The following is a 144,179-nucleotide window of genomic DNA, read 5'->3' as shown; positions in this document are numbered from 1 at the left end:
GATTTTACAAAGTTGTGATCAACATGTTTGGTGGGGTTCTTGAAAGAGATTGAGCAGGTGCTCCTGAAATGGTCAGAACTGTCAATATTTAATACAATGTTAATCATTCAGCATTTTTTGAACCAAGAATACATATATCATAATAATCAAATCAGATTTACCAGCTGGATCTTTTTTTGAAATTTTCAAAGGCATTTCCATGGATAAATGGAAAAACACAAACCTGATTTCTCCCATACCCTCCCACACACAGACACATTCCTCATGCTGCACTGAGTCTGCGGTGATGCCAGGGTGAAGGTCAGTTATCAGTTAAACACCTTGCTCAGCTGTGTTGTTAACCCCTTCCATACTGCTGAACAGTCTGTCAACACAGTGAAGGTGGTTAAGGACACAGCCAAGCGAGGTGTTAAACTGATAAATGACTTTGCCACTGGCAACACCACAGACCCAGTGCAGCATGAGGCCTTGTTGCAAGGAGCTGAACAGCATCACAGATTTTATCCTGGCTATCTCAAGAAGATATTGAAGTAGGTTAAATTTATGTTATTTTACACAATAAAGTGCAGATATTGAAGGTTCATTTAATAAACTATTGCTTGATTTTTTTGCATAAAAGTCTTATCAATGTATCATTGCTGAGTGTGAAAACATAAAAGTTATAGTTATAATACTCAGAAATTTGCTCCATTAAGCAAAAATAAAAGTAAATTATGGCCCTCTTTTTCTAAGCTGCGGTAGAGGTTTCTACCATGGAATTCTATAAGCATCGGAGCATTTAGCGCTCCAGGTTGTAGTAGAAACCTCTACTACAGCTTAGTAAAAGGGGAGTGAGGGGGGGGGGAAAGAAAAACAGAGCTTTATGTAATCAATGCCTTTGAGTGACCCCAGGATGGGTGTAACTTTTTTTTTTTTTTACATTATTTTCTGATCAAGCACAATCAAATCCATGGGAAAAACTTCAATTTGAACAGTTTTTCCAACTTTAGGTTTTTATGGATAACCCTAAGCAAATACTTATTCCTTGAATTGTATACCTGGATTTACTAAGAAAGAATGTTATAGTTTACCTTACCTGTTTAAAAAACATGAGAGACCCTAATATGAATAGAATTTTTAGCAGAAACACAACACTGGGGTCACTCTTGTGAAACATTACCCAAAAAGGATGAACATCTTTGTAAACCTGAAGGTCTTGAAATCCCTTTTTACATGGGGCCCAGGATAATATATTCTACCACTAAAACATTAGTGGGATATCATACATCTTCAAGCAATTTGCATTTTTATTAACTTTAGAATTATTTACTTGTACTGGTAGTCTTAAAATTAGTTGGTGGCAAAATACATACTCCATCAGTCCTCTTGGACTATTATTTTAAATAGGTTTAATGCGTTTATGGTTATTATAAAAATGGAGATAATAGTTAATTGCTTTTCCATTCTCGAAGCTTAAACAATCTTCTTGAAAATAAATTAGCTCTCTTTTCATATGACTGTATTACCAACATGGTCTGCACCTTACTGATTACAAATACAGCATAAATAACAGAAAGAACAAAAGGACAGGTTATTATAAAAAGGCTCTAACATAAGAGAACTTTTGAAGTATCTCACAAGTGATTAAAATATTTTTTAGATGCATCAAATTATTCAACCTTCTAACAGGTAAATTGCCTAATATATAATGCATCACTGAAAGACATAAGAGAAGCCGCTGTAAAGTTCTCAGCCCAACCAAGAAGAGAATGATGTGGAGCCATGAAACCTAAGAGTTCTTCCATACTTCTGAGCAGAGACTGTCTATAAATGTCAAAATGTACAGCGCTGCGTATGCCTGTAATATATAAGTGATAGGTACTACCCTCTGGATCCATCCTCGACCCGCCGATCCTCCTGATAGCCACAAAAGATACCTTTGTCAAATCGATCCTACTACCAATTAATTCCTCCCTGCACGGTACCGCAAAACTGGAAATCTGTAATCATCAGATAAATCTTTTTTAAAAAAATTACGCTGGATCTGAATGAACCCAGCAACTACAGACCAGACTCCAACCTTCCCTTCATCTCCAAGATCCTTGAAAAGACTGTACTATTGCAACTTCTGGCCTTTGTCAACAGAGAGAATACTCTCTCCCCTTAACAATCTGTATTAAGAAAATTCCATAGCACTGAAATGGTATTAGCAGACATTATTGACGACTGCTGGAACATACTAGACAAAGGGAGTGATAAGCTACTGGTCCTTCTGGACCTCAGTGCTGCCTTTGATATCATTGACCATTACTGCCTCCTTATCAGACTCTCAACTATTGGAATAAATGATTGAACACTCTAATGGTTCTCATCATTCCTGAGCCATAAGTCCCAAAGCATCCTACTAAAATCTACTCTCTCATGACCTAAACCGATAAAATATGGAGTACCACAGGGCACTCTCCTGAACCCTGTACTTTTCAACATCTATTTCAAAATGGTGATAGACATTGCCTTAAAATACCAAATAAAGATCCACTCATTTGCTGATGACATACAGCTGTACTTACTGCTAGGCTTGAACCAGGATGCTCAAATCTCCAAACTATATGACTGCCTCTCAGAAATAAAAAAAACTGGATGACCCAAAACAAGCTACAACTAAATGCATCAAAACTAACTCCTCTGGATAAGAGATAACCCCAAACTCACAAGCACTTAAATCTCCTGGGAATCCACCACCCTGTTGGCGCAAAACAAAGTACGCAGCTTGGGGGTGATCCTTGATGGCGACCTTTTGCTCTCTGACCATATCTCCCAAGTAGTATCGGCCTCTTTCTACTACCTCCAACAGCTATGGAAACTCAGATGATATTTCTTGGAGCCAGACTTTGCTCAACTACTAAATGCTTTTGTCCTCTCCCGTATGGACTATTGCAACACCCATCAACTACAACAAATGCAAAATGCCGAATCCTGAAGAACCTTCACATACGAGACCTGATCTCCCCAGTGCTGTGTGATGCCCACTGGCTGCTGATTTGAAAAACAATGTATATTCAAAGACCTAGTAATAGCCTGCAAACTCTTCTATGACATGGTACCAGACTATATGGCTAGCAAACTGCTACCCTGCACCCTGAATCAATCACTACACTCGTAAGACGGAAACAGATTATGTGTGCCCTAAGGACATGCGCTCCACCTTGAGACTGCATGAAAAAGATCATACTCCCACTACCTACCACACCTCTGGAACAAACTACCTACCCATATAAGATCATTAGAAGCTCTACTGAGCTTCAGGAAGGCAATAAAAACCCACCTCTTCCTTCAACCCTCTGAAAGTGCACGTACCCAAATTCCCAAACCTTATGATACTGTTGCCTTTTTCTGTATCTTTCTTACTATATATGCCATACCATGTCTACCATGCTACAAATTCACATGCTATGTCCACTACACAATATTTCAAAGAACACTTTCACTGGAATGAAAAAATGTCACAAAAAAGAAGAACGCAGCACTGCTATAGTTCTAAAGGGGAGGTACAGCTAACTGGAGGAAAAAGCCTCAGATAGGAGCCCTTCCACCACCACAATGGTGGTCCAAGGTGGTTGGACGTAACACCTCACTGGCAAAAAACCTCCAGACCGACCCCCCGTAGTAAAGAACTTAAAGCAGGGCGGCGGTGCAAACGATAGAGGATAACAATCCACTTATCCAACTTAGATAAGTGGATTGTTATCCTCTATCGTTTGCACCGCCGCCCTGCTTTAAGTTCTTTACTACGGGGGGTCGGTCTGGAGGTTTTTTGCCAGTGAGGTGTCCAACCACCTTGGACCACCATTGTGGTGGTGGAAGGGCTCCTATCTGAGGCTTTTTCCTCCAGTTAGCTGTACCTCCCCTTTAGAACTATAGCAGTGCTGCGTTCTTCTTTTTTGTGACATTTTTTCATTCCAGTGAAAGTGTTCTTTGTAATATTATTGAGTTTCACAATTCCGAGTTTTTTCTTGCACTACACAATATTTGCCATCCCAAGTCTACTGCACTAGGTTCTACCATGTTAAGTGCCATACTGTCATGTCATACTAAGTTAGCCACGTTGTATACTATGTTTACCATGCTATGTTTGTATATATTATTTATTTATTTTTAAAATTTCTATACCATTTATTACAAAACAGTTTACAATAAAATTACATACATAAAATATTATGTTGAATTAAGTGCAAGTGGGTAATAAATAATACATGAACCAACTCCACTATTTTTAACTGAGAGCACTGTCACCGCAGAAGAAAAAGCCTCAGGTTCTATTGTAGGCAGAGCAAAAAAATGCTCAAACCTCCTCCTCCCACATCATTGGCAAAAAACTTCCGTCGGTGATGTGTAGTGCCACAACCTATATCGGTGCAGGTTGTGGCACTACACATCACCGACGGAAGTTTTTTGCCAATGATGTGGGAGGAGGAGGTTTGAGCATTTTTTTGATCTGCCTACAACAGAACCTGAGGCTTTTCCTTCCGTGGTGACAGTGCTCTCAGTTAAAAATAGTGGAGTTGGTTCATGTATTATACATAAAATATTGAAACAGGTCAGAACAGACAGATAAAAGCAAAAGCAAAAAGATTCAATCCTTACAATAGGTCAATTGTGTTTTCATCAGTTTCCTGAATGAACTCCTATCACCACATTTCTAAATTTGGCCAACAAGGCCATTCAATAGTTTTACTCCTGCACACAAAAAGGTCAAAGCATTTGTTTCCACATACTTGGGATTGGCCTTTGTTTTCAACAGTGCTGAATTTTCAGAATGCAATGATCTTAATGATTGGTAATCAGACATCAAACTCTTAAAAAAATTGGGAATCATGCCATATAGAAATTGATGACATAGCATTATTGCTTTATATTGGATTCTAAATACAACTGGTAGCCAATACAGTTGTCAGAGATATGGGATAATATGCTCATATATTGGCGTTCTGGTTATCAATCTGGCTGTGGCATTCTGGATTACCTGCAATGCCCTGCATCTGGTTTTAGTTATTCCCAGGCACAGGACATTGTAGTAGTCCAGCCGCGACAAAATCATTGCTTGTACAACAGCATAAAAGTCAATTGGTGACAACATTGGTTTTAAACGATACAATAAATGTATTTGTGCAAAGTATACTTGCACTGTCTTTATCACTTGACAACTCATTGTAAGTCCTGGGTCCAATTTTACTCCCAGGACTGTCATTGTCTCCCTCACCAGCAATACCTCATCTATCACTATGTTTACCATGCTTTGTTTGCCATGCTATGTTTATATAGACAGGAGGGATGCCAATTCCCTCCTGCCAGCAGGTACCACCCAAATCCATGACCCCCCAAACTATGATTCCCCAGACTTGAGCCCCCTACCCCAGTACCCCAATCCTCCTGATCCCTATACCTTTTGTAATATGACAGCCAAGAGAGATACCTACTCCCTCTGGATGCAAGGCCTGCCTCTTCACAATGGCGGGTCTTCCCTTCCCAGTACATCCTACAAAATAGGCATCACTAAGTACTCATGCACTAATTTTTTGTTAATGGCCAGTGCTGATGACAACATTAGTGCATGGTCATTAATTCAGAAAATGGAAAATTGGTCTTTTATCAGCTCTACTAAAAATGGTTTTAACGCATGGGAAAGACCTGTGTAAGAGCAAGCTAAGGCCACTTTTCAGCTTAGTAGCCCCAAATGACAAATACAATTTCTGCCAATTTCTTCCAGACTCACTATTCATGGTTCACATTATCACATCTAATAAAGCTATTTGTATGTGAATCAACATGGGAAGCTTAGCTTTCAATTAACATTTTAAATAATACCATAGCTAGTGAAACACTCATCTTATGAAAATGATTTTTAGGTTTATAGGAGAAAACATTAAAAAATTTCATGGTTTAATGTCCCCAAGGGATTGCTTGATCAACCTTATACTCACTGGTAGCATTTCCTTCCAATAAGCAATCTAAAGTTTTCTAAATAACTAATTTCCACATCATTAAATACTATAATTTCTTTAGTGTCACTCTAGGTTGAATCCATATAATTTATTACACAATAAATTTTTCCTACTAGATGAGGCACTCATTAACCATTTCTCATTGAATCCTCTAAATTCAACTGTTTCATGCCTCTCCCTGTGCAGCAGCAGCATTTCCAACCCTTCCCTGTGCAGCAGCAGCAGCATTTCCCCCCCCACACACACACTACCCTGTGAAGCAGCAGCATTTCCCGGCCTTCCCTGTGCAAAAGCAGCATTTCCCCCCTGACATACACTTCCCTGTGCAGCAGCAGCAGCAGCATTTCCCACACTTCCCTGTGCAGCAGCAGCATTCCCCACACTTCCCTGTGTAGCAGCAGCAGCATTTCCCAGCCTTCCCTGTGCCGAAGCGGCATTTCCCCTCCCACACACACACTTCCCTGTGCAGCAGCAGCATTTCCCGGCCTTCCCTGGGCAGAAACAGCATTTCCCCCACACATACACACTTCCATGTGCAGCAGCAGCATTTCCTGGCCTTCCCTGGGCAGAAGCAGCATTTCCCCTACACATACATACTTCCCTGTGCAGCAGCAGCATTTCCCGGCCTTCCCTAGGCAGAAGCAGCATTTCCCGCCACCTCTTCCCAGCCGCCGCGTTTAAATTCACCGCTGGCTTCGGCAACTTCTATCTACTGCGGCCAACCCTAGCGGAAACAGGAAGTAGTCAGAGAGGGCGGGCCGCAGTGGAAAGAAGATGGCGAGGCCAGCGTTAGCGCGGTGCAGCACTTTTCTCAATTTAAACGCGGGTGAGCCAGCGAGAAGGAGAAGGCTTTGGCGGTGTTGGTTTTGACGCTGAGTGAGGGCGGGAGGGGGGAGTTGCCGGCTGTGCTGTTTCTCCTCTTTCCCGATTGTCTGGCCGCCGCATCCACACTCCTGCTGGCCACGGACCTACTGATCACAGATCAGGGATCACGGAAGCACGCAGGTAAGTGCGCATGCGCGGCTAGCGTTTTATTATATAGGATATATAATTTGGATGTCCTGGTCAAAAATGGTCATTTCTCTGCCTCCGACTTTGGATGTTTTGCAGGAAACAATCAGAGTCAGACATAGGCATCCTATTGAAAATGATCCTCTTTGTGTTTTATCTCACACATTTTTAAATTCCATCACTGTTTTGTCTCTACGCTTGGGCATAAATTTACATATCCACATACCTTTGAAGAGACCTTATCGGGACCCTTGAGGAAGACATTAAGGTCTAAACATGGACCACGTTGGGTCATCTTCATTTTTACAAATAGTGGATATTCAACATTGTTCCAAAGTTGTACATCAGTAACATTAGTTTTCACAGCACCCTTTGTTTTGACTTTCAGAGACATCCTACAGCCCAATTGACTAATTCTTCACCAAATTCTCAATCAACTCCATGTGGTTTTTGGCCTTGTAATTGTCCAGGATGTCCTGAACCACTGCAACAAAGCTGTTCCATGCTGCTTTCTCCTTCCTAGTTAGCTTTTTGGGAAATTCCTTGCATTCTAGGATCTTCTTTACCTGTAGTCTGACAAGACACCAGATTTGACCTTTGCCTCTGACAGATTAGGGAAGATGTTTTGCCTTGTTATGCTGTCTGGCATCTGGAGTGTATTTCAAAGGAAAAATTGTTTTCCTAGTTACACATTTGTAAGTGTTGACAAGTCACACCTTCATAAAATTAGAAATAAAATTTAGGATAAATGGTGTATATTTAACGTGGGAAAATGTGTGTATTATGACAAAGTGTAATGACACATTTTTTTGTAGCAGGGAGGTGGCTCTTCATTTTTGCCGAACAGCACTCAGATATCAACTATTTATAAGGGTGGTTTGAAAAGTTACATAAAAAAGCAAGTTAAACAATGTTGTATCCATCGTGGGCTATACACTTAGGGCTCTTTTTACTAAGCTGTGATAGTGGTTTTAGTTTTCGCTTAGCATTGAGCTGGCATTAGTTCTAGCTGCGCAGCGTGAGTTTAGCACCCGTGACAATTCTGCGTGCGCTAAAAATGCTATCGTAGCTTAGTAAAAGGAGCCCTTAGTCCGGCGAGTTTCCATTTTTTTTGTATGCTACTGCATTTTTTCTATGATATGAAAAAAACTGGAAACTTGCTGGACTAATTGTATAGCTCTCAATGTAGATACATTCTTTAACTTTTTTTTTTTTTTACCAAACTTTTCAAACCACCCTCATAGTATAACATCACATTTGATATTGAGACAGTTTATTAAAACAGTGTATTAAAAGGAAGAGGTATTGAAGAACATAAAATAGCCTTACTGGGTTAGACCAATGGTCCATCAAGCCCAGTAGCCCGTTCTCACGGTAGCCAATCCAGTTCACTAGAATCTGGTCAAAACCCAAGGAGTAGCAATATTCCATGCTACTAATACAGGGCAAGCAGTGGCTTCCCCCATGTCTTTCTCAATAACAGACTATGGACTTTTCCTCCAGGAACTTGTCCAAACCTTTCTTAAAACCAGTTACGCTATCCGCTCTTACCACATCCTCTGGCAATGCGTTCCAGAGATTAGCTATTCTCTGAGTGAAAAAATATTTCCTTCTATTGGTTTTAAAAGTATTTCCCTGTAACTTCATTGAGTGTCCCCTAGTCTTTGTAATTTCTGACATAGTGAAAAATCAATCCACTTGTACCCATTCTACTCCATTCAGGTTTTTTTAGACTTCAATCATATCTCCCCTCAGCCGTCTCTTTTTCAAGCTGAAGAGCCCTAACCGTTTTAGTCTTTCCTGATACGAGAGAAGTTCCATCCCTTTTACCATCTTGGTTGCTCTTCTTTGAACCTTTTCAAGCGCCACTATATGTTTCTTGAGATAAGGAGACCAGAATTGAATGCAATACTCTAGATGAGGTCTCACCATGGAGTGATTCTGGGGCATCATAACATTCTTAGTTTTGTTAACCATCCCTTTTAAAATAATTCCTAGCATCCTGTTTGCTTTTTTGGCCGCCGCTGTACATTGGGTGGAAGGTTTCATCATATTGTCTACGATGATATCCAGATCCTTTTCTTGAGCGCTAATCCCCAAGGTGGACCCTAGTATCATTTACTGTGATTCAGGTTATTCTACCCAATGTGCATCACTTTGCATTTGTCCACATTAAATTTCATCTGCCATTTGGACGCCCAGTCTTCCAATTTCCTAAGGTCCGCCTGCAATTTTTCACAATCCGCTTGCGTTTTAACAACTTTGAACAGTTTAGTGTTATCTGCAAATATAATCATCTCACTCATCGTTCCAATTTCTAGATCATTTATAAATAAGTTAAATAGCACCCTTTCTAGTACAGACCCCTGCGGCACTCTATTGTTTACTCTCCTCCATTGAGACAAAATTACCATTTAAACCTAACCTTTGTTTTCTATTCGATAACCAATTCCTAATCCAGAACTGAACTTTGCCACCTATCCCATGACACTTTAATTTTCTCAGGAGCCTCACGTGAGGAACTTTATCAAAAGCTTTCTGAAAATCTAGGTACACTATATCACCTTTATCCACAAGTTTGTTCACACCTTCAAAGAAGTCAAGCAAATTGGTGAGGCTAAATCTCCCTCGTCTGAATCCATGCTGACTCTGTCTCATTAAATCATGTTTGTCTACATGTTTCACAATTTTATTTTTTATAATGCTCTAATTTATATTTTATTAGAAATTAAAGATATTAGATTTTTTTTCTTTTTAAATTTATTTATATATTCAAGTTTCTATACTGTTCTCCCAGGAGAGCTCAGAATGGTTTACTTGACCCACCCAAAGGTATAAATTATCCTTCCCCTCTCTACACGGTATTCGCTATGCAGGCAAACTGGGAAAATCCCTTCTCTTCAGAATCACAGGTCTTTGGTCTGCAGAACCTGGGCTCCCTCCAATTATTCCGCAAGCAACTGAAAACCTGGCTTTTCACTAAAATGTAATTCTATCCCCCCTTACTCTTCTCTTCATGTTCATGTAAATCTTTTTTTTTTCTTCTATTCCTATATTTTAAGTTCTTGTAAACCGTGCCGAGCTCCACAACATCCGTGGAGATGATGCGGTATATAAACTTAAGGTTTAGTTTAGTTTAATACTAAACATTTTTCCCTGTCTGTCCCAGTGGGCTCACAATCTATCTAATGTACATAGATTAGATACATTGGGTGACTTGCCCAGGGTCACAGGGAACAGTGGGGGTTTGAACCCACAACCCCAGGACACTGAGGCTTTAACCACTGTACCACACTCTATATATATAGGATTATATATAAGACTGAGCAGGCAATGTAAATAAACCTTTATATTTTTTACTTAAATTTTAAACGTAATGGAGTGGAAAGAATACATTGTTTAAAGAAGAGCATAACAGAGATGACCTCAGTTAAAGAAATGGAACTTGCAAATGTTGTGTTTTCACATAGAAGATCAAAGAGCTCTCAAATCTGATAATTGTTCCTACAATTGAAAAGAATGTCTGCTATCAATGTAGAGGGCACAACACAATTAACAGAAGAGAGGAAAACAAAGGAGAAACAGAAAAATCAAATCAAAGAGGTCAAATGTAGCAAAAAAAGCATTGGAAAAAATCAATGGAAAAAGTAGACCTAGAGGAGAAATCAATGGTTTATCTCTAAATGGGCAAGTTACTAATTCCTAAAACTTGGCTTTCAGTGTTCAGAGAAATAAAAAGATTTATGTAGGTACTTAGTCCAGAAAATCATCAGTGGGCAAAGATGCATTTTCAGAACAAAGCAGAGAAGTCATACAGATTTATTTTCTCTGAGGTAGCTTAAAATTTGTGTGAGGTCCAAGAGATAAAATGCTGGAGAGATTTCTGAGAGCCCATTAATATATTACTATATGAAAAGAAAGTGCTTCATCTGGTACTTTGTAAAGGTTAGCAATACATATATTGGACAATAGATAATTTGTGTTTTATTACAATTTATGACTATTTCAAATAAATCCTTCCTGATGAAAAAGTGGAAGCACATCCCTTTATCAAGTGGACAGTGTAAAGGCTTGCAATTCTGAAGTTATAACTATGACCCGATTAACCTACTTAGTAAATAAGATCAAGAAATGTCCCTTTCTTATTTCAGTCCTTTCTGTTTTTCAGATATTTCTGCAACTTCTGCCATGTTTTCTTATTTATTCATAGTGTAGATTTTAAGGCCTAAACTTAATTACATCTTCAATAAACAATGGGGTTAATTGTCAGATGGCACAGTAATCAGCTTAGGTGAATGCTGATACTGGCATTTAATTCAATGCTTACAGTCAGGCCCACTATCCATGTAGGTAGTGGTGCTTCTTAGGCATAATGGCAAATGTATCAACATCACCTGTTTAATATAGCATTGATATTCAGCAGGTCTACACTAAATGTGAGTCATACTCCAAATGAGAGGGATCAAAAGTGCTAAAGTGCATAATTTATCAACAGATAATGAAGCTACTGGGAAACAAGGAACTTATCTCATTCAGCAAACCGCTGTCATTCTCTATGGGGTGCCAGCTGATCGCCCTACAGAGCCCCGTTTCGTGATCTTCATCAGGGACAACCTCAGGGGCATCTCCCATTGCAGTTTAAGTCACAATACTGATTCTCTGCGATATTATATTCTCAATTTTGAATTCTTGAAATAAATTGTTTAGGCACTAGGGCATTTGGGCCAACTAGTAAGCTTTTTTAAAAAAACAAGTAAAAGAAAATTTTTTCTACTATTATAAATTAAAAAACACACAGGGTGTTCACGGTGATGTTTGTGGGTAATGTCTGCACTAAAAACTTTATTTACTTAAATTAGAATAGATAGCCCTCAGCCCTAAAGGTGCCTTGAGAATAAGAGAGCAGATCTCAATTTATGCACCACACTAAATGGTTAACATATTTGGACAGCAGCTAAACAGAATTCTTTTGCTCTTTTAGAGCATTGCAGTACTCAAGATAAAAGAATTGAGATGGAATTAGAACCAGTTAAGATAACTCGGAAAGAAAAGAACTCTTAAGGGGGAAAAAAGAAAGAAAGCTAAATCATGAAAATTGTTGCTGTTAGGAGATTCCATCATAAGAGTCATTAACCTCGGAACACAAGTCAAGGAGCCTATAATGGTGAAGTGTCTCCCAGGATCCTCGGCTACCAGGAATACTAAACAAATACTATCTATAATTAGGGAAGAATCGAAGAATTCTAAAGCTGATGGTGTTATCCACTTGGGTACAAATGATCTAGCCAGCAATACTCCACTTGCGGCGCAGAAAACTTTTCAGGAACTGGAGGAGGGGTTAAAACTTTATGTAAAGCCTGAAGCTTTTTCAGAATAACTGCCTACATATGGAAAAAGAGGAGAGGAAAGAGTACTAAATACTGAGATCTTCAATAGGTGGCTCAGAGCCTGGTGTCATCAAAAAGGCTTTAGGTACATAGGAGAATAGATAAATATATGGAAAAGCAAGAGACTATATTGTAATTATGGACTGCATCTTACTATGAAAGATAAAATAATCCTTGCTGAGAAATTCAGGCAATATGTTTCTAGCCATTTAAACTAGAAGGTGGGGGTGGCATATGTATGCAGTGGCCACCCGCAGCAAAGGTCAAGATATGACAGTAGTAAAGATAGCAATGTATACAACAATATTAGCAATACACTTCTTAGCAAGGCAACAGGAAGTGAGACTAAACAAAAAACTAGACCAAAAATGAAATTGCTAAAGAAAAGTACCTGGAAAACAATAACATAGTAACATAGTAGATGACGGCAGATAAAGACCCAAATGGTCCATCCAGTCTGCCCAACCTGATTCAATTTAAATTTTTTTAATTTTTTCTTCTTAGCTATTTCTGGGCAAGAATCCAAAGCTCTACTCGGTACTGTGCTTGAGTTCCAACTGCTGAAATCTCCATCTAAACCTACCCCAGTCCATCTAAACCCTCCCAGCCATTGTAGCTTTCTCCAGCCCATCCTTCCCCAAACAGCCATATATAGACCGTGCAAGTCTGACCAGTACTGGCCTTAGTTCAATATTTAAATTATTTTCTGATTCTAGATCATCTGTGTTCATCCCATGCTTCTTTGAACTCAGTCACTGTTTTCCTCTCCACCACCTCTCTCGGAAGCGCATTCCAGGCATCCACCACCCTCTCCGTAAAGTTGAATTTCCTAATATTGCTCTTGAATCTACTACCCCTCAACCTCAAATTATGTCCTCTGGTTTTACCATTTTCCTTTCTCTGGAAAATATTTTGTTCTACGTTTATACCCTTCAAGTATTTGAACGTCTGAATCATATCCCCCCTGTCCCTCCTTTCCTGTAGGGTATACACATTCAGGGCTACCAGTCTCTCCTCATACATCTTCTGGCGCAAGCCTCCTATCATTTTCGTTGCCCTCCTCTGGACCGCTTCAAGTCTTCTTACGTCCTTTTCCAGATACGGTCTTCAAAACTAAACACAATACTCCAAGTGGGGCCTCACCAATGACCTGTACAGGGGCATCAAAACCTTCTTCCTTCTACTGGCTACGCCTCTCTTTATACAGCCCAGCATCCACCTGGCAGCAGCCACCACCTTGTCACACTGTTTTTTCACCTTTAGATCTTCGGACACTATCACCCCAAGGTTCCTCTCCCCGTCCATGCATATCAGCTTCTCACCTCCCAGCATATACGGTTCCTTCCGATTACACTGCACAACAAAGTTTTTGCTTCCTGAACACTGCTGGGTGTTTCTTATAGAATTTTGGGTGCTGATCATGAATATTACATCAAAAATTACCCATCACGTACCATTTCAGAGAAATCTTCAATTTTGTCGTGATTTTTTCTTATATTTGGATGCAAACAATTTTTTCTCCCATAAGTGTCTTATCAACAACGGTTTGTGCCGCCTGGGTATGTCCATGCATAAAATCTAGCCAGGTTGGAAGCTGTTTTATGGAAGATGACATCCTGGGCATGTCTGGGCAGGTCTGAACGAGCTTGCGCTGTCTCACCATGCTATAATGGTGGCTTCCATACACCGATCCTGCTCATTTGGTTAATATAGATAGTCCGTGTGTGTATATAGTATCAGTATAGTAAAGTATAGTAGTATAGTAGCTGTAGCAATATAACAGTAAGTAAGCTTGATGCTATAGACGTTTTGGTGTCGGGCAATATGTCTCGTCGGTGTCGTAACAGCCGCGACACATTCTGCTATATCTGTGGGGAATATACACTTACGCCTCAGAGACGTTCGATGACTGCCCTTGTAAAGAAAGCCTATCATCTGTATTTTGGCTGCAAAATAGGTGATCAAGACAAGCAATGGGCGCCTCACATTTGCTGTGCGACATGTGCTGTTAGTCTGAGAGCCTGGCTCAGAGGTACTCGAAAGACGATGCCATTTGCTGTTCCGATGATATGGCGAGAACAGAAAGACCATGTGACGGACTGTTATTTCTGTTTGACTAATGTGTCTGGTTTCTCTGCCAAAAACAAGAAGTCAATTGAATATCCTAATCTGCCTTCAGCAATGAGACCCATGCCACATGATGACAGTCTTCCAGTTCCGAAACCACCAGAGGATTGGACCTTAGACGAACCAGATGAAGAAACTGCAGTGCAGGGTTCTAACAGTGACATTGACCCGGATTTTGAACCATCCTCATCAGGCGATCCACATCTGATAACACAGTCCGAATTGAACGATTTGGTCAGAGATTTGGGTCTGTCAAAAGCAAAAGCTGAGCTGCTAGGTTCGAGACTGCAGGAATGGTGTTTGCTATCACCAGGTACGAAAATTTCTGTGTTTCGAGACCGGCATCATGATATAACCAAATTTTTTGCACAAGTCGACAGTCTCTGTTTCTGTTGTGACATTGAAGGATTGTTCTCGGTCTTTGGTTGTGATCACAACCCGGAAGAGTGGCGTCTTTTCATTGATTCGTCAATGTTAAGCCTGAAAGCTGTTCTGTTGCACAATGGCAACGTTTATCCTTCAGTACCTGTTGGCTATGCAGCACATATGAAAGAAACATATGAGAATATGGAAATGTTACTAAAGTATGTCCAGTATACCAGGTATAACTGGAATATCTGTGGAGACCTCAAAGTCGTTGCTCTGTTACTAGGACTGCAGCTTGGCTATACAAAGTACTGCTGTTTCATCTGCGAATGGGACAGCCGAGACAGAGAGTCGCACTATTCTAGAAAGAACTGGCCACTCCGTAAAAAGTTAGTTCCAGGACAGAAAAAATGTAGCACATGAATCGCTTGTTGACCCGACAAAGATATTTTTGCCTCCTCTTCACATTAAACTGGGACTCATGAAGAATTTTGTGAAAGCAATGAACAAGGAAGGGGAAGGTTTTCGTTATTTAAGACAGATGTTCCCAAGAATAACTGATGCCAAGATCAAAGAGGGTATTTTTGTTGGCCCCCAGATCAGACATGTTATGAGTGACAAGCGATTTGAAGATCTGTTAGTTGGGCCGGAAAAAATTGGCTGGAAAGCCTTGAAAGACGTTGTTGACAATTTTCTGGGCAATTACAGAGCCCCAAACTACATTCAGCTGGTAGACAAACTTCTCAAAGCATACAAGAGAATGAAGTGCAATATGTCACTCAAGATTCATTTCCTCCATTCACACTTGGACTTCTTCCCCGCAAATCTCGGTACTGTGAGTGACGAGCACGGTGAAAGGTTTCATCAAGACATAGCTACGATGGAGAAACGATACCAGGGCAATTGGAATCCGTCAATGCTTGCCGACTATTGTTGGATGTTACAACGTGATGCACCAGACACTGAATATAAAAGAAACTCGGGAGCAAAACACTTTTAATTCTGTTTCATTTAGTCGCTTGTGCGAAACGTAAACTTGACTATATATTTTATTGTCAGTAAACATAAAAATGTCTATTTCTCATAGTTCTTACGTGATGCAGTAAAACCAAAACCATATTTGAGCATACCAAGTTGGTACCTGTCATAATCACCAAAAACTTTTCAGGAATCAAGACTTAACCAAAAAATTGTTGTGCAGTGTTATTAATCCCCAAATGCATTACTCTGCATTTCTTTACATTGAATTTTAGTTGCCAGGCATTAGACCATTCCTCTAACTTTTGCAGATCCTTTTTCATATTTTCCACTCCCTCTTCGATGTCTACTCTGTTACAAATCTTGGTATCATTTGCAAAAAGGCACACTTTTCCTTCTAATCCTTCAGCAAAGTCACTCACAAACATAATGAACAGGATTGGCCCCAGCATTGAACCCCGAGGGACTCCACTACTCACCTTTCCTTCCTCCGAGCGACTTCCATTAACCACCACCCTCTGGCGTCTGTCCAACAACCAGTTTCTAACCCAGTTCACTACTTTGGGTCCTAACTTCAGCCCTTCAAGTTTGTTCAACAGCCTCCTATGAGGAACCGTATCAAAGGCTTTGCTGAAATCTAAGTAAATTATATCTAGCATATGTCCTTGATCCACAAATGCTTGCAGTCTAGGCAACAAAGTTCATGATCTGCAAGCCCTAATGTTAGAGGCAGACTTGGATATTGTAGCGATCACAGAGACATGATTCAGCGATTCCCATGGATGGAATGCAAACATACTGAGCTATAATTTTTTTAGGAAGGACAGAGATGGTTGAAAGGATGGAGGAGCAGCTCTCTATGTGAAGACCGATATCCATGTGACTGAAATGCAGGGGGCCTGTGGAAAATAAGAAGCAATATAGATAGCTTTGAAAAGAGAACATAAGAATTGCCGCTGCTGGGTCAGACCAGTAGTCCATTGTGCCCAGCAGTCCGCTCACGCAGCAGCCCCCAGATCAAAGACCAGTGCTCTAAATGAATCCCTGGAGGGTGTTTTCCCCTATAAAAGACTCCAGAAGAGGGTTCCAGTTTTCTACCACTCTCTGGGTGAAGAAGAACTTCCTTACGTTTGTACGGAATCTATCCCCTTTCAACTTAGGAGAGTGCCCTCTCGTTCTCCCTACCTTGGAGAGGGTGAACAAGCTGTCTTTATCTGCTAAATCTTCTTTATTTAAATTAAATTTTCTATACCGTTCTTTCAGGGGAACTCAGAATGGTTTACATGAATTTATTCAGGTACTCAAGCATTTTTCCCTGTCTGTCCTGGCAGGTTCACAATCCCAATCTAATATACCTGGGGCAATGAGAATATATATTATTTAAAAGAGTTAATTTCTTCTTTTTGTTCTTTCATTTCTCTGTCCAAGTTTTTTATTTGAGGATTCAAAGCATTACCCAAACTCGCCACCAAGTCCCATAGAGCTTCTAAGGTGACTCCTGGAGGTTTAAACACAGAGAAAGGATATGCATGTGTGATTAAAGATTGCTCTTGTGGCTGGTTTACCTCAATGAAGCCTTGTCCCTCCTTAGCCTGAGGTGTCCCTGTCGCTGGTTCATGTAAAAAGAGTGAATCACTCTGGGATGTTCCAGTCAGCGAGCCCTCTGACATACTGGCCTCTTGGGATGAAAGTGCTTCCTCTTCAGGTGCACTCTGGTCCCGCAGTGAGCTGGCTGCCTGCGGCAGCGACTGAAGAGGCAGTGTCCTTATGTCAGGGCCAATGTTCCCTCTAAGGATTGATGAGATGTGTGCAAAAAAAAATATGCATGAGCGACAAGTTATATACTCCACAAATTTATGAGCAGGCGCGGAGGACGCATTTTTAAACAAATGTAGTTTATCCTTGTACTCCTTATGTATTTTTAATCATCTATGGATATGTTTGTAGGTTTATTGTTCAAATGGTTTTATTTATTCCCCCAAATTTATTTTTGTTATACGCATTAAAAATATTTGATATTGCGTTTAAATCAAAATCTCAATAAACTTGAAACTTGAAACGAGTGCCCGTGAGATTGTGGGAGGGTTAAATACTCAAAACTTAGAAGAATAACAATTTACTTAAAGTTTTTGCTTCGCCAGCTTTCTGATATCTTTACATACCGTGGCGTACCTAGCATATGTAACACCCGGGGCCCATCATTTTTTGGCACCCCCCCCATCTGTACGAAAAACATGATTTTTAGTAACAAGCCACACATCACACATGAGTACCTAGGAAAAGGCAGCATCTTACATATTGCAGTGAGCAGTACATCAATACACCCATTGTAAAACTAAACAAGCCAGACCAGCACAGATCAATCCTACACCGTCAATCCTAACAGAAAACCATGTCTTTTGAACACACAGAACACAGAAAACACCTTCGCCTAGTATGGAATATGTCATCACAAATTAACCCCTCCCCTTTTACAAAACTGTAGTGTGGATTTTAGCCACGGTGGTAACAGTTCTGACGCTCATAGAAGTCTGAGCATCAGAGCTGCTACCACCACAGCTAGCGCTAAAAAACGCTCCAGTTTTGTAAAAGGGGGGATAAAATAGAAATACACAGCTTCAACGCTCTAGCTCAGGGGTGCCCAAACTTTTTGGGCTTGTGAGCTACTTTAAAAGGACCAAGTCAAAATGATCTACCAACAATAAAATTAAAAAACACAAAGCACACTATACGCTGAGAAAATGTTAATTATCATTCCTATTCTGGTTTTTTTTCAAAGAGGTCAAGGCAGATGATTCTATGCATTGTCACCTCAGTAACAACCATACAAAAATAGACAAATATACCCCCTTCCTTTTTATTAAACCACAATAGAAGTTTTTAGCGCAGGGAACTGCGCTAAATGCCCAGCGCTGCTCTTGATGCTCATAGGCTCCCTGTGCTAAAAAACACTATTGCGGTTTAGTAAAAGGGGGCCATAGGGCAAAATATAGACAGCATATATAAATTCAGACACATTTTGATAACTAAATTTAAAATAAAATCATTTTTCCTACCTTGTCTGGTGATTTCATGAGTCTCTGGTTGCACTTTCATATTCTGACTGTGCATCCAATCTTTCTTCCCTTCTTTCAGCCTGTATGCTTCCTCTCCTCCAGACCTCATTCCCTCCCCTAACTTTTTCTTCCTCTCTCCCTGCCCTTTCTTTCTTTTTTCTCTCTTGATGCTCCCTTTCTTTTTTTCTGTTTCCCTTCTGTCTCCCTGCCTGCTCCCTTTCTTTCTTTTTCCCTACCCTCCACAAAGCCACTGCTGCCACCATCGGGGGAAACAAGCCCCAAAGCCACCGCCGCGGCTGCCCCAAGCTCTCTCTGCTTCTCCTGATGTTAATTCTAACGTCGGAGAGGAAGTTCCGCCCAGCCAGGCAGCGATTGGCTGGCCCGAACTTCCTCTCCGACTGCAGTCTTAGGAGGGGTGCACAGCCGGGACCGCCTCCCCCCCCTTGGTACACCACTGAAGACGTGGCAGCGGCTCCTCTCACGAATCCCCACCTGCATCAGAAGTCCGATGCAGTCGGGGATCTTGAGAGGAGCCGCCGCTGCATCTTTCAACTTTAAAATACACTAAGGCCGCCGCCGCTTCCTCTTACCTCCGCCCGCCCTCGAGTGAGCGACAGGAGACAACGTATGAGCGACGCCACTGAAAATAGTGAGCGATCGTTCATGCGCTCAGCTTAGAGGGAACACTGGCAGGGCTAAAGGTGACATCAAGCCCTAAGGTATTCGCCGCAACGCTACTCTCTGGCGGCGTTCTCAGTGGGTGATTCCCCGATGATTCCTGTTCTCGTTGCAGGCGCCGTATAAGATCATCAATTGTGACCGAAGGAGGTACCGAGCGCCGAGAGGCATTGCCAGCACTTTTCCCCAGTCTTTTCGGCATATTTCCCAAAGGTAAAGATGAATATTCAAGGCGTCTGAACAGCAGTTAGCTAGCGGCAGCCATCTTGGATCCAGAGGTCCATATTTTTAAGAACTTTTTCTCTAGAGCTGTGGGTCTGACATGGTCCTCTCAAATTCAAATCTTGTCTCCTTCCCCCCCCCCCAGGAATCAAGAAAAAGGGAAGAGTAGGGATTTTCTAAAGTTCAAGAAAAGTTTTCTGTTTTGCTATGGCTATGTGGGTTCAAAAAAATTTAGAGACGTCTATATTTGGCACTTTGACCATTTTGTAAAAAAAAAAAAAATAGTCATACCACATGGACTTTGTTAACTATAAAACAATAGTAATGTAGAGGGCTATGGATGGAACAAAGTTGGAAACAGAATTTATTAAAGAGCTTGATACGACCCATTTTTTTCAGCCAATGCCTGTGTCAGGGGTGGTAATTAGAAATCCAAAGCTTTCTAATACATTGCCAAAAAGTATCATATGGACATTGTATAGCAAAGTGACATGGTGTGGGGGAGTGAAGAGAAGTAGATGGATGCCATACCAATGGGGGGTGGAGGGAAAGATGGAAGTTAGAGGCAAACAGTTTCTTAAAGAGGCATAGAAAGAGAGCAGATGCCATATGAAAGAGACAGAGGGAGGGCAGATGGTGGATGGAAGGAAGAGAATGATGAGAAGATGAGGAAAGCAGAAATCAGACAACAAAGGTAGAAAAAATGTCTATTTGTTTTATTTATTTATTTTTGCTTTAGGATAAAGTATTATTGTAGCTGTGTTGATAATCGTTTATTAATAGAACATTAGTAAATAGACTAATTTTAATACTTTTTCTACTAATTCAGAGACCATAATTTGTTTCCTCAGGTCAGGACAGGAATACTATAACAACAGTATATTTTACTGACCTGAAGAAAGCTAATTGAGAAATGTATTAGCCCAATAAAATGACAGGCACTAAATTTTCTTCCCGCCATGTTCCATGCCTCCTATCCAAATGCAAAATATAAATTGTGGGCTTCCCAAAGCCCTGACAGCTGAAGATCTCTTCCTCTAGGAAGGAAAGGGGGATTTGTTCAAAGATTTTTGTAGGTTGCATAGAATAAAAACTGTACACTGGCACTATTATGGTAATCTTTGTTGTTTGTTTTGAATTTTAAGATAAAAGAAATAATGTGGAAATAAAGAAGTAAATAAGAAAATGGGTAAATAAATGGCGCGGGGCAGGGGGTGGGATATGGTGGGGAGGGGCAGGAAGAGGGGGAGGGTGGTGAGGGGTGAGGCAGGGGGTCCAGTAGACTTGTGTGCCTAGGGGCCCTCAATGAATTAATCCTGCCCTGAAGGGACCAGACGGAATATTGAGGGAGCTCAGAATGGTTCTGATGGCTTCGCTTAAGATTTATTCAATAAATCCCTGGAGATGGGAGTGGTTCCATAAGATTGGGGAAGAGCAGATGTGGTACCTCTTCACAAAAATGGTCCACAGAAATGAAGCAAGAAACTACAGGCCAGTAAGCCTCACTTCAGTTAATGGAGAAATAATGGAAGCATTGCTGAAGGAGAGGATAGTGAAATTCCTAGAATCAAATGAGTTCCAAGATCTGAGACAATGGCTTTGCTAGAGGTAAATCGTGCCAGATTAATCTGACTGAATTCTTTGACTGGGTGACAAGAGAAACAGATCAAGGAAGTGCACTAGATATAGTTTACTTAGATTTCAGCAAAGCTTTTTACAGCTCCTCATAGGTTACTAGCTATATGCTATGCTTTGCTGCTATTTAGTTTATTTATTTTTAGGTTTCCCTCAAAGACTTAAAACACTGTATTACTAAGAGATAATTAATGACTGATAAAGATACCTTAATTAAACTTGATATATTCTTAACTGGCAAGAGGTGGGTAGGAGATGGAATGAATGAATGGGATTTAAGCTTTAAACAGAAGCTTTCTTTATTGCTAACTGTGCTCTAAAATGATGTTATGGTAGATCCTAAAAGTGAGCAGTTCAATATTCAGCCAGTGGTGGTCAGCTGAAACATTGTCTGCTAAATTAATCTTTGAAATTCAGTGCTAGGTGAGTAGCGATTCACGTGCGTGTGCTGCGCTCTGCACCAACAGGTGCTTAGGAGTAATGTCAATCACACATATATTACCAGTTCAATATTAATTAATTTATTAATGTTAATCTTACATGTCTCAGAAATCATATGTGTGATGGATCTTCCTAACCGGCCTAAGCACATCTGTTATCATAGGCCATGTGCAGGCAGTGAATATCTGGAGCTAATAGCAATATTCAGCTAGGTCCCATATAAGACATCTAAGTGAGCCTTGGCTGAATATCAGCTGGGACCTACATAACTTTGAAATCTTTCCTAGGCACTAGTGTTCAGTTGGGGTATTGGGGGCAGGAGAAAACCTCACTTGCTTTTGCCCCTAGTGGATACCTCATTTTAAAAGATTGCTGCCATGAATTATCTTGGATAGTACCCCAAAGTTTCTCCTTGAGGTTGTGGCAGCCATTTTGATGAGGCAGCCACGAAGGGCAAGAATGAGTAGAGTTCATTCCCCACCCCCACAGGGACCATAAGGAATGCTAGGTAAGCCTGGGAGGCAAGACAGGATTAATTCATCGAGGGCCTCTAGTCACACAAGTACACTGGGCCCCCTACCCTGCCCCACCCCACCATGCACCCAGGCAGAAACAGGAATCTGCGTCAGAGGGAAGCTTTGGGCAAGCAGCACCGCTTGCATAATTACAGTTCCTGTTGCCTTTCTTACCCGCGTTGCTTGTTTGTCTTACTTTCTGTTGATGGGGAGTGGGACGCATTGGCAATCGGGGGGGGGGGGGGAGGCGCGTTGCCGATCGATGCTGGAGGGGCCCATCGCAGTTTGGAATAAACAAAGTTGATGTCCTCCTTCATCGGGCCCTCCTGACCATTTTGGGCCCTAGGCACGTGCCTACTTGGCCTATTGGTTAATCCTGCCCTGCTGGGAGGAGGCTATATTGATGGTGAGGGGAGGTTGTTTGGGGAGTATTGCTGTTGTGAGGGAAGAGAATCAAAAAGGATTCATTCTTGGGGGAGGGAGATTGGAAGGGGATCATTGTGGATTGAGGGAGATCAGAAGAGGGCTATTTCAGGGGAGAAGATTGGGAAGGGGATGGTAGGGGTTGGGAAAGTCTTTTACAGGTGCCAGCCTTATACAGGTGCCAGCCGATATTGAGCATAGGCACCTGCATAGCTAAGCACCAGAATTTAGGACAGCATTGGCACTTAAATTATTATGCACATTCATCTAAGTAGCAGTGTTAAAATGTATTTGTTAAATGATAGCCTTGTAAACACAATCTTTTTTAAATTTGTCTACTATTTAAGAAGGCCAAACTGGTACTGGGGAGAATGTCTTCCCAATAAAGGAGTTGATTAAACATTTTAAAGTCTTGTATGGGCCAGAACTTACCAAAGTCATGGAATAAAACAAACAAAAATAGTGGTAGGGTCCAGAAAAGGTGCTGTGAGAGGACTTTCAGAGACAGAGAGGTCTTCAGTGGTAAGACTGTTGGGAAATTGCTTGCAACTTGGGAACAGGGAGACCTAAAGCAAAATAGGTAAGCTCAGGGACTTTATTTTATTTAAAGTATTCTGTTCACTTAGCAAGGGAGTTTAAGGGATAGGGTTTCTTTCTTTCTTAGTATAGAGTAGAATACAGTAGGCTAGCATATCAAGTATCGGTATTAAGCACAGCCTATAGGCACAGGCAGTCTCTGTTTAGTGTTTAATTCCCCCCTACCCTCCCCAAGGTTGATCTTCTGATTGATATTAGGCTCTTCAGCTAATTAGGAAGAGGACAACAGCAATTTATTATTTCTATTGCGCTACTAGGCCCACGCAGCGCTGTACGTTAATTAGCTCTTAGTAATACGGTGCTTTAAGTGTTTGAGGGAACCCTACACATAAATAAACTAAATAAGTCACTAAATAGCAGCAAATCATAGCATATAGCTAATAATCATAAAGGACTTTAGGTCACCTACTTCTACTCCATTAGCAACTTAAATAACAACTCATGGGTACTAAGATGTGGGTAGCAGTCCAGCAGTGAGATGAGGAATGTCCAGTCTTTTGCAGAGGTTCACATGCTGATTATGCTCCAAATGATGAGAGTACTCACGTTCTTCTCTTGATAATAAATTTATACACTGAGGCCCGGATTCTGTACAGAACGCCCAGTCTCAGAAACTGCCTGAGCAGCTTTTGAGCATCACACATGGGCATCCTATACAGAATTGCACCTAAGCCCGCCTAAGAAAGAACCCGATTCTTTAACCGACGTCCATGTTACAGATGCCGGTTAGAGAATCGGGTTGCTGCTGAGCTTATCATGGCAAGGGATCTCCCTGCCGTGATAAGTTTAGCGACAACCCATCCCTACCCCCTATGAAGACTACCGGCAGGAGGTATGCCCAATCCCTCCTACCGGATCTTCCCCCCGGAAGTGACATCAGAAAGAGCTGACACCAGCGTGAGAGGCATGTTGCAGTTGCTGCTCATGTCAGTGAGATCCCCTCTCTATCTCCATCTACCAGATCCCTTCTTTTATCCATTATCTCATTCCATTTACAGCACATACAATAAAATAAATAAATCTGGCATATGTAAAAAAAAAAATCACATTTTTATCTTTTTATAATTTAATATATGAATACAAGAAAATGTGTTCTATAATTGTTTTTAAAATTCTGCCTCAGATTTTGCAACTCTTGCTGCACAATTTCTAAAAATCAACCATAGGACATGGGGTACTGTGATTATAGGACTTTCTTCCCCTTTTGTTATTATTGAACTTTGCTGCAGGGGATAAATAAGATAAGTGGAAGGAAACAGGGACTATGCAGCCTCCCTGCCAAGCTTTAACTGTGATTCAGTGACCCCTGTTCATCAATTAGTTAGAACAAAGGCTTCACTGCTGAAAAGCAAAGAAATGAAATACTTTGTGACATGAATAGAGAACCAGGAGAAAAAGGTGATCCACTGGAACTGTATATATATACTGTATATTTATTTATTTGCATTAAAGAAACATCACAGTTATATTTTTCAAATAGCAGAACAAAGTCAAATTCAGGATAGCCTTCTTGTGCTTAAAACAGCATTTCATGCTCAAAAATAGACACTTTATATACTAATACTATCAGATCACTAGTTTTCACTATTGTATCACTACGTAGCTGTATAACATAATTAATTATTTGCTACCATTCAGTTAAATGTCTTTTTTGAACCTTAACAGTTAACTGCTTTTCTGGCTTTGTCTCGACTGGATAAAGAGAAACCAACAGTTCTATAGTTTATATAAACTGCCCATATCTCAGTTCTATCTGTAACTTATATTAATTTTCCTTTGTTCGCTAAACTGTAATCTTGGATCTATATTTTGAGGACTTGAGTTGGGTTATTTGAAAATAATTTTCTTTATTAACTTTTACCTAAATAGCTTTGACTGTTATTTATAAGTGATATCTTTACTAACTTATATTCTGTACAAGTGATTACTTGGTATGTAATTTGAAAATCTATAAATAAAAATAAAATAACACAATTAATTTTTCATGAATCAATCTAGTCTTTTTTCCTCTGCTATTCTTTTCTCAGCTGTCATACTCACATAACTTTAATTTTTCCTTCAATTCATAAGTCTTCAATTAAATTCATATCTATCTAGCTTCTCCTACTATTTTTACTATGTTTCTCTCTATACATATTTTCTTTTTCTTATTCCTTAGGACCCCAGAAGAAGGTCTTTTATGACCGAAACATGGCTCATGTCGGGTCTATACCACTTACATTTTGCTTTGTCTTATGTTTTTATATTGTTTTTTAATTTTAATTTTTTATTTTATCTGCACCTTTTTCAAACAAAGATTTCATCAGGACCATCAATTCCACAGTTTCTTTTGTGTCTGTGTTGTGAGCACTTTGACATATCAATGGCTGCTGTAAATGCTCACGCCTAACTGCTGTCAATTAAGTGTGTAAATGACAGTATTACAGTATTCTGTATAATCTTAGTGCATATGCTAGGCACACTCCTGACCCGCCCATGCCCCTCTGACATACACACCTCCCTATCATCTGCACACTAAAGGAATTTTGTGCAAAGGTTATATAATATTGATTGAGTGTAATTATAACTGCAAATTTAAGCCAATTAATTCAAATTTTTGCCATTTTAGGTAGCACATAATTTAACAATTAAATTATACATAGAACTGCCCTTATTTTATAATATGCATGCACACTTTTTAATGTTAAGCACAAAAATATGCACATAGGATTATAGAAATAGGGAATAAAGGCAATTCTAAAACTAGAAACTGCATTTACGTATACCTTGTATACATAAATGAACTGAATGCTAGCAAGAGTATACTTATCTGCAAAAGTACGAGCAGAATACCTAAGTGGCTCATTTTCAAAACACATAGAGGCCACAAAGTGGCCTAAAAAATGGCCATCTGCTGAAAATGTCTAAATTGTGATTTTGGAATGGCAGAATTTGGACATCAACAACATTCTAACAACAACATTCAAAGGGGAAGAAATGCCCAAGTCTTAAAAAAAGGAAATTTTTATTTAAATATATTTCAGTCACATTCAGGGTGCCAAATGGTGTTCTGATTGATCAGCTGGCCACTAAGGTGTGACTCCTCATGAATCCTTCAGTGCTTGCTGTCCCACTCCCTTTCCCATGAAAATGAAACAGAAAGGAAAACTAGACTCTAGGATTGCATTATGTACGAGTATTATGGACATTCTGAAGGAAAAAAAAGAAAACGAAAGACAAGAGAAACTGTGGAAATAATGATCTTGATGTAATAGTTTACTGGAATCTTCCCAAATAAAATTAAAGCAGACAAATAATAAATCCGTATAACACACAGGGTAAATGTGGTATGGACCTGACACGGTCCGGGTTTCTGTCATAAATAACCTTCATCTGGGTTCCAGTTCCATATTGCCACAAAATTTATGGTATGCAGAAAAAGCATCTGGAGAACTGTGTTTTAGTAGAAGAAGTACCCCACCGCACTGTTTTTTTTAAAGTTTCTCCTAAGAACATAAGAATAGCCATACTAGGTCAGACCAATGGTCCATGAAGCCCAGTAACCCATTCTCACGGTGGCCAATCCAGGTCACTAATACCTGGCCAAAACCCAAGGTGTAGCAATATTCCATGCTACCAATACAGGGCAAGCAGTGGCTTCCCCCATGTCTTTCTCAATAACAGACTACTGTATGAACTTTTCCAAACCTTTCTTAAAACCAGCTACGCTGTCCACTCTTACCATATCCTCTGGCAATGTGTTCCAGAGCTTAACTATTCTCTGAGTGAAAATAAATTTCTCCAATTGGTTTTAAAAGTATTTTTCTGTAACTTCATCGAGTGTCCCCCTAGTCTTTGTAATTTTTGACGGAGCAAAAAATTGATCCACTTGCACCCATTCTACTCCATTCAGGATTTTGTAGACTTCAATCATATCTCCTCTCAGCCTTTAACTGTGGACTCACTTGGTGGATTCTCTTTGCTTTTGAAAACAAACAAAAAAACCAAAAACAAACAGAAAGCAATTATGAGGAGTTGCCTAGTCGTCAGTAAACCAGGGGACCCAGGCTCAATTCCCACTTCAGTTCTTTTTTTTTGTTGTTGTTTTAGACATATATCTACTTTAACTAAATATTTATGACACCTGCAAGCTTGAAGGCTATTGAATAGGTAATCTGTCAGGAATGGGAGATATTCCCTGTTCCTGGGGGGTTCAGCAGGTTTTCCCACTCCAACTTTGGACGTCTTATGGGAAATATCCAAAGCTGGACTTAGATGTCCTATTGACAGTTGTGCCGGTTCTATTACTAGTAATAACTACGGGCACATAAATGAAAGGTGCATCAATATTGGGTTACGCTAGTATTCTATGCCATTATAGAATAGTCTCCCACTGTGTGTCATCAGGTTGGTTAAGCAAAGATGTCCCATGCCATGCCATGGGAGGAACAATAAACAAGCCCAGATACAAGGGAGAAAGGCATAAACTACAAGGAGAAAATCTCCCCAACCCCAAGAAAAAAAACAGGGTGAGGGGGAGAGACAACCCAAACAACACACTACCCTCACCCTATTTTTTCTTGGGGTTGGGGAGATTTCTCCTTGTAGTTTATGCCCTGGGAGGGGCATGGACATGTCAAGGGCATTCCAAAAAGTTACATATGTAGTTATGGAATACTGGGTCAGTGTACACAACTTGGACCCAGCATTTACACCAGGTTTTAGCAGGTGTAAGTCAGATACCCAAAGTAGTTAGGGCTTGGGGATTATCACTAAGTTCTATTCTTTAAAGGAGCGTGTGCTCTTTATAGAATAGCACTTAGGCTCTGATTCTCGTAGAGATACTGAAAATTAGGCAGCAGTAGGTGTCCTACTGCCACCTAACTTAACTGGTGATAAACTATGCGGTAATTGACTGTGTCATTTACAAACAAAATTCTATACAGGTTGCTAATGTCCCATCCTCAAGGGTACCTACATGCGCCTACAGTCAAAGTGAGAGTAGCTTTTACCGAATGTGATTGAAGGCGCTGGCAGGAGCCTCTGTGGATGTGATTCGCATGTAAAGTAGGCACCAAAAATGTAGCCAATAAAACCTTGGCCTACATTTCCAGCATCCACTTTACATGTGGCCACGATTCTGCAACCGACACCAGTACATGATTGGAAAACCTTTCATATGCTGAGAGATTGGAGAAACTGGGTCTCTTTTCCCTGGAGAAGAGGAGACTCAGAGGGGATATGATAGAGACCTACAAGATCATGAAGGGCATAGAGAGAGTAAAGAGGGACAGATTCTTCAAACTTTCAAAAAATATAAGAACAAGAGGGCATTTGGAAAAGTTGAAAGGGGACAGATTCAAAACAAATGCCAGGAAGTTCTTCTTTACCCAACGTGTGGTGGACACCTGGAATGCGCTTCCAGAGGACGTAATAGGGCAGAGTACAGTACAGGGGTTTAAGAAAGGATTGGACAATTTCCTGCTGGAGAAGGGGATAGAAGGGTATAGATAGAGGATTACTGCACAGGTCCTGGACCTGTTGGGCCGCCGCGTGAGCGGGCTGCTGGGCACGATGGACCACAGGTCTGATCCAGTGGAGGCATTGCTTATGTTCTTATGTTCTTATGGAGGCTCCGGCTGCTACTGGTTCCTTTTGCAGAATCCGTCCCTTAGTGCCATTTTTTATTTTTTTTTTTCATCTATTTTTGAACACCGTTTACTAAGTGGTGTGAACTATGCTTGTTGTTTAGGGTATTCTATAAATTGTGCATGTAAATGGGAGATATGCTCATGCCCCTCCCATGAGCTGCTGAAATGTATGCCCCTTTAAATTAAGGCATAACTGAGCTTTTCTCTTTTGCAACCAACAAACATAAGAGAATTTCACACCTGAATTTTGTTTTTCCACCGGTTAGAAGATGTAAACTTAAAAAACATCATCAATATCTTTTTTCATATCAGGCAGCATTATGGGGCAAAGATCTAGAACAATTGTTTCTGCTTACTGATGCTTAAGGAGAATTTAGGAGACATCTAAAAACATACCTGTTTTTGAAGTACTTACATTACATTACATTACTGAGTTCTGGGCGGATTACAAAATAGACATCTGGACATTTCCAGGATGATTACAAAGAGACTTCTGGATTTTTCCAGAAGAGTTACAAGAAGAAGAACATTTCCAGAGGAGTTACAAGAAGAATGGTGTAGTATAGTTTAGGGAATGGGATACGGCAAGAAGGATTGTGCTATTCCAGTGGCTATACAATTCGGGATGCTATACAGTTAGGATATAGTACAGTTTCAGTATATATGCAGTTAGGGAAGCAGTTGACAAGCTTGGGCTTTGAGGGGAAGGGTAACTGGTGAAGAAGGGAGGATGGGAGAGTCACACTGAGGGGAATCCAGGTTGGAGTTAGGACATCTGAATTAATTTTTTGAATAGATGGGTTTTGATTTCTTTGCAAAAAGATTTGTTAGCTGATTTGTAGAATTTTATCATGCAATAATCAGATCTTTTTTTAGAGTTTTTTAGTTATTGGCTTTTACCTTTTTAGTTTTATTCAATGTGTTGTATTTTTAACTATTGTAAACCGCATAGAACTTTACAGCCTTGTGGTATATAAACTGTTATTATTATTATTATTATTACATTACAGAATAGCACACAGTGCAATTACCCCCCTCTTTTTACGAACGCATAGCGTGGATTTTAGCGCTGGCATTCTATGAGCGTCGGAGCAGTTACCACTGCTGCTGGGGTTAAAACCCGTGCTATGCGTTCGTAAAAGGAGGGGTTAAGCACATAAGTGCCCGTTGTCTTAACACTTACGTGCACACAATGTGCATGTAACTGCACACTCCAAATTGTAGTATTGCCCCAATAGTTTAGTTCATACAACAGCAACTCCCCTGCTGTAGGTCATGACCCAAAATGTGATCACAGACTTTTCATTTACAGTCATAAGAGAAAATATTGTTCTTTTCACTCAATGCCTAAATAAGCTCTGAAATGTGGTAAAAGCAATTGGTAAAGCTGGGTTTAAGAAAGAGTTGAAGAAGTTCCCAGAAGACAAGTCCATAAACTGTTATCAAAATGTATCTGGGGAAATCCACTGCCTATACTGAGTTTGAATAGCATTGAACCCATCAGTAAGAGGGAGGGGTCGAGGGGGGGTGTTCCGCCCCGGTCACCATCTTGCTTGGGGCACCAGCACCCCTCCTCCTCTCTGCCTTCCTTTCCCTTCCCCTGTACCTTTTTAACTTTGGCGCAAGCAGCCACTGACTTGCTGCCCACGTTGACCTCGGCGATCTCTCTGACATCGCTTCCGGGACCCGCGCCTAGGAAATGACATCAAAGAGAGTGCCAAAGCCAACAGGGGCAGCAAGTTGGTGGCTGCTCATGCCAAAGCTAAAAAGGCACAGGGAAGGGGGCACGTGCATGCGGCAGGGGGGTGGGGAAGAGGGCAGGGGAAGAGTGCCACTCATCCTGCCGTGCCACTGGAACTCATTTACTTTTTTGAGATTCTGCCATGTACTTAGGATCTGGACTGACTATTGTTGCAAACAGTATACTGGGCTTGGTCTTATGATCTTGTATTAAAACTCCCTTTCAAGTCACAATATATTAAAAAAATCCTTTTAGCTTTTGTTGGATCTTTGAAAATGCCTCAGAAGATCTTAAAGTTCATACAAGAGCATGCGACTATATAAAATTCATCAGAAACAAAAGTACCACAACAACAAAACAAGAGCTAACCAATGTAAAATATTGCCAATATTTGGGGCATGGGGAAGGAGTTATCAAGCTACATTAGGTCTATAACCCACATTATTTTCCCTTTAGCATAACTTGAAGGGCACTAACAGGTTGTCTTGCCTATTGCAATATAAGTTATGTCATCATAAAATAAATATAGGTAGAGCATACAAATGCACATAAAGCAGCTTATTACTGCACAAATGCTATACTGCTGCTTGCAATCTGCACTGGGTGCAAAATGCATGCCACAGCATAGCCTGTGTTTCGCACCATCATGCAGCTTTATTCATTTACCACAATACTCAGAAACCTGGCAGTGGAGGTTGATGGCTTCAATGGTAATTGAAAGTACAGTAACAGCTCTTCTTATACTGCACCTTGAAAACACACCTCTTTAGAGTCACCCTGTAAATACCTTGGGGTCAATTTTCAGCTGCCAACACTCCTGACCACTGCAGACTAACCCTGTCTGGAACTTTGGCATTGAATATCTGATCTGATGGAGCCAGCCAACACCTAGCTGGTTAACTTTGATATTCATTCATTCATTATTTTCATGCAGTGATGTCTTTCTGCTCTACAAGTCGGGCGTATGGGTTTGCTTCTCCACTGCCTTTTACGCAATGTTATTCGCTGTTTTTATTTCAGCGTCCTTGCTTTTCTGAAAGAATTTTTGAATCACAGCAGGTTCCTGAAGAAGGATGTTATCCGAAACTGAGTTCAGTTGAACCTTTCTTAACCAGCAAGAAACTACTATGCGTTTGGATTTTTGTCCTGAAATCTGTTGGGAGCGGTGTGGACCTTTGAACCCCCCTATTGAGATATGTTTTTGTCTCTTCACAGTATTTCTGGAATTTTCAGTCTTTTGATGTTTTATACACTGTGCTAGCGCAACCATATTATATTATGTTCTAGTGTTTTTTCACTTTATTAAGTTTGGCACTAATTTTTATCTCACATGGAAAACTCTATGAGGGTGAGGTGTGTGGTGACAGACGGATTGCAGTAATGAACGTTTCTTCATTTGTTTGACTACATAATCCTGCACTGAGGTCTTCTTTTCACTTAAAATTTATAAATATAAAAGCTTAAAATTTATATTAATTATACTGATTGGGGTAGCGCTGCACAGTCTATTCAACATTTATGTTATAGAACCTGCTCTTATAGTAAGTCTGATATTCAGCATTTAAATGGCTATGGGGCACTGCATAAAGTAAGGAATGACTTTTACATGGTCCCATTTATGTGGTTAACCTGGCTGGTTAAGTGCTGAATATTGGCATTTAATGTTATTGTTAATGTTAATCAGGTTTTATATTTCACCTTTACATATTCTGCTCAAGATCGGATTATATTACAAGAGGTTATGATGGACAGTTTGACACAGACATTCAATAGAATTTGCTAGTACAGGTAGATCAGTACAATTATTAATACAGTTAGGTTATTGTTACAAATGCATAGTTACAAGTTCAAGTAGGTCATCGCTGGCTCATCGTTATGTCCCAAGATTTGCATTAGACATGGGATTTTATAATTATCATTTCAGTTACTTCAGGGTTTTTCTCTCTGTCTTTAACCAGCCAAATGCTGATTCCATCCCTTGGAATGCCCCCAGTGTAGTTGGTTTGCAGTTCAGCGCTAACCAGTTAAGTGCCATTAAAAATGACCAGTTAGCCCCTGACAGGTAATTTAACCAGCCAGGAGCCATTTCCTGCCGGTGAAATCAAGCTGAATATCAACACCCTTGTCTCTTTTAAATGTTTTCATCAAGTCATAGTGGGTGGGAGAAGCCTAAATCAAGGCACACAGCCTCAAAACCCAAAGCCCCTCCTCTTCCCCCTCCTTGGAGCCAACTGGAAACTGATCCCGTGAGTTGCAGGCTGCGTTGGCACATCAAAGAATATGCTGGTTCTGGCATTCACATCAATTCAGTTTCCTCTTTACCATCCCTCACCCATGGCACAGCAGTGTAGTGTGTGCAACAGCCCCACTGCAAGAAATGCTTGTAACTACCCTGATGCTTGGGTAAGAGTGGGATGGGGGTGGGGGGTTAAAACCTGCTGCATGGCCAGTTACCCATAGTATTCAAGCAGGTCTCATGGCACCACATGCTATGTAATTTGGTTAAAAAACTAATATATACTAAAACCACCTAGAATTTTTAAAAAAGATTGTGAAAATCTCTGTATAATTCTGAATTATCCTTAGTTGATTTTGACAATGGTTCAGTAATTAGGACAAAAAATAAAGCTCATAAGAGGCAGCACTGATGAGCTCCTTTTTCTAAATGAACTTCAGGGGTTTTGATCCCATTAGCTATTAATCTGATCTGGGATTCCTATAGGTAACCTTGATTAAACAATGAAAGTTTGGACTAATTTTAAACCTCTCCAAAATGGCAAATAGGCATTTCCACTTGACCCTGTTGAATTTTCTTTAAGCATGTAATGAAAGAATTAGTTAAGCTAAAGACTTAGAATTAGTCAAGTGTATCAAGGTAATAAGCCTTCAGACATTATGATAACTGCATAGTTTTACATCCAACAGGCATAATGTCAAAATTAAAACAGATACATACAATAATAAATATACATATTTAGAAAAAAAAAAAAAGTAAATACAGACTGGCTCACTATTCTGTGAGCATTTTTTTTTTTAAATTATGCCAATGAGGGAACATTTCACTAAGGGCCTCTTCTATGAAACTGCGCTAGCAGTTTTTAGTGCAGAGAGCCGCGCAGAATGGCCCGTGCTGCTTCCGCCGCTCATAGGAACTCTATGAGTATCGGGAGCATCACGAGCCATTCAGCGCGGCTCACCATGCTACAAACTGCTAGCGCAGTTTCATAGAAGAGGCCCTAAAAGTCATTTGTTTACTTGTTGACCACCTTCTTGAAAAAAATCTCACAAGACAGTATACAGCTCATATGGCACTGAAAAAAAGCCTAAGCCATGCCTAACTAGGAAATGCGGTGCAAAATCTTGTACCTAAAGTTAGGCGCACATAACCCTTATTCTATAATTATGTATGCACTTAATGTTGATGAACTCCCCTGAACCGCCTATGACCTTCCCATGTCCATGCCCCCTTTTTGGTTCTGTGTTAGAGAGTTGCACGGGGACAGAAATCAAACCCGTCCCCACCTGTCCCTGCTGGGAATCAAAACCGTCCCTGCCCATCCCCACTGGAATCAAATCTGTCCCTGCCTGTACCTGCAAGTAATCTCTTTTGTCCCTGCCTATCCCCATAAACTTCAGAAGTAGTTATTTCAATGTCAGTGCAATAGAATGGCTGGCTGATTGAAGAGCTCCTTATATTCAGCAGTTATTTTTGAATATATTATTAGTTTATTTAAAAAAAAAAAATTAAAGAAAGCGCTGAAATGGCTTCATTAAAACAAACAAAACTAGAAAATTCTTTTTCTACCGGAGTTAAAGCAAAGAGATTGAAGCCTGAGTCGGTAATAGCTGCTCAAGTTCCCTTACCGAAAGAGAGTGCAGATCCTGTATCGGTGGATATTCTGGAGGAACTTCGGGTGATTAAATCAATGTTAAAAGATAACGCAGAAAATATGGCAGCTATGAGAGAGGAGATTTCTACTGTTACTAAGCAGCTGGAGATATCTAATCGAAGGGTGGATCAGTTAGAGTCCCGCATTGAGAAAATGGAAGTGGACCAGAGGCAGTGCAAAAAAGATCACGCTGAGCTTAAGGACCTGCAAAAACGTATGGAAGCTTATGAGAATTACTCTCGTAGATGTAATGTTAGGATCCTTGGGATGGCTGAAGGATCGGAAGGAAAAGACTGTGTCACCTTTTTAGAAAATGTGCTGCCAAATTTATTTTCAATTTCAACGAAGTTTCCGTTTGAAATAGAACGTGCACACAGAATTCCTGTGAGGCAGTTAAATGGGCAGCCTAGACCAAGACCTATAATATTAAAACTTCTCAGATTTCAGCATGCAATTGAAATTTTGCGGCTTGCCAAAGAAAAAAAGAAAATAGAATATAAAAATTCAGCTCTTATGTTTCTTCCTGATTTTGCCCCAAAAACAGCTGAAAAAAGAAAACAGTTTTTATTATTGAGACCACAATTACAGCAATTAGGGGCAAGATATGGTCTCTTTTATCCTGCTTACATGAGGGTAACTCATGATAATCATACTATAAAATATGATGATCCTGTTAAACTTCAACAATATATTGAAGGCTGTGAAAATCGTATGGAATAGGATACTATCCAAGATTTAAACAAAAACTGCTATGATTTGTTACTAACTTCTTCAATTTGTTTGAATCCAAACTAGTTTGTAGCAGAAATGTTTTAACTGCTATTACAACTTCATCATATAATACGAGACTTTTAATTTGCCTGAATTGTAATTTCATTGAAGCATTTTAACATTCAAAGGAAGAGTCCTGAAGAAAGACTTTTTACAAAGTTCTATTAATTTTTTGAGCATTTTTTCTGTTGTCTTTCCTGTGGTTTTAACAAGACTGACTTTCCTGGGGATATAACAAGGCATTTTAACATTCAAAGGAAGAGTCCTGAAGAAAGACTTTTTTTACAAAGTTCTATTAATTTTTTGAGCATTTTTTCTGTTGTCTTTCCTGTGGTTTTAACAAGACTGACTTTCCTGGGGATATAACAAGTCTTTGAGGTCGACTGGTTCTGTGGTTTTGCAACTTCTTATGAAACCTAATATTGATTTGACAAGCTTGTCCTGGAAATTTTGTTCTGGTCATCAATTTTTTTGAAATCTAATTCTATTTTTTCTGATGTTATGGATTAACAGATGATAGATGTTTATTTGATTTATTAATTATAATTTATATATCTTTTTTAATATTATGGCAGATACTTCCATAATAACATAAATAATATAGAGATATGAGTTTTATTTTTATTTTATTTTTTTTATCCTCTAGCTGTAACATTAGTGTTTAGTAAAGATGATTTGAATCTTTTATAAGTTGAGAAATGGATTACTTTTATCTTTAGATATGATTTTCTTCTAGTGTGACAAGTATTTGGTATTTATATATATTTATTCTTATATGTTCTTTGTTTGCTGATTTTAGGTTTTTATTTTATTATAAAATTTATAATGAGGGAATGAATGGATATGAATTTTAAAGGTTGGGAAGATTTGGAATTTTTATTATTTTAATGTTCATTTATATTCTGGATATCTAGTAATAATCATTTTATTTAATCATTTAGTCTTCATTTTTAATATTTATTAATTTTTCTAAATTTGTTACATGTTTTGGTTGAATAGGATGATAATTTTATATAATAATTTCTACTGTCTCTAATTTTAGATAATATAAATTATATAATTTAATATATTAATTTTAACATTTCATATTTCAATATTTATTATTTTAATATTTTATTGGGTATCTATTAATCATAAACATTAATTTATTTATTCATTTAGTTTTTATATTTGGTATTTATTAATTTTTGTGATTTTTGTTTTGTTTGGATAAGTTGGAAATTTTATATAATAAGTTTTAATGTCTATAATGAAAAATGATATTAGTTATATAATATAATTTATTATTTTCAAGATTTCATTTTATGGTAATTTTAAGTAATGATTTTAATTTAATTCATTATTTTAAGATTTTATTATAGTATGAATTGATAGTTTGCTGGTTGGGGATTTCTTTCGATTTCCTGGTCTTTATGTGTGCTGTCATTCACTTATATTTGTTATGGGGGATGGGTGTGGGAGGGTATATAGGGGTTTTAAGGAAGGGTAATTGGATGTGTAATTGGGATAATTTATATATAAGAATTAAAATCTTTTCAGGTCATTTTCTTTGGTTCCTTAAAATAAATATAAATGTATTTTAAAATGTATTTGTTGAATGTTAATGGACTCAAACACCCTATAAAGAAAAAGAAAGCCTTATCTTTTCTTAAAAGACAGGGGGCAGATATTTATTTCCTGCAAGAAACTCATTTATCTGCATTAGAATCAAGTAAGCTGGAAGGGGGTTGGGTTAAACAGTGTTTTTTTGCCCCTGCTATAGGCAAAAAAGCTGGTGTGGCTATCTTGATACATAAAAAATTTATGGCTACTTTTACTATGTTATCTATGGATCCTTTCGGAAGATGGGTCCAAGTAAAAATGAGTTCAGGGAAAGATACCTTGATACTGTTCAATATCTATGCACCTAATTTGAATCAATCTGAGTTTTTTAAAAACCTTCAACAAATAATTTTACCATCATCTTCCTCCAATTTAATTTTGGCAGAGGACTTTAATGCAGTAATGGACCCTATTTTAGATAAAAAGCCTAGTAAAATTTTAAAATCTTTAGGATTAGATAATTTGATAAATTCTTGTGGTTTAAAAGATATTTGGAGGATTTTTCATTTCAATGATCAGGAATTTTCATTTTATTCCCATGTTCACAAATCATTTTCTAGAATTGATTATTTTTTCGTTTCAGATAATTTAGTACAGAAGGTTAAGAAGGCGAATATAGATTCAATTATACTTTCAGATCATGGGGGTATTTGGATTGATTTTGAGATAGATGAACAAGAAAATAATAGACCTGTTTGGAGGTTTAATAATACATTGCTAGCAGATTCCAATTTTATAGAAAAATTTAAGTTAAAAATAAGTGAATTTTTTCAGTTTAATGAATCAGAAGAAATGTCTCAGGAAATTTTATGGGATGCCTTTAAAGCTACCTTGAGAGGACACATAATTTCGTACTCAGCATATGTTAAAAAACAACTAAATAAAGATTTTTTAATTTTAGAACAAAATATTGGAGAATTGGAAATTAAATTAAAGGAAAAATGGGAACAAAGTATTTATCAGAATTTGCTAAAAGTAAAATTTAGATACAATGAGATATCATCACAATTGGCTAGAAAGGAGTTTGTGTCCTATAAGGCATTGTATTATGGAACCTCAAATAAGGCGGGAAGATTACTAGCTAACTATTTAAAAGCAAAAAAAAGGAAAGCTAATATAATGGCTATTTCAGATGATAATGGAATAATTCATTCTCAAATTAAAAATATTTTACAACAATTTTTGAAATTTTATGAAAGCTTGTATTCTTCTGAGCATTATTTTAATAAAGAGAAAGATGGTTTTGAATTTTTAAAGTTGATTAATGGGCCTAAAGTTCCTGATCATATGAAAGAAAATATCGAAGCACCTATAACACAAAAAGAAATTCAGAGGGCTTTAAAGTCCCTTAGAGTTGGATCCACTCCAGGAAGTGATGGATATACGGTAGAATTTTTTTTTTTTTTTTTAAGTTCAGTAAAATTTTATTATATTTATGAGTGAAAAAGAGAACAAATAACATTTCAACAATGTCAAATACAGAGAGGTAAACCAATGTCTGTAAAGTTTAACTCTTTTCAAACTATTTTGTTACCCATCTTTTCAAATTATATCAGTTTCAACTAAATAAAGGTTGTATTTCAGAACAAGGTTGTATGGCAGAAGCTTTAACAATAGTTTTGCCTAAGCCAAACAGAGATCCCATGTTGGTTTCAAACTATAGGCCTATTTCTTTGATTAATGTTGATGGGAAATTGTTAGCTAAAATATTGGCTTTGCGTTTGAATAAGGCTCTCCCTTATATTATTGGTATGCATCAAACAGGTTTTGTTGCTCAAAGACATTCTTCAAATAACACCAGATTAGCTTTTCATATTTTACATTTAACAAAGGATATGAAAGATCCGGCTTTCTCTGTTTCTTTAGATGCAGAGAAAGCATTTGATCGGGTAGAATGGACTTTTATGTATCAAGCAATGGATTGGTTTGGTATTGGTTCTCGATTTATACAAATGATTCAATCCCTGTATAGCTCCCCATCTGCTAGATTATATATAAATAATACTTTTTCAGAAAGGTTCTTTTTAGAAAGGGGAGTTAGACAGGGTTGTCCATTATCTCCTTTGTTATTTGATATTGTTTTGGGACCTCTACTTTTAGCTATTCAACAATCAAAGGAGATAGAAGGTATTCCTTATGCAGGTCGGGAATATAAAATTTCTGCTTATGCAGATTATATTTTGATTCATTTGAGAAATCCGGAGTCAACCATTCCACATTTATTGGATTTGATTGATAAATTTGGAAAATTTTCAGGTTATAAAATAAATTGGAATAAATCAGAAATTCTTCCACTAAATGTACATTGTATAAAAGGCTTATTTGATTCGTTTCAGTTTAGTTGGAAGAAAGATGGAATAAAATATTTAGGAATTTGGATAAAAAGTACATTGGAAGAAACAATGAAGGTAAATGAAAAATCCTTATTACTAAAAGTTACAGAATTGTGTGAGCAATGGAATCCTTTGCATATTTCTTGGTGGGGGAGAGTGCAAACAGTAAAGATGATGATTTTGCCTATAGTTTGTTACCAAATGAGTATGTTACCAGTTTATTTTCAAGAGTCCTTTTACAAAAAATTAAATAATATTTTGACAAAATTTATTTGGCTTGGGAAAAAACCAAGAATTGCTTTAGTATCGTTGCAAAAATCAATTGTGGAGGGTGGGGTAAATTTTCCAAACTTTTATAGGTACCATCAAGCCTATATATTGCGTCAAGGTATGTATTGGATCCTCCCTGAGCTTATTGATCATCAACCAGATTGGTTATATTTGGAACGGAATTTGGTGTCCCCTATGAGACTTCCACATGTATTAAGTATCAGATTTCATAAATATGCTAAGGACAATATAATTTTATTGGATACTTGGAAAACTATTAAATTTATTGATAAATTAACAGAGGTACCAATAATGAAATCTACTTTACAGTCCTTATGGTTAAACTCCAAGATTCAAATAGGCGGTGCTGGAATCGCTTGGAAGAATTGGATGCAGGCAAATATTAGGACATTAGATGATCTCATTTCTAATGGTAATCTGCTTGAGTTTTCACAACTGCAGCATTCATTTGGTATTTCAAACACTCAACAATATAGGTGCTTGCAGTTGAAGCAGGCTATTCAGATGGGGTTCCCTGAATGGAAAAATTTGAAAACTTATTTTAGCTTGCAAATCCTTTGCTACCAAACAGATTTAATAGGACATCAGGCTGCCCAGTGGTATAAATTGATTTCTGGATTTTTAAATAAAAAACCAAAAAATAGTCTTAGAGATATTTGGAGTATCGAGTTAAAACAGCATATTTCTGTTTCTCGTTGGCCACGAATCTGGACTTGGAGATTAAGATGTACAATGTCAGCATCTATGAGACAAACATGGTTGTTTTTATTACATAGAATTTTTTGGACTCCAGTTCGGTTGAATAAAGTAGATAGTTCTAAATCTAATAGATGTTGGCATTGTCATATTGATATTGGGACTTTGGATCATCTTTTATTTTTTTGTCCATTGATACTTGGCTTTTGGAAGTCGATTTGGGGGCAAATTAATAATATTCTTCAATCCTCTATTCCTTTGACATATGAAGCAATAATTTTTGGAACGATTCTGCATGATAAACCCACTTTGGATAGAAATAATAGTCGCCTTTTCATGATCTTATCAGGAATAGGGGTTCAAATGATCACATCTAATTGGAAAAATCATGATAGGATTAATTTTAGTTTTTGGGGGGCAACTGTATGTGCAACATATAAATATGAAAAGATTATGGCAGAGCGTTTAGGGTTTGTTAAATCCTTTAAGGGGATTTGGGGTCCATTAACTAATTTTGTCACATTATAATTAAAGTGATTCCTTTTTCTTTATGTTAGATTCCTTTGCACATCCAGGGTGGGTGGGGGGGTGGGGGGTGTATTATTTATTTAGAGGTATAAATTTCATAATATTCTATAATATTGATGAGTATAATATAATATCATTACTGTTATAGGTTAAGAAGGGATTTAAAATTTTTATTGTAATATTTCTGATGTTAATAGTTATTTTCATATAGTTTTTTTTCTCGATTTTTCAAATGTATACATTGTCAAGTTCAAAATATCAATAAAGAAATAAAAAAAATAAAAAAGTAGTTATTTCATTTAAGTCCCCTTTTATCAAGCTGCATTAGGGTTTTTTTTATTGTGAGTCATTGTGGTTAAAGATTTGATGCTTATAGGAATTCTATGAACATCTGAACTTTTACCGCCACCGCCTACAATAAAAAAAACCCTAACGCAGCTTAATAAAAGGGGGCCTTAATTATGCTATTGAGTTAAAGACTCTGGTAGATAACCCTTTACAAATAAGCAAAGACATGCTATTAATTTGGAAATATTAATTGGTAAGAATACATGGAGGGGCATAATAATAAAAAAAACAAACATCTATGTCATTTTTGGGCTTAGGGTGCTAATCGCCCAAAATTGGCAGCGTCTAAAATCCATTCTCAAAAAATACATCCAAAATATTTTTTTTTCTGAAAATTGTCTACTTATACATCCAGTCGTTTGATTGTCCAGACGGCCAAGTCGTCTATCTTTATACCACATTCTTGTCCAAAAAATCGTCCAAGTCCCAGACGTCCAGAACAAGATGTTTTGGACGTGGAAGGGGCCAGCAAAGTGATGGACTGGCTACTCAGACATGGCAACAGAGTAGTGGGACACCTTACAGGGCATTGCTGTGAACTTCACAAAAAGGTTGCCAGATAAACATCTCACCACAACTCCTTTGGAGGTCATGGTGAACCCCCCCCCAAAACACCACCCAAACCCACTATACCCACCTGTCTAAAACCCCAATAGCCCTTATGGATGCAGGTGGCATATAAATGGCAGTACAGTAGGGTTTTTTTTGTTTGTTTTTTTGGTAGGGCTCATATTTGGGGGTGGGCTCATATTTTCCACCATTGGCCCTGCAGTGGTTATCTGGTCACTTTGGATAATTTTTTGAAATTATCTACACTTAATAAACAATATTTATGATGAAAGAAATGCTCAGAAACATGTGGAGGGGCATAATCGAAAGGAACGTCTAAGCCCGTTTTCGTCTAAGTCGCAAGTTATCCAAAGTAAAAAACAGCCTAGGACACATTTTCAAAAAATACTTCCAAAATTTTTTTTTCTTTTGAAAATTGTCTAATTATAGTCCTGCCAATCTGATCATCCAAGTCGCTAAATCGTCCATCTTTATACCACATTTTCATCCAAGTCAAAAATGCCTAAAACAAGCCCTGTTGGACTTGGAAGGGGTCTGCAAAGTGATGGACTGAACTTCCAGACAACGCACCTAAATAGTGGGGTACCTTACAGGGCACTGCTGTGAACTTCACTAAAAGGGTGCCATGTTTTCTCCTCACTACAGCTCCCTTATAGGTCATGTTGAGCCCCCCAAACCACCTCCAGAATCCCCTAGACTCACTTATCTACCACCCTAATAGCCCTTATGGCTGCAGGAGCCACTTATATGCCAGTAAAAAAGGGTTTGGGGGGTGTATAGGGGAGTGCACATGTTTAAGTATCAATGCAGGGATTACAGGGGCTTATGAGCATGGGTTCTCCTCTCCATGAGTACCTAACCCAACCAAAAGACGACTTAAGTCGCCTCTGTGCTGGACGACTAGGCTTTCCTATGCCAGGCTGCCAGGTGATGATGGTCTGGAGGCTGAATTTTAAAGGTGGGATTACGATTTTTATGGGGTTGGGGGGGTCGGTGATCACTGGGGTAGGGTGTGGGGGTCTGTTTTATGTGTTTGCTTATCTGGTGACTTTAGGTGGGTTTTTGTGACTTAGACCATGTTTTAAATGGTCTAAGTCACAACGTCTAAGTTCCGTCGATCCTGGGCTGTATAACTTTCGGTTATACATGCTGTACGACTAAGTCTAAGCCGGCCCACATCCTGCCCAAATCCCACCCTCAACACTCCTCCTGAAACGCCCCATTTAGCTTTGGTCGTTCAGCGGCACTATGAAGGCCTAGGTCATTTAGAAATACGTCCAAAACCCATTTTTATTATCGGCATTTGGACGTATTTGGACAATGTTCGTCCAAGTGCCGACTTAGGCCGGTTTTGGATGTTTTTCTCTTTCGATTATGAGCCCCAAAATCTTTTTACATAAAGGAAGCAAGAGAACAAATAGGAACCATCATAGCACTTTGTGACCAGCCAGGTATCCTCCCTGCCCCGGTCTCAGATAAAAAAAAAAGAAAATGGAGGAGAAAAGAAATCCCGGAGAGGAATTGGGAAGGGACAGGTAGTTTCTGAGCTAAATAATGACATTGACCACCGGGGGAGCCCAAGAGGCCTTTGGAACACTGCCAGGGCTGACAAAGCAGGGTGTCGCCCTAAGGTATTTAAACCTGTCCCAGAGAACAGGCAGGGAAGCAAGCTAGGGAGGAGGTTTAATCCTTTTCTCCCTAGGGAGTCCTCTCAGCCAAGCAGGAGCAGCAAACCAGTTCCGATGGAGATGTTGGAGGCGGGTCAGGCTGAGGAGCCCATGTTTCCAGGAGAACAGCCCATGGAATTTGAAGAAGGTTTGGCAGAGTTTGCTCCTGAGGTTACTGAAGCCATGCAGGTGGACTTTGCTTCCACCCTCAAACAGTGAGTGGAGTTTGTTGGTGCTGGACTGTGTGGGGAACATTTTGGTTTGCAAGCTAGGGAGTGATCTTGGGGTGAGGTTTTGCTGATATCTTGGGAGGGAATTGTGAAAGTCAAATTAAGGACTTTAGTGTGCAAAACCTGTCACTCCCCTTTACCTGGCAGTGAGTGAAACTGGCCAGAGGCTTGGAGGAACTTTGAAACACTTGTGCTGTGAGATAAGTGCCTTGAACTGTTTGGTTTTTTTTTTTGGTTTTGAAACTGCCTGCTGTGGAGCAGTCAGTGCTAGTCCTGAGTTGGGCTGAAACCCTCAGACACAGCTGAGGTTGCAACATTGCTGGATGCAAGGCAAGGACTTTATTGTATGCTGGTTTTTGCTTGCTTGGTTTGCTATTTTTTTTCTTTGTGCTGCTGTGTAGAACATTCTGACAAGCTTAGCAGCTATTTTGAAAAGACTACTTACCTGGATACAAAAAGGAATAAAACGATATTATTTCTTTGAATGGTAATTGTGGTGACTTTGTTTTGTTTTGATTCCGGTTTAGAATCTGGTCCTGCAGGGTGGTTCCATTTCGGGCCACACGTCAGAGTGCTATATTGGGGTTTCCACTGTATGAGCTATAAAGTCCTGTTCTGTGCTACAGTGGGCCACAACTTCTTGTGTTCCTAACTACCACCAAATACACTACTGTGCTCCCAAAATAAGTAGCACTTATCTTTTATTAGTAGATGAACTGGTGGTTGCTACTCAATCTTTTTACATTCCAATAATTTTTAATGATATCATATAGAATCACACTGTACTCCATAAAATATCACATATCATAGAAACAGTATCATAGTCCCCTTCAACTCAGATCTAGCTTTCACCAATGATTTCTTCAAGAGGAGAAGCATCTTACACATTTGATTTATCGGCAGAACTCTCAAGGATCAAGTAACTCCAGTAGTCTCATTGCTATGCATACAATTATTTTCAACACTTGTTAGATAAGATAATAGAAGAATGAGGGAATCTATAGGAAGCAAAGTACTTCATAGGTGTATTTTGCAGATCCTGGCTGAATATTTGCTGGGAGCCACATAAGTCCTTCCACCCAACATTCAGTATTATTTAAGCCTATATGTCCCACTGAATAACATGGTCAGCAGATTGACAGGTGACCAGTTATGTGATAAAACATAGCCAATCACCACCAATAATCATTGTGTAGCTGGCTAAGTCTAGAGGCCAGATAGACCCACCTAAAAAGCACTTCTATCTTTGGCTGCTAAACTTTAGCCAATGAATATCGACCTGGCCAGGTAGGTCAGACATAGATGTACTGTACCCATAAATTTTATGTCGGTGGCTGGATACGGCCCCGGTATCAAATATCTAGATCTGCTGCTAACCATGAGAGGTAGCAGTGCTGCTTCCAGTGGTCTGAATATTGATCCCCAGGTGGTTAGTACCTAAAAAAGTAGCCCTGAATATTCAATGCAGGTTCCTGGATATGGCTCATTATTGACTAGCTGGGGCTAATTCTACTTGCAATGGTCAGCATTTAAAAATATGCTGACCACAATGGGCTGAATATTGACCAGAATGTTGTTGTTTTTTCAATATTTGTTACAACAATAAATGCATTTTATTTATAAAATTATCCTTTCCAGGGGGAGTGTGGGGAGATATGATAGAGGAGAGATACTGAGGAGCTGTGGAGCAAATACACTTGTAGGCCAGTAAGAGGAGATTGAACTGTATGCAAAAATGTATAGGGAGCCAATGAATTAACTTGGGTAATATGGGCATAGTGACATTGATGGAATATGAGGTGTACAGCAGAGTTCTGAACAGATTGAAGGGGGAGAGAGATGGTTAATGGAAGGCCAGTGAGAAGCAGGTTGCAGTAGTCTAGGCGAGAGGTGATGAGGATATGGATGAGGGTCTTGGCAGTGCACTCAGAAAGGAAGGGTCTGATTTTAGCAATATTGCCGAGAAAGAAACAGGTTTTGGCAGTCTGTTGGCTATGTAAAGATAAGGAGAGAAATGAGTCAAAAATTACTCCAAGGTTGCAAGCAGATAAGACAGAGAGGATGATGGTGCTATTCGCAGAAATAGAGAATGGGGGAAGAAGAAAGATAGGTTTAGGTGGAAAGATAAGAAGCTCAGTATTGGACATGTTTAATTTTAGATGGCCTTCTAGGTAGTGATGTCAGACAAGCCAGATGATACCCGGGATTGAATGTCTGTTGAGATTTTAGGTGTAGCTAGATAGATTTGTGAGTCGTCGACCTAGAGGTGATACTGAAAGCCATGGGAGAAAATTAGAGAAACAAGGGAAAAAGTGTAGATGTAAAAAATAAATCATACCAGGACAGATTCCTGAGCTCCACCAACTGACAGTGGGATGGCAGTAGAGGAGGATCCACCACATAATGCGCTAAAAATGCAATGGCAAAGATAGGAAGAAAACCATGCGAAAACAGAGCCCTGAAATCTAAGGAAGGTCAGGTAGTGATTTACTGTGTCAAAAGCTGTAGATCAAGAAGGATGAGGATGGAGTAGATGCCTCTGAATTGGAGACTTTCTAAGGGCAGTTTCTGTAGAATGAAAAGGGAGAATGCCTGATTGAAGTGGGTCAAGGATACCTTTAGATGAAATAAAGGGATGTTTTTAAAGGAGTGGTTAAGGCGGAATGTGGGCCAACATAGACTTAGTTGTACTGCAGGGATAATCAAAGGTTTTACAAGGCTGTCTGGCCAGAACTTATATGTCGTGACTTAGGCAATCTAACAGACTACCACATACTCCCCCAGTGATCACTGACACCTCCCCCCCCACCGCCATAAAAATCAGAATAAAAACGCAGTTACTGCTTCCAGAACATCAGCAGCTGGTATAGGAAAGCATAGTAGAGCTGCAAAGAGGTAGCTAAAGTAGTCTGGGTGGTGGGTTAGTTAACCATAGATCTGGGTGGTGGGCTAGTTAACCATATAGAGAAGGACCCAGGTCCATAAGCTACTCTAACCATTCATGCTGAAAAATGTGATCCCACAAAAAAAAAAAAATCCAAACCCTACTCTACTGCCATATAGGTGGCACCTGCAGCCATAAAGGCTATTGGGGTTATAAACAGGTGGGTATAGTAGGTTTTGGAGGGCTCACCATAACCTCCAAAGGAGTTGTGGTGAGATGTTTATGTGGCACCCTTTTTGTAAAGTTCACAGCAGTGCCCTGTAAGGTGTCCCACTACTCTGTTGCCATGTTTGGGTGGCTAGTCTATCACTTTGCTGACCCCTCCTTCGTCCAAAAGGTCTTAATCTAGGCATTTGGGACTTGAATAATTTTGGGGACGAGAATGTAGTATAAAGATAGATGTACTAGTGGTCTTGGATGATCAAACAGCTGTACATAGTAGACGATTTTTGAAAAAAAAAATTGGGGACATATTTTTTGAGAATGGACTTTGGACACTGCTGACTTAGGGGCGACTAGCTCCCTAGGCCCAAAACGGACTTAGACGTTTGTTTTGATTATGCCCCTTCATGTATTTGTAACTATGACCTAACTGTATTAGTAACTGTACTGCATGTCCGTGTCAAACTATCCATTGTAACTTCCTCTGCAACTGACCCAGCCTCTTGTAATATAATCTGACCTTGAACTGAATAGGTAAAGCTGGAATAGAATACCTGATTAATATAACATAACTCGCTACAGATTTATTTGAGACTGCAGATAAAATCCAACAAATTACCTTCTGCAGATCCCAGTAAAATTCAATATACATTCATCAATATACAGTGGTGCCTCACACAACGAACTTAATTGGTTCCAGGAGCAAGTTTGTTATGTGAAACGTTCGTTATGTGAAACGCGTTTTCCCATAGGAATACATGTAAAAAAAAATAATTCGTTCTGCAGCATAAAATATGCTAAGATGACATAAAAAAGATAAATTTTTTGTTATTATTTTTATTTAGATACATCTAAAAACATACATCTCCCTGTCCTTTTACTTCCACTATCTTCCTATCCCATCTCTATTCCCTTTTGTCCCTCTCCCCATGATCAATCATCTCACCACCTCTCTCTGCCCTCACCCTCAGGGTTCAAGATTGCTTCCACTCTTTTTCCTGTTGTTCTCTCTGCCTGTCACCCTATGATTTAGCATCCCTTCTGCCCTTGTCCAATATTTCCCCTTCTCTCCCTCCCTCTCATCCCCTGCTCCAACATGTGCTTTCTCCACTCCACCTTTCCTCCCTCCCTGCCTCCACCTTTGTGGCGCTTTTGCACCCGACCGACAACAGAACAGGCCCGGTCGGACAAATCTCCCTGTCCTGTAGCCGCGAATCTAAATTACCTTCTTACAGCAGCTGGATTATTGAAGCTGCTGTAAGAGGTAATTTAGATTCGCGGCTACAGGGCAGGGAGGTTTGTCGGCCGGGCCTGTTGTCGGTCGATCGGGGGACCTGACCATCTGTGCACATTCTTCGGGGCGGACCGCCCCCTCCCCCCTCTTTCGTTCGCCATTGCCTTCTTCCTACCTGCCCTGCCGCAGCCGCACACAGCCGACCGGAAGTCTTCCTGATGTCAGCGCTGACGTCGGAGGAAGGGAGGGCTTTGCTTAAGCCCTCCCTCCGACGTCAGCGCTGACATCGGGAAGATTTCCGTTCGGCTGTGTGCGGCTGCGACAGGGCAGGTAAGGAGAAGGAGACTACCCTCGCGGCTCGACCAACCCCGCTGCGATCCAACCCCGCAGGAACCCCGGAAGTATGCAGCTCGGGCGACTTCGTTGTGTGAAACGAAGTACGTTATACGGATCACGACATAAAGTTCGTTGTGCGCAGCGTTCGCTGTGCGAGGCGTTCGCTGTGCGAGGCACCACTGTACTGTATAAGCAAATCCAATAATTTAAAAGGCAATGACAGGTTTACCATGGGCTTTCAGATTTTTTACAGTGTTAAAACAAATATCCATAGATCCCACCAAATATTTTACCTTTGTCTGATGTAATGAACTGATATCCCCCCCCCCCGATGCCAGCCTGCCTGCCTGCTTCCCATTCCCCTGAGCAGCATGTTTCCATTGAACTCCCCCCTGATGCCAGCCTGTCTGCCTGCCTCCCATCCCCCTGAGCAGCATGTTTCATTGAAACCCCACCACCCCCTCGATGCCAGCCTGCCTGCCTGCCTCCCATCCCCCTGAGCAGCATGTTTTTAAACCATCGCCCCCTGTGCCGACCCTACCCGGCACACCAGAAACCCCCTTTGACCCTCCCAGTCGACCCTCCCACCGCTAGACGGCCAACAAACCTCATCATCAGAGATGCAGCAGAGGAAATTAGGCCAGTAGAAGACCGTGAAGCAGCATGTTTACTATGCCTAGGACGCTGCTGGAGCTGCGAGGTTTGTCGGCCGTCTAGCGGTGGGAGGGTCGGCTGGGAGGGTCAACGGGGGTTTCTGGTGTGCCGGGTAGGGTCGGCGTGGGGGGGCAGTCGCAGTGTGTTAGTGGTGTGCCGGGTACGGTCGTCGGCGGGGGGAGGGGGAAGTCGCGGCATGTTACCTGCCGCCGGTCCTTAGACGCGCGCATGCGTACTCTTACCTGCCACAGCCCAACAGATCAGGGATCAGGGAACATGGGGTAAGAGTGTGCATGCGCGCTTAGCATTTTATTATATAGGATGTACATAACATTGATCTTTATTTATATACCGCGAGTGCTTTTCGGTTGAAGGCGGTTTACATAAAAATGGCTAAGAGTCAGCGAGCTACATTAAAGGAGAAGAGAACTGAAAGATTGGAGGATCACAGAGAGGGAATTAAGAGGACCTAACCGAGAAGGAAGGTTAATAAATAACTAAGGGAGTTCATAGTCTGAGAGTAGCAACATGGAGTCGGCAGAGTTTTTCTGGGGATCAAAGGTGGTCATTGGTCTTGGAGAAAAGGTATGAGGAGCTTCCTGAAGTGCATGTACTTGTGGTTGCTGAAGTATTCCTCACTATATTTTTGTTTAAGACAATTGCTTTACTTTGGGGCCCTTTTGCCAAGCAGCATTAGAAAGTGGCCTGCAGTAGCCTCAACACTGATCTTTTGTGCTTGCTGAGGCCACTTTTAGGGCTGTGGGTAAAAAAGCAGGGAGATTCCCTTGTGGCGATCAGCCCAGCAGCAATGCAATTCTCTAACCGTCACCTGTACCATGGGCACTAGTTAGAGAATTGGGGTGGTTAAGTGGGGTTATAGGATGCCCGTATGCGATTCTCAAAAAGCCGCTTAGGTGGCTGCTGAGATCAGGGTTATTACATATACATAGATCTCTTCATCTGATTCTTTGATAATTATAGCAGTTCAGTAATAACACATGAGTGGAGATGGCTCATTCAAAAGTAAGGCCCTCTTTTATCAAGTTGCCTTAGAGTTTTTTTTTATTACCAGCTGCAGCGGTAAAAGCTCTGATGCTCATAGAATGCCTATGAGTGTCAGAGCTTTTACCGCAGCTGCCGGTGAAAAAAAAAACCAAACAAACAAAAACAAAAAAAACCCTAATACAGTTTGATAAAAAGGGGCCTAAGAGTTATAGCCTCTAGAAAACTAACTTTGTCAAGGAATTACGTATTAGCAGGATGAGGACATTTGGAGGGATTATACTGTAAAAGCAGTAGGCAAAATTACTACTACAGGTTATTTATTAAAGGAAATGTCAGAAAAGAAGAACAAAAAAAAAAAGAAAAACAGAGAAAAACAACTGAGCTGAAATGAACATTCTTGAAGTTCACATTCCTAAACCACCAGCATCTGCATCTCATTTTGGTTCATTCTTTTTTCACCTGAATTTCAGCCTAGTTCAACCACCAGAATTCTTTATTGCAGAGAAAATTATATGCATGATAGTCCCAGGTCACCATTTTTCAAAATTCCATTTTGCAGGTAAACCACTGCTTAGTCTACACAAATGGCTTTTATAATTGCCTTCTTATAAAGTCTTGATTAGAGACAAATTAAACATTTTCCTTAAAAATCACTTGCAATACAGCTGCCATAGGAATGATGTGTTTTCTCCTTGACATTTAGAATGTCAAGCTTTTAGCTATGTGCCTATTATTGTAATGTTGCATCATGCAAGAACAGTAGATGGATGACTTTACATTTGGCTGCATCATTCCAATCCATTTCTTTGAAAAAAAAAAAAAGAAGAAATACAAATAAAATGTTCCTTTTAGTTAAGGTTATGTTCAGCAAAAAATAGTCATTTTTCTTTTTAACTAAAATATCCTTGATTCGAGGGTATTTCTTTCTATTCATTTCACACATTAATTTTAATGGCAAGTTTCTTAATGTGTATGCTTGTATTTTAACTAATCACCTTAATGCTTCTCATATCAGTTTAGTAGACCATGCAATAAACTGCTGATATTACAGCTGAGGATACTGCCACCTCGAGAGGAAGCATTAAGTGCAGTTGTACTACCAGCAGTCCAATAGCACAGAGTGTTGTTGACCATAGTGCATTGGCATAGACAACTGCACTTACGATCCCCTTCCCAACACCCAAATATGGTCATGCCACACCCTAGTTTCCTTCCTTGACACTTTAACATGATAATATCAGTCTCCAGTCCTCTTCCTGACACCCAAACATGACAATATAGAGACAACTGTCAAAAGGCCTTCCAAACTCCCCTTCCTAATATGCCTTCCCTTTTGAGAAGCAGACCCAACTTTCCAATTCCTGTGGTCTCCCTGATAGCCTGTGTAGTAGCAGAGCTTCTCTGCTGCTTTCCATGGCTGCACCAGAATCCAAAATGGCTGCTGAGGCTCTTAACAATCATCTTGCAGTACTGCAGTCTTGACAACCATTTTGGATCTTGGCATAGTCTCGGGTGACATAAGAGCTCTGCTGCTGTCCAGCTGCTACTGGAACACCACAGAAACCCACTTTAGAACCTGTGGAGGGGTTGGGAGTAGAGTTCAAGTTGTCAATTGCAGGGCTGCTTCTCAGGAAGGGAAGCAGATTAAAAAGGGGTTACTTGGAGCACATTGCATATATACTTCAATTTCCATGATGCCTGGGCCAGACTGGAATAGGTCATGACCCTGAGTCAGCAAACTGTGGCACCATTTAACATAAGAGAATGATTGTGCCTCATTTGTCTAAAGAGAGGTCACATCTCCGTGGGATCTGACAGACCCATGTCTCAATCCGTCCTCCTTTTTCTAGAGCCATATGGTAACCCTATACAGTAAAACCTTGGATTGCAAGTAACTTGGTTTGCAAGTGTTTTGCAAGACAAGCAAAACATTTGATTAAATTTTAACTTGATATACAAGCAATGTCTTGCAATACAAGTACATACAGTATACACACATCACAACTGAGCCGATGGTTCTTCTCTTTCTGACGCTGTAAGAGTGCAGTGACTGTTCTAAACAAGCAAAGTCTTGCAATACGAGTATATACAGTATACAGTACACGCGTCACATCATCACAACTGAGACAATCGTTCTTCTCTCTTTGACATTGTTGGAGTGTAGTGACTATTCTAAATGAGAGAGGTCTTGCAATACAAGAACATATAGTATTTTGTATTAAAGTTTTTGGATTGTGGAACGAATCGTCCGAGTTTCCGTTATTTCCTATGGGGAAATTTGCTTTGATATACGAGCGCTTTGGATTACAAGCATGTTTCCGGAATGAATTATGCTCGCAAATCAAGGTTTTACTGTATTAGTATGCACTCTGGAATTATTCATTTACTTTTTACATCCTTTAGGTCATGCGAGCCTGAGTTTTACAGCTTCTGAATAATAATAACAAGCAATGAAACAGGCCAATTATTATAAAAATAAAGTTGTTTAATGAGAATCTAGGAAGTCAAGATGGCACATGCATGCTGAAATGGTCAAATGGAAAGGCAGGACTAGAGTTTTTCCCTATGAACCCTCAGCACTGTCACCGCAGACAATGATGGATCAGTTTTTGTAGCACCTAGGACTGCAGTTGGAGGGCTGCAGCAAATGCTGAAGACAGGTAGACTGGTGGGAATGAATCATCTCATCACAAAGTTGAGCATTCCCTCCCTTCAGCCGCATAGTGAAAGGATCTCAATAGCTCACATCGCAACAGTGATGTCAGTAGATGTTGCTATTGAAGCAGTGATGGGGATGTATTACCTCCATATATATCAAAAACATATGCTGGACACTTATCTCGGTCTATCTGGTCTATAGGACCATGAGGTGAAATAAATCCATACTGGATCTGTGCTAGAACAATGTTTGTTCAACCAGAAGAGCATCATTCAAAATAAAATCAATATTTGGAGAAAAAAAGACCTCAGTTAAAGGGCTTCATAGGTCTAAAAAATCCCTCCAAAGTAGGTGTTACTACTGAGGTCACCACATTGTACTTCTTTACTTTAAATTCTTCAATTTGTTGCAAATTTTACTCTAAAGGCACAGTCCCAGAAGGTACACAATCAAGGTACAATCCCAGAAGATCGTTCAGAATCAACATGTGCTGCTAACCACAACTACACAGCACTGAATGTAAAAAAAAAAAAAAAAACAGAAAGGGAGACTTAGCTTCTGCAAGGGTCTAGTAGTATTCATTGATATTCAACTTCTCTGCTGGATCCACTCTGTACACAGGCTACAAACGTCCCTTCCTGAAATCCAACAGGGAATCCCCGTTTCACTTGTCAAAGCTGTGTCAGGAGTCTTGCCAACAGGACAGCGCTGCTGCGAATTTAATATCACACAAGTCACATCCAATGTGAAAAAACGGCGCTGCCCAGGAATTTCCTATGAATGTCCCCACCCCAAGCTGACCTTAAATTACTGTAATGTCCAAACTTGTCATTATGCTACTGTATTGTATAGTATTATATTGTATTGCCAAATGTACTGTCCAAAGTAACATACTATGAATGTTAGCTTGTAACCCATTCTGAGCTCTCGGGAGGCCGGGATAGAAATCAAATTAAATAAATAAACGTGGCCAAAATGGGTTTGAGTTACCCAGACCCCCCTGTGGAGTGAGGCCAGCACAGGCAATATTAAGAAGGGTAGTCCAGGTATGATGGAGGTGGTGGTTGCCTCAGTGCCCTCAATAGAAACCAATCTGACTGTTGAAGACACGGAGACTGCACTTAATGCTGAACAATCAGATTTGCTCCTTCCTTTTACTTTTGATTTGAAGAGACCTTATTTATTTATTAAAAAAAAAAAATAAAAAACAACCTTATGGTCCGCCTAAACTCTAAGTGGATTATAAAATACAAAGAAAAATCAGTAACACAAAATAACAAACAGTAATATCAAAATATAAAAATTATTCACCCTGCATCTATTGCTTCCTATTAAACAATACACATCTATTTAAAAAAGCTTCTACAAACAGAAATGTCTTCAAAAGCTTTATTAAGTGCTGTATGTTGTCCATCATCCTTAGCTGTCCAACTAAGTTGTTCCACAATTTCACTCCAGCCATCGAAATGACTTTAGTTCAGCTACCAGCATATTTCACTTGCTGCAGTCCATCCATTGATAAACACATCATCACCTCAGAGCTTAATGAATGATGCAGACAAAACCATGTCGTAACTTATTACCCTCAAAACTGAGATTCCGTTGCTCACTTGGGGAAGGTGATGGATAGTTTCACAAAATAATTTACTTAAGCAACATACGCTAGTGATAGCCGCCAAGGTTAATAAAAACATTCAACATATTCAGTGACTGAGTACTCAGTTTGAAGAATTTCAGGCTATTATGGAAGGAGTTAAGAATATGCAGGTTGCTCTCATGGAAGAGAATTCTGTTCTTCACACTAAGTAGAATCTTTGGAAAATTCCACAAGGAATTGTAATTTAAGTTTGATTACCCTCTGTTATCTCTCAGAAATTTTGAACATATTCTCTAATTTGATTCTACTGGTGAACAAGTGGTGTTATATACCTGCACAAAGGAGGACTGGCAATCGTAGTCAACTTGAATCAACTATTCCCATGGAAGAAACTGATGTATCTCAATTTAATTGTAACCTTGACTTTCATTTCAGATAAAGAATGGCTTTTGCATATGCTTTTGCATATATCAAGAAAAACTGTTTCTTAATTTGAAGATTCAAATTTATCCTGATCTCTCTAAAGAGACACAAAAGACAAGGAAGTACATTTTATTGTTGAGGCCTAGAGTATTACAATTAGTGGCAATATTCCTTCTAAAATGTCTCTATAAATGTATTGTACAATATAGATCGGGTAAATGTTTTCATTTTTTTATTCTGCCCAGTTATCAGCATTTAGGGGGTTATAGAGAGTGGATATACGTAGAACTTCATCTCCTTGTATGCATGACTATGGTCTGAATCTCATGTGCAGTTGCTTATTTTTTTTCCCATTTTTCTGGATTCTTCAAATTATGTTGAGGACTTTTGATTTTGAATGGATGTTTCTTCTATTGGTTTATTTCCTATAATTGAGTTATTATCCTTTTCTGTACAAGTTATTATACTTTGTTTGAAATTTGTAAAATTAATAAAACTAAAGATAAAAACTGTTTTATTCTCAAGAGAGCTAAATAAGATAAAATGCAGGTAGCTAGGAGGTGAGACTAATGTCCCTTTTACCAAGCCGCAGTAGTGATTCCCATGTGGCAAATGTGACATGGCCCATTCAATTGCAATCACATTTGCTGTGCCTGGTCTCGCTACCGTAACCGTACTTTTATAAAAGGGGCCCTAAGCTACAAATAAAGATCAGTCAGAGTAAATGCAAGTACACCCTAAGCTCTGAAATCAGACCACCTGCTTATTACCCAACAGCAACAACTGAGCTTATGTTTGTTAGTTAGGTGACATCGACTCGTGCTCGAGTCCTAGTGACTCGATGAATTACAGGCCTAAAAAGAGATTGGTTTTGTGCTAGTCCAGTAATTTCCTCCATCATTCCCATGGTTGTTTTCAACATGTCTAACCACCTGATTGCAGGACACCCTCTTTGCCTGGTTCCTTCGGCCTTCCCAAACATACCCCCTCTTTTACTAACCCCCCTCTTTTACTAAGTGTTTTTAGCACGCGCTACATTGCCGCGCACGCTAACCCCGCACTACGCGCCAAAAAACTAACGCCAGCTCAATGGTGGCATTAGCGTCTAGCTCGTGCTAAAACCACTAGCACAGCTTAGTAAAAGGAACCCTGAGGTGCGCTAACTGGTTAGCACGTGCTAATCGAAATAGCGTATGTTAAACGCTAATGCATCCATAGACTAACACGCACACATTATCGTTTAACATGCGCTAAATCAATTAGCGTGCGCTAATCGGTTGGTGCACCTTAGTAAAAGAAGGCCATTGATCTTTCTCTTCTGACAACTGACAAATCTCTTTTCCTACGATGTTGTTGCAGAACAGCAGATGTACAGCTGGTAGGAAGAGCCTGGGGTTGCTATTAGCAGTGTAGAGATGCAAAGAGGAGTCCAGTGGAACTCAATAAGCTGATATTTAGTTGATGGTGGCAGCTCAGATCTGGTGAGGCAATCAGATATGCTTCTTTATATAGTTCTGGTAGAGGCCTTATCTTTGGAAAAAAAAAAAAAAGGTATGCATCTCTCTGTGTTCTGGACATTCTGTCCTCAGAGACCACAAGGATGCCTATTTTATGTCACTAAGGATGTAGTTCTTGGAATTCAGGAAAATCTTCAGCAGAGAGATTCTTGAAACAATGGTTCAGGCTTGATGACATCATAGAGGCCTAACCTTTAGGTGTGAATACGGAAATATCCCTACAAGACCCAGGCACCAAAGTGACTGGGGTAAGCTCATCAGAAGTCCTTATTCACTAAAAGAAGTTAAATAGGAGGAATTTCTTTTTTTTTTTTTTTCACTCAGGTAATAGTTAAGCTCTGGAATGCGTTGCCAGAAGATGTGGTAAGAGCAGTTGACATAACTGGTTTTCAAAAAGGTTTGAACAATTCCTGTAGGAAAAGTCCATAATCTGTTAGTGAGCCAGACATGGGGAAAGCCACTGCTTGCCCAAGATCATTAGTATGGACTGATTCTACTATTTGGGTTTTTGCCAGGTACTTGTGACTTGGATTGGCCACCATGAAGACAGGACACTGGGCTAGATGGTCAGACCCAGTAAGGCTATTCCTATAATGTTAAGATGCAATAGTTGCAAGGGTTACATCAGCTAAGTAGCACACGGACGATTTCATGTGAGTAAAGACCAAAGTTTAGGCTGCACTAAAGCACCGTCTGATGCATAGATTACAGAAGGTTGTCAGCCAAGCTCTGTCAGTAGCTATATATAGGCAGAGGTCTAGACCCCTACACCACTATCTAGATTTATTCCATCACAAAGGTCAGAGTTTTTATAAAATGCTGACTGTCTTGGATGAATACTGGCCATAGCTACTTTAATTTCAATATATGACTACAGTAATTTCAGTGTATGAAGAACCTTTTGTCAATCTTAATGTAATTTAAAGAACACTAGCATGGGTTATTTTCCACTAATGCAACATCAATTAAATAAACACAGGAGTGTGTGGCGCAGTGGTTGAAGCTACAGCCTCAGCACCCTGGGGTTGTGGGTTCAAACCCCAAGCTGCTCCTTGTGACTCTGGGCAAGTCACTTAATCCTCCATAGCCCCAGGTACGTTAGATAGATGGTGAGCCCACCGGGACAGATAGGGAAAATTCTTGAGTACCTGATTGTAAAACCGCTTAGATAACCTTGATAGGCGGTATATAAAATCCTAAATCCTAATAATAATATGAGATACAAAAGAGGCAAAAGCAGTGTACTACTGTGTAAACAGTATACCAGTGTACTGGCCTACAAATGCATGGCCCAATGCAACTGGCTGGCATCTTTAAGGGCCTGTCTGTGCTGTTCCAGTCCCTAACTTTGCCCCCTTTGCCCCCTATCCATTACCTCCCATCCAACACCCCCAATCCAGCACTAATGAAGGCACTCCCCAATTAAGACACCACTCAATGAAGGCAAGGTCCCTCCCCTATCAGGTCTCTCCTGAGCAGTCCCTACTTGTCCCACTCTCCCCGTTCTTCCTACGCTTACCTCTGTATTTCGTGGTGGCCCAGTGAATCCCTAGTTATTCGTGTCCTTTGTGGTGTCAGTTCTCAAAATGGCATTGGTGGCCTTTAGCAATAGTCATGTAATATTACTGCTAGGGGCCATGTTGCTGCACAATGAGGATGAGGCTCTTGATGGGGGACTGGGGCAGTACAGGAGGACTTTTTAATATGCTCTTTAATCTGGTCTACTGTGCTCCAGGACAGCAGAACAACACTGCTTGCAAGGTTGCTCACAAACAGCATTATTTGATTACCACAATGAGTCAGTGACTTGTGATACTGGGACACACAAGTTAGTGGCATCCATAATAACAAAATCAAGGTGCAGAGAAAGCACACGTTATCGCTCCTTGATAACATCCCCCCTAAATTGCTATTATCAGTGCATATAATATGAATCCCTGCCTTCCTTATTACACACTAAAAAACTGATAAGAAAGTAGGGGTTCTCAGAATGTTTTCTCTCTTATAAATTCTCTCATTGAAAGAAAGTTGTTACTGTTATAGTTATCACCTCTAAGATATAGCCTTATCCCAGTACTTATTTTTACTACATTAGCTCTGTTCACTTGACTAATTTTATGCTCTTCTATGCTGCTTCAGTAGAAAATAACCCCTTGTATAATGTGTGCTATAAGCAGGCAATTTGGGATAGAAGCACATAACACTGATGTTATGGCTAAAAAGACCATGATTCAGCAAATGCAGTATTCTTTGTAGAATGATGTCACTGTTACCTTAACCTTTGTTCTATCTCTGGTTACTTTAATTTATTTAAAGTTATCACTCTGATAACTTATCCTGTACCTGGGGCTGTAGAGGGGTGTATCGAAGACCTGCACTTGTAAGTGAGAAGGCATTAAACCCAGTAGCATACTGTGGCATACTAAAGCCAATGGTTTCTATTTTAAGTAAATGTTGTGTCCAATATCTCAAGAAATACCTTCTCTAAAGAGAGGAAAAAGAATTTCAGAAACCCACTCAGAACTAATTGTGCAATTAACATCCAACATACACCAAATCTTGGTGCAATCTTTCATACAATAATGGCGTTAGCATTCAGCAAGTTGCTACAAGTTTCAGGATCGGATCAGGAGCTTTGATTAAATCATCATTGCCCCTTTAATTCAGATGTTATACACAATCGTTGATCCAGAATTTTTAGAAAAAACAGCCCAAAAGAAGCCATTATTGGTGAAACGGGTCCCATAAGGATGTGGCTGCAATAAGATAAGTGGCTGTAATAAGATATGAGTTTATTCAATCACTTTCTGTTGCAAAGACTTTAAGTGGAAAATGATCATTTTGTAAATGATCTACTGGATAAAGAAATTTTTTCAATTTATGAATTATGACATAGTGATTGATATTTGAAATATTAGTTTGAATCAGATTTAATGCTACTGTTGTACTGTATTGATTATTAATCTATGATTCCTTCTTTGTGTAGCTTGTCTGTATCTTGCCTTGTTAACATTATTTGCATTTTCGCTGTATATTAAAATCAATAAAAATCTTTGAACTAAAAAAAGAATTTATACTGTTGAAAGAGATTGCACTTTTATATTAGCCAAGATTTGGTGTATGTTGGATGTTAATTGTACTGCACTAATGATATTCACGACAGTGGGATTTAGTATTGAGATAGTTTAATTTTCAATTGAATATCACATTATTGCTTGTTACACATATACATACACACACGCACACACACACACAAGAGGTTTTTTTAGAATCTATGATTGAAATCTGGAACCTATAAATCTCAGATTCATTTCCTTATACAATTAGTTCTGAGCAGGTTTTTGAGATTCTTTTTCCTCTCTTTAGAGAAGGTATTTCTTGAGATATTGGACACAACATTTACTGAGAATAGAAACCATTTATATTTAAGCTGCATGCTATAATTTGGGTTTCTTACCATCTGTTTTGTTATATAGTGTGAAACCAACTCACCCTCCTCACAGGGCCTCAAAAAGACTCCAACCATGGAACCCCATCACAAATGGACCCAAAAAACATTGTTTTAAATTTGAAAACATTAAACCAAAGGCTTTCTTTTCTGACTCCCGAAAGGACCTCAATGCCAACTTCAACTTTCTTTAGGGTAAGATCCAAAATCTATTCTCTGGCTTTAATGCAGGCCTAATTGGAGCTCCAGACACACATTGATCATTTGCAAACTATTGCACATGCTTGGTTCATGCAACCGGCCAAGCCCGAAGCTGGCCAATTTTCTGTGGCTCCCATGTCCAGCCTGCCTCTTTTGGGGCCTGAATTGTGTCACGGCAGGTCAGACCTGCCACAACTCTGGGCCCAAAGATCCCTATAGACCCCTGACCTGAGAAAAGAATCCCACTGACCACTAATTGAATTTAAATAAGCCCCCACTATGCTATCACCTCCAGAGCACCAAGGCAACCCTGTTCCACTGAGGTAACATTTAAATCATTTTAAACCCACTAGGTTACAGTCACACAGGCTTTAAAATGAATGTTGTCCTCAACATTTCATCTTCACATCACTTTCCAATTACACATATTCACACTACAACCTTTTTGACAAATCATTTTCCTCCCCTTCTATTTAATGAATTACCAATCATACATGATTCAATTCACTTTACTACTCAGGAGTAGAAACTAATGGAAAGAGACCCAATGCCCTCCTATGGGATACCTATAATAGTTAGTCCTTTATACAACACATCCTGAAAACATAGGAGATGGTACCCCATCATGAGTCTCATGTCTTTAAGTGTGCTGGATGACAAACTTTCCAGCTGACTCCAATCTGACCACAAATTTTAACATAGCCTAGTGTACTCTTCATATCACCGAACTGGCCTACATTGGTGTCTAACCCGTGGAGAGTGACCAAAATGATATATTATAAAAGTACTCAGAGATTTGAAACTCTGAAGGGAAGGCTATGAAACCTCCCTTGGAACAAGAGTTTACCTTCCAGTCATTGTTATTTTATAAAAAAGACTTTGATCACAACCTCTAAAGGTCTGTGTAAAATATGGTTTCAAAATTTTCAAAGTATATCCCCCTTAATCCTGCTTACAAGCTAAGTGAACCTTCATAACAACTGCTAAATGTGCAGTGACATTAGGAAAACTTTAAACATAGCAAATTGTTTGGATATACTTTGAAAATTTTGAAACCATTTTTTACACAGACCTTTGGAGGTTGTGACCAAAGTCTTTTTTATAAAATAACAATGACTGGAAGGTAAACTCTTGTTCTAAGGGAGGTTTCATAGCCTTCCCTTCAGAGTTTCAAATCTCTGAGTAATTTTATAATATATCGTTTTGGTCACTCTCCACGGGTTAGACACCAATGTAGGCCAGTTCGGTGGTATTATCAAAGTTCTTTTCTGGCCTTGAGTATATTTACTCTATATCCCTGAGCGTACTCCAGTAAATTCGTATTGTACTCTTCAGACAGGACCATTCAGAGCCTTATTTAGACATGCTGAATTTAAGAAAATGGGCATCCCTAACTTTTTTCCCTGAACCCAAATGGAACACATTTTCTTAATTGCCAAGCCCAAATGTTTCACAAGCAAAATCTATTAACAATAAGTGTACATCAGACAATCAAGTTTATTTCTTTAGCCAGCATTTCTTTTATTGGAAATGCATGTGTGTGAAGTACCAGTATTAAGCAACATTTACTCAGTGACTATAAATCACAATCCTCACACACCGGCTTAGTTCCAACCTTTTCTGCAGTATGAAATAGTCAACTTCTGGAAACTGAACAGAGGATTCACAGAACATTTACTTTCTCTCATATTTTAACTCCAGAATGAAATTGTCTCATTGAAAGACAGAACATGCACCCTTATTAGCTCTGATGAATCTCCTTACACTTACGACTTTCATCATTTTACTTGCTTAAAACATCTACACGGGAAATACTTTTGATAACAGTATCAATTTGAATAGTGTGGCAAATACTTTTAAAAATGACAGGATTTTGTAACTCAAAAATTTTATCTTTGACAAGCTTTCTTTTACTTGACACATTTTAACAGAATCCAGGGCCTTCCAAGTCCAAATCGTAATGTTTCAAAAGATTTACTTCCCCTGCCTTATTTTGGATTTTTACACCATTTAAATTACTTCTATATAACTGTAATTTTTAAGCATCAATATACTTTAAACCTTTCTCCTCCACCTGATGAGGAAAGGGGGGGGGAAATCTCCAAATGAATTGCTGTCCATCTAAAATCTCAAAATAATCTTCTCACTTTTCCCCCTTTTTTTGAACCCTGCAAGCCCCAGATGGACCCAGACACATAAATGGATCCCAACAAGGTGCCACCTATCATGACTGACCCCTGGACTTTTCCAGCATCCCAATCCAGCCCCAGCCCAGCCCAGGATACCCAGAAACCACCCCAGTGCCCCAGACGAGGCATAAAACCTCTCCCCCCACATTTTTTAAAAACTTGTTTACATTAGCATAAACAAGGAAGTCCACCACCAATGGTTTTTGAAAAGGCAGCCACCTCTATTTGCCCTGATGAAGCAGGAAAGTATTCAATATTTTCCAACTAGCTTCAAAAGCCCTATATGTATTCTTTGCCAGGCACTCCACTGATCTCGTTACTGATCTCACTCTTGTACCCCTGAACATTCCTCCTACATCTGTACTCTTCCAGCTGATTCCACTGACTTCCTTTCAACAGGCCAATGCTATGAAGGCTCTGTAACATCACCAATAGTCTGTAGGTCAATCTTTTACTTGTGGCTATTGTTCATGGACTGACTAATCCCTAATAATGACCAACTCTTCCAAATGATTAAAGTCATGTCCTAATTTGTGTTGTAATTATAACTGAAATGGATCCTTAGCAGGCTGCCTTGAATTGTATGTAATTTGTACACTCAATAGTTCATCCAAGATCTTCATAGGACCATATTTTCATGAATCTAAACTTTCAATTCATCATGGACCTTTTCTAGTATTTTCATAACAATTTTATAATGATTCAGTACAACATCACTTATCTGTTAGTTTAAACCAGGGGTAGGGAACTGGTCCTCAAGAGCCGTATTCCAGTCGGGTTTTCAGGATTTCCTCAATGAATATGCATTGAAAGCAGTGCATGCAAATAGATCTCATGCATATTCATTGGGGAAATCCTGAAAACCCGACTGGAATACGGCTCTCGAGGACCGCAGTTCCCTACCCCTGGTTTAACCATTATAAGGATTACCCCTCCTGACATGACCATATTTCAAAATATCTTCTTTAGGGTCAAGGCTCCTCACTTAATTTAAATCTGTAAAAAAAGGAATTCAGAGAGAACTTTGCACTCTGAGAATCAGAGGAAATTTGAAATTCTGTCATTGAATGTGGTGAGATCAACAAGAATTTGTCAATCTCTGCTGTCACTACAAGGAGCAGTACTGTGGAATTTGATACTAATTGAAATTAAGAACATAAGAATTGTCGCTGCTGGGTCAGGCCAGTGGTCCATCATGCCCAGCAGTCCGCTCCCTTGGCAGCCCTTAGGTCAACGACCAGTGCCCTAATTGAGTCTAGCCTTACCTGCGAACGTTCTGGTTCAGCAGGAACTTGTCTAAGTTTGTCTTGAATCCTGGAGGGTGTTTTCCCCTATAACAGCCTCCGGAAGAGCGTTCCAGATTAAGCAGTCTTCAGATGTGATGCAATCTAGACAACACGTAGAGGGGCATAATAAAAAAAAAACGTCTAAGTCCCCTTTTGGCCTAAGTCCTTAAACGTTCAAAGCAGAAGCAGGGAAAGTGTCCATAACCAAAACAAACGTCCTACTTTTGATTATGGCCTGCCTTTACTAAACGCCCAGATCACCACTACGTCTAAAAGTACACCCCCAGGACGTCTACACTTTTTGGCCATAATGAACCAAAAAAACGCCTAAGCCCCAAACATCCAACAGAAGGGCTTTTAGGCAAAGGAGGAGCCAGTCCTTTGCCTAAAAGCTGGATTCTGTAACCGGTGTCTGTCAAAACCAACACCGATTACAGAATCCCCCCCCCCACAATGATCCAGGCAGGAGGGTTCCCAAGCTCTCCTGCCATGTCGAACCACGACCCAACCTCCCCCCCTTGACAACATCGGGAAAAGAGGGAGCTCAAGCCCTCTTGCCCCGTCCAACCGCGACCCCCCCTCCCCCCGACAACATCGGGGCAAGAGGGAGCCCAAGCCCTCTTGGCCCCAGCGACCACCCCCCATCCCATGACTGGATTGGCCCAGGAGGGAGCCCAAGCCCTCCTGGCCCCGGCGACCCCCTACCCCTCACCCCCCCACTACATTACGGGCAGGAGGGATCCCAGGCCCTCCTGCCCTTGATGCAACCCCCCCTCCCCCCGATCGCCCCCCAGAATCCCCGATCGCCCCCCCCCCCGCCGACCCGCGACCCTCTCAGCCGACCCCACGAACCCCCACCCCCTTCCCCATACCTTTTAAATTTGGATGGACAGACGCCAAACCCGCCCGTCCGGCAGGCAGCTGACACCAGAATGGGCTCTGATTGGCCCAGCCATCCCAAAGCCCCGCCCATAGGTGGGGCCTAAGGTGCCTGGGCCAATCAGAATAGGCGCCTAAAAAAATCAGTATCAGTTTGACAATCTGGGCCTAAGTGTATAGCCCTTGACAAATACTACATTATTTAACTTGCTTTTTTTTTTTAACCAAACTTTTCAAACCATCCTTGTATACCAGGTTTTTATTGATGTAGATGGTCACATCTAAATTTAGTTATATGTCCCGGCACTAAGTGCTATTCTATAAACCATGCGTAACTTTAAGGGCTCCTTTTACGAAGGTGCGCTAAGCATTTTAGCGCACATACCGGATTAGCACATGCTATAGTGCGCACTAGCTGAAAATCTACTGCCTGCTCAAAAGGAGGCAGTAGTGGCTAGCGCACGTGGCAATTAACATGTGCTATTCCACGTGTTAAGGCCCTAGCACAGCTTTGTAAAAGGAGCCCTAAATGTTTGGGGTTTTTTAAGCTGAATTTTTGGATACCATATATAGAATTTTCCCCTACGTAAATAGTACATCTGTGTATTAGAGATTTTGCAAACACTTCCAAAATTCATGTTACATTACTCTGAAAGTTTAGTGGCGTATGAAGGAAAATTTAAATAAAATATATACTATAAAGTCAGGATACAGTGCAATACAATATAATGCAACATGTTCTTATATTCCACAATAACCAACTAATTCTAGGCAGATCAAAGAATTAAGAGAGCTTGGCAGACCCTGGAGATTTACAATAATGAAACTTCACATTTAACAAATCAACATAACAACAATTTTCTATAAATAAACATCTTCTGAAGTTTCCAAAAAGAACAATAACTAGTGATGGATCTAAACTAAGCTCATATAGCATTCCATATCTGTGCTGTGAAAAACCTAAAACTCAAGGAGAAGACTAATAGTTTTAAACTAATACCTTTTGGACTTGGGTTTTGCAATATCAAAGAACTTCTTGATATCGTTATTCTATTCATATTTGGAAAATCTCCCCCACTTTTACAAAGTCGTGCTAGCAGCATCCGTGTGGCAAAAGCCCCCAAACTCTTTAAATCCCTATGAGCTTTGGGGTAGTTACTGCAGCGGCAGCCACTAGCGTTCACGGTCCTGCGGTATATAAGCTGTTATTATTATTATTATTATTAGATCCAACATTTATGAAGGAGCATTTCCATACAGAATATTAAAAATCATTGTGCATAATTTAAAATCTAAATAAAAGCCAGATAGTCAGGAATTCATTGGGCTATTCAGGTTCAGAGACTGCAAAATAGTTCATAACAATTTATAATTCAATTGTAAGTATTACCAACAGGACTCAAATTAATTTCTTACTTGTCCAATTTAATATTGTTTCTGCAATCCAAAAAATGTGAAAGTGAAGAACATATGGCTGTAATTCAATACTCTGCCAAGCTTTCTTGAATGATGAAGCTCTTCACCAGCACCACACTCTTCTACCTGCTGTGAAATGGAGTCAAATAATCCATTTCAGAATGAATAAATTAAAAAAGGAATAAAAAAAAAGGGAAGGGGATAAAAATTTAAGTGATTTTGGGCCAGTGACGCATGTTGAAAGTGATCTTTGGACTAGTATTCTGTGCATTTTATTTGATGTAGCACCTTCCCCTGGGTAATCCAAAGGAAAGGGGCCATGACCAATTGTATATGAAATAGATTCTGAGCCGGAGAAGTTATCCCGCTGATGCTGAAACAATTCAAAATCTCATATCATTCTAATAACCAACCACCAGCCAAGGGAATGGTTTTACCATTTACAAAGTTTCAGTACAATGACTGCTGTCAACTATTGTAGTCACCAGGCCAGCTATAAAGGCACAAAATAATTATGTACTCAGATCTCATATTTGTGCTTTTCTAGGTTATTATTTTCATCTTAACATTTCATGTATTAAAAGTGTCATTCTACATATCATCATGGCATCAAATGCATTACCATTAAAAAACAATTCTGCAAATTTTAAAGCTAAATATACAAAATCATATATAAAATGAAAAATGAAACCCTAATGTCCTTTCCACTCTAGCAAGTTTATTTTCTCTTATGCAATTAACGTTTGTCACCACTCGTATGTCTGAGCAAAATGTCATTCTTTTACCCTCGTCCCAAATTTTAAGCAGCTTGGTACCATTCTCAACATCGGGCTCTTTTTATCAAGCCGCGCTAGCGGTTTAACGCGTGTAATAGCGTGCGCTAAACTGTGGGACACGCTAGCCGCTACCGCCTCCTCTTGAGCAGGCAGTAGTTTTTGGCCAGCGTGGGGGTTAACGCATGATGAAAAGTTGCGCGCGTTAACCCCGCTAGAGCGGCTTGATAAAAGGAGCCCAAAGAGCAGGGGTGTCAAAGTCCCTCCTCGAGGGCCACAATCCAGTCGGGTTTTCAGGATTTCCCCAATGAATATGCATGAGATCTATTTGCATGCACTGCTTTCATTGAATGCTAATAGATCTCATGCATATTCATGGGGGAAATCCTGAAAACCCGACTGGACTGCGGCCCTCCAGGAGGGACTTTGTCACCCCTGACATAGGGGAAGTCACAAATTCACAAGAGAATCTACTCCACCACCCCCTCCTACATAAAATCCAAGCTTCCCATCTACAACCCCACTCGCACCCTCCGCTCAAAGTCAGAGATACGCCTATGCACCCCCCCCGGAAGATCCCTGCTCACAGAAACTTCCCACAAACGATCCTACAGCCACTTCATTCCACACCTCTGGAACCAACTCCCCCCCCAACTCAGACAACAGAACTCATTATTAACATTCCGTAAATCGGTAAAGACCCTCCTCTTCAACTAAAGATCTCCTCTGTCTTCTCCCCCCCTTACGCCCCACCCCTCATCTCTCCTATCACCTCCCCAAACTCCAGTATAATCCTCTCTTACTCCCTCCACTGACAAATTGTACCTAAACACATAACTTTCCTTAAACTAAACTACTGTATTTCCCCCTTCTCTCATTCTGCTGTATTCTCCCTGTATTTAATTCTCTCCACAATCTATAAGTCCAATCACTTAAACCTGTTGTATTACTTATATGTCTAGTTACTCTCCACTGTGTATGTTCATTTGTAGACCGTTCTGAGCTACTGGGAGGACGGGATAAAAATCCAAATAAATAAATAAATAAAAAATAAATAAAAATCTAGCAGATAACAAGAGTACAATATATCTTTCCTCATTTGTCCTGTTTAGCTTTTCACAACCGCTTCCTAGAAGAACACCATTTTACCAGGTGGAAATAGCACAGGCACAACTTTTATCTGTAAGTAATATACACATTTTCCAGAAACAGCTTTATCTCAAATTAAACCCCTTAAATCGAATACCTTAGCAGCATAAGAGGATACTGAATTTATTTTCTAGCAGATCACTCCTTAATAATCAACCCTTAGAGGACATAGTAATGTCTGTCTTACTTTTTTTTTTATTAGCACATTTTATTACTACCACTATTTATCCTTTTTATATCACTGAAAGATGTACACAGGGCTGCATATTTGATATGTAATAGACGGTCCTTGCTTTGAAGAGCTTACAATCTAATTTGGACAGATGTGACATATAGGGCTCCTTTTACTAAGCTGCGTTAGGGCATTAATGCACAGAATAGCGCACTCTACAATGCCGCACGCGTTAGATGCTAACGTTAGTTCTAGCCGCGTAGCGTGGGATTAGTGTGTGCTAATCTGCTGCCTTTGCTAAAAACACTAGCGCACCTTAGTAAAAGGAGCCCATAGAGGTTGAGGATGGGTTTTTTATGTTTTTTATTTATTGATAACCCACTTTTTATAGAGCGGCTCACAATTTAAACATACACAATATAAATGATACACATTTAAAACATAAACAGACAAGTGAGGAATGGTTTTACCAATTACAAATTTTCAGTACAAGTTTTAGTACAATGCGCGTTTGTTAGAAGTTGATAGCAGCCAAGCCAAGCCCTACAACTTATTACGAAGAACTGGAAAAATTGGGACCGGTTAAATTATAATTTCTGGTGGAACTCTTTATACCACATTTTTTAAATGGAGCATGTGATTGCCATACAGCAGGGGCATTATAAGAAATTTAAGGATGTTTGGGAGCCATTAATAAAATTCTGTAAGGAATGATTATTATTTTTTCCCTTTGAACATATACATCCAAGGTGGGTGGGGGTGGGGGGCGGGAAAAACTTTAACTTACTTATGTTTGAGTGCAACTGTTGGGTACATAGATGGGGGGGGGTTTGATACATATATTTGATATGAAATATAATTTGATAAAATTTAAATGCTGTTAAAGTGTAAAATGTTGATATATTATGTTGCACTTATTGTTACTTTTAAATTGAATAAAGATTTACAAAAAAAAAAAGTAAATTGAAAGCAGCCTCAAAAAAGTGTCCTTTTAGTCTGGATTTGAATACTGTCAAATATAGAGCCTGACATAATGACTAAGGCAGTCTGTTTCATGCATACAGTCCACCCCTTCCTGCTTTCAGCATCTGCCTGGTCTTTCTCTAATGATGCAACTTCCTGTTTCTGCCCAGGGCAGATAGAAAGCAGGAAGGGGAGCTGTGGGCAACATCGAGGCCAGCAGTTTTTTCAGCTTGATGGAAGGTAAAGGCGACATTGGACCAGCCAGGAGAGAAGGATGAGAACATGCTGGGCCTGGACTAACTTTTTTTTTTTTTAAATGTACAAAGTGTGTGTGTGTGTGTATGTGGGGGGGTACTAATTAAGAAGTGCCAGATTGGGCATGGCAGGGGAAGAGCTTATGGAAACAAGCAAGCCAACATATTGTGCATCTTTTACCTTCTCCCTATCCCTTTTTCCCCCTTCCCATGGTCTTCTGTACTTAGCTTCCTTTACCAGCAGCAGCAACAAATAGGATAAGCTGCTTCCTGCTTTATCACAGCTTTCTCTCTGTAAGATCCAACCTATGTGGAAAAAGAAAGTTGCATCAGAGTAGATGGGACCCTGTAGAAAGAAAGCATTGATGAGAGCTGGAAGAAACTTGATCTAATTGCTGCCATTGCTGACAATGAAAGAGAGCTACTATGGGAAGGGGGAAAGAAGGAAGAGAGAGAGAGGGAGTTAGGGCTAGATTCCCTAATCTGATCCGTGGGCGATTGGAGGCAGGCCGACCGAATCACCAACCATCTTCATGTAAATATAGCGCTCAGAGGCACACCCCTATCCCATGCCACGGATCACTAGATAGCCTGTAGATGGTCTGCGCATGTGTTTGCTGTATGTTTTTTAAAAAAAACAACTTTTTTTTTTACTGGACTCAACTCTCCTGCTCTCTGCTGCCCTTCCCTGCAGTGCAAGCACGTAGTTTTAACCCGTGGGTTTAAAGTGGGTTAAAACCACGGGCTCGCACTGCAGGGAAGGGCGGCAGAGAGCAGGAGAGGCAGCGGAGGCAGAAAGCAGCTTGCTGCATTGAGCAGGAGAACCGGGGCGCTAAGGAAGCTGTGTTGCTGGAAAGGGGATAGAATAGGGAAAAAGAAAACAAACAAAAAAGAATTGCAAATGAAAGTACAAGGTGCAGACTAAGTTTATTAAAACAATTATATATTGTGGTTAATATCACCACCTTTTTACAAGCCAGAGGACTTGACACGGGAAAGGGTGCCACTGGACCAAGAACTGGGGGTCCCATCCTCAAAAAAATTACCCAGGGTCCAATAGGTGGTTAAAGCTGCCCTGTTACTACCAATAAAAAAAGGTCTTCAAATTCCAAGTAAAATCCTTACACCCCCTCCCCCTTTTATGAAACTGTGTTAGACCTTTATTTATCACTGGCCGTGGCAGTATTACCTGTGACACACTGATTCCTATGAGCGTCAGAGCTAATCCTGCTGAGGTCGGTGATAAAAAAAGCGCCTAACACTACTGGAATAATGGTTATATATATGAGGTTCAATAAAAGAAAATGAGCCTTCGGGACAGTAAGGGAATTTTTTAAGTACCTTCTTACTTCTCATTTATAATCTTAATGTATATTTTCTTCAAACCGCTTAGAACCTAACGGATGTAGCGGTATATAAGAAATAAATTACATTACATTACATTACATTCACTGCCTGTTTCTTTTCTGAACATTCATTTCATTTCATGGTTACATTACATTAGAAATTTCTATTCCGCCATTACCTTGCGGTTCAAAGTGGGTTACAAAAGAGATAAAAACAGAAGGTTACAATAGAAGAACATTTGTCCTTTCTAGAGAGGTAAAGAGTAGGTTATGTAGTTTCTGTGTGGCGGGAAGAGGGAGGGGGGAAATACAGTAAGTTTGAAGTTAGGGCTGTTTCAGGAATTTCTTGAAGATTGTAGTTTTTATTTCTTTTCTGAACGTCTTGTAGTCTGGTGTCATTATCAGTAGACTGGAGATTTGGTTATCTAGTTTAGCTGCTTAAGTGGCCAGGAGGCCATCGTATATTTTTTTCCCTTTTACTTCTTTGATCGAGGGGTGTGTGCATGGGGGGGTGTTTTTCTAAAAATACTTTTTTACATTGGGGGTGAGGGGTGGGAGAGAGATGGTTGAGTGGAAGACCCAACAGAAGCAAGTTGCAGTAATCTAAGCGAGAGGTGATGAGAATGTGGATAAGGGTTTTGGTAGTATGCTCAGAAAGGACAGGTTGGATTTTGGCAATATTAAGGAAGACTTGACAGGCTTTAGCAGCTTGTTGAATCTGACTAGAGAAGGAGAGACAGGAGTCAAAGATGACCCTGAGATTGCAAGCTGATGAGACAGAGAAGATGAGAGTGCCGTCCACAGAAATATAGAACGGGGGAATGAATGAGGTGAGCCCAGGTGGAGGATAAGATCAATGACAGTCATATTCAGTTTTAGATGGCAGTGAGATACCCAGAAGACAATGGGTTAGTTTAACTAAGGTCATGGATCAGATCCGATCCGTGAGGGATCCAATCTGATCCATGTCCGGGGGGCTGATTCACGAATTGCCCTCATGCAAATGAGGGTGATTGGAATCACGCCCCTAACTGCCTGCCCAGATCACTCTGAAGCAATCCCAGAGCATGCGCAGACCATCTGTAGACGGCTCCTTTCATTATAGCCAGGGGATGCAGTTCGGGTCAGGCAGGAGATCGGGGCAGCAGGAGATTGGGGCTGACAGGGCAGAAAGCAGGGTGGCAGAAGGCAGAGCAGTCGGAAAGGGCTTGAGTAAGTGGTCCTCAGCTGTCGCTTGTTTGTGATCAGCCAGCCCAGGCGGTGTTGCAGGGTTTTGGTTTGTGAATTGCGTCCCTGCCTACTTTGTATGCCGTTCCCCTCATTTGCATGCGTGGATCAGAGGATGGTCAGCAGAGAGGTAAGTGAATCAGGCTGGAGAGAAATCGGGTCGCAAAGGGTTCACAAACCGATCGGTACACGATCGGTTTGCTTAGTGAATCTAGCCCAATGTCAGATAGGCAGGCTGAGACTCAGGTTTAGATTCCAGTAGAGATATCTAGTATGAAGAGGTAGGTAGATCTGGGAGTCATCAGCATAGAGGTGATACTGAATACCATTGGAGGAGATCAGTGCACTGAAGGAGTGGGTATATATGGATAAAAGAAGAGGTCTCAAGACAGAGCCTTGAGATAAACCAATTGACAATGAGATAGCAGTGGAGGAGGATCCTCCATTGCATACACTGAAAGCATGATGGGAGAGATAGGAAGAAAACCAGGAGAATACAGAACCCTGGAATCCCAGCAAAGACAGCGTATTGAGGAGCATGCGATGATCAACAGTATTGAAAACAGCAGATAGATCAAGAAGGATAAGGACAGAGCAGAGGCCTTTGGATCTGAACTAATTTAAAGTCCACATTAATGGGGGAGCATACCCTATACCAACAAACAACTAAATAGTAAGAAGAAGAAAAAATCCTTTCTCACATTTTTTACTACATTTGTTTAACCCAGCCCACTCTATGTGAGGGTTACACCAAAAGGCACTAAAATCACCTGATTCCTTTCTAAAAAGAAAGCATATGAAACCATGAAAGAGTTCCGTCAATCATTTCTGACCACTCAATCCCTTCAAATGTATTCTATGTTTAATGGTTTCAAAATAAGAAGCAGAGTCCCTATTAATAACACAACCCTATCTATTATTGCTATAGGGATGTCTATCATGTAATATTTGATATTTTCTTTACAAAGAAATATTTGTTTATAGCCTGTCGCCACAGTCGGAGCAGTTACCGCTGCTGCCAGCGCTAAAACCCATGCTACGCATTAGTAAAGGAGGGGGGTGTATGTTCTATGTTGTTAAAAATGAAATAAATGAGTCTGGGTGATGATATTATACTGTAAGACTGTTGAACCTCCTGCAGCTTTCTTTGGCATTGGCTTCATCATTGCCTTCGTCAAGGTAGCAGGAAATGGTACTTTTAACAGGAAAGCATTAACAATATGCTGTTTGACATCCCCGAGCTCCCTTTTTGTCTGCTTAACAAATCAGGTTGGACAATAGCCCAGCATGCATGAAGAGGAATTAATCATCCTTAAAGCATTACATGGCTTCCATAGCCAGTGTTCTAAATGAGCTTAAGTTGGTGGAGTCTTAGACTGAATTCTCTGCTGAAACAGCATCCTGCCTAAAAAATATTGAGTCTCACTTAATATGGATTCAGACGGTAACAATCTTCTGGTCAAAACATAAAGCAAACTATTTAGCAATTTTAAGATCAGAGAAAGTTTGAGTTGAAGAGGAAGAATAAACTAAAGAGTATTTTAAGGCTTGATCAAGTATCCCATATCTATAATGATAAAGGTATGTTTATTATGGCGACACCAGAAAGTATTTCTTTACAGAGAGAGTGGTTGATCATTGGAACAAGCTTCCAGTGCAGGTGATCGAGGCAGACAGCGTGCCAATTAAGAATAAATGGGATACCCATGTTGGATCCCTACGAGCTATAATCTAGTGATCTCTCTAAAATATGACCAAAATAAAAGAGTCATAATTTCATCATGTGGGCTTCGAGTGACATATCCGCTACGCCAGTATAATGTGGATGTACTATTATTTGTATTCCTCAAAAGCATTATGAATGTATCTCTGTAACCCGTTCTGGACTCCTGGCTAAAAAACTAATTTAAATAAATATCCAGTCTGATCTCTTCCAAAATTGGTATGTTAATCCTTCTCCAGCACTAAAGTTCAAATGAGTCAATCCTCTTTCTGTATTTTTTCCGTAATGTCCAGCTTTGACATCCGTAATTGATTTCTGAGAAAATGAGGACATGGACCAGTCTGATCTTTATTTTAACTGTTATTTCCTTGCTTTTAAATACCTTATCAAGAGCCTTCATTTTAGAGCAACTGATTGCTATTCTGCGGCGTATTTCTTCACTGCTAGTTGCTTCCTTGTATACCAAAGATCCCAAAAGATTAAAACCCTTTACTACATTTATTCTTTCACCTTCAAGCTCAAAATCTTCATCATTTTCCATATCCCTAATCTTTGTTTTGTTTACATTCAGTTCTAGTCCCATGTTATGACTTTCAGCTTTAACTTTTCTCAGCAGATACAACATGTCTTCTTTACTACTGGCGATGAGCCTAGAAACTAAAAACCTGATTTTTTTCCAAATTTTGGAAATATTTGATGTCAAACGATTTTCACTTCATCTTTCTATTACCAAGCTGTTTAATTTGGAACACACTGTCATTATGGTTGAGGTCTGAACAAAATTATTAGAATTTTTTAAAAATTGCTGAAGATCTTTTTGTTTAAGAAATATTTACCTCCTCTTTTACAAAGCCACACTAATGGCTGCTGCACGGCAAAAGCCCCGAAGCCTTTAAAATACCTATGGGCTTTGGGGCAGTTACCATAGTGGCAGCCGCTAGCATGGCTTTGTAAAAGGGGGAGGGGCGGTTAGTTAAGTAAAATATTTGCTTTTCATAAGATGGAATTTAAGTGCCCCTGATTTTTGCTTTTGTAATCCACAATGAACTGCTGGTATTTGTAGACTAAGGGGCTCATAATCGAAAGAAAAAAATGTCCAAAAACCAGCCTAAGTCGGTACTTGGCTGATCATAAATGAAAGACGTCCAAGTACTGATAATCGAAATGGGTTTTGGACATGTTTACAAATGACCTAGGCCTCCCCAGTGCCGCTGAATAACCAGAGCTGAATGGGGCGTGTCGAGGGCAGGATTTGAACGGGCCATGGGCCGTGCTAGACTTAGGTGTACTGAATGTATAACCAAAAGTTTTACAACATAGCCTAGACAGAACTTGGCTTTGAGTTAGGCCATTTAAAACATGGTCTAAGTCACAAAAAACAACCTAATGTGATCAGATAAGCACTGCAAACACATAGTACAGACCCCCATACACTGCCCCAGTGATCACCGAACCCCCTCCCCCATAAAAATCATAATCACAGCTTTAAATATCTGCCTCCAGAACATCAGCACCTGGCAGCCTGCCAGAGTAAAGCCTAGTAGAGCTGCACACAGGCGGCTTAAGTCATCTTGGGGGTGGTTTAGGGACCTATGGAGAGGAGGACCCAGGCCCATAAGCCACTGTAATCACTGCATTCATGGTGAAACATGTGCACTCCCCAAAAACCCCCCAAACCCTTTTGTACTGCCATATAATTAGTTCCTGCAGCCATAAGGGTTATTGTAGACAGGTGGGTATAGTACGTTTTGGGAGTGTTTTGGGGGGCTCACCATGACCTATAAGGGAGCTGTAGTGAGATGTTTATGGGGCACCCCTTTTGTGAAGTTCACAGCAGTGCCCTGTAAGGTGCCATGTCTGGGTGTCCAGTCCATCACTTTGTTCACCAATCCCACATCCAACAAGGCTTATTCTAGGCGTTTTTGACTTGGACAAATATTTGGATGAAAATGTGGTATAAAGATGGACGATTTAGCAGTGGCGTACCTAGCATATGTGACACCCAGGGCCCATGATTTTTAGTAACAAGCCACACGTCACACATGAGTACCTAGGAAAAGGCAGCATCTTACATACTGCAGTGAGCAGTACAACAGCAATACACCCATTGTAAAACTAAACAAGCCAGACTAGTACAGATCAATCCTACACCGTCAATCCTAACAGTAAACCATGTCTTTCGAACACACAGAACATCTTCGCCTAGTATGGAATGTCATCAGAAACTAATCCCTCTCCCTTTTACAAAACTGTAGTGTGGATTTTAGCCACGGTAGTAACAGCTCTGATGCTCATGGAATTATGAGCATCAGAGCTGCTACCACCACGGCTGGCGCTAAAAAACGCTCCACAGTTTTGTAAAAGGGGGGATAAAATAGAAATAAATAGACAAAGGTTAAATTGAACCAGCAAGAAGATGGACTCTGTATACAATGCAACACCACAGAAACAGTGACACATATCTCCTAAAGCAATAAATAAATAGAAAATTTTTGTTCTACCTTTGTCTTCTCTGGTTTCTGCTTTCCTCATCTTCTTGTTACTCTCTTCCTTCCATCCACTGTCTGCCATCTCTTTGCCCCTATATGGCATATTCTCTCCTTCTATGCCCCTTCCAGAAACTGTATGCCTCCCCCTTCCATCTCTTTCACCCCATTGGTCTGGCATCTCTCTCCTCTCCTTCCCTCTCCACACCTCTCTTCTGCAATCCCTTTCTTCCCTCATTTTCCTTTTCAATTTATTTTCTGCATCCAGCTAGATTATGTTCTTACTACCCTTTCATCAATTTCCTTTTTTACTGTCTATCTACAGCTCGTCACCTCTTTCCCTCACCCCCTCCAGTATTTCCCTAACTCAATCCTTTTCCCCCATCATGCGCCCTCCTTTTATTTATCCCCTCCTTCCATCATGTGCCCTCTTTCTCTACCCCTTCCATCTAGTACCTTCTCCTCTCTCTGTCCACTTCCATCGTCTGCTCCCCTCTTTCTCTCCTCCCATTTCCTTCCTGAATTTGCTCCCTTATCTCTCCCATCTGCACTTCCATCCAGCATAGGCTCCCCCGCTACCCGCCACACTACCATCCAATGTCTGCCCTTTCTCTCTCCATCCACCCTTCTTCAATCAGCATCTGCCCCCTTTCTTTCCCTCCGATCCAATTCCATCCAGTATACTTCCCCCTTATGTCTCTCTCCGCTTTCCCTGTACATCAATTCCATAAGAACCACCCTTCCATACCACCCCGCCCCCTTTCTCTCCCTGCACCACTCTTTCATTCCAGCAGTCCTGCTCCTTTCTCGCAATGACTGTAGCTGCCGGCTGCCGGTCCACCCCACTCCGACGTACTAGCTCTGGAGCAGAGTCGGCAGCTGGAAGATCCCGCGATGACTCCAGGCTTTGCTCTGGAAGAAGTAAGTTACATCGGAGGGGGTTGACCCGGCAGACGTATGGAGTTGCGGGAAGGACCCAAGATGACTGCGTCTGCTGGGTCCACACCCCCCCCCGACATAACTTACTTCTTCCAGAGCAAAGCCAGCAGACGAGTCATAGGGGGACCTTCCTGCACCTCAGCACAGTTGCTGACTCTACTCTAGAGCAGTGTTTTTCAACCTTTTTACACCCGTGGACTGACAGAAATAAAATAATTATTTTGTGGACTGGCAAACTACTAAGACTGAAATAAAAAAACACCACCTTTCGGCCCCGTCTCCGCAAGCTCAGTCCCCGCAAACCATCTGATCCCATCCGCACAAGTGTCGGTTATGATTTTATACTGAACATATTTTATTAAAGTATAAAAAGAAACAATATTCTGTACAATTGTCATTTTATAAATATAAATATACAGAGCAAGGACCAAGAAAACCCTGTGTCTTCCATTTGCTCTGTTACTGTGCCTCTCCCTTTCTCCCCCCTTCCAAATTGGTCTGGCACCCATCTTCTTCTCTCCTCTCCCCCCATAGTCTGGCATTTCTGTCTTCTTCCCTTCCAGCATCTTCTCCCCACTCTCTGTTCCCCATTTCTCTTCACCGTCTTCTCCCCACTATGTCATCCCCATTTCCCTTCAGCATCTTCTCTCTATTCTCTCTTCCCCATTTCCCTTCATAAGAACATAAGCTATGCCTCCGCTGGGTCAGACCTGGGGTCCATTGTGCCCAGCAGCCCGCTCACGCGGCAGCCCAATAGGTCCAGGACCTGTGCAGTAATCTCTATCTATACCCTTCTATCCCCTTTCCAGCAGGAAATTGACCAATCCTTTCTTAAACCCTAGTATCGTACTCTGCCCTATTACATCCTCTGGAAGCACATTCCAGGTGTCCACCAGAACTTCCTAGCAATCGTTTTGAATCTGTCCCCTTTCAACTTTTCTGAATGCCCTCTTGTTCTTTTATTATTTGAAAGTTTGAAGAATATGTCCCTCTCTACTCTCTCTATGCCCTTCATGATCTTGTAAGTCTCTATCATATCCCCTCTAAGTCTCCTCTTCTCCAGGGAAAAGAGACCCAGTTTCTCCAATCTCTCAGCATATGAAAGGTTTTCCATTCCTTTAAACGGACGTGTCGCTCTCCTCTGAACTCTCTCAAGCAACGCCATATCCTTCTTAAGGTACGGTGACCAGTATTGGACGCAGTACTCTAGATGCGGACGCACCATCGCCTGATACAGCAGCAGGATAACTTCTTTCGTTCTGGTTGTAATACCCTTCTTGATTATACCTAGCATTCTATTCGCTCTCTTAGCAACCGCTGCGCACTGTGCCGTTGGCTTTATTGTCATACCCACCATTACCCCCAAGTCCCTTTCTTGGGTACTCTCATTCAATAACATCCCTCCCATCGTGTAATTGTACCTCGGGTTTCTGCTTCCCACATGCAATACTTTACACTTCTCAACATTGAACTTCATCTGCCATCTCGTCGCCCATTCCCCTAGTTTGTCCAAGTCCCTTTGCAATTCTTCGCAGTCCTCCTTTGTCCGAGCTCCATTAAATAGTTTGGTGTCGTCCGCAAATTTTATTATCTCACACTTCGTCCCTGTTTCTAGATCATTTATGAATATATTAAATAGCAGCGGCCCGAGCACCGAGTCCTGCGGAACATCTCTCATGACCTTCAGCATCCTTCTCCCCCTCTGTCTTCCCCATGTGCTTTCAGCATCCTTCTCCCCCCTCTGTTTTACCCATTTCCCTTCAGCGTCTTTTCCTCTTCACCCCACCTTTCTTCCCTTTCTCCCTCCCTGTTCCTTACCTTCGTGGCACTTTCACCCCCCTCCCCCAACAGGCCCAGTCCGACAAACCTCTCTGCCCTGTGGCCGGCGCTTCTTCCCAGTGTTATGTGGCGCAGTGGACAGATATGCTGCTTGGCATGCAGGTGGTCCTGCACTGACTTCCTCCATGATGGATTTTATAGCAGTGGCAGTGGACTAGAGACTACACCTAGAGGAGATAGCAGGGAGTCAAGAGTGTTTTTTATTTTTTTATTTTTAAGCATATATATATCGCTTATAGCATAAGTGGTTCAGGTAATTAAGCATTTTTCCTATCTGTCCCAACGGGCTCTTACTCTATCACATGTGCCTGGGGCAATGGTGGATTAAGTGACTTGCTCAGGGTCAGAAGGTGCAGTGTGGGATTTGAACCCATAACCTCATGGTGCTGAGGCTGTAGCTCAGACTACTGCACTATGTATAGTACTAGATTCATGGGGGGATAGGTGGAGTTGTGATTGAGGGTAAGTCAGCTTTTGAGGCAGGTGCAGCTCCCACCTGGTGGTGCTCCCATACCTGGCTAAGTGCTGCTGAACATTCATGACTGTCTCATCAGCATGGTTTAACAGGGCAGAAACCTTCCCTACCTGGTTAAAACCTTTTGAATATTGGGCTTAAAGGGCCGAATTCTGTAACCGGCGCCCAAGTCAGTGGCCGCCATAACAGTGGCCACTGATTTCCTGTCAATCATTTGAGGGTACCGGTTACAGAATCACGCCTATTCAGTTAAAATAGACGGCCTACATTTCAGCCCCGTATCTTGGCGTGATTCATGGCTAGGTAGCCACTTTAGTCCACCTAATGCCACTTCCGGTGTTGGCCACGTCTACTTTGGCATTCCACAGCTTAATGCAGCTACCTAGCCATGATTCCAGTTGCCATTTCAGCCACTTTTTATTTAGGCATCAGTAGGTGCTTCAACATTGACATTTCTGACTGCATTTTTCAATTACTTAGGCATCAGCAGAGCATCTTGTGATGCCTAAATGTAGGTGCTGGTTATAGAATTTCCCCCAAAATGAATAAGCACAGATACTTATTTGTTTATATGTAACATAAGAACATAAGAAGTACCTCTGCTGGGTCAGACCTGAGGTCCATAGTGCCCAGCAGTCCGCTCACGCGGCGGCCCAACAGGTCCAGGACCTGTGTAGTAGACCTCTATCTATACCCCTCTATTCCCTTTTCCTTCAGAAAACTGTCCAATCCCTTCTTGAACCCTAATACCATACTCTGTCCTATCACGCCCTCTGGAAGCGCATTCCAGGTGTCCACCGCCCGTTAGGTGAAGAAAAACTTCCTAGCGTTGGTTTTGAATCTGTCCCCTTTCAACTTTTCTGAATGCCCTCTCGTTCTTGTGGTTTTCGAAAGTTTGAAGAATCTGTCCCTCTCTACTTTCTCTAAGCCCTTCATGATCTTGTAAGTCTCTATCATATCCCCTCAAAGTCTCCTCTTCTCCAGAGAAAAGAGTCCCAGTTTCTCTAATCTTTCAGCATATGAAAGGTTTTCTAAACCTTTTATCAGACGTGTCGCTCTCCTCTGAACCCTCTCGAGTATCGCCATATCCTTCTTAAGGTACGGCGACCAATATTGGACGCAGTACTCCAGATGCAGACACACCATCGCCCGATAAAACGGCAGGATAATTTATTTCATTCTGGTTGTAGATAAAGTCACTTCTCCCTTCAAGCAGGTAGGAAAGGAGATGGGATTTCATATACTGTCATTTGTTTGTCAACTTCTAGTAGGCTATATTATAAAGGCTCGTAAGTATGCATGTTACTTTCATAAAACAGGTACAGCATATTTATTTGTTTAGATGTTTGATTATCTATTTCCTTTCACTGGGTACATGAAAATGGTGAAAAGTACATCAAATATTATAAGAACACAAGAATTCCTCTTTGTGGAATGTCCTTCCACTAGACATTCGATTAGAGAACTCACTCGGAAAATTTAAAACCAAACTTAATACATTCCTCTTTAAAGATGCTTTTACTCTTTAGCATCAGCCTCCACCTTTTAACTCCCTGATTTATATGCAGCTTTGAAACATCTAATACTTCTTCTGAAGTAATTCCCTTCTTACCGTCCTTTTTTATTAATTTTACTTCGATGTATTTTAAATAACCTCTCCCCCCCTACTTTCCTTCCGTTTCATGTATGTTAATCTGAACTTGTCCAGTATTTTTAATATTTGATAAATTCCTCTTTATTTGCTTATTTTAATTGCCTCCTATAATTTTTTATAATGTACACCATCTAGACATATATTTTTATAGATGGCATATCAAAAATAAAGAAACTTGAAACTTGAATTGCCATTACTGGGACAGACTAAAGATCCATCAAGCTCATTATCCAGTTTCTAACAGTGGCCAACCTAGGTGCAAGTGCCTAGCAAGATCCCAAGTAGTAAAACAGATTATATGCTGCTTACCCTAGGATTAAACAGTGGATTTCGCCAAACCATCTCACTAATGGCCTATGGACTTCTCTTTTAGGAAATTATCCAAACCTTTTTAAACCCCGCTAAGCTATCTAATTTCACCATATTCTTCAACAACAAATTCTAACATACACTGTGTGAAAAAAATATTTTCTCTGGTTTGTTTTAAATTTACTACTTAATAGCTTCATTACATGCCCTATAGTCCTAGAATTTGTGGAAAGAGTAAACAATTGATTCACATCTGCTCTTTCCACTCCACTCAGTATGTTAGACCTCTATCATATCACCGTTGAGCTGTCTCACCTCCAAGCTGAAGAGCCCTAGCCGCTTTAGCCTTTCTTCATAGCAAAGTTGTTCCATTCCTTTTATCATATTCTACACCCTTCTCTGTACCTTTTCTAATTCTGCTATATCTTTTTAGAGATATGGTGACTCAGTAACAACAATGTCCATGAGTCTCCATTCCATTCTCCCTATGGTGATAGCATGGGTTTGTTTTAAGGGCAACAGCTTTTAGCAAGCAATTGATAAAACAAATAATAGCTGAGCTGACTAAGTAAATTTCATGAAACTAACACTTCTACCAGCCTGTTGTAAGTAGAAATTCAACATCAGAAACATTTGCAAGGATATGGATGGGGTTAGGATTTTGTGACTTTGGAGTCAAGAGCAGTGGGAGGGGAATGAGGGTAAAAGAGCAAACCTCTAATGCAAAGTGGGTCAGTGAACACCAGTTTTGATGGGAAACCAGGGAACTCCTCCCAATGCTGCTATTTCTCTTCTCAGTTCCTCCTGCTCCTTTTAAAAATCTCCTTTCTCTCCCTTTATTTTTCCCCTTTCACCCCTTCTCCCTCATTAATCTTTCTGTCTCTTCAGTGTAGCTTATCATTCCTTCTATTTTCCAGCTTAATAGCTTCATTGGCAAGAGGTCTGTGTTGAAAATGAAAGAAAATTACTCAAATGCCTATATATTCTTATCAGCTAAACCTTACTGTGTGACCAGCTTGCTATTCCCTCCCTTAACGGGGCTAAATTCCAATCACATTTCTCAGCAGAGCAGCTGCATTTATACTTTTCAGAGAACTAGTTGTGGTAGCCTGGAGAAACGAAAATAAAAAGGCTTGTGGCAACTAACCAAATTATTGAAGCACTAGTGTTTAAGCCCGTTACATTAACGGGTGCTAGAATATATGCCTGTCTGTCTTTCTTTATTTATGTCTCTCTCCCTGCTCCTGTCTCTTTCTTCCTTTTTTTCTGTCTCTCTCCCTCCTGCTATTTTTCTCTCTCTCTCCCTGGCACCCTTTGTCTGTTTGTCTTTTTTTTCTGTCTGTCTCTCTGGTCCCCTGTCTGTCTGTATTTCTTTCTGTCTCTTCCCCCCATACCCACTTTCCTTTGCAGAAGCAGCAGTGATATTTCCCTTCCCCTCCAGATCCTGTGAAGTAGTAGCAGCATTTCTTCCCCCCCCCCCCCCCCCAACATTCCTTTCTCTCCCAGGTAAATTTCAAAATATCAATGTTCTGGTCAGAAAAACAGAGTTTGAAGGGAATGTTAGCCATCATCTAAACTTTTGTGGCATAGACAATTACTAAACTGCAGTAGAGGTTTCTACCACAGCCCAGAGCTCTAAATGCTTTGATGATTATAGGAATTGTATGAACGTCGGAGCAGCGTTGGAACAATTAGCGCCACTGGCCATGGTAGAAATCTCCACCACAGCTTAATAAAAGAGGGTCTAATTACCCAGGAGCAGAAAAATAAAATAACATGTTGTTACAAAATGTATTCAGAGTTGGGCTCTGTTTAAAGAATAGCGTTTGACACTGAGATCCATGCCCAATTGTAGGTATGAAGATTTACAAAAAGTAAAACTTGGTGAAAATTGTCATGCATAAATCATGCATAGATTTCCCTTATTCTATAAAACTGTGCGTAACTTCCAGAAACACCCACAATCTGTCCTTTCCCTCCCTTGGCCATGCCCCTTTTAATATTTACATGCGGATCCCAGTGCCTAAAACTGTGCATACAAATTTTAATTAATGCTAATTAGCACCCACAATTTATTAGTGCTCAATTGTCAGCACTAATTGGTTTGTTATTCAATTAAATCATGTACCTTTAAAGCATGTTGCAACATTATTTTAGAACATTATTGTCCATCAAAGTAAAGCTATACTAGAACATATTTTAAAGCACAGTTAGACATGCAGGAACTACATTAGTTAAAGTAAATTTAATATGGGCTTCCAAAAACCATAGACCTCTGAAATTATACTTCTGAAATGTGGTGGGGTCAGAAATATCCAACTGATCATCAGTTGACACATGTTTAATCCCAGGGGCTAGTTCTACAACTGAAAAGTAAATAGCTTTCCCGTTAAAATGACACTTTGCCAACAATAGTGTGAAGCAGTTCCAACTGTGATGTAAATGATCTTTAAATGCCAACTTTAGAGAGAATAATCTGCTTATACCAGTGGGAAATTTGTGTTCTCCCATTATAATCTTCTAGGATCTGTCAAGGTCAATAGTTTGGAAATTGTACAACTGGGGGACAATAGTTTTCTTCACAGTGGTGCTGAGGAAAGCAGGTATCAAAACATTTTGCAACTAATCCAAAAGTGATTTCCTGTCACACATTTTACTTTACATCAATTGAGGTACACAGTGCACTACCGTATTTTCGCGGATATAACGCGCGCGTTATACGTGATTTTACGTACCGCGCATACCCCTCGCGCGTTATATGCCTGAGCGCGGTATAGAAAAGTTTTTAAACATAGTTCCCACCCCGCCCGACGCCCGATTCACCCCCCCAGCAGGACCGCTCGCACCCCCACCCCGAACGACCGCTCGCACGCGCTCCCACCCGCACCCGCATCCACGATCGGAGCAAGAGGGAGCCCAAGCCCTCTTGCCCGGCCGACTCCCCGACGTCCGATACATCCCCCCCCCCCGGCAGGACCACTCGCACCCCCACCCCGAAGGACCGCCGACTTCCCGACAATATCGGGCCAGGAGGGAGCCCAAACCCTCCTGGCCACGGCGACCCCCTACCCCCCCCCCGCACTACATTACGGGCAGGAGGGATCCCAGGCCCTCCTGCCCTCGACGCAAACCCCCCCCCCCCAACGCCCGCCCCCCCCCCCAAGAACCTCCGCCCGTCCCCCAGCCGACCCGCGACCCCCCTGGCCGACCCCCACGACACCCCCACCCGCCTTCCCCGTACCTTTGTGTAGTTGGGCCAGAAGGGAGCCCAAACCCTCCTGGCCACGACGACCCCCTAACCCCACCCCGCACTACATTACGGGCAGGAGGGATCCCAGGCCCTCCTGCCCTCGACGCAAACCCCCCTCCCTCCAACGACCGCCCGCCCCCAAGAACCTCCGACCGCCCCCCCAGCCGACCCGCGACCCCCCTGGCCGACCCCCACGACCCCCCCACCCCCCTTCCCCGTACCTTTGGAAGTTGGCCGGACAGACGGGAGCCAAACCCGCCTGTCCGGCAGGCAGCCAACGAAGAAATGAGGCCGGATTGGCCCATCCGTCCTAAAGCTCCGCCTACTGGTGGGGCCTAAGGCGCGTGGGCCAATCAGAATAGGCCCTGGAGCCTTAGGTCCCACCTGGGGGCGCGGCCTGAGACACATGGTCGGGTTTGGCCCATGTGCCTCAGGCCGCGCCCCCAGGTGGGACCTAAGGCTCCAGGGCCTATTCTGATTGGCCCACGCGCCTTAGGCCCCACCAGTAGGCGGAGCTTTAGGACGGATGGGCCAATCCGGCCTCATTTCTTCGTTGGCTGCCTGCCGGACAGGCGGGTTTGGCTCCCGTCTGTCCGGCCAACTTCCAAAGGTACGCGGAAGGGGGGTGGGGGGGGTCGTGGGGGTCGGCCAGGGGGGTCGCGGGTCGGCTGGGGGACGGGCGGAGGTTCTTGGGGGGGGGGCGGTCGTTGGGGGGAGGGGGTTTGCGTCGAGGGCAGGAGGGCCTGGGATCCCTCCTGCCCGTAATGTAGTGCGGGGTGGGGTTAGGGGGTCGCCGTGGCCAGGAGGGTTTGGGCTCCCTCCTGGCCCGATATTGTTGGGGAGTCGGCGGTCCTTCGGGGTGAGGGTGCGAGTGGTCCTGCCGGGGGGGGGGATGTATCGGACGTCGGGGGGGGGGCATCAGGCTTTCAGAATGGGGACAGACCTTCAAGGGGGACAGGACTTCAAGGGGGGACAGTGCACGGAAAGTCAGGGGGGGTGAACGGAGAGTCGGGACAGCGCACGGAAAGTCAGGGCAGTGCACGGAAGTCAGGGGGGTGAACGGAGAGTCGGGACAGCGCACGGAAAGTCAGGGCGGGCGAAAGGAGCGTCGGGCATCATGCGCGTTATATGCCTGAGCGCGGTATAGAAAAGTTTTGGTACATATCATCGTGATTTCTGCGCGCTATACCCCTGTGCGCGTTTTACACAGGTGCGCGTTATATCCGCGAAAATACGGTAAGTAGCATCTAGAATTGTGCATATAGGGGATAATTCTAAAACAGTCAGGCTGTTATTCAGCCTAGAGAATGACATGGGGTCAAAGTTTTCCCCGTCCCCGCGAGTTCATTTTCCTGCCCCATTCCTGCAAGTTCTGTCCTCATCTGCACAAGCCTCAAACACTTTAAAATCGTTAAGTGTTTGAGGCTTGTGTGGTTAAGGCAGAACTTACAGGAATGGGGCAGGGACAGGGACAATGACAAAACTCACGGGGACAAGACGGGGGAAATTGAGTTCCTGCAGGGTCGGGGACAAATTTGACTCCTGTGTCATTCTCTAATTCAGGACTGAAGGACTTTTGTTGATAGTCAGCATGAAATAAAGAACCTTTGTTCGAGGACTCTTATTGGTGTATACACATTTTATTGGCAATTGTACTTAGGCATTTTGTATAATGGGCAGGTGATTTTGGGGTTTATGTTATATGTCCTATTTGGATATTAGATTGTCATTGTATGTGTTTATATTTAGTTTTTAGTTATATTTCATTATATTCATTAAGGATATGTGATTAAAGATTGCTTCATTTTTTAATTGTATCTTGCAGAGTATTGAAGCGGATAGTGTTAGCTGGTTCCCACGTGTATATTTTTGGATAAATTCTCTAATTCAGACCATAGGAGGCAGGCCAGCTAACTTCCACGGTTGACACTAAGCATGGATAGTCAATATCGGGCCATTTCCAATGACCAGCATCGAATATCCGGTTTATTTTTGACTGGCATAAACTTAACTGATGTAAGTCAATAATCAGAACTGGCTGGTTAAGTTTATAGTGGACAAAGATAGGACTGCCATTTGCATGGGCCAAATTGACTGTTAAACTTGGCTGCTCAGTGCTGAAAATGGCTGGTTATTGCATGATATAGCCAGTTAACTTTTAGCTGCTAACTGCAAATATTCAACGGAGACAACGAGTTATCTCATGTTCAGTATCTGTATTTACATTACATTACATTAGGGACTTCTATTCCATCTATACCTTGCAGTTCAAGGCGGATTATCCTATGTATAGGTGCCCCAAGTTGCTTGATAGGCACCCATTTTATAAAGCAAAGTAGACACCTTATAAATGTAACTTGATATAAACTGTAACACTTTTGTGTTGGTGAGCAAATACTTACAGTAGCCTAAATTTATGTGCCTAACTGCCAATGATAAACATATAGGCTCCCTTTTATGAAGCAGTATTAGGCGCTTTTTTAATCACCGGTCAAGGCTGTAGTTGCTCTGTCGTTCATAGAATTCCCATGAGTGTCGGAGCTAATACCGCCACAGCCGGCGATAAAAAAGTCTAATGCAGCTTCATAAAAGGGGAAATTATTTATAGAATTATAAAAGGTACATACATAAATGTGCACCCCACACCTACCTGTAAAATACACTTTGTGTAAAATGTACCAAATGTACAGAACAACACATACAGTAGACACATTATCTCAGTGTTTTTCAACTTCTACAAACCAAATGTTCCCTAAGTCTAACAAATATCAACCGAGTACCCCTGCCCAAGCTCCGCCCATGACCACACCCCCATAATAATAGTACTAATTGTAATGCAATTTTTCATATACACACAATATAATCTTATTAATACATAATGGCAACCACAAATTTTAAAAAACAAACACAAAGCACATTGTACGCACAGAAAATGTTAATTATCATTTATATTTTTTTGGTTTTTTTCAGAGGTCAAGACAGATGACTTTAAAATATGCAATGTCACCTCAGTAACAACTATAGAAAAATAGACAAATATAGTACAAAATTGGCACCTTTCGATCACTAAATTGAAAATAAAATAATTTTTCCTACCTTTGTTGTCTGGTGATTTCATGAATCTCTGGTTGCACTGTGTGTCCAATATTTCTTTCTTTCTGCCTCCTGCACACTTCCTCTCATCCAGACCTCATTCCCTTCCCTAACTATCTCTCTCTGTCCTTCCATTAGTCCAACTTTTCTTTCTCTCTCTTCCACACCACCCCTATTGGCAACATGTATCCCTCTCTCTCTCACTGTCCATCTGTCTTGAGAGATCCAGGCATCTCTCCCACCCCCTCTACTGCCACATCCAACATTTCTCCCTCTATCATTCCCTGGATCATGTGCAGCATTTTTCACCACTGCCTCCTAGCCCCAGCCCCATGCCCATTTCTCCTTCTATCTCCAGCACAATGCCAAATCTCTCCTTCCATCCCTATGCCCAACATTCTTCCCCCTTGAATCCCCTTCAATCTGTCCCTCTGTTCCCTCTCCACCACCATATCCAGCATTTCTTCCTCTCATCCTTCTATTCCCCTTGCATCTCTACCTCACTCCTTTCTCTATGTCCAATTTTCCTCTTTCTTCCTTTCCCCATGTGCACCATCTCTTTCCCTCTCACTCACACACTCATGCCTAACAATTCTCCATTTCTATTCCGTCCCTCCTATATTAGTGACCTCTTCCTCACTTCCTTCTGTGTCCCATGTTCATGCTCCCTCCCTTCCTTTTGTGTTGAGTTCATGTCCCCTCCCCCTCCCTGCCTTCTCCCTCCTTTCTCCCAATTCATGATCCTTTACTTGTTTGAGCTGCACTCACTCCTTCTGCCTTCAGCAAAACTTGTTGGGAAGATGCGCAGGCAGCGGTTCACATGCTGCGCATGGCTGACCCACAAACCTTCCCTCTGACATCAGTTCTGACATTGGAGAGAAGGTTTCCAGGTCAACTACATGCAGCATGTGAACTGCTGCCTGCGCATCCCCCTCAACAAGTGTCGCTGAATGATGTAACTGGGACCCCCCCGCTGACCTGGAAGGCTTTCCTCTGATGGCAGGAAGAATGGATCCCCAGCGATGGCTTCGGTGGAAAGGTAGGCAGGCAATATCCTCGGTGGTGGCCAATACCCCCAATGTGGCCACGTACCCCCAACAAGTCAACAAGTGGCCGAATACCCCCAAGGATACGTGTACTATGTGTTGAGAAACACTGCATTAACTAGTATGTTTGCTAGTATTCTGAGCATTTATACACGCAACAGTAAATATTATTGCCTACTTTATAGAATTATCAAAGAGAGGACAATTTTCTAAGCAACTTGAACATGTAGAACAATTTTTCATGTACTCAGGTTGGTGTCTATAAAATTGCTCTTGTGTATTTGCACATTAAACGTCCTTTTACAAAACCATAGAGTGGTTTGTAGCATCAGCCACAGCGGTAACAAAGCTCTTAGAATTTCAATGAGCGTCAGAGCTGTTACCAGCGCTAAAAACCATGCTATGGTTTTGTAAAAAGGGAGGTGGGGGTAAAGTAGGTGCTCAAAAATCAAAGCAACTACTTTTATGTGATATAACAATAGGGTATAAAATTACCCTTCACATTCTGAAGATTGAATTGTTGCAGATTCCCACATATAGAGCTCCTTTTACTAAGGTGCGCTAACGTTTTTAGCGCATGCTGCATTGCAGCAAGTGCTAACCCCACGCTACACACCAAGAACTAACGCCAGCTCAATGCTGGCATCTAGTGCACGCGGCAATGCAGCACGTGCTAAGCGCGTGCTAAAACCGCTAGCGCACCTTAGTAAAAGGAGCCCATAGTATAAGGATAGTCTATACAAATGAATAAGAAACTCCACTAGTGTACATTTTTGGCATGGATCACCATGGTAACTCTTGGTAGGTCTGTTGACTTCAATAAATCCATTCACATGTTTTCATGGCAACCAGAGCAAAGTCACAACATCTTGTGGATGGGCAAAATTTGCTAAAGATTAGCTCCGTGATCTGCATCTATATCCACGTTGGGTCACAGTTAATTTACCTGCTATCAAGATATATCCCCACTGGTCTCAAGATGGATAAATTATTACCTGAAGCAAAAGCAGATACTCCTGTCATAAATGATATATCACATAAATATGTTCAAGTCAAACACCAAAAAAGACAAATATTTCTAATCTTCCTTTGGCTGACCAGTGTTTTCATTTTCAGAGCTCAATTTTCTCCTTTTTAGCCGAGATAAATGGAATCTATTTTGTAACTGTCTTCAGTTTGTTCTTTTGTGCAGGCTTTTACCTCATTTCTCCATTTGTTAGATAATGTAGCTATTGTTACAAATTTCCCTCTATTTTTCTAAGATCCTCATTATACACCTTCTTGGTCTGGGTAATTTACCTCCTGCCTTTTCAGTAATCAACAGAATTAAATCTTTATCCTGTCTGCCAGTGTGCTAAACAATGACAGACTGATTCACCTAGTGTCAGCCAAGTGCATTAAAGTTTTTATGAAATCAAGACATTTCAATAGGCACAAGATGCAGCCAAATCTTTTTGAATGCTGACTTAAATTCAAAAGATATGTCTTCCCATTTACTAATCAGTTTATTTTTTTTATATATTGGTAGGCTACATACCCCCAAAAGGCAAAAATGGTGATCTCTATTAATACAATAAGCATAACACAAATACACTTAAAATATATCACAGATTCTAATGGTAAAGATCTAATGGTAAAGATTAATTAAAGAAGATGTGATAAAACAACAAAGCCTATGTAAGCAAAATCAGATGGGGTAAATTCAATATAGATCATTAAAAGATAGATGGCAAAAAATTGGGGGCTAAGCTAGTAATCCATAATGGCAAAGCTTTGCACCAAATATGTTATAGAATAATAATGTAAGTCTGCAGTTTTGCAACAAGCTTTAGGCACAACCACTTAACAGCTTTAGGCACAACCACTTAAACCAACCTAAGTTGGAACTTGTATGTCCTAATAAGAGGGACATCCAAGTGTCGATAATCAAAACCAACTTTCTGGATGTGCAACAGCACTTCTAAGCTGCTGTGCATCCAGAGATCAAAGGGGCGTGTTGGATGGTGTGTTATAGGTGGGCTTCAACCAGCCATAATCAAAGCTTTCCTAGAGGGAACTTAGATGTTGACAGTTAGACCTGTTTGAGTTGTGTCTAAGTTCCACAAAGGTGCTCAAACTGACAAGAAGATCACTGGAGGATTTAAGGGATGAACCCCTCTTACTCCCCCAGTCACAACCACCTCCCACCACCCAAAGAGCAAAAAAACCCACCCAAACTCATAGGCTTCCCATCAGCTGATCACGGCAGAATGACTCCCTATCAGCTGAGTCAGTTTCAGGAATTCCTGGCAGCTCAGCTGATGGGGATTCCCCTTACCAGGATCAGTTGAACTGCAGAGCCCTATAGCCATCCCCTTGACATACCCCCATTCCAGCAGGGGAGAGCCGACGGAGGAGGGCTGCAGTCCGGCCATCGGACCAACGGTCGGCTCGGGGGCCCGTTCCAGCGGGGCACCCGACATTGTCTTCGCTCCTCCCCCATTTCAGCAGGGGAGAGCCGACGGAGGAGGGCTGCAGTCCGGCCATTGGTCCAACGGTCGGCTCGGGGGCCCGTTCCAGCGGTGCACCCGACACTGTCTTCGCTCCTCCCCCATGCCAGCAGGGGAGAGCCAACGGAGGAGGGCTGCAGTCCGGCCATCGGACTAACGGTCGGCTAGGGGGCCCGTTCCAGCGGGGCACCCGACACTGTCTTCGCTCCTCCCCCATGCCAGCAGGGGAGAGCCAACGGAGGAGGACTGCAATCCGGCCATCGGACCAACGGTTGGCTCGGGGGCCCGTTCAAGCTGGACTTCAGTTTTGACTGTTTTGATTTTATTTTCAATTCTTTTTAGTTTATGATATATTTTTAAATCTCACTTATTGTTTTACCACTTATTTTGTTTTATTTTATCATTCAAATTTCATTTAAATTTCTCCAGAATTCTATTGCTTCAACGGTTCTCCCTCTGCATTTATTCTTATCTCCCCTCTTTTTTCAACCTTTCAAAGTCCTTTAGATCATTGTAATCTTATTAGAATGTTTATTTTCTTATTTTTCTCATCTATTCTCTATTTTATTTCTTCATTACTCTACTAATTGTCATTTTTCCAGGTACTTTAGTTAGATTGTGAGCCTTCGGGACAGTAAGGGAATTTCTAAGTACCTATTTTACTTATAATTTTAATGCACCCTATTGTCTATTTTTCTGTAAACCGCTTAGAATCCTAACGGATTTTAGCGGTATATAAGAAATAAATTACATTACATTACATTACCCTGACATCCCCAACATCCCCCTGATATCCATGACATTCCCCTCACATCCCTAACATCTCCATGATATCCCCCACATACCCCTCAAATCCCTGACATTCCTGGGCCCCCTTCCCACATCCCTGGAGCCCTCATGCCTTCAGATGAAAAAACGTCAGAAGGGAAGCCAATCGGGGCCTTTGGCCCCTCTCACTTCACCTATGTGGCCCTGTAGGCAGGAGGGAGTGAGCTTCCCTCTTGCCATATTCTCATACAAGGTACAGAGGTTCCATGGATATGGGAGTGTGGCCCAGGAATGTTGGGGGACTGTGAGGGGTGAGAGTAGAGAGGAGATGTCAGGGGAGGTCATAAGAACATAAAAATAGCCTTACTGTGTCAGACCAGGTTACTAATACCTGGCGAAAACCCAAGGAGTAACAATATTCCATGCTACCTATTCAGGGCAAGCAGTGGCTTCCCCCATGTCTTTCTCAATACACACTATGGACTTTTCCTCCAGGAACTTGTCCAAACCTTTCTTAAAACCAGCTATGCTATCCACTTGGGGGAGGTCCAAGATACCAGGAGGATGTGGGGGATGTCAGGGGAGGTCCGAGGATTTCAGGGGAGGAGTGTAGAGCTCTGTAGCTCAGCTGATCTAGGTAGGGGGAATCCTCATCAGCTGAGTCACCAGGAATCCCCAAAACCCGCTAAGCTGATGGGGATTCCTTCTGCTGCGATCAGACAAGATAGTTGGTGGGCACGTCTACAAAACTTGTTTTTGTATGTTTTCAATGTGGACATTTTTATTTTTGAAAATGGACAAAAAAGGTAAACATCCTAAGGACTAAAACTTATACCTAGCTCATTTTCAAAAATAAAAAATAACTTTGAAAATGGACATTTTTCCTACTGTGTTTATGGACGTCTTGCACAAAACATCCAGCTTCAGACTTAGGCACACTTTTGATTATGCCTCTACATGTCTATACTGTAATTGGATTAGAAGTGGCAGTTTGATGTATAAATTCAACTATTCTATAAATATATTTTTCTAGATACTTAATAGCCTTCCATTCCTCATAAATCTGTATGTTCTATTATTTTTTTACAGCATTTTTTAATATATGTTTTCAAAAAAAATAAGTGAAGCCCCTTGAATTATTTGGGGGCTTAAAAATTGCTTGAGCTCCAGATCAAGGTTAAATGTGTCAAAGGTGGGGAGGGAAAGGGGAGATACAAGGATTAGTAAATTGTAGAGGGTATTGTGGAATAGGTGGCCAGATTGGAAGGGATTAAGGATGAATGAAGGAGAGTCAGGCTGTTTCTGGACAGATGGAAGGGTACTGGGGAAGGAAGGTAAGATTTGATTGGTGGTGTTGCAATTAAACTCATTTTCACAAAGCCGTGTAGCAACGGCCCCTTAGCCCTTTAAATTACTATGGGCTTTGGGGCAATTACCACAGCAGCCCACATTAAACGGCTTTGTAAAAAGACCCTTAAATTTTCATTAGAGACATTTTTGGTTTAAAGGCGAATGTTTACATACAAATTCATGCTCAAATTTTTAATTTATATTTCAGTAACTAATCATATTTTTTTCTGTAATTCTCTTTTGATAGCTTGTTTTTAAGCTAATTTAAAGAATAGATGATTACTATAAAATGCAGCTGTGTAGTGCTAGAGTCTCTGATCACGTGAATCCCTAGCTGGTCAAATAGTAATAGCTCCCTACCAGGAGCAGAATAAAATTTAGAATTTTGATCTGGTTCATTGCATGTTTTATACTGAAACCCCTATTTATCTTGATAGTTTTGTGAATTCTTACTGCCCTTTAAGGTCTTCTCAGTAATCTCTTGGTTGTATCTTCTATTAAAAAGAGCTTGGAGTCTACTCATAAGATAGCTTATAGCTTTTTGGCTAGATATCAAAAATTGCTCATCTTAACTTCCACAACCATGTTTATGCCATGCTCTCAGTATCAAAATGCCTAGGTACTGTAAAGATAACAGAATATTAGTTGATACATGGAAAACATTACGATATGTAAGTAATTTAACAACTATTCCAATTCACAAATCTACAAATCAATCTATATGGCTGAACTCCAAGATTCAAATTGGCGGAGAAAAGGTCACCTGGAAGCATTGGATGATAGCAGGAATACGTTTATTGGATGATGTTATCTCTAATGGTAAACTGCTTGAGTTTTCACAGTTGCAACATAAATATGGTCTCAATAATTTAGATAATTTTAGATGGATGTAACTGAAGCAGGCCATTCAGGCGGGATTCCCTGAGTGGAAAAACCTAAATAATCAATATAGTATGGAGTTCTTATGCTTTCAGGCGGACTTCCTGGGACGCCAGGCTGCCCAGTGGTATAAATTGCTGACTGGATTTATTAAAAAGAAACCAATCACTGGTCTGAGAGACATTTGGAGCATTGAGATTAAGCATAAAATTTCTGCGTCTCAATGGCCACAAATTTGGACTTGGAGGATGAGATGTACAATGTCAGCATCTATGAGACAAACATGTTTTTTTCTGTTACATAGAGCATTATGGACCCCTGTTCGGTTACAAAAATTGGATAGCTCTAAGTCTAATAAATGTTGGCACTGTCATCTCGAAGCAGGGGCTTTAGATCATTTACTATCCTATTGTCCATTTATTATGACCTTTTGGAAATCAATTTGGGACCAAATTAACTGTTTATTAGATAACCCAGTGGCATATCATATGATACTGTGCTGTTTGGTATGGCAATGAGAGCAAAAAGTCAGATTTCTTGAAATAATAACAAATTGTTACTTATAATGACTGGGGTTGCCATTCAACAAATTACGTATAATTGGAAAAATTGGAGTAGATTAAATTATAATTTCTGGTGGAATTCCTTGTGTTATATATATAAAATGGAAAGATTTATAGCAATACAGCGAGGATGTTTTAAGGAATTTCAAGATGTGTGGGAGCCATTAACAAAATATTGTACTAATTAGATGACATTTTTTTCCCCTTAAATTTTCAGGTTCAATTATGAGGGGGGAGGGGGGTAATTATATTATTACATATTGTATAAGGTATTTGATTATATAATAGGAATGGGTGGGAAGGGTGGGAGATAAGAATGTATCATTTGTACTATTGATGATTATTAAGTGATATATTTATTGTTAATCTGTTTTAACATATTGAAACACTTATTGTAAGTTTGAAAATGAATAAAGATTTTATAAAAAAATAAAAAAACATCTTAACTTCCAATATCTAAATACTCATTCATGAAGAAAAAAAAAAGTGCTTAAAAAAATTCCACTCTTGACCTTGAAAAAACATGTTAAATGTTGTAATCATGCTATCAAGGTGCATAGAAATCCCCCCAAAAAACTTCAATATTCTGCAAGTTTGTATTGTGACTAGTCAGTTTTTTTTTTAAACCAAAAAGACAAAACATGATGATCACATATTTGAATCTAAGCTGAAGAGATGTCCTTTCTTTAAGAAAATCTAAAAAAAAAAAAATTTAAATAAACTGTTACAACAGATAAATAGCCAAAATAAGCTCTAATGTAGTATTGTCTTTTGGCTTCAACAGACTTCTTTAGGGAGATGATGGCTGAATTTGCTCCTGATAATCAACACATCCTAGAAAAACCACTAAACAAAAACAAAATAAAATAAGATTCAAACTGAACAATCCTCTGGTACCCACTGTACCCAACTATAGAACATCATTTTGCTCTTTTCAATGTCTCCAGCTAAATCTCATCACTGCAATTGACAAAAAAATATGCTGTTTGAATACAATAATTGTTTCATCAATTGTTATTGGTAAGTTGGAATCACATAATTCACACTTGACTATTCACCACAAAGTGTTTAAATGCAGCCAGTTACCATAGGGAGCGCCACTACACCTCACTATATAAACCCAACAGAGAGGAGGTTTGCCAACTTATAAGACTGGGAGCCTGGACAGCCAGATGACAAATTAAATTTAATATGATCAATTGCAAAATAATACACATAGCTAAATGATGCAAGGTTCTACTGTATGTTAGAGTCACCACCCAGGAAAATATATAGGTGTCATTTTTTATAATATACAAGCATTAGTATCCTCTGTTCAGTGTGCTGTGGTGGCCATGAAATCAACCCAATGTTGGGAATTATTAGGAAAGGAATAGAGACTAAGAGCCTCTTCTATCAAACTGCACTAGCAGTTTATAGCGCAGTGAGCCGTGCTGAATGGCCCACACTGCTCCCGACGATCATAAAATTCCTATGAGCATTGGAAGCAGAATGGGCCATTCAGCAAAGGCTCTCTGCTCTAAAAACTGCTAGCGCAGTTTGATAAAAGAGGTCCTTAAACAAAGAATGTTATAATGTATTTGTATTATTCCATGGCGCAACCATACATCAATACTTTGTGCAGCTCTTGTCACTGCATCTCAGAAAAGATACAGTAGAATTAGAAAAGGTACAGAGAAGGGCAACACAAATGATAATGGAGATGGAATAACTTTCCTATGATGAAAGGATAAGGATGCTAGCAGGCTCTTAATTTAAAAAAAAAAACATAGACGTCCAAAGAGCATCCTAAATTGGCACTTGGATGTTCTAATTGTCAGGACGTCCAAGTGCTGATAATCAAAAACGTCTTTCTATACATCTAGTGGGGTGTTCCAGCCTCTGTACATTCAGAGCACGAGATGGGTGTGATGGAGGTATGTTATGGGCGCACTTTGGGTGGTCTCAAGGGTGGGTTAGACATGGATGCCTTGCAGCAATAATCAAACATTTTGCAAGACATCCTGGATGGAACTTATATGTTTGGAACTAGACCTGTTTTCGAAGGGTCTAAGTGCCACAACGATGCCCAAATGACCACTGCATGCAGCAAGATAAGATATGCCCACACTCCCTCAGCACTCACTGACCCCCTTCCATCATATAAAAATGAGAACAAAAAGGTGCATACCTGTCTAAATCAGCAGCATCTGGTATGGGGAAGCCTAGTAGAGCTGCACACAGGTGTCTTAAGTAGTCTGGTGGGTGGTCTAATGAACCATGGAGAGGAGGACCTAGGCCCATATGCCACTCTAACCACTACATTTATGGTAGAACGTGTGAGCCCACCCAAACCCTACTATACTGCCATATATGTGCCACCTGCAGCCATAAGTTCTATTGGGGTGGCACAGCCTAAATTATAAGGGGGTTATGGTGAGATATACAGTACAGTTGGCACCCTTTATGTGAAGTTTATAGTAGTGCCCTCTAAGGTGTCCCATTACTCTGTCAGGATGTCTATGTGGTCAGTCATTTACTATGCTGGCCCCACTCACGTCCAAATGGTCAGGATTAGGATGTTTTCAATTTGGATGTGTTTCTGATCGAAAATGGGGTATAAAGTTAGACGTTCTAGCAGCCTGGATGTCCCGGTGGCCAAGATGTCTAAGTAGACGATTAAAAAAAAAAAATATAAAAAAAATATATATATATATATATGTAAACTATATATAGTTTACCACTTGAAAATGTTCATTTTTGTATCCCCAACTATGGAAGTTCAGCTGGGTATCCCTCCTGCTTGAAAAGGTTGTGGGGTATTGTGGCAGGAGGGATTAGGCATCCCTCCTGCTGGGGAAAGTTGAGGGAATTCACGGCAGGTTTGGGCAGGAGGGACTGAGCAACCCTCCTGCTGGCGATCGTTGCAGGGGGAGGTCTAAGTCAAAATGTATAAGTTCCGTCAAGGCAACCTGTTAAACTTTTTGATTAAGGCTGCCGGATAACTAAGTCTAGATGGGCCCACATCCCGCCCTCCTCCCGCTCTACTCACTCTTCCAAAAATACCCCTTTACGCTCTGGGTGCACAGAGGCAGTCAAAATACCTAAGCTGGTTTCAGATACGTCTAAAACCCTGTTCAATTATTGGTACTTGGACGACCTGTCTGTTTGATCGTCCAAGTGCCGATTTAGGCAGGTTTTTAGATGTATTTTCATTTCAATTATCTCCATGCCACATTTTGGATGATTTTCTTTTTTGAAAAACAACCTCTAAATCTATTGAACATAGACAGTTATCCATAGTCCTAATGCAAGTTTTTAAATTTAAACCAAATGTTACGGAGAAGAAAAAAAAAACAAACAGCTCTCCGTTACAAATACATTATCTTTATTTAACTAGAAAAACAAGTAGCAGTTTCATACTGCTGATGTTACCTATGTATAATAAAATAATGTTCTTGCAGACAACTTTGATTATACTATCATCTGGGTTTTTTTTTCTATAAGTGAGGATGTACATCAGCTGTGTAGCATACAATTACATCCATTTTCTCATTATAGAGCAATTTGTCTCAATTTAGATTAGCACAACTATTTTAATGTTGCTAATGTGTATCTTTATCTACTTAATAAAGAAAGCCAGCTAGAAAATAATACAGCTACACCACAAAGACTCATTTCTCAATGCGGTATTTAAATAAATTATCAGGATCCGCTGCAGCTCAGTGGAGAGGTTAGTTCATTGTCTTTGCTATATAGAAGATACTGCAAGCCAGCCTGAGCCCATATGCTCTGTGCAGTACAATAACCTTCCCTACCACCAACGCTCAGTTCCAGGAAGGAAAAAAAAAAAAACCAAAACCCACCACATAATGACATTTATTAAAAAGCTTTTACATGTCTAAATAGCAAAATTTACATTTGTATATATTGTACATTCTCAAATAATGATTTTATAAATTGGCTATTTGTGCATGCATATTTTCAGGACTCTTAATAGCAGACTTGCCACTGCTGTACATTCCAGTAAGCCAGACTTTGTGGTGCTAAGCAGAGCAAATCTACCAGTTTATGATTCTGCATTTTTTCCTATGTGATGGGTTCTATCTTAGAGCTGCTAGAGAACATCCAGCCCTCAGGGTGGTAGCCTTCTTGAATTGCAACATAGTTTGAAGTTAAGAGGTGATAGGCTCTGGAGTAATCTAAGGAAATACTTTTTCAAAGAAACGATGGTAGATGCATGGAACAGTCTCCCGGAAGAGGTGGTGGAGACAGAGACTGTCTGAATTCAAAAGGGCCTGGGATAGGCACATGGGATCTCTCGGAAAGAAAAAGAGATAAAGGTTACTGCGGATGGGCAGACTAGAGGAGCCATTTGGCCTTTATCTGCCATCATCATTTCTATGATACCTGAGACAAAGCTGGTGAATAGACAGGGATTGAATGTAAGAATATACGAACTGCCATACTGGGACAACTGGATAACTGGTTATTCTTCAGCAGATAGTGCTGGGGTAGAGGTAAGTGGAGCCAGGAATTATCTAGTTAGTGGTGATTTTCAATAGCTAATTAGGTAACTATTTGAATAAAGTTAGAGCAGCAAAAAGATGGTCTTAACTTTTCCAGGTAATTATCTAGGTACTAGCCTGAATATTACCAATACCTAGACAAGTGCTGATGGCCATTATATATCCCAATATTCTGCATTGGAATCAGGGTCAAGCCCAACACTTGAATATCCAAGCCGAAAAAAAATATGTAGCATCATCCATGGTCTACAAAATTGTTGATTCAAAAAAAAAATCAAATGCGAGAGAGAAACAAAATAACTAAATTCTCAAATAGTGTAAACCAAAAATCAAGAGAATTTAGATAAATGCATTTAAATCTAAATAAATAAATGATAATGTGTGCTCAGTAAAATAAACATCAATAAATGCCACTGGTAAGCTGGAAATAAATGCAAACTCCACTCTGCAGAAGAAGCAGAGGAAGCAGAGTGGAGTATGTGTTTATTTCATACTTTATGGTTGTGGATGTGCAGCATGTATGGGCTATTTTTTATTTGATTTTTGATTTTTTCACGGAGGACATCTTGGGAAAAGGGAATACATGGACTTGTTTGCCAACCAGTGTATGGCATCATGGCACTCTAATTACTGCCTTCCTGATCAGGACTTTGGAGCAAACAGCTGAGATAAGCTCTTTTCTTATCTTCAAGTATTACATACATATTTATATGTGTGATGGAGGTAGGTAGGGTGTGTTCTATGATGTAACTGGTTAAACATCTTTCCAGCTTCCCAGTGGCATTTATTGATGTTTATTTCACTAAACACACATTATCATTTATCTACAAAATTGCTGACCACTATGGGCTGGATATTATCCCTACAATTTTGTAGGAGGCATTGAAAGGATGTTTTTGTTGTTTTTTTCTTTCTTTTTTTTTCTTTATGGTTTATGCAGTCTCCAAAAATAGAAAATATATCCATTAAAAAGCAATCCATGTTGTCCTGTGCAACTGCCCCAAGGTATGCACATTTAAAACAGTATCAGCCTCCCTCTACATCCCCTGATTATAGCCTCTGAAAGTGCAAAAACCTCTGAACACAACTCCCAAGATTACTGACACCCACACCCCCCTTCCACCTGTGAGAGGAAAATTCATCCCCCTACCTTTCAATCATACCCCTTACATCTACTGGGAGGATTTTAGTATCTAGTAGTGAGAGCAGTATTGTTATTAACATGTTTATCCTAGTATAGTACTTGATAAGTTTTAAAGTTTTAATGAATAGGATGAGTTGAGAGGTCTGATAGATGCAACTAGAGGAGACATCAGTGGAGCTTATTTTTAGAAGACTTTGATGTCTTCTAAAAGAAGAACAACTGATAACTGTGCTTTAGAATAGCCATGTCTGAAAACTAATTTGCATGTTGACATTGGTGCGACCTCACCTGGAGTACTACATTAACCATATGTTTGAGTATTAATGAATAAAGTTGTAGATATATATATATTTTCAGAAGCTTTTGGCCTATGATTTCTTAACGCAGCAGTGTAAGTACAGCAAAAAGTTGGCTACCATCTTTGGGACCATATTGTAGAAGTGAACATTTCAATGCATTTTTTGAGCACACCCTGAGGTTGTGGGTTCAAACCCACGCTGCTCCTTGTGACGCTGGGCAGGTCATTTAATCCCCTCATTGCCCTAGGTACATTAGACAGATTGTGAGCCCACCAGGACAGACAGAAAAATGCTTGAGTCTCTGAATAAATTCATGTAAACCATTCTGAGCTCCACTGGGAGAATAGTATAATAATAATAATAATTTTATTTTTATATACCTCCAAAGCCATGAAAAGTTTGAGGCGGTTTACAACAAGAAGCGCTGGACAATCAGCGAAGAGGTCAACAATTCAAAGACATCTATACAATCTTATATAATGGAAAAAGTAGAAAGCTATATAGTTCTTAAGGTTAATGGTTGAATTTGCAGTGCTATAAAATTCTTAATTTACAAATCGATTGAACAAACTCGTTTTTAGAAAATTAAATAAATAAAATAAAAAGCTAAGTCCTGTTTTGCTTTGTTTTGTACTGTAACCTGTGGAAAGTTTTGAATGCTATGAAGTTATAGTATATATAGTCTGGGGTAAATTCTCTATTACTGCGTTTAACTTAGGCGTGCTTTGGACGTCCGATGTAAGTGAATAATTACGGAGTTAAGGGTCTTAATTAATGTTAATTGGGAAATAAACGACACATAGACGTCCCTAAGAGGTAGTTGACGGACTGACGTCTATAGAAAGCATAGGCCATAGTACTACTTAGAAAGGGTCTAGAGAAGAGCGACTAAAATGGTTAAGGGTCTGGAGGAGTTGCCTTACAGTGAGAGATTAGATAAACTGGGCCTCTTCTCCCTTGAAAAGAGGAGACTGAGAGGGGACATGATCAAAACATTCAAGATAATGAAGGGAATACACTTAGTAGATAAAGAGAGGTTGTTAACCTTCTCCAAGGTAGAGAGAATGAGAGGGCACTCTCTAAAGCTAAAAGAGAATAGATTCCGTACAAACGTAAGGAAGTTCTTCTTCACCCAGAGAGTGGTAGAAATCTGGAACGCTCTTCCGGAGGCTGTTATAGGGGAAAACACCCTCCAGGGATTCAAGACAAAGTTAGACAAGTTCCTGTTGAACCAGAATGTATGCAGGTAAGTCTAGACTCAGTTGGGGCACTGGTCTTTGACCTAAGGGCTGCCGCGGGAGCGGACTGCTGGGCACGATGGACCACTGGTCTGACCCAACAGCGGCAATTCTTATGTTCTTATGGTGTAGTGATTACTGAGGTGATACTAAAAGGTTGATATTTAGCCAGTGGTGCTCAGTATTTTAATGATCATTATAAGCAGAATGCTGTGCCATGTTGTGGATTTGGAATAGCTGATTAGGTGCAATATTCAGCACTTAAGCTATGAGGAACTGCATAAAGATAGGACTGACTTTTGTGTGGTCATATTTATGCAGGTACCTTGACTTGTTAAGTGCTGAAAATCAGCACTTAACCAGTCAAATACTGATTCTGCTTCCTGGAACTCATTCAATATAACCACGGTTGAGCTGGGTGTTAACTGGACATTTTCAACATCAGTAATCAGTTAAGTGCCACTGAATATAACTGGTTAGCCCCAAACAAAGATTTAACTGGTGAGGAACAATTTGACCAGTAAAATCACTTTGAATATCGACCCCTAACATTTTATTCTGGTTTGTTGAGAGGATAATAAGAGGACCCTATTTCTATTCTGCACCCATTGTTGAGGAAGTTTTGGTTGAAGAGTAAAATAACTTGACATATGTCCTTTGATGAAAGGCACAATGAGAATTTGAGCGCTTTTTGTAGAAACAGCTGTTGAACTACCCATTGCTAATTCTCATCAGGATTTAATATCAGTTCCACAGCAGGCCCTGCCTGCATCTATGGTCAATGGCATTTCATCAGCGCCAACAGATGGTTTTTGAAACATCAGATGAAGAGAGTACAAGTTGATGTGAGAATCCAAATTGCTGCTTCAGACCTTGGAGAGAAAAGCAGTGGACCACATCAACCACATCTGCCTGATTTTCCAAAGAGAATATTTGGGAAAATATATTAATTTTCAGTTTTTCATTATACAAAGTCCTTTGAACTGAATATGCCATTCAGCAAGATGCTGTATTTTGCTTCCCCTGCTGTTGCCTCCATTCCAATATGGTCTTTCTTGATGAGTCATTCATCGAAAAACAAAAGGATTGCTGACTTAGAGATTTAAAGATTCACATAAAATGTGTGAAGAAGTTGTGGTGTTTCAACACAGTGTGAAAACAGGATCTGTAGCACAAAAGTCACAAAATTATAGTCTGGAGAAATAGATACTACATCAACAAAGGTTGTGATATTAAACCATTGAAACTCATTTTATCTTTTTAAAGATAGGTTGAAGAAAAAGAATCTAATCTAAAGGACATTTTCCAAGAATTCTGTGATTTCTTTTCAAATTAAGACAAAAGTTTTCAAGTACACATTTGGGTAATTTTTAAGTACTGTATGTAGGCTTAGAAATAAAACATGAAGTGTTGCAGATTTGTGCAAGTATATTTTGCAAACAAATTTGAGAGGGAGTTATTTGATGTCTTTCCCAGGTTTTTAATAGTTTTAACACTGTACACCACTTTGACAATTTATTTCAAGCGGTTTATCAAATTTTAAATAAAACATAAACTAGCATCCTGATGATAATGGCAGATGAGACGACTAGCTCTGTTAAAACAGAGTTGTTTCAGTCTTTATCCTATCTGGAGAGAAACTTGACATTAAATATCTGTTTCTGTGTTTTATTTATATCACACAACTTAGCTAGCTATACACAAAATTTAGACTATTGGCCAGCTAAATTGAACGGCCAAATCAAATATCTGGTCTATTTTTGGCTGCTATAAACTTAGCCAGCCACTGCCGAATATTGACTTGCCCAGCTAAGGGCTCCATTTGCAAAGCTGCTGTAGAGGTTTCTACCATAAGCTGTTGAGGTAAATGCTTAGACTCTCATAGGAATTGTATGAGCGTCGGAGCATTTACCTCACTGGCCCGCAGTAGAAACCTCTACCGCACCTTTGTAAAGGCCAATGTAAGTTTTTAGCAGTCAAAAATACAGCGGATATTAAATGCTGGTCACCATAAATGCCCTAGCATTTAATATCTGGGCTCAGCGCTGACCATAGATATCAGCCTGGCTAACTACTACATTCTACTGTTTTTCCTTTCTTTAAAGCAGAGTCTAGCTCTTGGGGGAGTCAGACATTCTTAAACCATAATAGTGAATTTCTAAGAATATGGGTTGAAGAAAATATAATTTTAATATTTTGTGTTGGGCTGTACATCAGAGACATGCCTGATTATATTGCTTGTATTGGTATTGGCAACTCAGGGATCCATTGCAGATTGCTGAGGTGGGCCCAGACTGTTGCAGACTTCAAATGTGGGCCCAGGCTGTTCGGATGAAACTTAACACATCTAAAACCAAATTGTTATAGCTAGGCCCAAAATTGAATTGTCTCCCTAGTTCTGTAACATTGGCTTCTGGATCCTCTTTACAAATTGAGTTTTCCGCCAAGATTTTGGGAGTCATTTTTGACTCCTCACTTTCTTTTAAGGAACAAATTAATTCAGTAATTACGAAATGCTTTTTCAATTTGCATATGTTAAGAAAGGTCAAACACCTTTTCCATCAATACTACTTCTCCATTCTAGTTCAGTCAATTGTCTTATCTCACCTCGATTATTGTAACGTTATCTATCTCAGTATTACAAAAGCCTGCCTCCATAGACTACATTTGGTCCAGAATACTACCGCTAAATTGATTTTCGGGAAATGCATCAGGGGGATCTTCAGTTAGCAAGGCTTGGGATTCCCACCAGCTGAGAAACCTTCACTATCTCTCTTATCTTCACTTATCTCCCCCTGTGATCCCCCCTCCCCCCTCCCCCCAGTGAGCTCTGCTCAGCTGGTAAGTCCCCCTTTTCTGTGCCCTTCTCTTCGGCTGCCAACTCCAGACTCCATCCCTTCTAAACTAAAACTAAACTATAACTTAGCTTTATATATCGGGTCATCAACCAGAGGAAGCTCGACATGGTTAACAATAAATAATAAAGATATGCTAAAATTGCAAGGAGATTAATTTTCAAAATGTTTAGCAAATAGAAAAGTTTTTAAAGATTTACGGAAGGATTGGAAAGGACTGGGACATCTCAAAATAAAGCAAGTTCATTCCATAATTGGGAAAATTTAAAAGCCAAAGAAAGACTGAAATTCTTGACTCCTTTAATTCCTTTCCTAGAAGGGAGGGAAAGTTAAAATTGTTGAGTGCTTCTTGCATATGAAAATCTGTAAATGTTCCATAGAAGAGGAACAAGAGGAATAAAAATACCATATAAAATTTTGAAAATAATGCATATGCATTTAAACTGCGCCATATGCTTTGAACAAGCTACCCGAATCCCAATGGCGGACTCCATCTCTGGCAGTGTTCAAGGCCTAGTTAAAAGTTCACCTCTTTGAAAATGTTTTCAGCTCATAACTCCTCTCACCTTGGATTCTGCATCCCCAACTATGTTTGCCATGTTTGTCTGTCCAAGTTAGATTGTATGCTCTTCGAGCAAAGACCATCTATAAATGTCAAAATGTACAGTGCTGCGTTTGCCTTTCAGTGCTATATAAGTGATAAGTAGGAGGAAGAGAAGGAGGAGGGGACAGACAGCAGGGGTAAATACAAAATCTGTTTTGGTTTTTGTTTCTATCTCTCTGGTCTACAAAGAGCTTGTCAATCAATTTGCCAGTCTGAAATGGCAAAAAGACTGGGCAACCCTTACATGAAGAGGACTGCAAAAATGTCAGTACGATCCCTGGCAGGTGGCAACATTACCAATGCTCGAATGAAAATGCATGGAGCTCCATAGACTTTCTATGATAAATAAACAAGGCCCTCTTTTACGAAACTGCAGCAGAGGTTCCTACCATGGCCCGGAATATTAAATGTCCCGATGCTCATAGAAAATCTATGAGCATTGGAACATTTAGAGCTTTGGGCCATGGGAAAATCCTTTACTGCGGCTTAGAAAAGGGGGAGGGTGGGGTATGATAGTAAAATTTGAAAAATAACAATGGAAACGAACTGTAAAGGCAGCTATTCTGAAAATATTTATGCAATACATTATTTAAAATAGTCAAAACTCTGATTGATCACGTTTTCCGTATATGTCCTATGGTCTCATGGGCCTCATAAAACTCAATAGCTGCAAAATGTCTACCCCTGACCTGGAGTCTAATGAAGTATTTATCAATTAGATACAATTTTGGTCTAAGATGATTACAGTATCACTTGCAGCTATCCCAGCACAATCATTTTTTTTCCCTTACACATCAAGCATTATGGACATACTGGAAAATGTTCCTGTCTGGTTTAGGCCAAACAAATTATGTTGGTCTTGTCATATGCAAAATGGCACTTTGTCACCTATGCTTTTCTTTTGCAAAAATGTCTGGTTTTTATGTCCAGATCTAAAAGGTTATAACAAGCCTTTTGTGACTGAGGATGACATAACTTTTCAAATCATAATCCTGAAATCTTTGTAAAGATGCATTAGATTTTAGCTGGCAAAAACTCCTCAGTATTTTCGCTCTATCACTATAAATAATCCCTGCACACTTGAAAGACTGTAGTACTTTGCATTAGAAATGTGAAGCAGCAGAAGCTGCAAAGTAAAATAGATTAAAGTGGTTTGTCAGTATTTGGTAAGCTACTGAGTTGTAGCTTATAATGCCTATGATATGCTTTTCCTTTGACTTTCTTCTATTTTGTGGAACAGCTTGCATAACTCTCCTCTTACTCTGGGGTCCTTTTACTAAGGCACACTAACTGATTTAACACATGCTAAATCATAAGGCGCCCATGGAATATAATGAGTGCCTTAGCATTGAGTGCGCACTAAATCGATTAGTGCGCCTTAGTGAAAGGACCCCTCTATTAGGTTTTGCTCATGTTTACAAGTTTAAATGTGTTAAAACTCAGTACAATGATTGAATATAGAAAAGATTTAGTGGTTCAGATCACATTAATATAATCCACTATGGTAATCTGTTTAGCCACCTCCCTTATTTAGGGATAGATTCACGAACCTGCCCAATTGGGACCGCTCCGTGTCAGATTCAGGCAGATCCGACGGATTTTGAAACTCCAATATGCAGATGAGGAACACCCCCATCTGCCAGCACGGATCGCTGGTGTGCGATCCCCACACATGCACAGATCATCTGCTTTCCCTGCAGATGGTCTGTGCATGCGTTTTGTGTTCGGGTTTTTTTTTTTATTGCTGGCTATAGGTGGAAGCGAGTCTACTTAAAAGCACAGCTTTATTTTGGAGAGTCTGTCATCACAAATTGTTACTTCTGAAAAAGATATTTAAAAGATAGGCACACGGGCTTGCTGCTCAGATTCGGCACCCCAAGCCCTGCCTCAGATTCGCTTTGCATGAATTTCAATGTGCGGCGACTCACGCGCCGACTCTCCTGCTCTCCTCTTCCAGCCAAGCCCTGCTCTTGCCACCCAATGCGAGCCCGCGGGTTTGTAGCAGAGCTTCACTGCAGCGTGCAGCCCTGCTTTAAACCCATGGGCTTGCACTGCAGGGAAGGCGGCAGAGAGTAGGAGTTCGGGGCACAAAGCAGGGCTGGAAGATCGGGGCAGAGCTAAGGACAGAAAGCAGAGCAGGGACAGGAGCTGCATGAGGAGGTTGAACATGTTTATTTCCTTGGTGCTGCAAACCTTTCTTCCTACACAGCAAAAGATCAGGGCAGAGAGCAGGGCAATGGAGCAGGAGAGTCGGCAGAGACGTGTGCGACTGGTCCCCAGCAGTTGCTTCTATTCTTGATCGGCCAGCCCAATCGGTGTCCCAAAGTTGTTTGGTGAATCGCATCCCTGCCTAATTTGTATGTGTTTCCCCTCATTTGCATGTACGGATTTGAAGCGGCTCACTGGAGAGGTTTGTGAATCGGGCTGGAGGAAAATCTGGTCGCAAACCTATCGGTACACAATTGGTTTGCCTAATGAATCTAGCCTTTATTGTTCTTCAGGGGAAAAAGCCTCAGGGCAGCAGTTCGTGTTGCCGAACACTAGATTGAATAGAGGCTGCTACAAAAAAAAACCCCCAAAAAACAACCCTGACACCTTGGGGAAGATTATACCCCATGAAACGTAGGCCACGTTGGTAATTGGAGACTGGCCAGAGGAAGATACCTTGAGAAATTGGACTGAAGTAGCTCACATGCTCTACTCGTAAGCTGATTTATATAAATGAGAAAGCTGAATTATAATAGCGACAAACTACTGCTCCTGACTATACTATTTATTTAGCAGTGCAATGAAACTATTAATGAAATAAAATTATTGATGACGGGCATATGAGCAAAATTAGCCTTTTTAGAAAATGAGCAAAAGATAAAAATCTAGAATAAAATAAATTAAAGAAAGGATAAATAATTTGAAGGGTTTTTTTTTTTTTTGCCTGTCACTGTAATGAGATCTGGGTGAATATGTCACCTTTTGTGACCCATATGGGTTAATGGCTCAAAAACTCTGAGGCTTTTTCCCCTGAAGAACAATAAATAGGGGAGGTGAGATAACTAAAGGAGGTTAATATGCATCTGCTGGCTAAATAGATTACCATTGTGGTTTTATTAAATGTGATTATTAAAGCTCAGTACAACATATTGAACAGAAACCCTTTGTGCTTCAGTTGCTGCATAGTCCAACACCAAAGAGTTTACGCAACAGGGAAACACATTGCAACAAATGAGACCGTATTCATGTGTTGATAAAGGCTGCTCATTTCCACCGACCGCTTTTAGCCTTGTTCCGGCAGATGTTTAGACAACTAATGATGGCAGCTAACATTGGCACTCGCACTTCCAACTTGCTCTTACTTACCTCCAAACATTAAACTCCAGACCATCTCAACAGTGGCAAAACCTTGGCCGCTGCTTTTTTGCAACAAAACATAGGGCTCCTTTTACTAAGATGCGCTAGCGGTTTTAGCTCACGCTTAACGTGCGCTAAATTGCCGCACGCGCTAGATGCTAATGCCTCCATTGAGCTGGCGTTAGTTTTTCCACGTAGCGTGGGGGTTAGCGCGCGCTAATCCGCAGCGCACGCTATAAACTTTAGTGTAGCTTACTGACATCATGCTGTAGCAATACAAAACAACTTCACATATCCTCCCCAGCTAGGCGGTACTGCTGTAGCTGAATCTTTTAGCTCAAACAATCTTCAACTGTTTTCCTTTACCTCAAAATGCATGACCTGCCAATTTAGTTTTACCTACATCTCAGGATTAGGCACAATTTTTTGCTGAGAAATTTGTGTGCCATTTATAGAATCTGGGAGAAAATAGCACAAGGAAGCATGCCTCATATAACAGGGACCATGGACAAACATCACGACCAGTGGCATAGTAGCACCCCCACGCCCTCTTCTCCACCTACAGTTCCTTCCATGCCTCCCCCCGCTTCTTCTTCCCCTCCCCACATGCCACACTCACGCCCTCCCTTTCCCCCATACTTTTTAAAATATGTGCAGCATAAGCAGCTACTCCAGCCTTCTGTTTACGCCGGTGTTGGCTTTTCCTCTGATGTCACTTCCTGGCCCCATGACCAGGAAGTGATTTCAGAGGGAAGCCAGGGCTGGTGCAAGCAACAGGCCAAAGAAGTTACTTGCACTGGCGAAATTTAAAGAGGTATGGGGGAAGGGATGGCACAAGTGTGGCATGGGGGGACAGAGAGGTGTTGGCATCCCCACCAATATGGTGTCCATGGTGGTACACCCTCCCTCACTACACCACTGATCCTGACATCATTGTGCTAGAAAAACACTGGGATCACAATCCTGATGGAATTAACAGGAGTGTAGAGAATAAAGTTGTGATATGAGAACAGCATAGGCTATAAAATGACTCAAAAATGGTTTGTTAAAGGTGGTCGAGCGGTCACCTCATTGGCAATAAAACCTTCAATGTGAATTAAAGCCTTATGCTGTGCTTTGCTAATGAAAAATAAAAAATAGAAGAAAATTTTTCAACTTATCTTCAGCTGATCGGTACACCAACGGTGGCCAGAGTTTCACAAATAAGCTGCCTCAGGGTGTATCCCGACCGATCAGACTTCTTTCAAATGGGACGCAGAATCATCTCACCCATCTGATTTGACATTACAGCAATCACTATTGAAAGCGTTTATTATTTTACACATTTTGTTTTCATGATATCTGGGTTATTTGTAGTGAGAATAAAGTTGTGATCACCTGGGACATCTTATCTCACAAATGAAAAGCTCTATGGATATATCTTTAACCTATACTGTTCTTTAAGAATTGTATGAAAAATTTGATTTAAAAAAAAGAAAAGCTCTATGGAAATATATTTTTAAAAAAATATTTTAAAAGAGAACCACAAGGATTTCACTATTAAAAGGAGGTGTATGTAGTAAAATACTATTCTGTACCAAGTATGAAAAAATGGAATTTCTGAAAAAAAAAAAATTCAATCAGAAACCAATAACATGTAGCAGAAAAAGACAGAAAGTCTCCAAATTTTATAGGGTAGCACTGCCCTGATTAAAAATAATTTTAACACATTCCTTGATATTTTGCTGATATAAAAGGTATGTTACACTAGAAGGAGATTTTTTTTTTCTTTTTTTTTTTTTGGCACAATGCAAGCTTAGAGATGAGTATTAGCAATAAATCTAAAAGAATAAAATTATCCTCCAACCAGGATCAGACCTACGTAGGCATATATCTACCTGAGCCCTGAATTCATCCCATCAGCATCTTTTAATTGTTCCTTCTTTTTGACATATCTCACTAACCCCCTCCTTTCCTAACGCAGGGCATGGGTTTTATCACCAGCGGCAGCGGTAACTGCTCTGACGCTTATAGAATTCCTATGAGCATTGGAGCAGTTACCGCCGCTGCCAGCGGTAAAACCTGCGCTGTGCATTAGGAAAGGAGGGGGTAAGTTCTTTCTGGAAATCTAAGTTTAATATTATAAAGCCTACTCCATGAAATAACCTCCTTTAATCTTTAAAGGCATTGTTTACACTATTTACAGTGTCGCTGAAGACATATTTGTTTCAGAAAGCATTTGATGTATGAAGTTGCTTTATCACCAGTGGCTGAGCAGTTGCTGATTGCTGTAGTTTGGGGAATATAGCAGGCAAAAGTACTTGATTTTTATCGCCTTCTATTCATACATTTCGTACTTCTTTCTTTGTGTGGTTTTATTGTAATTTTACTCTGCCGTGATGGATGTTCCTAAGAGGTTAATCAAATAATTGGATCCTTGAACCTTGCAAGACTACTTAGTTGCCAAAGGCAGCAGCTTCTTAGGGGTAATAAGAGCCAAAGCAAAGCAATAAGCCCCGACAGCCACACAAACTCAAAGAGCTATGAACACATTCCTTAACCTGCATTTTATTGGATTTTTGAGTAATAATCTTGATTGTTGAGTTGATCACAGCTTTGGAGGTTCTGCAAGCGAGGGGGCTGAAATTAATTAGGGGGGGGAAGTGTAAGGCTGAAAGTTTGCTTTGGGTATCTGCTATCTTTGCACTAGCTCTATCTTCAATGTTCCCTGGCATAGAAATGTGGTCAGAGAATGTGAAAAACAAACCTTTTTGGAGGCATGATCCCTTTATAGGTAAATAAGTACCTGCTATTATTCTCAGCCATCTTGTCACAAAAATGCTGTATATCTTGTTCTGAAGACTATGTATTTCTTAGAGCAGCAAATGCATTGTAGGAATAAATGGAGTAGTGGTGGTAGGGAATATTGGGGGTAGTAGGAGGAATGGTAAAGTAGAGAATGAAAACTGGAAAAGGTGAGACTGCTAGTGTGGTATTGGGCTAGTGTGGATGCCAGTAATTACTGAGCACCCCAAATACTGAGCAAGCTCATTCACTGTATTCAGAGAAAGGTAAACAAAACTGTTGATTAAACAGGAAAAGAGTTATCAGCTAATGATCGGAGGGGAGGGGGGTGCTAAGCTGTATTAGGTAATAACACATACCTAATGCAGGAAAATGGCCAAAGGCAAGATGTGCTACAGTGTTCTGCATTAATTTTGCTATCTGCTTTTGCTAAATATGTGGTATTTATTTTTTGTGAGTTTTGTAGAGAAGAACTGGAGGAAGAAAACCCGTGATGGCATAGAATTCATAATACTTGAATAAGGTGTTTCAATCATAGTAGGCTGCACCACTCAAGTAACTGATTAATCTTAAAAAGGCTCCTGAGGCAGGACATATTGGCTGAAACACGTGCGTGTCGAGCCACCACACAGACTTTTATGATTGATGAATAAAGTGCACGCCAACATTACTTCATATCTCCACTGTGGTTTGTTTCTGTTTGGATTGTGGAAAACTCGCTCCTGGTTTGTTTGCACTAATCAGCTGACATTCTAACTGGTTAGCACATCTAGAACACTGGAGCCCTTACCCTCAAATTCTGTATATAATGCCTTAGGCTGCACGTGCGAATTAGTGCACACACAACTTAATTGTTTAACAAGATCAATCAGTGCTTATAATTAGCAATTAATAACTCATAATTGGCACTAATTAGTTCTAATTAGACATTACACACACAACTTGGCTGGCACATTCTATAAAGTGATGTGGGTCAGTTCTAGTGTGTGAATATCAAAAGGGAGCATGGTCAGGGAATGAACACGGGAGGATTGTGGGCATTCCTAAATGTTTTTTTGAAGAACTGTTTGAAATGATATATTGAAGTTGGACGAATGAACTTGGATATATATTTTTGTGATTTTTGTATTTTTAGTTTTGTTTTTGTTCCGATTGTATGGGGAGCACGTTTGGATCTGCAGCTGAGCCCAGGAGGATACAACTTTAAAGAAGATAAGTACTCCTCTACTCTTATTTATTTACTGCTGGTTTTTACCTGATTTATTCATATGGTAGGGAGGGAGGAGTGCAATGATGATTGAAGCTTGTTGAACTAATAGCACCCTGCGCTCACGAATCATGGTTCACTATAGCTTTTACTGAGCACTATTATTTATTAGATTTAAGTTATAGATTATGTGAGATGTTTTAATTAATACATTCTCTTTTTTGTGGAAACATTCCTAAATGTTAAACACATTTTTATAGAATATGTCCAATCCGCACACAACTCAAATGCAGATTTTCTTGGCCTAAATGGGTGTGCCTAAATGTTAATGGCATGTACAGTCGCTAAGAACAATTCTATATATGGCACGTGTATTTTATAGAAACAAAATAAGTGCCATTATAATTGGTGCTGATTTTTTAGCCATTATATATAGTGCCTCTTAAATTGTTGGTGAGCACTTTGCATTCATTCTTTTAAAAGGCCACATCTAGGCGGGCTGGAGCATGATTCAGATGGCTGCCTGAATGTGCTCGACAGGATGCCACGGAACCTTTTTCCTAAATCGATGGTAAAAAGGAAGACCCGAGTTTTTCCTGTTGAACCCAGATCAGCTCAATGATTACCTGGTCCAATGGCTGCCTTTGTGGAGCGCGGGACTAACGGGTCTCCGGAAGAAAAGTCCTCGGCTGGAGGTGGGAGCCAAACAGAGGACTCTAGAACCTCCTTCGAGGCAGTCACCTTATCTCCAGAACAACAAAGAGGTCTGGATCAACCACTCCCTCAATCTGCGTGTGATAATATAGCATGGTCTGCAAATAACTACCACACTCTGTACACAAATTCTCTCTGTTTTCCACTCCACCCTTTTTCTTTCTCTTCCTTTCTTTCAAGGTTTAATAAGTACTTTGTATATAGTAAGTGCATCCTTAGTAGACTGTGTGCTTTTATTCCCAATTATTATATGTAGTGTTGGAGGTAAATCATTTAAGTGCTTGAAATTATGGACTTAAAGTAAAAATGATTTCTAACTGAAACTGAAGGACTAACTGGATTCTGAAAGGACTGAGCCATTTTGCCTTCAGACAGTGTTAAATAAAAGGACAATGGCCAGAAAGAGGCAGCTAAGGTGAATATACAAAAGCATGGATCAGTGCCTGCCCACTGTCTGCAAGAAAATCCTATCATGACATCACCGAAATAAAGACTGCTCTGCTCTGGGATGCACTACTGTATGATTGGATGTGAGATAGAGACAGCCCCTGCGTTTTGATGCATCCTGGGAATCTTCCCTACATCTATAAAGCATGGATACCATGTGGGGTTCCCTCTTGGCTCTCTTTTTGCTCTTCTTCCTGGATCATCATGTTGCAAAATCACTACAACTTCACCATGTGCTGTTCTGCAAACATGTACTCGGCCTTCTAAGGACTATTTCAACCCACATGTGTGAGTAACTTTGAACTTTGAATCTTAAAGAAACTTTGTCTGTGTATGCCTGTGAATTCTTGCTTAAAGATCCCATCTGTAAACTGTTTCTACCGGCTTGGTTGCAATTTTATATCTGCTGTAAAAAGACTTAAATTTTCAGTTTATATATAAATGTTCTGGGTCTTTGTCCTTGATTCATATATATTTAACTAGTCTTATAGCCTGTTACATTAACAGGTGCTAGAATATATGTGTGTGTGTCTGTCTTTATTTCTTTCTCTCTCTCTCCTTAGCTGCTTTCTTTCTTTCTGTCTTTCTTTTTCCTTGGCTGTCCATCACCACCCCTTGCCTGCTCCCCCTGTCCATTGTCCCTTCCTTTTACGTCCCCTGTGTCCACCACAACCCCTTCACTGCTCTCCTTATGCAGCAGCAGCCCTTATCCCTTTGTTTTACCTCCCCCCTGTCCAGCAGCACCTCTTTCCTTCTCCCCCTGTCCAACATTAGGCCTCCGTTCCTTTTTCTTCACCCCCCTGTCCATCAGCACCTGTTTCCTTCTCCCCCTGTCCAGCAGTAGGTGTCCCTTCCTTTTTCTCCCCCCCTCCTCCTTCTTATCCCTATGATACACTTACCTTGCTCTGCCCCTGATCAGAGGTTCCCGACAGCCGCCCAATTGCACCCATTGGAAAAGTTCCCTCTGCCGCATCCCGCACCCCTCCTGATGCGACTCCCGCTGTCTTTCTTTCTGTATGTCTCTGTCCCTGGTCCCCTTTGTCTGTCTGTCTTTCTGTGTATCTCCCTGCCCCTGTGTCTTTCTTCTTTTCTTTCTGTCTCCCTTCTTCCCTCTGTCTGTCTATCCAAAGCAGCATTCCCTCTCTCTCCATTTCCCTCCCCCCACACCAGTTCCCTGTGCACCTGCCCCTGTGTCTTTCTTCTTTTCTTTCTGTCTCCCTTCCTCCCTCTGTCTGTCTGTCCGAAGCAGCATTCCCTCCCCCTCCATTTCCCTCCCCCCACACCAGTTCCCTGTGCACCTGCCCCTGTGTCTTTCTTCTTTTCTTTCTGTCTCCCTTCCTCCCTCTGTATGTCTGTCCAAAGCAGCATTCCCTCCCCCTCCATTTCCCTCCCCCCACACCAGTTCCCTGTGCAGCAGCATTAGCGTTTCCTCTACCCCCCCTTTTCTTTCCTGTGGTCCCGACTACAAACGCGGTCCCGAGTCCTTTGCTGCCCCCCCCTTCCCTTCCCGCGGGACATCATCAGAGACGCGGCAGAGCAAATCAGGGCAGTAGAAGGGCCCGAAGCAGCGTGTGAAGATTGAGGCACACGCTGCTTAAATCACCAGTCGGGCCCGCAGGAAGGGAAGGGGGGCGGCAAAGGACTCGGGTCCCGGGCAGCAGAAAGTTGCTGGGCTCCTCGGTGGGGGCGTTGAGCGGCCGCAATCCCTCTCCTCCAAGACCCCCTCCCCCCCCGCTGGAGGAACGGAGATCGGTGGCTGGCGATCGACGGCTGGTGACGTATAAGTGTGCATGCGCACTCCTGCGACCACAGACCTACTGATCACGGAAGCACGCAAATAAGAGTGTGCATGCGCGGCTAGCCTTTTATTATATACTCAGCTGAGTGTTAATCAAGCGAGCTAACTTACCCCCACCCCAAATTAATATTTCTTTATAATATATATCTCTCTAAGTCAGAGAGGGATATATATTATTGGTGGAGAATAATGATAAGTATTGGGACATATTTTAATATAGAGAACGTGGACAGTAATTAGTGACAATGACACAAGAAGACAAAAGAGTAATGAAGCCCAACCTGCAGACCGCGGGGAGAGAGATGGTTCCGTGGCACGGACATCGCAGGTTGAATTATCAGCTCAGCTGTGATCCGGCATTGCCTTGCAGATGGGAGGGGAAATGCAGGAACCACTTACAGATTTGTATGCAGGTAGTGTGAAATTATGTGATTTAGGACCTATTTCTTTGGTCCCTTCCTTGGATAAACCTCTAAATATTGACCTGGACTCCATATGGGAAGCCATTTCTTCATTACAAGTAACTCTGGGGACTCAGATGCAAACTCTAACTTCTCACTGTGCTAGAATATTAACAGAAACATCCAAAGTTAACAGATAAAGTGGATAAGTTGGAATCTAATTATCTAGAAGAGGGTACAATTGTGACTTTGCAAAACCAATGCCAACTTATGATGAGAGACAGTGGAAATGTTAATTTTAAACTGGAGATATTGGAAAATTTATCCAGATGACAAAACCTCTGATTAATTAATTTTCCTAAAGTAATCTCTACTACAGCTCTTAAAAGAACCAGAAGGTTCTTTTTCACCAATATCTAAAGTTTATTATTTACCTTTTGGTAAGAAGAAATTAGTGAAGGACCAGCAAGATCTCTCAATGGATAGTTTGGATTTAACCAACTTTTTGGAAAAATCATAGACGGAAGTTGTCACTTTGGCTACACTTTTTGTCCAGTTAGCATTGGATTCAGATAGACAATGGTTGTTAAAAATGTTCTTAAAACATCTGGATAAATTGTTTATGAATTGAAAAATTGGAATGTACCCAGATGTGACAAGAAATACCCAGAAAGAGAGAAAACAATTTTTACTTTTGCAACCTCAAATCTTAAAGTTAGGGGCAATCTTTACTCTTAGATATCCTTGTAAATGTATAATTAATCTTCAGGGTGTTAAATATGTATTTTTTGAATTCTCAAAGTTAAATAAAATTTATAGCTGGTAAAGTGGTTGTCCCTGCTAGTACCCCACTAGATCTTCAGGCACATACTTCATAAGAAAAGTTAGTCCATAGTAGGGTAAACATCTTTTTCTTTTCCTTTAAAATTTAAGTATGTAATCTCTGTTATTGTTATCACCACCTCTCCCCATAATTGGGGACTAACAGTCCAAGATAAACAAATGTTTCCTATTATTTGAATTCATAACATTTGTTGCATTTTTTTTCTATTGTACTGTTATTATTTAATGATTTATTATGATTGTGGAAAATTTGAAATTTAATAAAGAAATAATCATAATAAAAAGGCCACATCTAAATGTTAACATTACTGTATGGCCGAAAATGCAACAAACAGAAAAGAGCCCACATAAGGCATGTCATGCCTATCTACTATTGCAGCTAATAATAATAATAACTTTATTATTCTATACCGCCACAGTCGAATGACTTCTAGGCGGTTCACATCGAAGAAGGCTGGACAATCAGTGAATTACTACGAATTACAGAATGCAAGAAGAGTGGGTACAACTTATTACATAAGAAATAGATACAACTTATTACATAAGAAATAGATAAAAGGAAAATATGAATCTTAAGTATGTGGTATAGATCTCATGTATGCAAACCAAGGAATAAAACTGATCAATCTGCACAATTTAGAATAGAGCTGGACAATGAGGTGAATTGCAGAATGAAGTGAATTACAGAATAAAGCGAGTCACAGAATAAGGCGGATTACAGGATGAAGCGAATTACTGGATAAGCAAATTACAGAATAAAACTGGACAGTCGGCGAATTACCGGAAACAAGTAAGGAGGGTACAACTTATTAACAAGAAATAGTTAAAAGTGAAATATGAATCTTAAGTATGTAATTTAGGTCTCATGAATGCAACCCAAGGAGTAACACTGGACAATCAGCGAATTGCAAAATGCAGAAAGTGAGGGAACAATATATTACACAGAATTTGACAGAGGGAAAATATAACTTTGTAGGTAGTGAGGCTACTGTTTAGGAGATGAATTTGTCAAACAGTACTGTTTTAATTGCTCTCCGGAAGGCGCCATATGTCAGCCTGGCTCCATTGATATAATTACCCAGCCAGGGCCCATTGATAAGCTTGAATTTGGCTTGTTTATTCTGTCTTGATTGTTTTAGATGCAGATTAAAACTTTTCTTGAAAGGTGATCCAGAGTAAAAAGAGGGGGGGAGGGGAAAACTCAGGCTACTCAGGCTGACAAGCTGAAGACTTACTTATTTTCAAAGTTTTTGGGTTCCTAGATTCCTATCTATCTCTAATTATGTATTCTTAGTTAATCTTTTGTAAGCCACATAAAACTTAAAGATTATGTGGTCTAGAAATTAATTTTATGTTATGTTATGTAAAGTCTGCCTGAGTTTGAGTCTTTTCTTGGGAAGACAATCGGAAAAGATCAGATGACAGAAAGTGAGGTAGTTGGACAATAATAAATCTATCACTTACTCATGCAGGGCATGTTATACACACAAAACCACAGCAAAATGTGGCCTTAATGTGCCCCTTATACTTTCCAAATTAATGGCATTGCACTAATTGTCCCATTTGCAAGTGAGCCCCTGACATCTCTTATTTTGTAGGCAGTAAGGGCCCCCACGCTAACTGCTTGCTAATCAATTAGCATACACTAACTGATTCATGCTGTAATGCATATTCGCCACTCTCATACTCATGCTCTTTCCGAAAAATACAATTTAATTTTTTTGTACAAGCTGTGCATTCATAAAGGGCCTGATTCTATAAAGGGTGCCTAACCATGCTTAACTTTAAGTCTCCAGTCCACTTGGTGTCAATCAACTACTAGGTGTCCTTTATAGAATCACACCTAGTGATGTCTAGGCATCCTTAGGCATTGCTAGGCATCATGGAGGTAGGCACCATTATATTAGGCCAGGTTTTACCTGCCTAATTTACCAGCACTTGGCTGCCTAGCGATATTTGAGCTTACCATACCTATTATCTGCCCCTAACCAAGTAGGCATCATTTAGGTAGGCATCATTAGACATCAGACTGTATCTTGACTTAGGCGTTGCTAGGTGCTGCATAGCATCCCATGCAAAACTTTAAAAAACAACAACTAATCAATAGTGTGGTCAATTGCCATGCCAATTTAGTTTGTTAATATAATTTGGGTTGTACACTGAATTTAGTTAGGTGCTGTTTATACAATCAGGCCTAAAGGCCCAAATTATCTAAACTGTGCTTTAAGTTAGGCAGAGGTAGTGCCCAACTACCACCTAACTTAATTGTTTTAATTGGTGTTAATCGGTGTGTAGACACCGATTGGTGTTAATCAGCAAGTAGACACAATTGTCATCAAAGGTAGGTGCCGTAAATGCAGGCCTACAAAACCCTGGTCTACATTTCCAGTGCCTACCTTTGACATTAATCGTGATTCTGTATTGTAGCATGATTGACATGTGATCGGTGGTGAGGGATTTTTAGGCAGCCGCCAATTATGGCACCGTTTGCAGAATCTGACCCAAAATGTACATTTACCGTGGGATACCAGAGTGAGTTCCATAGTAAGCCTTTTTAATTTGTGATAAACACACACTAGTGTTATTCTCAGCTTAGTAAACAGGCCCCTAAAAAAAGAAAGAATTCTATATGTGGCTATGTGTAAGAGAGCAAGGTTTCGTGTGTATAACATGCCCTGCATGAGTAAGTGATAGATTTATTATTGTCCAACTACCTAACTAGAAAGCAGTGTGTATAATTCACTAAGTAATGATTTTTCTAATGATAAATCAATTTTATCCTTTTCCGTTATAATGAAAATGCTGTATACATTACAGTGAATAAATAGAGGGAAAGTTTCTCACTGCATTGGGGAAACAACGCCACGTACATTTCATTTGGTGCTTTGCACCAGTTCTCAAAGAACATATACACAGACAATGTCTGTTTGAAAATTAGATTTAGCCCATACATTTTTAGTGGTATCTCAAGAAGAGTTTCATGCAGATACAATAGGTATTTTGCTGTCCCCAGGGGGATCATAATTTAAGGTTGTACTTGAGGTTAAGTGACTTCCAAACCATGGTTTCCTTAGTCCTCAAACCAGGACAAATCCAGCAAGTGTGATGAAACATACAAAAAAAAAAAAAAAAAGCCAGAATTGCTGCATTGTGTGGACTTGAAAACAAATCCCATTACACAGACATGCAAAAAAATGCTGGGAAGAAAGAGATTATCTCTGGGAACTTCTAGGTCAGATCCAACACTCCACCTAAATGAAGTCTCATCTGTGAGACAGTGTATGACTCTTCATGATTTAATTACTTTTTGAAAAGAAACTGAAGTACCGTATTTTCACACATATAACGAGCACACGTGAACAACGTGCACACGGATATAGCGCTCAGGAACAAGGAATTTATGTAAGAAAATTTTGGTATAGTGCGCCAACGTGTATACTGCGCATGCTGCTTGCCGCCCCGACTCTTCTCTCGCCGCCCTGCCCTTGAAGTCCTGTCCCCCCCTTGAAGGCCCGCCCCACCCTGAAAGCCTGATGCCCCACCCCGAAGGACCGCTGGCCCCCCCACCCTGAAGGACCGCTCGCACCCCACCCCCGATGTCCAATTCATCCCCCAGCCCCCCTGCACCGTTTGAGGTGGAAAAGCAGCCTACCGTGGGTTCGCGACGCCAGTGAGCCCTGCTGCTTCCTCTGCTGGCGGTCCCGCCCCTTCTCTGAGCCCTGTGCTGCTTCCTCTGCCGCGGTCCTGCCCTTTCTCTGACGTCAGAGAAGGGGCGGGACCTCAGCAGAGGAAGCAGCGCAGGGCTCAGAGAAGGGGCGGGACCGCCGGCAGAGGAAGCAGCAGGGCTCACTGGCATCGCGAACCCACGGGTAGGCTCTTTCTCCACCGCAAACGGTGCAGGGGGGGCTGGGGGATGAATCGGATGTTGGGGGGGGTGCGAGCGGTCCTTCAGGGTGGGGGGGCCAGCGGTCCTTCGGGGTGGGGCATCAGGCTTTTAGGGCTGGGGGATGAATCGGACGTCGGGGGGAGGGGGGAACCAGCAATGTAAAAAAAAAATTGTAAAACGTTCTCACGCATATAACGCGCATGGTTATGCTCGGTTTGTAAAATCGTGTATAACGCGCGCGTTATGTGCGTGAAAATACGGTACTTTTGATCTTTTTCTCTTTCCTCTAGTTTGGTTCATACTAATATGAGCGACTTCCAAACCATGGTTTCTTCAGTCCTCAAACCAGTGCTTGGACAGGGAGCCAATAAGTGACTTGAGGAGGGGGTAACATCAGCATAGCGACCCTGGCGTTATACAAGGTTAGTAGCAGAATTCTGATCAGACTGAAGGGAAGTAGCGGAAGGCCCATGAGAAGCAGGGCAGCTCCTTTACCACCATGAGCTCCTCCCCCCTGACGCTCCTGCTATATCCCTCCATTAATGAGACTCTGAAGACACCAAATTTAAATGCAGGATAGCTCCATTGCCACCAGGAGCTACCCCACTGAGACTTAGCATCGACAGAGGAGGGGAGTGAGTCAGGCTAGTGTGGGAGAATCGATCTGTCCCTGATATTCCTGCTATATGTCGCCATTAACGGGAGCCCAAAGGCACCAAATCTAAACACAGGACAGCTCCATTGCCACCATTGCCCCACCGGGATCCAGCATAGACAGACGAGGGGAGCGAGTCGGGCCAGTGTGGGAGAGTCGCTCCGCCACCCAATGCTCCTGCTACATGCCTAAGGTGCAAGACAAAGGTGCACCTCTTTGTTTCCTTCTTTGTGCAGTTCCTTGTGTAGCTCACAAAAGCAACTGAAATCCAAACTGTTCATAAGCTTCTATGCTAGTCTCAGCATAACTTGTATGCTAGCCTGGGCCTTATCACTACGAATGCACTAACAGCCACTGATTGCACTAAAATTGGTTTACTAACCTGCTTGCATACCAACCTTTACCACCTGCTTACATACTAACTGTACCACCTAGCAGTATAAGAAGAGCACAACAGGACAATCCCAGAAAGCTAATAATATGCTTCGATGAGGGCTTAGTAGGATCAACACTTACAGGGAACAGGGAGAAGGCAGGCAACACAGGATGCCAAACATGCACCAGCCAAAATGCACAGCAACAAACATCATGGAAAGGAGACCTACTAAACACAAGATCCGTGAACAAGAAGGGAATACAAAACCAAACCTAATAGGGGAAAGCAAACTGGATTTCCCGGTGATAACAGAATCCTGGTTCACAGATAAAAGTGGGGTCATTATCAGCAAGGCATGCCCAGCAGACTACCACACCATGCTCCAAAATAGAATGGGGAAGAGAGAATGGGTGTGGGGGTTGTAGCAGTAATACACAATTCCAATCTGGAATTCCAGCAAATGAAAACTACCCAGCCAGTTGGAGCAGAATGTTTACTTCTGAGAGTAGGGAACACATAAAAGGGTAGGAAAACATTCTGAACCTTATCACAGAAATCAACCTAAAATTCTCCACACTCTGGTTCTGTGGCGACTTTAATCTGCAAGTAGATGACCCAACAAGTCAAAGAGCCCAATGGATAGTCCAACAACTGGAAGGACTAGGCCTATACCAAACTGTGAGGGGGAAAATAAACACTCAAAAGGACACACCTTAGATGTACTGTTTGGCAGAGAGGATGTTATAGGTGACTGCAACTCTTCCACAGTGAAATTGCTATGGACAAACCACTACTTAGTAGTCTTCAGCATAAGACAACCAAAAAGTAAAAAAAAACAAAAACCCAACAAGCAGAAGCCTCTAAAACGAGACCAAAAATGGGAAAAGGTTTCACACCATCCGACATATCTACTCTATTGCAGATTTTGATATCATCTGCAAAGAGGCAAATCTTACCCAACAATCCTTCAGCAATATCATCAACAACTCATTATAGTCTGGACAAATTCCACTTAAATGGAAACTCTTATTCATCAAACCCATTCTGAAGAATAAAGAAAAATACTTATAAAACCTCTCTAACTACAGACTGGTAGCTAACTACATTATATTACATTAGTGACTTTTATTCTGCCATTACCTTGCGGTTTAAGGCGGATTACATAAGAGGTTATCTGGACATTTCCAGAAGAGTTACAGAATTGAACGGGTTACTTCGGGGGACTGAAGTGCTTCCTGCGGTGTTAGTTTGTTCTGATGGATTTCTTGAATAGCAGGGTTTTTATTTCTTTTCTGAAAGTTTTGTAGTCTGGAGTCGTGGTTAGTAGATTGGATAGTTGGCGGTCTAGTTTTGCTGCCTGCATGGCCAGTAGGCCATCGTACATTTTTTTTAGTTTGACGCCTCTGATGGGGGGTGCATGAATGGTGTCTGGGTTCTCCTTTGCCTGGTTGTGGTAGTTCGAATAAGACGGTTGTTTATATAAGCTGGGCTGTCTTCATTCATGGCTTTAAATAGTAGACAGTAAAATTTGAATAGTATTCTTGCTTGTATTAGGAGCCAGTGTGAGTCGAGGCAGGCGGCGGTGATATGGTCGTATTTCTTCAGCAAATAGATCAGTCTCAAGGCTGTGTTTTGTACAGTTTATAGTTGTTTTATCATGACTGTGGGCAGGGGAGATAGAGGATATTGAAGTAGTCTAAAAGTCCTAGGACTAGGGATTGAACCATGAGCTGAAATTGTTTTCTGTCGAAGAATTTTCAGATTTGCCTTAAGTTTCACATGACCGCAAATGATGTCTGTATTATTTTGTTGATTTGTGGTTGCATGGTACAGCCTCTGTCTATCATCACATCATCAGTCTTAGGGTAGGTTGAATGGGGTATGTGATTGAGTTTATTACTAAGTTTGTTATGGTTGGGGTTTTGTTTTTTTTGAGGAGTATAAATTTTGTTTTGTCTGGGTTTAGTTTTAGTTTGTGCTCTTTTATCCATGTAACCACTGTTTCTAGTGTTCTATGTAGTGCGTCTGTCATGGAGGGTGTTGATTGATCAAAAGGAAGGAGGATGGTGATGTTGTCTGCATAGCTATAAGAATTTAAGCCTAGTTTGTCTAGGCAGGTGCCGAGGGATGCAATGTAGAGATTGAAGAGTGTTGGGGATAAAGGCGACCCTTGGGGTACGCTGCAGGGGTTCTGATTTTTCTTTGTTTGTCTTTACCCTGTAAGTCCTGGATTATAGACACTCGGACTCTATTCCTACCCCTCTGCTTGACCTCACTTCACATACTGTTATTCCTCCCATCTTCCATATTCTCAAACTATCCATTTCCAATGCAGCTGTCCCCAGTGCCTTCAAACATATGGTGGTTAAGCCACTTCTCAAAAACCCTCGCTGGATCCACCTGACCGTTCAACTATTACTCTGTCTCTCTTCTTCTGTTCCTATTCAAGCTACTTTAGTGTGCTGTTCTCCATCGCTGCTGGAACTTCCTTTCAACTAAACAGATTCTTGATCCTGTACAATCTTGCTTTCACCCTCCCCCAACACTCCACAGAAACTGTCCTCACCAAAGTCTGCAGTGATCTGTTCATGGCCAGATCTAAAGGCCTTTACTCGATCTTCATCCTTCTTGACCTGACTTCTGCCTTTGATACTGTTAATCACAGTTTACTCCTTGATATGCAGTTCCCGCTTGGATTTTGTGAATCTGTCCTCTCCTGGTTTGCCTCCTACCTCTCTCATTGCACCTTTAGTGAATGTGTTAATGGGTGCTATTCTGCTGCTATCCTGCTAGCGGTTAGCATACCCCAAGGTTCTGTCTTAGGATCTTTTCTCTTCTTTCTCTACATCTCTTCTCTCAATGCCCTGATCTCCTCCCATGGCTTTCAATATCATCTATATGCTGATGAATCCCATATCTACCTCTTTATACCCAAATTTTCATCTAAAGTACAAGAAAAAGTCTCTGTCTGTTTGGCTGACATTGCTGCCTGGATGTCATGCCATCATCTGAAACTAAACATGTCCAAGACTGAGCTACTCTTCTTTCCTCCTAAACACTCTGCTTCTCCACCTCCATTCTCCATCTTGGTAAATAACACTGTCATTGTTCCAGTCTCCTCTGCTTGCAACCTTGGAGTCTTCTTTGATTCCAACCTCTCATTTTCTATGCGCATCCAACAAACTGCTAAGGTCTGTCGCTTCTATCTCTACATCACCAAAATTTGTCCCTTGTCCACACTCTCATAACTTCATGCTTAGATTAGTGCAATCTACTAACTGGTCTCCCGCAGTGCCACCTCTCCCCCCTGAAAGCTGTGCAAAACTCTGCTGCACGACTTATCTTCTACCAACCTCACTACACTCATGTCACCCCTCTACATAAGTCACTTCACTGGCTCCATATCCACCTTTGCATACAGTTCAAGCTCCTATTGCTGACCTACAAGTGTGTTAATTTTGCAGACCCTCAATATCTCTCCTCACTTCTCTCTCCTTATACACCTCCCAGAGAACTCTGTTCCTCAGATAAGTCACTCTTATCTGTATTCTTCTCCTCCACTGCCAATTCCAGACTCTATTCCTTTCATCTAGCTTCCTCCTATGCCTGGAATAAATTACCCAAGTTTGTCCGCTAAGCCCGTTCCCTGACCTTGTTTAAAAGCAAACTGAAAATCCACCTTTCTGATATAACCCTACTCTCCACTGCCCATCAACCTAGCCAACAGATTAACCATTCCCCTTAACTATATCCATGACATCCTGTCTGTCTGTCTTGTCTGTTTAGACTGTAAGCTCTTTTGAGCAGAGACTGTCTTCTTTGTGACTCTGTACAGTGCTGCATATGTCTGGTAGTGCTATAGAAATAATTAATAGTAGTAGTAGTAGTTATTCCAGGACTATGTGCTAATTTGTTTTGGGGAGGTCCTTTCAGGCTCTCCCCACCTTGACCCAACAGCTGCCACATAGTTCAAGCTGAAATAACTCCCAAATATGCCCCAGAGCTCCTAGCCCAAGCTAATACCAGTTGGGCACATGTACTTGCATGTCAATGCCATCACACAGGTGCATATGTCACACATGTGCATATGTGTCAGCACATGCTTTTACATACGCATCCACACATACAGTAGCATGCCCCATTCTGGCACCTCTCTGCGGCTTACAACCCTCTCTTGTTACTTGTGGCCTGGAATCAAAAGGTATGTGCTGAAGTGCAGCCATTTATGGCTTGGTGCAGTAATCAAGGTGGACCCAGCAGCATCTCCTTCATCCCTGTAGCACCAAAACAAATCAGCTAGTCCTCAATACTGAGGCACCAAAGCTCTTACAGCCATCAGCACAATGCGGACTCAAACCAGCCGCCACTCTTTAGCATCAGGTCTACAAACCCAATGCCTCCATTCAGCAGCCAGCCCCAGCCTGCACAGACTTCCCCCTAAGTGATCTCTACTATTTTTTTTAAAGTGTTGTTAAAAAAGGATGCATTGATCATGTCACAATTCATTATCTAGGATAACAAGATTTTGTTTAAAAGAAGTCCAGAAAGATAACCCTAATGTAGGACTATAAACATCCACTCATAGCTCTTGATCCTTAGACTGCGAATCCCACCGTTACTTGACAATGTTTGGCACAACAGGGGATATGAATACTATTAGAGGTTATATACACCCTTGAAAAGGTTATCGTATATTAACCTAAGTAAATATATTTTTCAATCATTAGGCTCTAATTGGCCTGTTGTCCACCTCCCATTCATTCAGTCAATTTAAATCTATCACAAACCTTGAGCTTATGCTTTGTCTTTCTCCACCTAATGTTCTCTCTATAATTTTCTGCTCATTTCTTCTCAGTACATTTCCCTGCTAACATTATGTCTGCTCGATAACCTGCTGTTCCCCGGCTGATAACAACTAGGTATGCTTTTGAAAGGTCTTGCACTTGATTTGCTCAGTTATTATTTCAAAGCTTCCAAATCATCCTACCACATTTTAAGTATATTTTGCAGATGATGTTAAGAGCAAATTTGGGTATAGGTGTCCATTAAAGAACTTCTGAAATGTTAATGGCTTCTATTTCATTTATTTATTTATTTTTAAAGTGCAATTCTGAAATCACAATGGACTGAACAGAGATCAACCTAGAAGCATTGTTTTGTTCTATTTTATGAGACACTTGGCATACTATAATTAAAAGACTTATCTATGAGGAAATGAATCCATGAATCTTATTTTGAAACATGACTTTCCATTCCAGGGTAAGAAGATCTGCATGAATCCTTCTGAAGAGAGAGGTTTTATCTATTGCCTCCACTAGCAAAAAAAAATAAAAATACTGTTCTGACCTTGTATGGTTTCCATATTGCCCAAAGCTATATAATTCCCTGCTGAAATCATTATGGTTGCTATCAAAAGATGGTCCACCACTGGTACTGGATCACCACCAAGGATGTGCACAGTACAAAAAAATATGGTTTGGGGATTTTTTTTCTAACAGGTTTAATCAATTTTATCAAGTTGTTTCACATATTTATTGTAATAGCTTTTTTTCTTTTGTATGCACATTAGATCCTTTTATCATGAACTAGTGTTTTAGCCCGTTACATTTGTTACAGTAACGGGTGCTAGAATAGCATCACCTGTATCCTGACCCTGACCCTGACCCGTGGCCCTCCATCTGGCCTCCTGGACCCCCATTACTTACCTGAGGTGGTCCTGATGTACCAACCCCTCCTCCCTCAGTGCCCCAAAGCAGCAGCGGTACATCCTCTCTGACCCTATTGCACCCCTTTTGCCATCTTTCCCTTTCCTGTCTCCTCTGTCCTTCCCCAAGGCCATCTCTCTCTCTCCTGCTCCCGCTGTACAGACAGGCAGCCTTGAATGCTTGCAGGGTCTGCTGGAGTATATTAGGGGGGAATAGATTCTATAAAAGTACAGAATTACCATCGCTTTTTCTTAATTTTTTTTGTGAGCTACCTAGTCTCCAGGGCGACAATTCTTCATTCAGGGCACGTACCCACTGGCCATTCTTCCGGCCGCGTACTCGCTTCCCTCAAACCGGAAACAGGAACCGCAGTCGGAGGCGGGAAGGCGCCGATGTGGGCTGACAAAACTAAATTCAAATCCTGCGCCGGCTCCGGTCCTGCCAGGCCATTTTGCTTGGGCCGCTTTGGTGGACTGGATGGAGGACCTATAGAGCAGGGAGGCCGGCGCTTTGCAATTTCTCTTCCGGCCACTGGCACTGGTAAGCGCGCATACGCACTCCTGCCGCCACGGACCTACGGATCATGGGTCAGAGATCACAGAAGCACGCAGGTAAGAGTGCACATGCGCGCTTAGGGTTTTATTATATTAGATGAGCCAATTGTATCACATTAATTTTTAGGTTTCTGTATATCCAATCGATTTTAAAAGCATTAACAATTTAGGACACTCAAATGAACTGATTGCATGCTAACAAATGCACAGTCTTATCTGCCACCTAAGGGATAGAATATTTATAAATTTTATTGACATAGTAATATCTTTTGTTTACTAGTGTTATATAACTATTGCATGTTGAAGAGTTATCTTTTGTTGCATGGTTAATATTCTTTCTCATCATATTCTATTGAGTGGTTTTCCTTCTTTTCTATATAATTTTCTGGTTCCATACTCATCACAACAAACTTTATGATCTTTACAACATTTATTAGTCGTTCACTCATTCTGCCAACTCTTTCTCAATTTTAATAGAAATTCGTCATTAACTGTCATGGCTCCAACTCTCTGGAATTCTCTGCCTTTTTATCTCCGTTCAGAAAAATAATTTGCAAATTTTAAGAACTGAAGGCATACTACTTCTCCATCACTTTCTGTTCTTAAATCTTCTAGGTCAGTGGTTCCCAACCCTGTCCTGGAGGACCACCAGGCCAAACTGGTTTTCAAGCTAGCCCTAATGAATATGCAGGAGAGAGATTTGCATATAATGGAAGTGATAGGCATGCAAATCTTCTCCAGGCATATTCATTAGGGCTATCCTGAAAACCCGATTGGCCTGGTGGGCCACCAGGACAGGGTTGGGAAGCACTGTTCTAGGTAACCTTTCTCTAAAGTTCTATCTTTGGCTTTATCTCAGCTAATGTGGCCAGAACTAACTTTAGATTTTTCCCTTACCCTATTGTTAATTCCTTCCCTTTCCCCAACCTATTTTTGTTTATTGTAACCTACTGACTCCATCCTTTCCTCATATTTCCTAGCTGGTTTGATTGTTTAACTGTATTTTATGTTCCCTACCCTATTTAATTTTGATGTTTACTTAGTTTAAACTTTTATTATAAACTGCTTAGATTTACCCTTGGTATTATATTTAATTTTGAAAGTTCTCTGTAATGTCGCTGTCTGTATACAGTCTCTTCCCTTGCAAACCGCTTAGAACTATTTGTGGTATGGCGGTATATAAAAATAAAGTTGTTATTATTATTATTATTATTATTAATAAATAAATTGTATTTGAACTCCCCAACCCCTGGAATGAGCAGGTATTGGAACTAGTAGTTTAATGAATTTCATTTACTGCTACAAACAACTTTGGACTATTTATTTTTAATGTATAAGGTTTTATACATTATATAAATGTACAAATGGAAAAAACAAACAAAAAAACCCCAACTACCATGGCATTAAGGGCCCCTTTTATCAAGCTGCACTAGAAGTTTTTTGTGCGTGCCAGTGCGATAAATGCTCTGATGCTCATAGAATTTACACCTCTAGCTCAGTTTACAGATTTATTTCATTTGATATACTGCTAATATACAGAAGCAATCAAAGTGGTTTATAATTACAAAATTAAAAAAAATCAGAAAAGAACTATAAAATTTAATAGGAAAGCTCCCCCCCATTACAAAAATATCTTAAATAATACATTATCAAGAAAAAAAAAAAAAAAAGAAGGGGGATAAATGAGTTGGAAAGAGGCCAATAATCTAGCTGTGCCCTGAGAGGCTGTGGGAATTGAATAGCAGATGTTTGTGAACCTGAAGATGAGTTGGTGCAGCATCAAGGGAGTGGGTAGATATAGAAAGTTGAGGTAGAAAGGCTGGGAGTGTTATTTGCCTGCCTGCCCACCCATGGTAGTAATTGGGAAGGGAAGTAAGAGGATTCAGTCAGTGTGGTCATGCCACATCTATGTGATAGCTGAATGTGGTTAAGGAAAGGTGTTATATTAGATGCCTTAATTAGTAAAGGAATTGAATCTGGCTAGCACAGGAATCCCTGCTTATAGCAAATGAAGAGGTAAAAAAGAATTAAGGAATATTATTTATTGCAGTTGTCTCCAACACAGCCCCAGGGGTGCATGCAGCCCACAAAGTCCTCCATTGTGGCCCCTCAAACAGTTGACTAATCCTGTAAATGTGTTTATTACAATCTTGCCCACTTGATATGGAGGCACAAAAACCCAGTACTAAACATGCCCATTTTCAAAACTGCAAAATGTCTATTCTGTTTTTTTCAAAAGTGGATTTGTTTTTGCTATGTGGTGAGGAGTAGTGGCTCATGGCCAGTAGGGGGTGATGTTTATGGGACAGTAATGGAATGGATGTAGGAACATGATAGTGCAGTATATTTTGTGGAGTTTTTCTACAAAAGCGCCTGTTTTTCATATGATTCTGGGTAATTCTAGTTAGATACAAACATATGTGTTAGTTAGGGCCACGCCCAATAGAAGCGTACGAAAAAAGGTGAATAAAAAATCTAAATATAAATGTAGCTAAGGCCAGAAAAACACACTGCAGATTAATATAAGGGAAAGCATAATAATATCTGTTTATATATTTTGCTATTAGGCTAGATCATGGAGGAAATCATAAAAGACACATAGACTTCATTTTGGTTCTTCGTTTTGCTATATCTGCTATGTTTTTGGAATCCATTTTGGGTTCTCTGTCTTTATCTATATCTTCTCAGTCTTGGAATCCATTTTGTTTTCCAAGTCTTTGTTCCCAACATCGTGGTGTTAATCAATACCACATGTGCTTGCTTTAGATTGGTTAGGAAGATAACGTGTCCCAAACTAAGATATAACTGGAATTAAATATAGTTATGAATGAAAATTATGAATGTATGGAATGCTTGAGCCCAAGCAAGTGCTGGAGTGAATGTATGACTGTGTATTGAACAAAAGAATGGGTTTTGAAAAACATATTATATATATTTGCAACCTAAATAAATCCTAAAGCAACATCTGGACGTAATTAAGTCAGAGACTCCTGCTCTAACATAGGAAGGTTTCGGTGTGAGACTGTCAGCTCAGGGGAAGGCCAGCCCCTCCTCCTCCTCCAGACTAAGGCTTCTGTGGAATGGCTATGTAATTTGAACCTGTCAGTTTTCTTTTTTCCTCTAAGGCTGAAAACTTTTCAGCATCTTTTTAACAAATAATTTCTCTTAATATACTTTTTTGAAAATTATGATTTATATTCAGAAATGACTATAAGCAAACAAATGTACTTTTCTGAAACTTTTGTCTTTGTCTAACTTTTAAACACCTCCTTCGTGCATTGTTATTGGTTGTCAACCTGATGTTGTCATTAAGCCAAAAGCAGCAGCAGGACCAGCCACCACTACCAAGAGACCTTTGCCCTGATCCAGCCAGGAATGTGAGCTCCTCCCTCTGCAGTCCATTGGAGAGATCAATCTACCTGCTTTTAAATATCAGCAACAGTGGGAAATCAACTGCTTTTTATACCTCAGCAGCAGTGGAACTATCCGCAACTACCAAGAGCCCACAGATTCAATCCAGCCAAGAGTTTGAGCTCCACCTCCCCCTGCAGTCCACTAGGAAGATCAACTGTTTTTTACACCTAAGCAGCAACAGGACCAGCCACCACTACCGAGAGCCCTTTGCCCTGATCCAGCCAGACAAGTAAGCTCTTCCCCAGCATTCCGTTGGAAAAATCAATATGCTTGCTTTTAAATATCATCAGAAGTAGGAGATCAACTGCTTTTACACCTAAGCAGCACCAAGACCAGCCGCCACTATCGAGAGCCTTTGTCCCAATCCAGCCAGACGTGTGTGCTCTTCACCATACAATTTGTTGGAGAGATCAATCTGCCTGCTTTTAAATATCAGCAGCATTGGGAAAACAACTGCTTTTACACCTAAGCAGCAGCGGGTACATCCGCAACCACCAAGAGCCCACAGATCCGATCCTGCCAGGAGCGTGAACTCCTCCCCCTGCAGTCCATTGGAGAGATCAATCTGCCTGCTTTTAAATATCAGCAGCAGTGGAGATCAACTGCTTTTACATCTAAGCAGCAATGAGACCAGCCACAACCACCGAGAGCACTCAGACCCGATCCTACCAAGAGTGTGAACTCTTCCCCCCCTGCAATCCGCTAAGAAGATCGACTGTCGGTTCCGGGCGGCTTTCCCGCAGAGGAGAGAATCCTGCATTCACCGTGGACCTCATCTGGGGCAGCCTCCTTGGAGCGGCTGGGGCACGGGCAGTGTGTCTGGGAGGGAATGCATGGATGGGAGAACATCGCAGGGGAGGAGACATAGGCATCCTGGGACTGTCGGCCAGAAGAAGCCCTTTCTGGATACGTCAATCGCTCCTCCTAAACTTACTTGCTCCACTTCATCACTGACGCTGACCCATTCTGCTTCTATTCCTTTCTCTCCTCTCTTCTACCTTCCAAAGTATTTAGATCAATGCTGTCTTTTTAAAATGTTTATTTTATTTTTATTTTTCCTCTAACTCTACTTTTCACTTCACTATTACCCTCCAGGTACTTTAGTTAGATTGTGAGCCTTCGGGACAGTAAGGGAATTTTCCAAGTACCTTTCTTATTTCTAATCTTAATGTATATTTTCTGTAAACCGCTTAGAACCTAACGGATGTAGCGGTATATAAGAAATAAATTACATTACAAATTACATTATATAATAGAAGGTCATGAGATCCTGAGATGAGCTCGTTATGAGAAGGCCAGCATTTGGCAACTATAACGATCTCCCATTAGTGCAACTGTTGCAAGCAATTATGCTTTATTCTTTTGATCTCATAATGGAAAAATAGAAACAATAACTCAATAAATCTTAATTATAATTTTTAAAACCTTGCGCTGGTATCATTTTGCATGTTTTATTATTTTTCACACCTTGAGCTTCATGAGGGCGTCAAAATTCCTATGCTCAGTGGGCCTGATTCTGTATAGGACGCCTGGTTTCAGCAGTCACCTAAGCAGTTTTCAAGAATAGAACATGGGCATCCTATATAGAATTGCATCTGTCCTAATCACTCCAATTCTCTTACTGGCGTCTATGTCACAGACACCATTTAAAGAATCGCGTTGCTGTTGAGCTGATCACAGCAAGAGAATCTCCCTGCCGCAATCAGCTGAGTAGCAGTGTCAGGGAACCCCCAAACCCTCCCACACTGTTCTCTCCCTCCTGCTGTAAACCACAAAACAATCCCCAGCATGAGGGATGCCCAAGCCGTCCTGCCGACACCCTCCCAACATCTCCCTCCTGCCAGCACTCCCCCGAACCCATAACCCCCTAAACCCCTGAACCCTGCCTCTTCAAAATGGGCCTTCCCCTCCCAAGTGCATCCTGGGATGCACCAGGGAGGAGCCAGAGGCTCTGATTGGCCTAGGTTGTTTAAAGCCACTCCCATAGGAGGGGCTCCATAGGAGGGACCTTATACAATGTGGGCCAATCAGAGCCTCAGGCCCCTCCCCGGATTTACAGGGAAGGGGCCTAAAGCTCTGATTGTCCCGGATACCTAAGGCCCCTCCTATGGGAGGGGCCTTAGAATGCACCGGGGAGGGGATGGCCCATTTTGAAGTGGAGGGCCAGCTGGGTGGAAGAAATCTGCGTTCCTCCAGTCAGATATCTACATGGAGGTAAGGGGTGGTGTTGGATACAGGGAGAGAGAGTGGGTATCTCTCACGCTGCAGGTGAGGGTTGCCAACACTGCAGCATCTGTCCCACTGCAAGGGGAGGTCACAGATGCTGCAGAGGGAAGTTGTTTATGGCAGGAGAGAGTGGGAATCTCTTCCACTGCTGGGGAGGGGGCTGTTGTTTGTTTGTTTTATTTATTTATACCCCGCCCTTATCCAGGGTGAGTTACACACTCACATACAAAAATGTAAAATTACATATAACAAACAAGTCAAATCAACAATAAAAATATCTACAAAACAGGAAAATCAATCCAGACAATAAAATACATCAGTGACCAGCACCCTACTATCATCAATCTCTACTCTTCCTTTTTTATTCAGTCTCAGACCCTGTATTTTATTTGACAAAACAGATGCCTTTTAAGTAATCTCTTGAAATTCTGTATATTCCGCTGTTGGCGAATATACTCAGGGAGGCTGGCAGCGGGAGAGATTGAACATTGTGGGGGTTTTTTCTTTTCGTGTTTTTTCCGCGGCGGCCCCCTAGGTTCACGACCTGTAAGTGATCTTATACCTAAAACATTCTATTCCCTAATCATTTAATATCCTGTAGGTAACCCTCTAACTATACCCTTCAATCCCCTTTTCCTTCAGGAAATCATCTAATCCCATTTTGAAACCCAAAATCGTACTCTGCCCTACCACCTCCTCTGGAAGCGCATTCCAGGTGTCCACCACCCTCTGAGCTCTTCTTCACTCAGAGGGTGGTGGACACCTGGAATGCGCTTCCAGAGGAAGTGGTAGGGCAGAGTACGATTTTGGGTTTAAAAATGGGATTAGATGATTTCCTGAAGGAAAAGGGGATTGAAGGGTATAGTTAGAGGGTTACCTACAGGATATTAAATGATTAGGGAATAGAATGTTTTAGGTATAAGATCACTTACAGGTCATGAACCTGGGGGGGCTGCCGCGGGAGCGGACTGCTAGGCGTGATGGACCCATGGTCTAAATCAACATAGGCCATGCTTATGTTCTTATGTTTATGTGCCCATCGCTATCACCAGCGATGGGCATATGCAAATTTAGCGAGTCTTTGTAACTCTCCACCAACCTCGTTTACATGAGCATTTTTGGAGAATGACTTTCTTTTTTAAATTCGCTAGCAGAACGTCAGTTTTTAACACCTTGTTTGAGAATCCTTGCCTGCATTATTTAATACAAAGAGTGTGTTTTGTACACACAGCTAGGTGATGGTACAAGTGTGAATGCCTGTGTTATTAACACCCCTTCTCTTCTTTTCCCTTCCCCTGCTTTGTATTTACAGTTTAAGCTTTTTTTGTGAAATAGTTATTTGTATTTTAAATTATCTCAAAGACAAGGAAAGAATAAATTTATGTTTATGTCAAAATGATTTATAATGGAAGCAAATATGAAACAAATGTTGAACTGTCTAATGCCTTATGCCAGTGTTTTCTTCTTTAGAACTTTTCCAATCATTATCAAAAAATGAAAGGAGTCCCCTTCAACAGAGAATCCACTTTAGGAATATCAGAGGTATTTCATATGTGAGTTAAATAGAAATAAAAGAATAGAAAATAAGACAATACCTTTTTATTGAACTAAAAATATTTTTTTGGATTAGCTCTCAAAGGAAATACCTGATTCAGATCAGAAATGTTGACAATTTTTCTATTTAACGTGGTGTGTTTTCACTTATTCACATTTATATACACAAGGGAAGATTCTATAATGGTGTGTTGTATTGACCTTGATCTCATATACAGGTTGAGGTATTGAACGTTGTTACGTTTGTGTTACTTAATCAATCCATACTGAGGTCTGCCCAAAAATTCACAAAAAGTTATAATGGTATATTAAGTTGAAACAATCATATGTGTGACCCGCTCTTCTACACATTATGGGGCTCATAATAAAAACAAAAAAACATCTAAAAAGTGGCCTAAATGGGTACTTGGACGATCAAACAGCCTGATCGTCCAAGTACCCATAACCAAAGCTGGTTTTAGACGTATCTAAAACCAGTTTAGGCCTTTCCCCTGCCTCTAAACGCATAGAGCGAAAAGAGGCGTTTTTAGAGGAGGGGAAAGGGTGGGAGGTGGGCCAACCTAGACCTAGGCATACAACAAGTATAACCAAAGAGTTTGACAGGTTGCCTAGTCGGCACTTATACGTGTTGACTTAGACCAAGTCAAAACAGGTATAAGTGCTGAAAAAGGGCCCGCAGTGCTGATGGCGGCTGGCACGCTCAGCTCAGCGGCCCGGCAACCTACTCACCCCCCCACTGCAACCATTACGGCAGGAGAGATGTCTCATATCTTATGCCGCAATAGCAATACCACCAAGTGCCGTCAAACGCGGCACTTGGGATCGCTAAAGCAGCAGGAGAGATGAGGTATCTCTCCTGCAGCAATCCACCCCTCCCCCCGACACAATCCGGGCAGGAGGGAGTTCAACTCCTCCTGCCCCGCGACACCCCCTGACAACAATCAAGGCAGGAGGGATCCCAAGCCCTCCTGCCCCCCAACACCCCCCCCACGACTATCCGGGCAGGATGGAGCCCAAGCCTTCCTGCCTGGCGACACCTCCCTACATGATCGGGCAGGAGGGAGCTCAACCTCTCCTGCCCAAGTGACCCCTCAACCCCACTAAGATCCGGGCAGGAGGGATCCCAGGCCCTCCTGCACCGATGCAACCCCCACGACCGCCCCCGAACCCCTGATCAGCCCACCAAAAACCTCCCCCGACCCACCGACCCGTGAGACCCTGTGTACCTGAAAAAAGTTGGATGGACGGACGGGTCCCAAGCCTTTCCGTCTGGCAGGCCCACCATCCCCTAAAATGGCGGGCCTTAGGGCCTGATTGGCCCAGGCAGCTCAAACCTTGCCCACAGGTGGGGCCTGAGGTGCCTGGGCCAACCGGAATTGGCCCAGTAGCCTTAGGCCTCCTTTTTTTTTATAATGGACATTTTCCCTGCTTCTACTTTCAACATTTAGGGCCTTAGGCCACAAGGGGACTTAGACGTTTGTTTTTTTATTATGCCCCTCCACCTCTCTAAGAACCATTGTTTTGTTCACGTATATATAGTAACATAGTTAGTAATGGCAGATAAAGACCCGAATGGTCCATCCAGCCTGCCCAACCATACATGCTCCATAAATTATTTAGGGATCCTTTTACTAAGGTACGCTAGTGTTTTTAGTGCACGCGCTATAGCGTGCGCTAGCTGAAAAATAACCGCCTACTTAAAAGGAGGCGGTAGCGGCTAGCGCGCACTATTCCACACGTTAAAGCCCTAACACACCTTTGTAAAAAGAGCCCTTAGTTTAAACGGTCCTTTTTCTTAGATATTTCTGGCCAGAAACCCAGAGCCCTGCCCGGTAGTGTGCTTAGGTTCCATCTACAGGAGTCTCCATCAAATTTCACTCCAGACCATCTTAACCACCCCAACCGTCAGAATCTCATTCCTTGCTTGTGGTCCTATACAAGAGAACATACTTGCTTAGACACTTTCAATCATAGTTGTTTAACTGGTGGAATACTCAAATCTGCACATTCCACAGAATGCAACTTTGGAAGTGGAACATATGGCAGAATACTGTCCACTAAGTACTTTGGAGCTAGTCCAAGTACACAGAGATCCACCATTATCAGTAATTTGTAACATATCCTGCACTCTAATTTCAGCCAGTACAGTTTAGTATAGTATTCGGACACATGTTCATGCATCCCCAGGCTAAACAGCGTCCTAATAACCAAATTTTGTGCAACTTGCAAAGCACACAGAGTTGAAGCCAGTGTTCCTAGAAGAACGAGGTTACAGTAGTCAAAACATGACAAAACAACAGTTTGTAAGATGATTTTAAAAGTACTGCCTGACAAATACAATCTACCTCTTACATCTACCAATTGTCAGAAATAGAAAGCCAATCCTTTCCCCCCCCCCCCGGGGCCCCCGAACCCGAACTCCCCACCGCAAGAAGCAACAGCTTGGTAGTATGGAGGAGGACCATGCCCACCAACACACTCCAGAAGAAACATCAGCTTGGCAGCAACCCCCTCCGGAATACCCCCTAACCACATGGAAGAAGAAGAAGCTTACACCCCCAGCTCACCCCCGGAAGAAGAAGCAGTGCATAGGCCTACTCCTTCTCTTCCTCCTTCTGCACAGTTGTTCACAAATCTGTAGGCAGCGGCTGACCCGGAAGCAATCCCTTCTTCTGGATCAGCCACTGCCCATGGATTTCTATGCGGACCTTATAGCTGGCAAGAAGGAGTAGGAAGAAGGAGTAGACCTATGCACAGAGGTACAAAAATCTATGGGACGGGGACACAAAGAGGTACATATCACTTGAGAGGCCCCCTGTAGGAAAGCCTCCCGATATAATAGGCCTATGCAGAGAAGTACAAAAAACTTGTGGGAGGAGGACACAAAGAGGTACATACCATAGGAGAGCCCCTTCCACGCCCCCCCTCCCCCCATGAGAGAGCCTTACATTCTAATGCAGTATTCCTATGTGGAGAGGTACAAAAAATGTGGAAGGGGAACACAAAGTGGTACCTATAATAGGAAGGGCAACAATTAATAGGAAGACAGTTCTTAGGAAGAAATTTGGTAGTATTTTCCTACCAATTGTAATATCCTAAAATTGTCTTCCTACCAATTGTCTTCCTACCAGTTGTTTGGATCCCAAGTGGGAAGCAATGATAAACAGGGAAAGATGAAGGGGTGATAAAGATGGAGAGATGGGTGGGTGATCAGAGGGTGACAAATGTTGGAGAATGGAGATGTAACATTAATATCATGGCTTGGCTACTTTAGGCCCACTTTTATGAAACTGCACTATGTTTTTTTTAATCTTGAGTCAGAGCTTTTGCCACAGCAACCTGCAATGAAAAAACACTAACACAGAGAAGGAGGTGTTAATTTTTTACATCTCTGAACCATACTTTTTGCTTTTGCTTTTGTGTACACAAAAGGAACAGGAAAGCAGGATAGGACATTAAATTGGCCTTTTTAGCTAATTAAATGGAATGGTATGCTGTAAACACTGAATGTGAGGCAAAGCAGAGGTTTTCAAGATGATCTCACCAAATTCAAAATTATACAGACATTTCAGTCTTTTCTATTCTGGATAATAAATTTTTCTCTCCTATGACTCTCTTTCTCTCACAGCTTAGACTGCAATAAATAACTACCTAGAAAAACTGGGATAGACTGCATTTTAACTTCTGGTGGAAAACCTTGTGCCAAGTTTATAGATATGAGTAAATGAACTCGGAACAGCTGGGCCATTACAAAAACTTTAATGAGACTTGGGGGCCATTGGCGACATTTGTAAAAACTAATCACTAGAATAAGCCTTTGATTTCTAATAGGAGTTTCACACATATCCAGGGAGGGCGGGAGGAGGAAGCAGGGAGTATATTTATATCATTTTTGTTAGTTAAAAGTGCTGTTTTATTGTTCCATTTGTTTGTATGTTATATTGCACTTTGTATTTATTTAAAAATGAATAAAGAATTATAAATAAAAAAAATAACTATCTAGGCCACATTTCTGCTAAATCAGTGGTCTCAAACTCAAACCCTTAGTGGGGCCACATTTTGGATTTGTAGGGGAACAGGCCAGCACCGAGGTCTTAGCTCTCCCTGCTTATCTTCCTCAGCCTGGGGTCGACCAATTCTCACCACCCGACATCAATTCTGCCATCCGAGAGGAAGTTCCGGGCCAGCCAGGCAGCGAATGGCTGGCCCGGAACTTCCTCTCCGACGTTAGAATTGACGTCGGGTGGCGAGACTTGGTCGGCTCCGCGCTGGGGTAGATAAGCAGGGAGAGCTAAGACCTCGGCACTGGCCTGTTCCCCGATAGCGATGGCTTGGGGGAGGGCAGTGAGAAGGGAAGGGAAGCAGATTGGGGACCCCTGCTTTAGGCAAGCTGCGAGCCATTTGCCGACATTCCCTCCAGAGAGACGCAAGTCCAATTACAGCAGTCGCAGTCTGTATGCGATTGTCCTCTCCACAATCGGAAAACTTGTGAAGTGGAGAGGACAGACCACAGGCTGCAAAATAGTCCCTGGAGGGCCGCATGCAACCCGTGGGTCGCGAGTTTGAGACCGCTGTGCTAAATCTTTCTATGTTCTGTTTCTCTATCAGAGAAGACATTTTATGGTGGGACCTTAGAATAAGTAAGAGACCCATGTGCCATCCAGAGACATGAGTAACCATGGAGATGTGATCTATAAATCAGTGATGTCCAAAGAAAGTCCTGTTAGTAACATGAGAACTGGCACAAGAGTTTGGCTAGAGCACACGACGCGACAGAAATAAAAGATTATGTGACCTGAGCTAATAAATATGTATCTACAAGTTAATTAGAGCCCTATAAAGATTAAGCTCTTAGTTTTAGTAAATGGGACAACTTGCTTTCTCGAACACAATGCATTTCAGTGTTTGAGGGGGCAATGCCTCCCTGGGGGAACTCTGTACCTGTGCCTGGGAGAGAAATGTCTCTGGATAGGGATGTGGTTCTCCCAAATCTGTTTGTCTTAGCTTGTCTTGTTTGAAATGTTATTGTATGTTTATGTGAGGTTTGTCCTGAGCTTTGTGTGCTATATGAGTAAAGGATATTTCTACTTTGTATAATTCCTCTTCCTATCAATGTGTATGAAAATAAATTAACCTGAATAACGAGAACAAAAAGATAGTTGTATCTGTACAGATTGTGTGAATGATTTTTGTGATTTATTTTGTACTAGATGTGTATAAGATTGGTGTCTAGCCCAAAGGATGACTTTGCACTCTTGTCCTCTGGATTGCATCTGAGGTCTGACACAAAGCAATATAATTTTATGGTTTATAATGTGATAGTATGTAAAAACCAGAGTGGAATTGTCCAAATAAGAAAGATGTGCACTGGAAAATATGTCCTCCAATACGTCTGGTGATATGAAGGTCTTTATTGTTCAAACATCAAAATAACACATTCAGTGATTCAATGACTCGACATGTACATGTTTCGGCCCTCAGGCCTGTCTCAGGAGTCTTAAAAAACGTGAATGGTGAAATATACAATACACTGGCACTCAATTGGATTCGACTAAAAGGCCAATCATGGAAGAATACCATATCGCACAAACCACGAGTGCTAACAATCGACACCGCGCATCAGTTTGATAGGAAACACACATCTTTTAAAATGATGAAATATTTTGATACTCACCAGACAGGACTTAACTTCCAAAGTCTTATGTTCCTGGATTGTTTTAAAATGTATTTTTAATATTCTCACTATAAAATCGTAGTATTTAATATAGGGCTCCTTTTATGAAGGCGCGTTAGGGCCTTAACACGCAGAATAGCATGTGCTAAATTGCCGCGTGTGCTAGCCGCTACCCCCTCCTTTTGAGCAGGCGGTAGATTTTCAGCAAGCGTGCACTATAGCACGTGCTAATCCGGTGCGTGCACTAAAATGCGTAGCGCACCTTTGTAAAAGGAGCCCATAGTGTCTGTGTAGGCTGATTCTTGTCTTAAGCATCTGACCTGTCTCTCCACTGTGCTGAACCTTAACTATGCATTTTTTGTGCTTGGACAGTTATTGAATTCACTTGGCAGCACTATCATATCCCCTACAGCAGGATTTCCCCAATGAATATGCATGACATCTATGTGCATGCACTGCTTTCAATGCATATTCATTGGGGAAATCCTGAAAACCCGACTGGAATACGGCTATCGAGGACCAGAGTGCCCTACCCCTGCCCTACAGAAACCATTGGTGAAATGGACATTCTCTGTTGGGACTGAGTTAAAAGATAAGTGCTGTGGATTCAGGCAGTTTGAAAAATATTTTTTTTTGCAAAAATATTCAATGCATGTTTTAGCAGTTAAGACGATTTAGAATATATAAATGCAATGACATATTTGAAAGTGTGGTGCAACATAATTTTGAAAGATTTTTTTTTTTTTTTAAGCAATGATTCCAAAGGAGTTCAGCAATGTCAGTACTGTTTGGCTATAAAGCCATAAACACGGTGTGACTTGACCTATTGAGGTCTTTTTCCTTCTTAGAATGATTAAACACAGATATTTAAAAATATTGAATGTTTGGGGGGTTTTCTTTAAAGCAGGGTTTTGATTTAATCCACTATTATTTGTACTGTGGTGCCACAAAAAATTACGAACATAAGTTATGCCAGGTCAGACCAAGATCCAAGAGGTCTAGATTCTAGAATCCTTCCTCTGAAAGAGGCAAGTTCAAGTCACAAGTCACAAGTCAAGTCCAAGTCACAATTATGCAGAAGATCCTGAAAAGTTGAACTATTTCTCAAAGTTCATTTCTATTGATGAGCTAAAACTCTTCAAGATCTACAAGGTTATTAAATTTTCATGGACATTTTCATTCCCATTAAGCTGTATTTGTTTATATGATTAGTAATTTTGCTTTTTGTTTATCTTTGACCATTTTTCCAGGAACTGAAATGAGACTCACAGAACTATAGTTTCCTGGATCATCCCCGGAACCCTTTTCAAAATTAACTTTATGTTCACCAGCCTTTATTCCTCAGTTACAAATACCAGGTTTTGATTTCAAATTTTCTTTCAGGACTCTATGGTGAATACTAATTTGTCCTGGTGATTTGTTGCTTTTGAGCTTGTTAGTTTAATTAATTACTTCTAGACCAGGAGTTCTAATATGTATAAATTTGGATGCACTGTCCCATTGTAGAAGACCTATCTTGTACATATTCACTGTGATTATACTGAAACTTGACTAACTATGTCCAAAAAACTGGGTTGAGAACCACTGATCTATGCTTACACTGAAATGCTTTAGCTGCTCTGAATCACATCAAAGGTGGCTTCCAGTGTGGGTGGCATCCCCCTTATTAAAGACTGAGCCAAAAGAAATGCATTAGTTTTTCTGCTGAGCTTGACTTTTACTCTTTTATCATCCAGTGGTCCAACTGACTCCCTCACAGGCTTTCAGTATTAACATTAGTTCTCACTTCTACTGCAATCGTTAGTTTTTTTAGACTTGCCTTTTTTACTTTTCTGTATCTAACTTACAAGTGCTTGAGCTCAACCCTATGTTCTTCCAGTTTCTGAAAGATACCCTATGCCTTTCATTGTTACATCCAGCTCACAAATGAATCACATCGGTTTTAATTTTACCATGTTTCAAACATTTATAATGCATAGAATTAATTTTATATGGGCTTCCAAAAAGGTAGATAGAGCACCTTAAGGCAATAATTCAAGTTATATGCCGCTTAGTACAAATTAAGCTGGCATTATTTTTCCATCCCATATACTGTACATCAGACTTCTAACCCACAGCCCAATGTTCTTTGGTGATATTTTGAAGGAACTGAAAAAGTTTACTTTCTCCATGTCCCTTTAGACACTTCTCTGAATAGAGCCTTTCCTCTCAAAGAGACCCTCCTTCAATCACAACCCCTTCTTAAAGAGCCTGTTGGTAAAGCTCCCTGAACACTCCCTCCCCTCAGAGGTGGGGGAGGTGTTCTATGGCAGGGGGATCACTTGCCAGTGGGGGAGAGTGGGCATCTCTCCCGCTGCAAGGGAGGACACAGCTGGGATTTCTGGGCAGCAGGAGAGTGTGAGCATCTCACCCACTGCAGAGGGGAGGGTTGGTTAGTAGTGGGAGAGAATCGGAATCTCTACCACTGCGGGGGGAGGGATTGCTGCCATTCGGGGCGGGGGGGGGGGGTGTTTCACCAGCAGCATGGGTTTCTTAGCAGTGGGAGAGAATTGGCATCTCTCTTGCTGTTGGGGGGTAGGGGTGTTTGTTGGTTGACAGCGGGAGAGATTGAACATCTCTCCCGCTGTTGTAGTGTTTTTGTTTTCTTTACGCGGTTTTTTTTTTTTTTTGCGCATGTGCCCATCGCTCTCACCAGCAATGGGCACATGCAAATTTATCAAATCTTCACCGCTGTCCGCCGACCTCATTTGCATGTGCAATTTTTTGAGAATGTCTCAGTTTTTCCAATTCACTATCACAACGGCTGCGTTAGCAGACCGTCGTTTTTTAAGCGGGTTTTTGAGAATCCTGGCCTAAAAGGGGGAAACTGCAATAAAAATATATTACTCAGCCATTAGATGAATAATGCAAATGTAAAAATAGCAAAGTGAAATGATCGGAAGCCTCTGAATCAGACAAACAGTTTTAAACTCTATATATACTCACAGTGAATATATATGCCATGCAGATGAAAAGCATATTTTTATGCTAGTTGGTATTTTATGATGTCATTTATGTGCATACATTGCTAGTTATATGAGTAAACAGCTGAAATGCTGATATTTTCTAGTATGCATGTTTTTCACACCTAAGCCTAGGCATTACCTTATGAAACTACCCAACACATAACTCCCTATTACCACAAACTTCACTGGCTACCCCTAGAAGCAAGAGTGCTATTCAAGTTCGCCTGTTTCTGCTACAAATCCATCCTTGGCTCGGCCCCCCTTTACTTAGTACCCCATTTTATCCTAGACCGCACATCCAAACTCACACGTAGAACCCACCTGTTTAGCTACCCTACCCTAAGGACCTGCCGTTACAAAAGATATCTAAATAGAACTCTTGCCTTCCAAGCAGGTCATCACAATAACTGGCTGGCCCACATCATCTCACGCTCTTCATCCTACTTAAACTTCAGGAAACTACTAAAAACTAATCTTTTCACCCGATTCATACCCTAAGACCCTATGCCCACCCTGGCCCTCTATCTCTCTA

Source organism: Geotrypetes seraphini, chromosome 1 (assembly GCF_902459505.1).
Source record: "Geotrypetes seraphini chromosome 1, aGeoSer1.1, whole genome shotgun sequence".
In the NCBI taxonomy this organism is placed as follows: domain Eukaryota; kingdom Metazoa; phylum Chordata; class Amphibia; order Gymnophiona; family Dermophiidae; genus Geotrypetes; species Geotrypetes seraphini.
Note: the sequence above shows the minus strand (reverse complement) of the source record.